We start from the raw sequence: 144,179 nt of genomic DNA on the forward strand, positions 1-144,179 counted from the left end.
TATTCCTATTGTTTCAGGCACATTCTTATATATTACCCTGCTCTTTCCTTTGAATTCACAGTGTTTGTCCTACTTTTGACAATGGATTGAAGCTCATTCACTGGATTTCCAAGTATTTACACAGTGTTTTCTCAAATATAACAGACTTTAAATGTAAATCTTACTACATTGAAGAGTGGTTTGACTATCACGGTGATTTCTAAGAGTTCACAATACATTCATACTTTTATATCAGCTCTGTGAAGAAGAACTGATGTTTTATCATCTATATTCCTAAATTTAGAGCCCAATTACACTAAATTATAGAAGTAACCAGTATCGCACTCAGTTTTCTGCGATTTGAACACAGTTTTCCCGTGAAAAAGAGTGTTTTTCAGATATTAAGGCTCAATAAACTTGTATTCCTACTGTTTCAGGCACATTCTTATATATTTCCCTGCTCTTTCCTTTGAATTAACAGTGTTTGAACTACTTTGACCATGGATTGAAGCTCATTCACTGGATTTCCAAGTATTTACAGTGTTTTCCCAAATATACCACACTTTAAATGTAAATTCTTACTACATTGAACACTGGCTTGACTATCATGGTGATTTCTTAGAGTTTTCAATACATTTATACTGTTATATCAGCTCTGTGAAGAAGAACATATGATTCATCAACTTCTTGCTAAATCGCCAAGCTTTTACACTGAAATATAGAAGTAACCAGTATCGCACTCAGTTTTCTGCCTTTTGAACACAGTTTCTGCGGGAAAAAAGAGTGTTTATCAGATATTAAGGCTCAATAAACTTGTATTCCTATTGCTTCAGTCACATTCTTATATATTTCCCTACTCTTTCCTTTGAATAAACAGTGTTTGACCTACTTTTGACCATAGATTGAAGCTCATTCACTGGATTTCCAAGTATTTACACAGTGTTTTCCCAAATATACCAGACTTTAAATGTAAATTCTTACTACATTGAAGACTGGCTTGATTATCGTGGTGATTTCTAAGAGTTTACCATACATTTATGCTGTTATATCAGCTCTGTGAAGAAGAACTGATGTTTTATCATATATAATCCTACATTTAGAGCCCAATTACACTAAATTATAGAAGTAACCAGTATCGCACTCAGTTTTCTGCGAGTTGAACACAGTTTTCCCGTGAAAAACAGTGTTTTTCAGATATTAAGGCTCAATAAACTTGTATTCCTATTGTTTCAGGCACATTCTTATATATTTCCTTGCTCTTTCCTTTGAATTCACAGTGTTTGACCTACTTTTGACCATGGATTGAAACTCATTCACTGGATTTCCAAGTATTTACACAGTGTTTTCCCAATTATCCAGACTTTAAATGTAAATTCTTACTACATTGAACACTGGCTTGACTATCATGGTGATTTCTTAAAGTTTTCAATACATTTATACTGTTATATCAGCTCTGTGAAGAAGAACTTATGATTCATCAACTTCTTGCTAAATCGCCAAGCTTTTACACTGAAATATAGAAGTAACCAGTATCGCACTCAGTTTTCTGCGATTTGAACACAGTTTCCCCTGGAAAAACAGTGTTTTTCAGATATTAAGGCTCAATAAACTTGTATTCCTATTGTTTCAGGCACATTCTTATATATTTCCCTGCTCTTTCCTTTGAATTCACAGTGTTTGAACTACATTTTACCAGGGATTGAAGCTCATTCACTGGATTTCCAAGTATTTACACAGTGTTTTCCCAAATATACCAGACTTTAAATGTAAATTCTTACTACATTGAAGACTGGCTTGATTATCGTCGTGATTTCTAAGAGTTTACCATACATTTATACTGTTATATCAGCTCTGTGAAGAAGAACTGATGTTTTATCATCTATATTCCTAAATTTAGAGCCCAATTACACTAAATTATAGAAGTAACCAGTATCGCACTCAGTTTTCTGCGATTTGAACACAGTTTCCCCTGGAAAAACAGTGTTTTTCAGATATTAAGGCTCAATAAACTTGTATTCCTATTGTTTCAGGCAAATTCTTATATATTTCCCTACTCTTTCCTTTGAATAAACAGTGTTTGACTTAGTTTTGACCAGTTATTGAAGCTCATTCAAAGGATTTCCAAGTATTTACACAGTGTTTTCTCAAATATAACAGACATTAAATGTAAATTCTTACTACATTGAAGAGTGGCTTGATTATCGTGGTGATTTCTAAGTGTTCACAATATATTCATACTTTTATATCAGCTCTGTGAAGAAGAACTGATGTTTTATCATCTATATTCCTAAATTTAGAGCCCGATTACACTAAATTATAGAAGTAACCAGTATCGCACTCAGTTTTCTGCGAGTTGAACACAGTTTTCTCGTGAAAAACAGTGTTTTTCAGATATTAAGGCTCAATAAACTTGTATTCCTATTGTTTCAGGCACATTCTTATATATTTCCCTGCTCTTTCCTTTGAATTCACAGTGTTTGACCTACTTTTGACCATGGATTGAAGCTCATTCACTGGATTTCCAAGTATTTACACAGTGTTTTCCTAAATATACCAGACTTTGCATGTAAATTCTTACTACATTGAAGACTGGCTTTACTATCATGGTGATTTCTAAGAGTTTTCCATACATTTATACTGTTATATCAGCTCTGTGAAGAAGAACTGATGTTTGATCAACTTCTTGCTAAATCGCCAAGCTTTTACACTGAAATAATAGAATTAACCAGTATCGCACTCAGTTTTCTGCCATTTGAACACAGTTTCCCCTGGAAAAACAGTGTTTTTCAGATATTAAGGCTCAATAAACTTGTATTCCTATTGTTTCAGGCACATTCTTATATATTACCCTGCTCTTGCCTTTGAATTCACAGTGTTTGTCCTACTTTTGACCATGGATTGAAGCTCCTTCACTGCATTTCCAAGTATTTACACAGTGTTTTCTCAAATATAACAGACTTTAAATGTAAATCTTACTACATTGAAGAGTGGCTTGACTATCACTGTGATTTCTAAGATGTTCACAATATATTCATACTTTTATATCAGCTCTGTGAAGAAGAACTGATGTTTTATCATCTATATTCCTAAATTTAGAGCCCAATTACACTAAATTATAGAAGTAACCAGTATCGCACTCAGTTTTCTGCGCGTTGAACACAGTTTTCCCGTGAAAAACAGTGTTTTTCAGATATTAAGGCTCAATAAACTTGTATTCCTATTGTTTCAGGCACATTCTTATATATTTCCCTGCTCTTTCCTTTGAATTCACAGTGTTTGACCTACTTTTGACCATGGATTGAAGCTCATTCACTGGATTTCCAAGTATTTACACAGTGTTTTCCTAAATATACCAGACTTTACATGTAAATTCTTACTACATTGAAGACTGGCTTTACTATCATGGTGATTTCTAAGAGTTTTCCATACATTTATACTGTTATATCAGCTCTGTGAAGAAGAACTGATGTTTGATCAACTTCTTGCTAAATCGCCAAGCTTTTACACTGAAATATAGAATTAACCAGTATCGCACTCAGTTTTCTGCCATTTGAACACAGTTTCCCCTGGAAAATCAGTGTTTTTCAGATATTAAGGCTCAATAAACTTGTATTCCTATTGTTTCAGGCACATTCTTATATATTTCCCAGCTTTTTCCTTTGAATTCACAGTGTTTGACCTACTTTTGACCATGGATTGAAGCTCATTCACTGGATTTCCAAGTATTTACACAGTGTTTTCCCAAATATACCAGACTTTACATGTAAATTCTTACTACATTGAAGACTGGCTTTACTATCATGGTGATTTCTAAGAGTTTTCCATACATTTATACTGTTATATCAGCTCTGTGAAGAAGAACTGATGTTTGATGAACTTCTTGCTAAATCGCCAAGCTTTTACACTGAAATAATAGAATTAACCAGTATCGCACTCAGTTTTCTGCCATTTGAACACAGTTTCCCCTGGAAAAACAGTGTTTTTCAGATATTAAGGCTCAATAAACTTGTATTCCTATTGTTTCAGGCACATTCTTATATATTACCCTGCTCTTTCCTTTGAATTCACAGTGTTTGTCCTACTTTTGACCATGGATTGAAGCTCATTCACTGGATTTCCAAGTATTTACACAGTGTTTTCTCAAATATAACAGACTTTAAATGTAAATCTTACTACATTGAAGAGTGGCTTGACTATCACTGTGATTTCTAAGATGTTCACAATATATTCATACTTTTATATCAGCTCTGTGAAGAAGAACTGATGTTTTATCATCTATATTCCTAAATTTAGAGCCCAATTACACTAAATTATAGAAGTAACCAGTATCGCACTCAGTTTTCTGCGCGTTGAACACAGTTTTCCCGTGAAAAACAGTGTTTTTCAGATATTAAGGCTCAATAAACTTGTATTCCTATTGTTTCAGGCACATTCTTATATATTTCCCTGCTCTTTCCTTTGAATTCACAGTGTTTGACCTACTTTTGACCATGGATTGAAGCTCATTCACTGGATTTCCAAGTATTTACACAGTGTTTTCCTAAATATACCAGACTTTGCATGTAAATTCTTACTACATTGAAGACTGGCTTTACTATCATGGTGATTTCTAAGAGTTTTCCATACATTTATACTGTTATATCAGCTCTGTGAAGAAGAACTGATGTTTGATCAACTTCTTGCTAAATCGCCAAGATTTCACACTGAAATATAGAATTAACCAGTATCGCACTCAGTTTTCTGCCATTTGAACACAGTTTCCCATGGAAAATCAGTGTTTTTCAGATATTAAGGCTCAATAAACTTGTATTCCTATTGTTTCAGGCACATTCTTATATATTTCCCAGCGTTTTCCTTTGAATTCACAGTGTTTGACCTACTTTTGACCATGGATTGAAGCTCATTCACTGGATTTCCAAGTATTTACACAGTGTTTTCCCAAATATACCAGACTTTACATGTAAATTCTTACTACATTGAAGACTGGCTTTACTATCATGGTGATTTCTAAGAGTTTTCCATACATTTATACTGTTATATCAGCTCTGTGAAGAAGAACTGATGTTTAATCAACTTCTTGCTAAATCGCCAAGCTTTTACACTGAAATAATAGAATTAACCAGTATCGCACTCAGTTTTCTGCCATTTGAACACAGTTTCCCCTGGAAAAACAGTGTTTTTCAGATATTAAGGCTCAATAAACTTGTATTCCTATTGTTTCAGGCACATTCTTATATATTACCCTGCTCTTTCCTTTGAATTCACAGTGTTTGTCCTACTTTTGACCATGGATTGAAGCTCATTCACTGCATTTCCAAGTATTTACACAGTGTTTTCTCAAATATAACAGACTTTAAATGTAAATCTTACTACATTGAAGAGTGGCTTGACTATCACTGTGATTTCTAAGATGTTCACAATATATTCATACTTTTATATCAGCTCTGTGAAGAAGAACTGATGTTTTATCATCTATATTCCTAAATTTAGAGCCCAATTACACTAAATTATAGAAGTAACCAGTATCGCACTCAGTTTTCTGCGCGTTGAACACAGTTTTCCCGTGAAAAACAGTGTTTTTCAGATATTAAGGCTCAATAAACTTGTATTCCTATTGTTTCAGGCACATTCTTATATATTTCCCTGCTCTTTCCTTTGAATTCACAGTGTTTGACCTACTTTTGACCATGGATTGAAGCTCATTCACTGGATTTCCAAGTATTTACACAGTGTTTTCCTAAATATACCAGACTTTGCATGTAAATTCTTACTACATTGAAGACTGGCTTTACTATCATGGTGATTTCTAAGAGTTTTCCATACATTTATACTGTTATATCAGCTCTGTGAAGAAGAACTGATGTTTGATCAACTTCTTGCTAAATCGCCAAGCTTTTACACTGAAATATAGAATTAACCAGTATCGCACTCAGTTTTCTGCCATTTGAACACAGTTTCCCCTGGAAAATCAGTGTTTTTCAGATATTAAGGCTCAATAAACTTGTATTCCTATTGTTTCAGGCACATTCTTATATATTTCCCAGCTTTTTCCTTTGAATTCACAGTGTTTGACCTACTTTTGACCATGGATTGAAGCTCATTCACTGGATTTCCAAGTATTTACACAGTGTTTTCCCAAATATACCAGACTTTACATGTAAATTCTTACTACATTGAAGACTGGCTTTACTATCATGGTGATTTCTAAGAGTTTTCCATACATTTATACTGTTATATCAGCTCTGTGAAGAAGAACTGATGTTTGATGAACTTCTTGCTAAATCGCCAAGCTTTTACACTGAAATAATAGAATTAACCAGTATCGCACTCAGTTTTCTGCCATTTGAACACAGTTTCCCCTGGAAAAACAGTGTTTTTCAGATATTAAGGCTCAATAAACTTGTATTCCTATTGTTTCAGGCACATTCTTATATATTACCCTGCTCTTTCCTTTGAATTCACAGTGTTTGTCCTACTTTTGACCATGGATTGAAGCTCATTCACTGGATTTCCAAGTATTTACACAGTGTTTTCTCAAATATAACAGACTTTAAATGTAAATCTTACTACATTGAAGAGTGGCTTGACTATCACTGTGATTTCTAAGATGTTCACAATATATTCATACTTTTATATCAGCTCTGTGAAGAAGAACTGATGTTTTATCATCTATATTCCTAAATTTAGAGCCCAATTACACTAAATTATAGAAGTAACCAGTATCGCACTCAGTTTTCTGCGAGTTGAACACAGTTTTCCCGTGAAAAACAGTGTTTTTCAGATATTAAGGCTCAATAAACTTGTATTCCTATTGTTTCAGGCACATTCTTATATATTTCCCTGCTCTTTCCTTTGAATTCACAGTGTTTGACCTACTTTTGACCATGGATTGAAGCTCATTCACTGGATTTCCAAGTATTTACACAGTGTTTTCCTAAATATACCAGACTTTGCATGTAAATTCTTACTACATTGAAGACTGGCTTTACTATCATGGTGATTTCTAAGAGTTTTCCATACATTTATACTGTTATATCAGCTCTGTGAAGAAGAACTGATGTTTGATCAACTTCTTGCTAAATCGCCAAGATTTCACACTGAAATATAGAATTAACCAGTATCGCACTCAGTTTTCTGCCATTTGAACACAGTTTCCCATGGAAAATCAGTGTTTTTCAGATATTAAGGCTCAATAAACTTGTATTCCTATTGTTTCAGGCACATTCTTATATATTTCCCAGCGTTTTCCTTTGAATTCACAGTGTTTGACCTACTTTTGACCATGGATTGAAGCTCATTCACTGGATTTCCAAGTATTTACACAGTGTTTTCCCAAATATACCAGACTTTACATGTAAATTCTTACTACATTGAAGACTGGCTTTACTATCATGGTGATTTCTAAGAGTTTTCCATACATTTATACTGTTATATCAGCTCTGTGAAGAAGAACTGATGTTTAATCAACTTCTTGCTAAATCGCCAAGCTTTTACACTGAAATAATAGAATTAACCAGTATCGCACTCAGTTTTCTGCCATTTGAACACAGTTTCCCCTTGAAAAACAGTGTTTTTCAGATATTAAGGCTCAATAAACTTGTATTCCTATTGTTTCAGGCACATTTTTATATATTACCCTGCTCTTTCCTTTGAATTCACAGTGTTTGTCCTACTTTTGACCATGGATTGAAGCTCATTCACTGGATTTCCAAGTATTTACACAGTGTTTTCTCAAATATAACAGACTTTAAATGTAAATCTTACTACATTGAAGAGTGGCTTGACTATCACTGTGATTTCTAAGAGTTCACAATACATTCATACTTTTATATCAGCTCTGTGAAGAAGAACTGATGTTTTATCATCTATATTCCTAAATTTAGAGCCCAATTACACTAAATTATAGAAGTAACCAGTATCGCACTCAGTTTTCTGTGATTTGAACACAGTTATCCCGTGAAAAAGAGTGTTTTTCAGATATTAAGGCTCAATAAACTTGTATTCCTACTGTTTCAGGCACATTCTTATATATTTCCCTGCTCTTTCCTTTGAATTCACAGTGTTTGAACTACTTTGACCATGGATTGAAGCTCATTCACTGGATTTCCAAGTATTTACAGTGTTTTCCCAAATATACCACACTTTAAATGTAAATTCTTACTACATTGAACACTGGCTTGACTATCATGGTGATTTCTTAGAGTTTTCAATACATTTATACTGTTATATCAGCTCTGTGAAGAAGAACTTATGATTCATCAACTTCTTGCTAAATCGCCAAGCTTTTACACTGAAATATAGAAGTAACCAGTATCGCACTCAGTTTTCTGCGATTTGAACACAGTTTCTGCGGGAAAAAAGAGTGTTTATCAGATATTAAGGCTCAATAAACTTGTATTCCTATTGCTTCAGTCACATTCTTATATATTTCCCTACTCTTTCCTTTGAATAAACAGTGTTTGACTTAGTTTTGACCAGTTATTGAAGCTCATTCCAAGGATTTCCAAGTATTTATACAGCGTTTTGCCAAATATACCAGATTTTAAAGTAAATTCTTACTACATTAAAGACTGGCTTTACTATCATGGTGATTTCTAAGACTTATCCATAGATTTATACTGTTATATCAGCTCTGTGAAGAAGAACTTATGATTCATCAACTTCTTGCTAAATCGCCAAGCTTTTACACTGAAATATAGAATTAACCAGTATCGCACTCAGTTTTCTGCGATTTGAACACAGTTTCCCCTGGAAAATCAGTGTTTTTCAGATATTAAGGCTCAATAAACTTGTATTCCTATTGTTTCAGGCACATTCTTATATATTTCCCTGCTCTTTCCTTTGAATTCACAGTATTTGACCTACTTTTGACCATGGATTGAAGCTCATTCACTGGATTACCAAGTATTTACACAGTGTTTTCCCAAATATACCAGACTTTAAATATAAATTCTTACTACATTGAAGACTGGCTTGATTATCGTGGTGATTTCTAAGAGTTTACCATACATTTATACTGTTATATCAGCTCTGTGAAGAAGAACTGGTGTTTTATCATATATAATCCTAAATTTAGAGCCCAATTACACTAAATTATAGAAGTAACCAGTATCGCACTCAGTTTTCTGCAACTTGAACACAGTTTTCCCGTGAAAAACAGTGTTTTTCAGATATTAAGGCTCAATAAACTTGTATTCCTATTGTTTCAGGCACATTCTTATATATTTCCCTGCTCTATCCTTTGAATTCACAGTGTTTGACCTAATTTTGACCATGGATTGAAGCTCATTCACTGGATTTCCAAGTATTTACAGTGTTTTCCCAAATATACCAGACTTTAAATGTCAATTTTTACTACATTGAACACAAGCTTGACTATCATGGTGATTTCTTAGAGTTTTCAATACATTTATACTGTTATATCAGCTCTGTGAAGAAGAACTGATGTTTGATCAACTTCTTGCTAAATCGCCAAGCTTTTACACTGAAATATAGAAGTAACCAGTATCGCACTCAGTTTTCTGCGCGTTGAACACAGTTTTCCCGTGAAAAACAGTGTTTTTCAGATATTAAGGCTCAATAAACTTGTATTCCTATTGTTTCAGGCACATTCTTATATATTTCCCTGCTCTTTCCTTTGAATTCACAGTGTTTGACCTACTTTTGACCATGGATTGAAGCTCATTCACTGGATTTCCAAGTATTTACACAGTGTTTTCCTAAATATACCAGACTTTACATGTAAATTCTTACTACATTGAAGACTGGCTTTACTATCATGGTGATTTCTAAGAGTTTTCCATACATTTATACTGTTATATCAGCTCTGTGAAGAAGAACTGATGTTTGATCAACTTCTTGCTAAATCGCCAAGCTTTTACACTGAAATATAGAATTAACCAGTATCGCACTCAGTTTTCTGCCATTTGAACACAGTTTCCCCTGGAAAATCAGTGTTTTTCAGATATTAAGGCTCAATAAACTTGTATTCCTATTGTTTCAGGCACATTCTTATATATTTCCCAGCTTTTTCCTTTGAATTCACAGTGTTTGACCTACTTTTGACCATGGATTGAAGCTCATTCACTGGATTTCCAAGTATTTACACAGTGTTTTCCCAAATATACCAGACTTTACATGTAAATTCTTACTACATTGAAGACTGGCTTTACTATCATGGTGATTTCTAAGAGTTTTCCATACATTTATACTGTTATATCAGCTCTGTGAAGAAGAACTGATGTTTGATGAACTTCTTGCTAAATCGCCAAGCTTTTACACTGAAATAATAGAATTAACCAGTATCGCACTCAGTTTTCTGCCATTTGAACACAGTTTCCCCTGGAAAAACAGTGTTTTTCAGATATTAAGGCTCAATAAACTTGTATTCCTATTGTTTCAGGCACATTCTTATATATTTCCCTGCTCTTTCCTTTGAATTCACAGTGTTTGACCTACTTTTGACCATGGATTGAAGCTCATTCACTGGATTTCCAAGTATTTACACAGTGTTTTCCTAAATATACCAGACTTTGCATGTAAATTCTTACTACATTGAAGACTGGCTTTACTATCATGGTGATTTCTAAGAGTTTTCCATACATTTATACTGTTATATCAGCTCTGTGAAGAGGAACTGATGTTTGATCAACTTCTTGCTAAATCGCCAAGATTTCACACTGAAATATAGAATTAACCAGTATCGCACTCAGTTTTCTGCCATTTGAACACAGTTTCCCATGGAAAATCAGTGTTTTTCAGATATTAAGGCTCAATAAACTTGTATTCCTATTGTTTCAGGCACATTCTTATATATTTCCCAGCGTTTTCCTTTGAATTCACAGTGTTTGACCTACTTTTGACCATGGATTGAAGCTCATTCACTGGATTTTTAAGTATTTACAGTGTTTTCCCAAATATACCAGACTTTAAATGTAAATTCTTACTACATTGAACACTGGCTTGACTATCATGGTGATTTCTTAGAGTTTTCAATACATTTATACTGTTATATCAGCTCTGTGAAGAAGAACTTATGATTCATCAACTTCTTGCTAAATCGCCAAGCTTTTACACTAAAATATAGAAGTAACCAGTATCGCACTCAGTTTTCTACCTTTTGAACACAGTTTCTGCGGGAAAAAAGAGTGTTTATCAGATATTAAAGCTCAATAAACTTGTATTCCTATTGTTTCAGTCACATTCTTATATATTTCCCTACTCTTTCCTTTGAATAAACAGTGTTTGACGTACTTTTGACCAGGGATTGAAGCTCATTCACTGGATTTCCAAGTATTTACACAGTGTTTTCCCAAATATACCAGACTTTACATGTAAATTCTTACTACATTGAACACTGGCTTGACTATCATGGTGATTTCTAAGAGTTTTCCATAAATTTATACTGTTATATCAGCTCTGTGAAGAAGAACTGATGTTTTATCATCTATATTCCTAAATTTAGAGCCCAATTACACTAAATTATAGAAGTAACCAGTATCGCACTCAGATTTCTGCGATTTGAACACAGTTTCTGCGGGGAAAAAAGAGTGTTTATCAGATATTAAGGCTCAATAAACTTGTATTCCTATTGTTTCAGGCACATTCTTATGTATTTCCCTGCTCTATCCTTTGAATTCACAGTGTTTGACATACTTTTGACCAGGGATTGAAGCTCATTCACTGGATTTCCAAGTATTTACACAGTGTTTTCCCAAATATACCAGATTTTAAATGTAAATTCTTACTACACTGAACACTGGCTTGACTATCATGGTGATTACTAAGAGTTTTCAATACATTGATACTGTTATATCAGCTCTGTGAAGAAGAAGTGATGTTTGATCAATTTCTTGCTAAATCGCCAAGCTTTTACACTGAAATATAGAATTAACCAGTATCACACTAAGTTTTCTGTGATTTGAACACAGTTTCCCCTGGAAAAACAGTGTTTTTCAGATATTAAGGCTCAATAAACTTGTATTTCTATTGTCTCAGGCACATTCTTATATATTTCCTTGCTCTTTCCTTTGAATTCACAGTGTTTGTCCTACTTTTGACCATGGATTGAAGCTCATTCACTGGATTTCCAAGTATTTACAGTGTTTTCCCAAATATACCAGACATTAAATGTAAATTCTTACTACATTGAACACTGGCTTGACTATCATGGTGATTTCTTAGAGTTTTCAATACATTTATACTCTTATATCAGCTCTGTGAAAAACTTATGATTCATCAACTTCTTGCTAAATCGCCAAGCTTTTACACTGAAATATAGAAGTAACCAGTATCGCACTCAGTTTTCTGACTTTTGAACACAGGTTCTGCGGGAAAAAAGAGTGTTTATCAGATATTAAGGCTCAATAAACTTGTATTCCTATTGTTTCAGTCACATTCTTATATATTTCCCTACTCTTTCCTTTGAATAAACAGTGTTTGACTTAGTTTTGACCAGTTATTGAAGCTCATTCCAAGGATTTCCAAGTATTTATACAGCGTTTTGCCAAATATACCAGACTTTAAAGTAAATTCTTACTACATTGAAGACTGGCTTTACTATCATGGTGATTTCTAAGAGTTTTCCATACATTTATACTGTTATATCAGCTCTGTGAAGAAGAACTGATGTTTGATCAACTTCTTGCTAAATCGCCAAGCTTTTACACTGAAATATAGAAGTAACCAGTATCGCACTCAGTTTTCTGCGACTTGAACACAGTTTCCCCTGGAAAAACAGTGTTTTTCAGATATTAAGGCTCAATAAACTTGTATTCCTATTGTTTCAGGCACATTCTTATATATTACCCTGCTCTTTCCTTTGAATTCACAGTGTTTTTCCTACTTTTGACCATGGATTGAAGCTCATTCACTGGATTTCCAAGTATTTACACAGTGTTTTCTCAAATATAACAGACTTTAAATGTAAATTCTTACTACATTGAAGAGTGGCTTGACTATCACGGGGATTTCTAAGAGTTCACAATACATTCATACTTTTATATCAGCTCTGTGAAGAAGAACTGATGTTTTATCATCAATATTCCTAAATTTAGAGCCCAATTACACTAAATTATAGAAGTAACCAGTATCGCACTCAGTTTTCTGCGATTTGAACACAGTTTTCCCGTGAAAAACAGTGTTTTTCATATATTAAGGCTCAATAAACTTGTATTCCTATTGTTTCAGGCACATTCTTATATTTTTCCCTGCTCTTTCCTTTGAATTCACAGTGTTTGACCTACTTTTGACCATGGATTGAAGCTCATTCACTGGATTTCCAAGTATTTACAGTGTTTTCCCAAATATACCAGACTTTAAATGTAAATTCTTACTACATTGAACACTGGCTTGACTATCATGGTGATTTCTTAGAGTTTTCAATACATTTATACTGTTATATCAGCTCTGTGAAGAACTTATGATTCATCAACTTCTTGCTAAATCGCCAAGCTTTTACACTAAAATATAGAAGTAACCAGTATCGCACTCAGTTTTCTACCTTTTGAACACAGTTTCTGCGGGAAAAAAGAGTGTTTATCAGATATTAAAGCTCAATAAACTTGTATTCCTATTGTTTCAGTCACATTCTTATATATTTCCCTACTCTTTCCTTTGAATAAACAGTGTTTGACCTACTTTTGACCAGGGATTGAAGCTCATTCACTGGATTTCCAAGTATTTACACAGTGTTTTCCCAAATATACCAGACTTTACATGTAAATTCTTACTACATTGAAGACTGGCGTTACTATCATGGTGATTTCTAAGAGTTTTCCATAAATTTATACTGTTATATCAGCTCTGTGAAGAAGAACTGATGTTTTATCATCTATATTCCTAAATTTAGAGCCCAATTACACTAAATTATAGAAGTAACCAGTATCGCACTCAGATTTCTGCGATTTGAACACAGTTTCTGCGGGGAAAAAAGAGTGTTTATCAGATATTAAGGCTCAATAAACTTGTATTCCTATTGTTTCAGGCACATCTTATGTATTTCCCTGCTCTATCCTTCGAATTCACAGCGTTTGACATACTTTTGACCGGGGATTGAAGCTCATTCACTGGATTTCCAAGTATTTACACAGTGTTTTCCCAAATATACCAGATTTTAAATGTCAATTTTTACTACATTGAACACTGGCTTGACGATCATGGTGATTTTTTAGAGTTTTCAATACATTTATACTGTTATATCAGCTCTGTGAAGAAGAACTGATGTTTGATCAACTTCTTGCTAAATCGCCAAGCTTTTACACTGAAATATAGAAGTAACCAGTAACGCACTCAGTTTACTGCGATTTGAACACAGTTTCACCTGGAAAAACAGTGTTTTTCAGATATTAAGGCTCAATAAACTTGTATTCCTATTGTTTCAGGCACTTTCCTATATATTTCCCTAGCCTTTCCTTTGAATTCACAATGTTTGACCTACTTTTGACCAGGGATTGAAGCTCATTCACTGGATTTCCAAGTATTTACACAGTGTTTTCCCAAATATACCAGACTTTAAATGTAAATTCTTACTACACTGAACACTGGCTTGACTATCATGGTGATTTCTAAGAGTTTTCAATACATTGATACTGTTATATCAGCTCTGTGAAGAAGAAGTGATGTTTCATCAACTTCTTGCTAAATCGCCAGGCTTTTACACTGAAATATAGAATTAACCAGTATCGCTCTCAGTTTTCTGCGATTTGAACAGTTTTCCCGTGAAAAACAGTATTTTTCAGATATTAAGGCTCAATAAACTTGTATTCCTATTGTTTCAGGCACATTATTATATATTTCCCTGCTCTTTCCTTTGAATTCACAGTGTTTGACCTACTTTAAACCAGAAATTGAAGCTCATTCACTGGATTTCCAAGTATTTACACAGTGTTTTCCCAAATATACCAGACTTTAAATGTAAATTCTTACTACATTGAACACTGGCTTGACTATCATGGTGATTTCTAAGAGTTTACAATACATTTATACTGTTATATCAGCTCTGTGAAGAAGAACTGATGTTTTATCATCTATATTCCTAAATTTAGAGCCCAATTACACTAAATTATAGAAGTAACCAGTATCGCACTCAGATTTCTGCGATTTGAACACAGTTTCTGCGGGGAAAAAAGAGTGTTTATCAGATATTAAGGCTCAATAAACTTGTATTCCTATTGTTTCAGTCACATTCTTATATATTTCCCTACTCTTTCCTTTGAATAAACAGTGTTTGACCTACTTTTGACCAGGGATTGAAGCTCATTCACTGGATTTCCAAGTATTTACACAGTGTTTTCCCAAATATACCAGACTTTACATGTAAATTCTTACTACATTGAAGACTGGCTTTAGTATCATGGTGATTTCTAAGAGTTTTCCATACATTTATACTGTTATATCACCTCTGTGAAGAAGAACTGATGTTTGATCAACTTCTTGCTAAATCGCCAAGCTTTTACACTGAAATATAGAATTAACCAGTATCACACTCAGTTTTCTGTGATTTGAACACAGTTTCCCCTGGAAAAACAGTGTTTTTCAGATATTAAGGCTCAATAAACTTGTATTTCTATTGTTTCAGGCACATTCTTATATATTTCCTTGCTCTTTCCTTTGAATTCACAGTGTTTGTCCTACTTTTGACCATGGATTGAAGCTCATTCACTGGATTTCCAAGTATTTACAGTGTTTTCCCAAATATACCAGACATTAAATGTAAATTCTTACTACATTGAACACTGGCTTGACTATCATGGTGATTTCTTAGAGTTTTCAATACATTTATACTCTTATATCAGCTCTGTGAAGAACTTATGATTCATCAACTTCTTGCTAAATCGCCAAGTTTTTACACTGAAATATAGAAGTAACCAGTATCGCACTCAGTTTTCTGCCTTTTGAACACAGGTTCTGCGGGAAAAAAGAGTGTTTATCAGATATTAAGGCTCAATAAACTTGTATTCCTATTGTTTCAGTCACATTCTTATATATTTCCCTACTCTTTCCTTTGAATAAACAGTGTTTGACTTAGTTTTGACCAGTTATTGAAGCTCATTCCAAGGATTTCCAAGTATTTATACAGCGTTTTGCCAAATATACCAGACTTTAAAGTAAATTCTTACTACATTGAAGACTGGCTTTACTATCATGGTGATTTCTAAGAGTTTTCCATACATTTATACTGTTATATCAGCTCTGTGAAGAAGAACTGATGTTTTATCATCTATATTCCTAAATTTAGAGCCCAATTACACTAAATTATAGAAGTAACCAGTATCGCACTCATTTTTCTGCGATTTGAACACAGTTTCACCTGGAAAAACAGTGTTTTTCATATATTAAGGCTCAATAAACTTGTATTCCTATTGTTTCAGACACTTTCCTATATATTTCCCTAGCCTTTCCTTTGAATTCACAGTGTTTGACCTACTTTTGACCAGGGATTGAAGCTCATTCACTGGATTTCCAAGTATTTACACAGTGTTTTCCCAAATATACCAGACTTTAAATGTAAATTCTTACTACACTGAACACTGGCTTGACTATCATGGTGATTTCTAAGAGTTTTCAATACATTGATACTGTTATATCAGCTCTGTGAAGAAGAAGTGATGTTTCATCAACTTCTTGCTAAATCGCCAGGCTTTTACACTGAAATATACAATTAACCAGTATCGCTCTCAGTTTTCTGCGATTTGAACACAGTTTTCCCGTGAAAAACAGTGTTTTTCAGATATTAAGGCTCAATAAACTTGTATTCCTATTGTTTCAGGCACATCATTATATATTTCCCTGCTCTTTCCTTTGAATTCACAGTGTTTGACCTACTTTAAACCAGAAATTGAAGCTCATTCACTGGATTTCCAAGTATTTACACAGTGTTTTCCCAAATATACCAGACTTTAAATGTAAATTCTTACTACATTGAACACTGGCTTGACTATCATGGTGATTTCTAAGAGTTTACAATACATTTATACTGTTATATCAGCTCTGTGAAGAAGAACTGATGTTTTATCATCTATATTCCTAAATTTAGAGCCCAATTACACTAAATTATAGAAGTAACCAGTATCGCACTCAGATTTCTGCGATTTGAACAGTTTTCCCATGAAAAACAGTGTTTTTCAGATATTAAGGCTCAATAAACTTGTATTCCTATTGTTTCAGGCACATTCTTATATATTACCCTGCTCTTTCCTTTGAATTCACAGTGTTTGACCTACTTTTGACCATGGATTGAAGCTCATTCACTGGATTTCCAAGAATTTACACAGTGTTCTCTCAAATATAAGAGACTTTAAATGTAAATTCTTACTACATTGAACACTGGCTTGACTATCACGGTGATTTCTAAGAGTTTCACAATACATTCATACTTTTATATCAGCTCTGTGAAGAAGAACTGATGTTTTATCATCTATATTCCTAAATTTAGAGCCCAATTACACTAAATTATAGAAGTAACCAGTATCGCACTCAGTTTTCTGCGATTTGAACACAGTTTCCCCGGGAAAAACAGTGTTTTTCAGATACTAAGGCTCAATAAACTTGTATTTCTATTGTTTCAGGCACATTCTTATATATTTCCCTGCTCTTTCCTTTGAATTCACAGTGTTTTTCCTACTTTTGACCATGGATTGAAGCTCATTCACTGGATTTCCAAGTATTTACAGTGTTTTCCCAAATATACCAGACATTAAATGTAAATTCTTACTACATTGAACACTGGCTTTACTATCATGGTGATTTCTTAGAGTTTTCAATACATTTATACTGTTATATCAGCTCTGTGAAAAACTTATGATCATCAACTTCTTGCTAAATCGCCAAGCTTTTACACTGAAATATAGAAGTAACCAGTATCGCACTCAGTTTTCTGCCTTTTGAACACAGGTTCTGCGGGAAAAAAGAGTGTTTATCAGATATTAAGGCTCAATAAACTTGTATTCCTATTGTTTCAGTCACATTCTTATATATTTCCCTACTCTTTCCTTTGAATAAACAGTGTTTGACTTAGTTTTGACCAGTTATTGAAGCTCATTCCAAGGATTTCCAAGTATTTATACAGCGTTTTGCCAAATATACCAGACTTTAAAGTAAATTCTTACTACATTGAAGACTGGCTTTGCTATCATGGTGATTTCTAAGAGTTTTCCATACATTTATACTGTTATATCAGCTCTGTGAAGAAGAACTGATGTTTGATCAACTTCTTGCTAAATCGCCAAGCTTTTACACTGAAATATAGAAGTAACCAGTATCGAACTCAGTTTTCTGCGACTTGAACACAGTTTCCCCTGGAAAAACAGTGTTTTTCAGATATTAAGGCTCAATAAACTTGTATTCCTATTGTTTCAGGCACATTCTTATATATTACCCTGCTCTTTGCTTTGAATTCACAGTGTTTGTCCTACTTTTGACCATGGATTGAAGCTCATTCACTGGATTTCCAAGTATTTACACATTGTTTTCTCAAATATAACAGACTTTAAATGTAAATTCTTACTACATTGAAGAGTGGCTTGACTATCACGGGGATTTCTAAGAGTTCACAATACATTCATACTTTTATATCAGCTCTGTGAAGAAGAACTGATGTTTTATCATCAATATTCCTAAATTTAGAGCCCAATTACACTAAATTATAGAAGTAACCAGTATCGCACTCAGTTTTCTGCGATTTGAACACAGTTTTCCCGTGAAAAACAGTGTTTTTCAGATATTAAGGCTCAATAAACTTGTATTCCTATTGTTTCAGGCACATTCTTATATTTTTCCCTGCTCTTTCCTTTGAATTCACAGTGTTTGACCTACTTTTGACCATGGATTGAAGCTCATTCACTGGATTTCCAAGTATTTACAGTGTTTTCCCAAATATACCAGACTTTAAATGTAAATTCTTACTACATTGAACACTGGCTTGACTATCATGGTGATTTCTTAGAGTTTTCAATACATTTATACTGTTATATCAGCTCTGTGAAGAAGAACTTATGATTCATCTACTTCTTGCTAAATCGCCAAGCTTTTACACTAAAATATAGAAGTAACCAGTATCGCACTCAGTTTTCTACCTTTTGAACACAGTTTCTGCGGGAAAAAAGAGTGTTTATCAGATATTAAGGCTCAATAAACTTGTATTCCTATTGTTTCAGTCACATTCTTATATATTTCCCTACTCTTTCCTTTGAATAAACAGTGTTTGACCTACTTTTGACCAGGGATTGAAGCTCATTCACTGGATTTCCAAGTATTTACACAGTGTTTTCCCAAATATACCAGACTTTAAATGTAAATTCTTACTACACTGAACACTGGCTTGACTATCATGGTGATTTCTAAGAGTTTTCAATACATTGATACTGTTATATCAGCTCTGTGAAGAAGAAGTGATGTTTCATCAACTTCTTGCTAAATCGCCAGGCTTTTACACTGAAATATAGAATTAACCAGTATCGCACTCATTTTTCTGCGATTTGAACACAGTTTTCCCGTGAAAAACAGTGTTTTTCAGATATTAAGGCTCAATAAACTTGTATTCCTATTGTTTCAGGCACATTATTATATATTTCCCTGCTCTTTCCTTTGAATTCACAGTGTTTGACCTACTTTAAACCAGAAATTGAAGCTCATTCACTGGATTTCCAAGTATTTACACAGTGTTTTCCCAAATATACCAGACTTTAAATGTAAATTCTTACTACATTGAACACTGGCTTGACTATCATGGTGATTTCTAAGAGTTTACAATACATTTATACTGTTATATCAGCTCTGTGAAGAAGAACTGATGTTTTATCATCTATATTCCTAAATTTAGAGCCCAATTACACTAAATTATAGAAGTAACCAGTATCGCACTCAGTTTTCTGCGATTTGAACAGTTTTCCCATGAAAAACAGTGTTTTTCAGATATTAAGGCTCAATAAACTTGTATTCCTATTGTTTCAGGCACATTCTTATATATTTCCCTGCTCTTTCCTTTGAATTCACAGTGTTTGACCTACTTTAAACCAGAAATTGAAGCTCATTCACTGGATTTCCAAGTATTTACACAGTGTTTTCCCAAATATACCAGACTTTAAATGTAAATTCTTACTACATTGAACACTGGCTTGACTATCATGGTGATTTCTAAGAGTTTACAATACATTTATACTGTTATATCAGCTCTGTGAAGAAGAACTGATGTTTTATCATCTATATTCCTAAATTTAGAGCCCAATTACACTAAATTATAGAAGTAACCAGTATCGCACTCAGTTTTCTGCGATTTGAACAGTTTTCCCATGAAAAACAGTGTTTTTCAGATATTAAGGCTCAATAAACTTGTATTCCTATTGTTTCAGGCACATTCTTATATATTACCCTGCTCTTTCCTTTGAATTCACAGTGTTTGACCTACTTTTGACCATGGATTGAAGCTCATTCACTGGATTTCCAAGAATTTACACAGTGTTCTCTCAAATATAAGAGACTTTAAATGTAAATTCTTAATACATTGAACACTGGCTTGACTATCACGGTGATTTCTAAGAGTTTCACAATACATTCATACTTTTCTATCAGCTCTGTGAAGAAGAACTGATGTTTTATCATCTATATTCCTAAATTTAGAGCCCAATTACACTAAATTATAGAAGTAACCAGTATCGCACTCAGTTTTCTGTGATTTGAACACAGTTTCCCCGGGAAAAACAGTGTTTTTCAGATATTAAGGCTCAATAAACTTGTATTTCTATTGTTTCAGGCACCTTCTTATATATTTCCTTGCTCTTTCCTTTGAATTCACAGTGTTTGTCCTACTTTTGACCATGGATTGAAGCTCATTCACTGGATTTCCAAGTATTTACAGTGTTTTCCCAAATATACCAGACATTAAATGTAAATTCTTACTACATTGAACACTGGCTTGACTATCATGGTGATTTCTTAGAGTTTTCAATACATTTATACTCTTATATCAGCTCTGTGAAGAACTTATGATTCATCAACTTCTTGCTAAATCGCCAAGCTTTTACACTGAAATATAGAAGTAACCAGTATCGCACTCAGTTTTCTGCCTTTTGAACACAGGTTCTGCGGGAAAAAGAGTGTTTATCAGATATTAAGGCTCAATAAACTTGTATTCCTATTGTTTCAGTCACATTCTTATATATTTCCCTACTCTTTCCTTTGAATAAACAGTGTTTGACTTAGTTTTGACCAGTTATTGAAGCTCATTCCAAGGATTTCCAAGTATTTATACAGCGTTTTGCCAAATATACCAGACTTTAAAGTAAATTCTTACTACATTGAAGACTGGCTTTACTATCATGGTGATTTCTAAGAGTTTTCCATACATTTATACTGTTATATCAGCTCTGTGAAGAAGAACTGATGTTTGATCAACTTCTTGCTAAATCGCCAAGCTTTTACACTGAAATATAGAAGTAACCAGTATCGCACTCAGTTTTCTGAGACTTGAACACAGTTTCCCCTGGAAAAACAGTGTTTTTCAGATATTAAGGCTCAATAAACTTGTATTCCTATTGTTTCAGGTACATTCTTATATATTACCCTGCTCTTTGCTTTGAATTCACAGTGTTTGTCCTACTTTTGACCATGGATTGAAGCTCATTCACTGGATTTCCAAGTATTTACACAGTGTTTTCTCAAATATAACAGACTTTAAATGTAAATTCTTACTACATTGAAGAGTGGCTTGACTATCACGGGGATTTCTAAGAGTTCACAATACATTCATACTTTTATATCAGCTCTGTGAAGAAGAACTGATGTTTTATCATCAATATTCCTAAATTTAGAGCCCAATTACACTAAATTATAGAAGTAACCAGTATCGCACTCAGTTTTCTGCGATTTGAACACAGTTTTCCCGTGAAAAACAGTGTTTTTCATATATTAAGGCTCAATAAACTTGTATTCCTATTGTTTCAGGCACATTCTTATATTTTTCCCTGCTCTTTCCTTTGAATTCACAGTGTTTGACCTACTTTTGACCATGGATTGAAGCTCATTCACTGGATTTTTAAGTATTTACAGTGTTTTCCCAAATATACCAGACTTTAAATGTAAATTCTTACTACATTGAACACTGGCTTGACTATCATGGTGATTTCTTAGAGTTTTCAATACATTTATACTGTTATATCAGCTCTGTGAAGAAGAACTTATGATTCATCAACTTCTTGCTAAATCGCCAAGCTTTTACACTAAAATATAGAAGTAACCAGTATCGCACTCAGTTTTCTACCTTTTGAACACAGTTTCTGCGGGAAAAAAGAGTGTTTATCAGATATTAAAGCTCAATAAACTTGTATTCCTATTGTTTCAGTCACATTCTTATATATTTCCCTACTCTTTCCTTTGAATAAACAGTGTTTGACGTACTTTTGACCAGGGATTGAAGCTCATTCACTGGATTTCCAAGTATTTACACAGTGTTTTCCCAAATATACCAGACTTTACATGTAAATTCTTACTACATTGAACACTGGCTTGACTATCATGGTGATTTCTAAGAGTTTTCCATAAATTTATACTGTTATATCAGCTCTGTGAAGAAGAACTGATGTTTTATCATCTATATTCCTAAATTTAGAGCCCAATTACACTAAATTATAGAAGTAACCAGTATCGCACTCAGATTTCTGCGATTTGAACACAGTTTCTGCGGGGAAAAAAGAGTGTTTATCAGATATTAAGGCTCAATAAACTTGTATTCCTATTGTTTCAGGCACATTCTTATGTATTTCCCTGCTCTATCCTTTGAATTCACAGTGTTTGACATACTTTTGACCAGGGATTGAAGCTCATTCACTGGATTTCCAAGTATTTACACAGTGTTTTCCCAAATATACCAGATTTTAAATGTCAATTTTTACTACATTGAACACTGGCTTGACGATCATGGTGATTTTTTAGAGTTTTCAATACATTTATACTGTTATATCAGCTCTGTGAAGAAGAACTGATGTTTGATCAACTTCTTGCTAAATCGCCAAGCTTTTACACTGAAATATAGAAGTAACCAGTATCGCACTCAGTTTACTGCGATTTGAACACAGTTTCACCTGGAAAAACAGTGTTTTTCAGATATTAAGGCTCAATAAACTTGTATTCCTATTGTTTCAGGCATTTCCTATATATTTCCCTAGCCTTTCCTTTGAATTCACAGTGTTTGACCTACTTTTGACCAGGGATTGAAGCTCATTCACTGGATTTCCAAGTATTTACACAGTGTTTTCCCAAATATACCAGACTTTAAATGTAAATTCTTACTACACTGAACACTGGCTTGACTATCATGGTGATTACTAAGAGTTTTCAATACATTGATACTGTTATATCAGCTCTGTGAAGAAGAAGTGATGTTTCATCAACTTCTTGCTAAATCGCCAGGCTTTTACACTGAAATATGGAATTAACCAGTATCGCTCTCAGTTTTCTGCGATTTGAACACAGTTTTCCCGTGAAAAACAGTGTTTTTCAGATATTAAGGCTCAATAAACTTGTATTCCTATTGTTTCAGGCACATTATTATATATTTCCCTGCTCTTTCCTTTGAATTCACAGTGTTTGACCTACTTTAAACCAGAAATTGAAGCTCATTCACTGGATTTCCAAGTATTTACACAGTGTTTTCCCAAATATACCAGACTTTAAATGTAAATTCTTACTACATTGAAAACTGGCTTGACTATCATGGTGATTTCTAAGAGTTTACAATACATTTATACTGTTATATCAGCTCTGTGAAGAAGAACTGATGTTTTATCATCTATATTCCTAAATTTAGAGCCCAATTACACTAAATTATAGAAGTAACCAGTATCGCACTCAGTTTTCTGCGATTTGAACAGTTTTCCCATGAAAAACAGTGTTTTTCAGATATTAAGGCTCAATAAACTTGTATTCCTATTGTTTCAGGCACATTATTATATATTTCCCTACTCTTTCCTTTGAATAAACAGTGTTTGACTTAGTTTTGACCAGTTATTGAAGCTCATTCCAAGGATTTCCAAGTATTTATACAGCGTTTTGCCAAATATACCAGACTTTAAAGTAAATTCTTACTACATTGAAGACTGGCTTTACTATCATGGTGATTTCTAAGAGTTTTCCATACATTTATACTGTTATATCAGCTCTGTGAAGAAGAACTGATGTTTGATCAACTTCTTGCTAAATCGCCAAGCTTTTACACTGAAATATAGAAGTAACCAGTATCGCACTCAGTTTTCTGAGACTTGAACACAGTTTCCCCTGGAAAAACAGTGTTTTTCAGATATTAAGGCTCAATAAACTTGTATTCCTATTGTTTCAGGTACATTCTTATATATTACCCTGCTCTTTGCTTTGAATTCACAGTGTTTGTCCTACTTTTGACCATGGATTGAAGCTCATTCACTGGATTTCCAAGTATTTACACAGTGTTTTCTCAAATATAACAGACTTTAAATGTAAATTCTTACTACATTGAAGAGTGGCTTGACTATCACGGGGATTTCTAAGAGTTCACAATACATTCATACTTTTATATCAGCTCTGTGAAGAAGAACTGATGTTTTATCATCAATATTCCTAAATTTAGAGCCCAATTACACTAAATTATAGAAGTAACCAGTATCGCACTCAGTTTTCTGCGATTTGAACACAGTTTTCCCGTGAAAAACAGTGTTTTTCATATATTAAGGCTCAATAAACTTGTATTCCTATTGTTTCAGGCACATTCTTATATTTTTCCCTGCTCTTTCCTTTGAATTCACAGTGTTTGACCTACTTTTGACCATGGATTGAAGCTCATTCACTGGATTTTTAAGTATTTACAGTGTTTTCCCAAATATACCAGACTTTAAATGTAAATTCTTACTACATTGAACACTGGCTTGACTATCATGGTGATTTCTTAGAGTTTTCAATACATTTATACTGTTATATCAGCTCTGTGAAGTAGAACTTATGATTCATCAACTTCTTGCTAAATCGCCAAGCTTTTACACTAAAATATAGAAGTAACCAGTATCGCACTCAGTTTTCTACCTTTTGAACACAGTTTCTGCGGGAAAAAAGAGTGTTTATCAGATATTAAAGCTCAATAAACTTGTATTCCTATTGTTTCAGTCACATTCTTATATATTTCCCTACTCTTTCCTTTGAATAAACAGTGTTTGACGTACTTTTGACCAGGGATTGAAGCTCATTCACTGGATTTCCAAGTATTTACACAGTGTTTTCCCAAATATACCAGACTTTACATGTAAATTCTTACTACATTGAACACTGGCTTGACTATCATGGTGATTTCTAAGAGTTTTCCATAAATTTATACTGTTATATCAGCTCTGTGAAGAAGAACTGATGTTTTATCATCTATATTCCTAAATTTAGAGCCCAATTACACTAAATTATAGAAGTAACCAGTATCGCACTCAGATTTCTGCGATTTGAACACAGTTTCTGCGGGGAAAAAAGAGTGTTTATCAGATATTAAGGCTCAATAAACTTGTATTCCTATTGTTTCAGGCACATTCTTATGTATTTCCCTGCTCTATCCTTTGAATTCACAGTGTTTGACATACTTTTGACCAGGGATTGAAGCTCATTCACTGGATTTCCAAGTATTTACACAGTGTTTTCCCAAATATACCAGATTTTAAATGTCAATTTTTACTACATTGAACACTGGCTTGACGATCATGGTGATTTTTTAGAGTTTTCAATACATTTATACTGTTATATCAGCTCTGTGAAGAAGAACTGATGTTTGATCAACTTCTTGCTAAATCGCCAAGCTTTTACACTGAAATATAGAAGTAACCAGTATCGCACTCAGTTTACTGCGATTTGAACACAGTTTCACCTGGAAAAACAGTGTTTTTCAGATATTAAGGCTCAATAAACTTGTATTCCTATTGTTTCAGGCACTTTCCTATATATTTCCCTAGCCTTTCCTTTGAATTCACAGTGTTTGACCTACTTTTGACCAGGGATTGAAGCTCATTCACTGGATTTCCAAGTATTTACACAGTGTTTTCCCAAATATACCAGACTTTAAATGTAAATTCTTACTACACTGAACACTGGCTTGACTATCATGGTGATTACTAAGAGTTTTCAATACATTGATACTGTTATATCAGCTCTGTGAAGAAGAAGTGATGTTTCATCAACTTCTTGCTAAATCGCCAGGCTTTTACACTGAAATATGGAATTAACCAGTATCGCTCTCAGTTTTCTGCGATTTGAACACAGTTTTCCCGTGAAAAACAGTGTTTTTCAGATATTAAGGCTCAATAAACTTGTATTCCTATTGTTTCAGGCACATTATTATATATTTCCCTGCTCTTTCCTTTGAATTCACAGTGTTTGACCTACTTTAAACCAGAAATTGAAGCTCATTCACTGGATTTCCAAGTATTTACACAGTGTTTTCCCAAATATACCAGACTTTAAATGTAAATTCTTACTACATTGAAAACTGGCTTGACTATCATGGTGATTTCTAAGAGTTTACAATACATTTATACTGTTATATCAGCTCTGTGAAGAAGAACTGATGTTTTATCATCTATATTCCTAAATTTAGAGCCCAATTACACTAAATTATAGAAGTAACCAGTATCGCACTCAGTTTTCTGCGATTTGAACAGTTTTCCCATGAAAAACAGTGTTTTTCAGATATTAAGGCTCAATAAACTTGTATTCCTATTGTTTCAGGCACATTATTATATATTTCCCTGCTCTTTCCTTTGAATTCACAGTGTTTGACCTACTTTAAACCAGAAATTGAAGCTCATTCACTGGATTTCCAAGTATTTACACAGTGTTTTCCCAAATATACCAGACTTTAAATGTAAATTCTTACTACATTGAACACTGGCTTGACTATCATGGTGATTTCTAAGAGTTTACAATACATTTATACTGTTATATCAGCTCTGTGAAGAAGAACTGATGTTTTATCATCTATATTCCTAAATTTAGAGCCCAATTACACTAAATTATAGAAGTAACCAGTATCGCACTCAGTTTTCTGCGATTTGAACAGTTTTCCCATGAAAAACAGTGTTTTTCAGATATTAAGGCTCAATAAACTTGTATTCCTATTGTTTCAGGCACATTCTTATATATTACCCTGCTCTTTCCTTTGAATTCACAGTGTTTGACCTACTTTTGACCATGGATTGAAGCTCATTCACTGGATTTCCAAGAATTTACACAGTGTTCTCTCAAATATAAGAGACTTTAAATGTAAATTCTTACTACATTGAACACTGGCTTGACTATCACGGTGATTTCTAAGAGTTTCACAATACATTCATACTTTTATATCAGCTCTGTGAAGAAGAACTGATGTTTTATCATCTATATTCCTAAATTTAGAGCCCAATTACACTAAATTATAGAAGTAACCAGTATCGCACTCAGATTTCTGCGATTTGAACACAGTTTCTGTGGGGAAAAAAGAGTGTTTATCAGATATTAAGGCTCAATAAACTTGTATTCCTATTGTTTCAGGCACATTATTATATATTTCCCTGCTCTTTCCTTTGAATTCACAGTGTTTGACCTACTTTAAACCAGAAATTGAAGCTCATTCACTGGATTTCCAAGTATTTACACAGTGTTTTCCCAAATATACCAGACTTTAAATGTAAATTCTTACTACATTGAACACTGGCTTGACTATCATGGTGATTTCTAAGAGTTTACAATACATTTATACTGTTATATCAGCTCTGTGAAGAAGAACTGATGTTTTATCATCTATATTCCTAAATTTAGAGCCCAATTACACTAAATTATAGAAGTAACCAGTATCGCACTCAGTTTTCTGCGATTTGAACAGTTTTCCCATGAAAAACAGTGTTTTTCAGATATTAAGGCTCAATAAACTTGTATTCCTATTGTTTCAGGCACATTCTTATATATTACCCTGCTCTTTCCTTTGAATTCACAGTGTTTGACCTACTTTTGACCATGGATTGAGCTCATTCACTGGATTTCCAAGAATTTACACAGTGTTCTCTCAAATATAAGAGACTTTAAATGTAAATTCTTACTACATTGAACACTGGCTTGACTATCACGGTGATTTCTAAGAGTTTCACAATACATTCATACTTTTATATCAGCTCTGTGAAGAAGAACTGATGTTTTATCATCTATATTCCTAAATTTAGAGCCCAATTACACTAAATTATAGAAGTAACCAATATCGCACTCAGTTTTCTGCGATTTGAACACAGTTTCCCCGGGAAAAACAGTGTTTTTCAGATATTAAGGCTCAATAAACTTGTATTCCTATTGTTTCAGGCACATTCTTATATATTTCCCTGCTCTATCCTTTGAATTCACAGTGTTTGACCTACTTTTGACCATGGATTGAAGCTCATTCACTGGATTTCCAAGTATTTACACAGTGTTTTCCCAAATATACCAGACTTTAAATGTAAATTCTTACTACATTGAACACTGGCTTGACTATCGTGCTGATTTCTTAGAGTTTTCAATACATTTATACTGTTATATCAGCTCTGTGAAGAAGAACTTATGATTCATCAACTTCTTGCTAAATCGCCAAGCTTTTACACTGAAATATAGAAGTAACCAGTATCGCACTCAGTTTTCTGCCTTTTGAACACAGTTTCTGCGGGAAAAAAGAGTGTTTATCAGATATTAAGGCTCAATAAACTTGTATTCCTATTGTTTCAGTCACATTCTTATATATTTCCCTACTCTTTCCTTTGAATAAACAGTGTTTGACCTACTTTTGACCAGGGATTGAAGCTCATTCACTGGATTTCCAAGTATTTACACAGTGTTTTCCCAAATATACCAGACTTTACATGTAAATTCTTACTACATTGAAGACTGGCTTTAGTATCATGGTGATTTCTAAGATTTTTCCATACATTTATACTGTTATATCAGCTCTGTGAAGAAGAACTGATGTTTGATCAACTTCTTGCTAAATCGCCAAGCTTTTACACTGAAATATAGAATTAACCAGTATCACACTCAGTTTTCTGTGATTTGAACACAGTTTCCCCTGGAAAAACAGTGTTTTTCAGATATTAAGGCTCAATAAACTTGTATTTCTATTGTTTCAGGCACATTCTTATATATTTCCTTGCTCTTTCCTTTGAATTCACAGTGTTTGTCCTACTTTTGACCATGGATTGAAGCTCATTCACTGGATTTCCAAGTATTTACAGTGTTTTCCCAAATATACCAGACATTAAATGTAAATTCTTACTACATTGAACACTGGCTTGACTATCATGGTGATTTCTTAGAGTTTTCAATACATTTATACTCTTATATCAGCTCTGTGAAGAACTTATGATTCATCAACTTCTTGCTAAATCGCCAAGCTTTTACACTGAAATATAGAAGTAACCAGTATCGCACTCAGTTTTCTGCCTTTTGAACACAGGTTCTGCGGGAAAAAGAGTGTTTATCAGATATTAAGGCTCAATAAACTTGTATTCCTATTGTTTCAGTCACATTCTTATATATTTCCCTACTCTTTCCTTTGAATAAACAGTGTTTGACTTAGTTTTGACCAGTTATTGAAGCTCATTCCAAGGATTTCCAAGTATTTATACAGCGTTTTGCCAAATATACCAGACTTTAAAGTAAATTCTTACTACATTGAAGACTGGCTTTACTATCATGGTGATTTCTAAGAGTTTTCCATACATTTATACTGTTATATCAGCTCTGTGAAGAAGAACTGATGTTTGATCAACTTCTTGCTAAATCGCCAAGCTTTTACACTGAAATATAGAAGTAACCAGTATCGCACTCAGTTTTCTGCGACTTGAACACAGTTTCCCCTGGAAAAACAGTGTTTTTCAGATATTAAGGCTCAATAAACTTGTATTCCTATTGTTTCAGGCACATTCTTATATATTACCCTGCTCTTTGCTTTGAATTCACAGTGTTTGTCCTACTTTTGACCATGGATTGAAGCTCATTCACTGGATTTCCAAGTATTTACACAGTGTTTTCTCAAATATAACAGACTTTAAATGTAAATTCTTACTACATTGAAGAGTGGCTTGACTATCACGGGGATTTCTAAGAGTTCACAATACATTCATACTTTTATATCAGCTCTGTGAAGAAGAACTGATGTTTTATCATCAATATTCCTAAATTTAGAGCCCAATTACACTAAATTATAGAAGTAACCAGTATCGCACTCAGTTTTCTGCGATTTGAACACAGTTTTCCCGTGAAAAACAGTGTTTTTCATATATTAAGGCTCAATAAACTTGTATTCCTATTGTTTCAGGCACATTCTTATATTTTTCCCTGCTCTTTCCTTTGAATTCACAGTGTTTGACCTACTTTTGACCATGGATTGAAGCTCATTCACTGGATTTCCAAGTATTTACAGTGTTTTCCCAAATATACCAGACTTTAAATGTAAATTCTTACTACATTGAACACTGGCTTGACTATCATGGTGATTTCTTAGAGTTTTCAATACATTTATACTGTTATATCAGCTCTGTGAAGAAGAACTTATGATTCATCAATTTCTTGCTAAATCGCCAAGCTTTTACACTAAAATATAGAAGTAACCAGTATCGCACTCAGTTTTCTACCTTTTGAACACAGTTTCTGCGGGAAAAAAGAGTGTTTATCAGATATTAAAGCTCAATAAACTTGTATTCCTATTGTTTCAGTCACATTCTTATATATTTCCCTACTCTTTCCTTTGAATAAACAGTGTTTGACCTACATTTGACCAGGGATTGAAGCTCATTCACTGGATTTCCAAGTATTTACACAGTGTTTTCCCAAATATACCAGACTTTACATGTAAATTCTTACTACATTGAAGACTGGCGTTACTATCATGGTGATTTCTAAGAGTTTTCCATAAATTTATACTGTTATATCAGCTCTGTGAAGAAGAACTGATGTTTTATCATCTATATTCCTAAATTTAGAGCCCAATTACACTAAATTATAGAAGTAACCAGTATCGCACTCATTTTTCTGCGATTTGAACACAGTTTCACCTGGAAAAACAGTGTTTTTCAGATATTAAGGCTCAATAAACTTGTATTCCTATTGTTTCAGGCACTTTCCTATATATTTCCCTAGCCTTTCCTTTGAATTCACAGTGTTTGACCTACTTTTGACCAGGGATTGAAGCTCATTCACTGGATTTCCAAGTATTTACACAGTGTTTTCCCAAATATACCAGACTTTAAATGTAAATTCTTACTACACTGAACACTGGCTTGACTATCATGGTGATTTCTAAGAGTTTTCAATACATTGATACTGTTATATCAGCTCTGTGAAGAAGAAGTGATGTTTCATCAACTTCTTGCTAAATCGCCAGGCTTTTACACTGAAATATACAATTAACCAGTATCGCTCTCAGTTTTCTGCGATTTGAACACAGTTTTCCCGTGAAAAACAGTGTTTTTCAGATATTAAGGCTCAATAAACTTGTATTCTTATTGTTTCAGGCACATTATTATATATTTCCCTGCTCTTTCCTTTGAATTCACAGTGTTTGACCTACTTTAAACCAGAAATTGAAGCTCATTCACTGGATTTCCAAGTATTTACACAGTGTTTTCCCAAATATACCAGACTTTAAATGTAAATTCTTACTACATTGAACACTGGCTTGACTATCATGGTGATTTCTAAGAGTTTACAATACATTTATACTGTTATATCAGCTCTGTGAAGAAGAACTGATGTTTTATCATCTATATTCCTAAATTTAGAGCCCAATTACACTAAATTATAGAAGTAACCAGTATCGCACTCAGTTTTCTGCGATTTGAACAGTTTTCCCATGAAAAACAGTGTTTTTCAGATATTAAGGCTCAATAAACTTGTATTCCTATTGTTTCAGGCACATTTTTATATATTACCCTGCTCTTTCCTTTGAATTCACAGTGTTTGTCCTACTTTTGACCATGGATTGAAGCTCATTCACTGGATTTCCAAGTATTTACACAGTGTTTTCTCAAATATAACAGACTTTAAATGTAAATCTTACTACATTGAAGAGTGGCTTGACTATCACTGTGATTTCTAAGAGTTCACAATACATTCATACTTTTATATCAGCTCTGTGAAGAAGAACTGATGTTTTATCATCTATATTCCTAAATTTAGAGCCCAATTACACTAAATTATAGAAGTAACCAGTATCGCACTCAGTTTTCTGTGATTTGAACACAGTTATCCCGTGAAAAAGAGTGTTTTTCAGATATTAAGGCTCAATAAACTTGTATTCCTACTGTTTCAGGCACATTCTTATATATTTCCCTGCTCTTTCCTTTGAATTCACAGTGTTTGAACTACTTTGACCATGGATTGAAGCTCATTCACTGGATTTCCAAGTATTTACAGTGTTTTCCCAAATATACCACACTTTAAATGTAAATTCTTACTACATTGAACACTGGCTTGACTATCATGGTGATTTCTTAGAGTTTTCAATACATTTATACTGTTATATCAGCTCTGTGAAGAAGAACTTATGATTCATCAACTTCTTGCTAAATCGCCAAGCTTTTACACTGAAATATAGAAGTAACCAGTATCGCACTCAGTTTTCTGCGATTTGAACACAGTTTCTGCGGGAAAAAAGAGTGTTTATCAGATATTAAGGCTCAATAAACTTGTATTCCTATTGCTTCAGTCACATTCTTATATATTTCCCTACTCTTTCCTTTGAATAAACAGTGTTTGACTTAGTTTTGACCAGTTATTGAAGCTCATTCCAAGGATTTCCAAGTATTTATACAGCGTTTTGCCAAATATACCAGATTTTAAAGTAAATTCTTACTACATTAAAGACTGGCTTTACTATCATGGTGATTTCTAAGACTTATCCATAGATTTATACTGTTATATCAGCTCTGTGAAGAAGAACTTATGATTCATCAACTTCTTGCTAAATCGCCAAGCTTTTACACTGAAATATAGAATTAACCAGTATCGCACTCAGTTTTCTGCGATTTGAACACAGTTTCCCCTGGAAAATCAGTGTTTTTCAGATATTAAGGCTCAATAAACTTGTATTCCTATTGTTTCAGGCACATTCTTATATATTTCCCTGCTCTTTCCTTTGAATTCACAGTATTTGACCTACTTTTGACCATGGATTGAAGCTCATTCACTGGATTACCAAGTATTTACACAGTGTTTTCCCAATTATACCAGACTTTAAATATAAATTCTTACTACATTGAAGACTGGCTTGATTATCGTGGTGATTTCTAAGAGTTTACCATACATTTATACTGTTATATCAGCTCTGTGAAGAAGAACTGGTGTTTTATCATATATAATCCTAAATTTAGAGCCCAATTACACTAAATTATAGAAGTAACCAGTATCGCACTCAGTTTTCTGCAACTTGAACACAGTTTTCCCGTGAAAAACAGTGTTTTTCAGATATTAAGGCTCAATAAACTTGTATTCCTATTGTTTCAGGCACATTCTTATATATTTCCCTGCTCTATCCTTTGAATTCACAGTGTTTGACCTAATTTTGACCATGGATTGAAGCTCATTCACTGGATTTCCAAGTATTTACAGTGTTTTCCCAAATATACCAGACTTTAAATGTCAATTTTTACTACATTGAACACAAGCTTGACTATCATGGTGATTTCTTAGAGTTTTCAATACATTTATACTGTTATATCAGCTCTGTGAAGAAGAACTGATGTTTGATCAACTTCTTGCTAAATCGCCAAGCTTTTACACTGAAATATAGAAGTAACCAGTATCGCACTCAGTTTTCTGCGCGTTGAACACAGTTTTCCCGTGAAAAACAGTGTTTTTCAGATATTAAGGCTCAATAAACTTGTATTCCTATTGTTTCAGGCACATTCTTATATATTTCCCTGCTCTTTCCTTTGAATTCACAGTGTTTGACCTACTTTTGACCATGGATTGAAGCTCATTCACTGGATTTCCAAGTATTTACACAGTGTTTTCCTAAATATACCAGACTTTACATGTAAATTCTTACTACATTGAAGACTGGCTTTACTATCATGGTGATTTCTAAGAGTTTTCCATACATTTATACTGTTATATCAGCTCTGTGAAGAAGAACTGATGTTTGATCAACTTCTTGCTAAATCGCCAAGCTTTTACACTGAAATATAGAATTAACCAGTATCGCACTCAGTTTTCTGCCATTTGAACACAGTTTCCCCTGGAAAATCAGTGTTTTTCAGATATTAAGGCTCAATAAACTTGTATTCCTATTGTTTCAGGCACATTCTTATATATTTCCCAGCTTTTTCCTTTGAATTCACAGTGTTTGACCTACTTTTGACCATGGATTGAAGCTCATTCACTGGATTTCCAAGTATTTACACAGTGTTTTCCCAAATATACCAGACTTTACATGTAAATTCTTACTACATTGAAGACTGGCTTTACTATCATGGTGATTTCTAAGAGTTTTCCATACATTTATACTGTTATATCAGCTCTGTGAAGAAGAACTGATGTTTGATGAACTTCTTGCTAAATCGCCAAGCTTTTACACTGAAATAATAGAATTAACCAGTATCGCACTCAGTTTTCTGCCATTTGAACACAGTTTCCCCTGGAAAAACAGTGTTTTTCAGATATTAAGGCTCAATAAACTTGTATTCCTATTGTTTCAGGCACATTCTTATATATTTCCCTGCTCTTTCCTTTGAATTCACAGTGTTTGACCTACTTTTGACCATGGATTGAAGCTCATTCACTGGATTTCCAAGTATTTACACAGTGTTTTCCTAAATATACCAGACTTTGCATGTAAATTCTTACTACATTGAAGACTGGCTTTACTATCATGGTGATTTCTAAGAGTTTTCCATACATTTATACTGTTATATCAGCTCTGTGAAGAGGAACTGATGTTTGATCAACTTCTTGCTAAATCGCCAAGATTTCACACTGAAATATAGAATTAACCAGTATCGCACTCAGTTTTCTGCCATTTGAACACAGTTTCCCATGGAAAATCAGTGTTTTTCAGATATTAAGGCTCAATAAACTTGTATTCCTATTGTTTCAGGCACATTCTTATATATTTCCCAGCGTTTTCCTTTGAATTCACAGTGTTTGACCTACTTTTGACCATGGATTGAAGCTCATTCACTGGATTTCCAAGTATTTACACAGTGTTTTCCCAAATATACCAGACTTTACATGTAAATTCTTACTACATTGAAGACTGGCTTTACTATCATGGTGATTTCTAAGAGTTTTCCATACATTTATACTGTTATATCAGCTCTGTGAAGAACTGATGTTTAATCAACTTCTTGCTAAATCGCCAAGCTTTTACACTGAAATAATAGAATTAACCAGTATCGCACTCAGTTTTCTGCCATTTGAACACAGTTTCCCCTTGAAAAACAGTGTTTTTCAGATATTAAGGCTCAATAAACTTGTATTCCTATTGTTTCAGGCACATTTTTATATATTACCCTGCTCTTTCCTTTGAATTCACAGTGTTTGTCCTACTTTTGACCATGGATTGAAGCTCATTCACTGGATTTCCAAGTATTTACACAGTGTTTTCTCAAATATAACAGACTTTAAATGTAAATCTTACTACATTGAAGAGTGGCTTGACTATCACTCTGATTTCTAAGAGTTCACAATACATTCATACTTTTATATCAGCTCTGTGAAGAAGAACTGATGTTTTATCATCTATATTCCTAAATTTAGAGCCCAATTACACTAAATTATAGAAGTAACCAGTATCGCACTCAGTTTTCTGCGATTTGAACACAGTTATCCCGTGAAAAAGAGTGTTTTTCAGATATTAAGGCTCAATAAACTTGTATTCCTACTGTTTCAGGCACATTCTTATATATTTCCCTGCTCTTTCCTTTGAATTCACAGTGTTTGAACTACTTTGACCATGGATTGAAGCTCATTCACTGGATTTCCAAGTATTTACAGTGTTTTCCCAAATATACCACACTTTAAATGTAAATTCTTACTACATTGAACACTGGCTTGACTATCATGGTGATTTCTTAGAGTTTTCAATACATTGATACTGTTATATCAGCTCTGTGAAGAAGAACTTATGATTCATCAACTTCTTGCTAAATCGCCAAGCTTTTACACTGAAATATAGAAGTAACCAGTATCGCACTCAGTTTTCTGCGATTTGAACACAGTTTCTGCGGGAAAAAAGAGTGTTTATCAGATATTAAGGCTCAATAAACTTGTATTCCTATTGCTTCAGTCACATTCTTATATATTTCCCTACTCTTTCCTTTGAATAAACAGTGTTTGACTTAGTTTTGACCAGTTATTGAAGCTCATTCCAAGGATTTCCAAGTATTTATACAGCGTTTTGCCAAATATACCAGATTTTAAAGTAAATTCTTACTACATTAAAGACTGGCTTTACTATCATGGTGATTTCTAAGACTTATCCATAGATTTATACTGTTATATCAGCTCTGTGAAGAAGAACTTATGATTCATCAACTTCTTGCTAAATCGCCAAGCTTTTACACTGAAATATAGAATTAACCAGTATCGCACTCAGTTTTCTGCGATTTGAACACAGTTTCCCCTGGAAAATCAGTGTTTTTCAGATATTAAGGCTCAATAAACTTGTATTCCTATTGTTTCAGGCACATTCTTATATATTTCCCTGCTCTTTCCTTTGAATTCACAGTGTTTGACCTACTTTTGACCATGGATTGAAGCTCATTCACTGGATTACCAAGTATTTACACAGTGTTTTCCCAAATATACCAGACTTTAAATATAAATTCTTACTACATTGAAGACTGGCTTGATTATCGTGGTGATTTCTAAGAGTTTACCATACATTTATACTGTTATATCAGCTCTGTGAAGAAGAACTGGTGTTTTATCATATATAATCCTAAATTTAGAGCCCAATTACACTAAATTATAGAAGTAACCAGTATCGCACTCAGTTTTCTGCAACTTGAACACAGTTTTCCCGTGAAAAACAGTGTTTTTCAGATATTAAGGCTCAATAAACTTGTATTCCTATTGTTTCAGGCACATTCTTATATATTTCCCTGCTCTATCCTTTGAATTCACAGTGTTTGACCTAATTTTGACCATGGATTGAAGCTCATTCACTGGATTTCCAAGTATTTACAGTGTTTTCCCAAATATACCAGACTTTAAATGTCAATTTTTACTACATTGAACACAAGCTTGACTATCATGGTGATTTCTTAGAGTTTTCAATACATTTATACTGTTATATCAGCTCTGTGAAGAAGAACTGATATTTGATCAACTTCTTGCTAACTCGCCAAGCTTTTACACTGAAATATAGAATTAACCAGTATCGCACTCAGTTTTCTGCGATTTGAACACAGTTTCCCCTGGAAAATCAGAGTTTTTCAGATATTGAGGCTCAATAAACTTGTATTCCTATTGTTTCAGGCACATTCTTATATATTACCCTGCTCTTTCCTTTGAATTCACAATGTTTGTCCTACTTTTGACCATGGATTGAAGCTCATTCACTGGATTTCCAAGTATTTACACAGTGTTTTCTCAAATATAACAGACTTTAAATGTAAATTCTTACTACATTGAAGAGTGGCTTGACTATCACGGTGATTTCTAAGAGTTAACAATACATTTATACTGTTATATCAGCTCTGTGAAGAAGAACTGATGTTTTATCATCTATAATCCTAAATTTAGAGCCCAATTACACTAAATTATAGAAGTAACCAGTATCGCAATCAGTTTTTTGCGATTTGAACACAGTTTCCCCTGGAAAAACAGTGTTTTTCAGATATTAAGGCTCAATAAACTTGTATTACTATTGTTTCAGGCAAATTCTTATATATTTCCTTACTCTTTCCTTTGAATAAACAGTGTTTGACTTAGTTTTGACCAGTTATTGAAGCTCATTCAAAGGAATTCCAAGTATTTACACAGTGTTTTCTCAAATATAACAGACATTAAATGTAAATTCTTACTACATTGAAGAGTGGCTTGATTATCGTGGTGATTTCTAAGAGTTCACAATACATTCATACTTTTATATCAGCTCTGTGAACAAGAACTGATGTTTTATCATATATAATCCTACATTTAGAGCCCAATTACACTAAATTATAGAAGTAACCAGTATCGCACTCAGTTTTCTGCGAGTTGAACACAGTTTTCCCGTGAAAAACAGTGTTTTTCAGATATTAAGGCTCAATAAACTTGTATTCCTATTGTTTCAGGCACATTCTTATATATTTCCCAGCTTTTTCCTTTGAATTCACAGTGTTTGACCTACTTTTGACCATGGATTGAAGCTCATTCACTGGATTTCCAAGTATTTACACAGTGTTTTCCCAAATATACCAGACTTTACATGTAAATTCTTACTACATTGAAGACTGGCTTTACTATCATGGTGATTTCTAAGAGTTTTCCATACATTTATACTGTTATATCAGCTCTGTGAAGAAGAACTGATGTTTGATGAACTTCTTGCTAAATCGCCAAGCTTTTACACTGAAATAATAGAATTAACCAGTATCGCACTCAGTTTTCTGCCATTTGAACACAGTTTCCCCTGGAAAAACAGTGTTTTTCAGATATTAAGGCTCAATAAACTTGTATTCCTATTGTTTCAGGCACATTCTTATATATTACCCTGCTCTTTCCTTTGAATTCACAGTGTTTGTCCTACTTTTGACAATGGATTGAAGCTCATTCACTGGATTTCCAAGTATTTACACAGTGTTTTCTCAAATATAACAGACTTTAAATGTAAATCTTACTACATTGAAGAGTGGTTTGACTATCACGGTGATTTCTAAGAGTTCACAATACATTCATACTTTTATATCAGCTCTGTGAAGAAGAACTGATGTTTTATCATCTATATTCCTAAATTTAGAGCCCAATTACACTAAATTATAGAAGTAACCAGTATCGCACTCAGTTTTCTGCGATTTGAACACAGTTTTCCCGTGAAAAAGAGTGTTTTTCAGATATTAAGGCTCAATAAACTTGTATTCCTACTGTTTCAGGCACATTCTTATATATTTCCCTGCTCTTTCCTTTGAATTAACAGTGTTTGAACTACTTTGACCATGGATTGAAGCTCATTCACTGGATTTCCAAGTATTTACAGTGTTTTCCCAAATATACCACACTTTAAATGTAAATTCTTACTACATTGAACACTGGCTTGACTATCATGGTGATTTCTTAGAGTTTTCAATACATTTATACTGTTATATCAGCTCTGTGAAGAAGAACTTATGATTCATCAACTTCTTGCTAAATCGCCAAGCTTTTACACTGAAATATAGAAGTAACCAGTATCGCACTCAGTTTTCTGCCTTTTGAACACAGTTTCTGCGGGAAAAAAGAGTGTTTATCAGATATTAAGGCTCAATAAACTTGTATTCCTATTGCTTCTGTCACATTCTTATATATTTCCCTACTCTTTCCTTTGAATAAACAGTGTTTGACTTAGTTTTGACCAGTTATTGAAGCTCATTCCAAGGATTTCCAAGTATTTATACAGCGTTTTGCCAAATATACCAGATTTTAAAGTAAATTCTTACTACATTAAAGACTGGCTTTACTATCATGGTGATTTCTAAGACTTTTCCATACATTTATACTGTTATATCAGCTCTGTGAAGAAGAACTTATGATTCATCAACTTCTTGCTAAATCGCCAAGCTTTTACACTGAAATATAGAATTAACCAGTATCGCACTCAGTTTTCTGCGATTTGAACACAGTTTCCCTGGAAAATCAGTGTTTTTCAGATATTAAGGCTCAATAAACTTGTATTCCTATTGTTTCAGGCACATTCTTATATATTTCCCTGCTCTTTCCTTTGAATTCACAGTGTTTGACCTACTTTTGACCATAGATTGAAGCTCATTCACTGGATTTCCAAGTATTTACACAGTGTTTTCCCAAATATACCAGACTTTAAATGTAAATTCTTACTACATTGAAGACTGGCTTGATTATCGTGGTGATTTCTAAGAGTTTACCATACATTTATACTGTTATATCAGCTCTGTGAAGAAGAACTGATGTTTTATCATATATAATCCTACATTTAGAGCCCAATTACACTAAATTATAGAAGTAACCAGTATCGCACTCAGTTTTCTGCGAGTTGAACACAGTTTTCCCGTGAAAAACAGTGTTTTTCAGATATTAAGGCTCAATAAACTTGTATTCCTATTGTTTCAGGCACATTCTTATATATTTCCTTGCTCTTTCCTTTGAATTCACAGTGTTTGACCTACTTTTGACCATGGATTGAAACTCATTCACTGGATTTCCAAGTATTTACACAGTGTTTTCCCAATTATCCAGACTTTAAATGTAAATTCTTACTACATTGAACACTGGCTTGACTATCATGGTGATTTCTTAGAGTTTTCAATACATTTATACTGTTATATCAGCTCTGTGAAGAAGAACTTATGATTCATCAACTTCTTGCTAAATCGCCAAGCTTTTACACTGAAATATAGAAGTAACCAGTATCGCACTCAGTTTTCTGCGATTTGAACACAGTTTCTGCGGGAAAAAAGAGTGTTTATCAGATATTAAGGCTCAATAAACTTGTATTCGTATTGTTTCAGGCACATTCTTATGTATTTTCCTGCTCTATCCTTTGAATTCACAGTGTTTGAAATACTTTTGACCAGTGATTGAAGCTCATTCACTGGATTTCCAAGTATTTACACAGTGTTTTCCCAAATATACCAGACTTTAAATGTCAATTTTTACTACATTGAACACTGGCTTGACTATCATGGTGATTTCTTAGAGTTTTCAATACATTTATACTGTTTTATCAGCTCTGTGAAGAAGAACTGATGTTTGATCAACTTCTTGCTAAATCGCCAAGCTTTTACACTGAAATATAGAAGTAACCAGTATCGCACTCAGTTTTCTGCGATTTGAACACAGTTTCCCCTGGAAAAACAGTGTTTTTCAGATATTAAGGCTCAATAAACTTGTATTCCTATTGTTTCAGGCACATTCTTATATATTTCCCTGCTCTTTCCTTTGAATTCACAGTGTTTGAACTACATTTTACCAGGGATTGAAGCTCATTCACTGGATTTCCAAGTATTTACACAGTGTTTTCCCAAATATACCAGACTTTAAATGTAAATTCTTACTACATTGAAGACTGGCTTGATTATCGTCGTGATTTCTAAGAGTTTACCATACATTTATACTGTTATATCAGCTCTGTGAAGAAGAACTGATGTTTTATCATCTATATTCCTAAATTTAGAGCCCAATTACACTAAATTATAGAAGTAACCAGTATCGCACTCAGTTTTCTGCGATTTGAACACAGTTTCCCCTGGAAAAACAGTGTTTTTCAGATATTAAGGCTCAATAAACTTGTATTCCTATTGTTTCAGGCAAATTCTTATATATTTCCCTACTCTTTCCTTTGAATAAACAGTGTTTGACTTAGTTTTGACCAGTTATTGAAGCTCATTCAAAGGATTTCCAAGTATTTACACAGTGTTTTCTCAAATATAACAGACATTAAATGTAAATTCTTACTACATTGAAGAGTGGCTTGATTATCGTGGTGATTTCTAAGTGTTCACAATATATTCATACTTTTATATCAGCTCTGTGAAGAAGAACTGATGTTTTATCATCTATATTCCTAAATTTAGAGCCCGATTACACTAAATTATAGAAGTAACCAGTATCGCACTCAGTTTTCTGCGAGTTGAACACAGTTTTCTCGTGAAAAACAGTGTTTTTCAGATATTAAGGCTCAATAAACTTGTATTCCTATTGTTTCAGGCACATTCTTATATATTTCCCTGCTCTTTCCTTTGAATTCACAGTGTTTGACCTACTTTTGACCATGGATTGAAGCTCATTCACTGGATTTCCAAGTATTTACACAGTGTTTTCCTAAATATACCAGACTTTGCATGTAAATTCTTACTACATTGAAGACTGGCTTTACTATCATGGTGATTTCTAAGAGTTTTCCATACATTTATACTGTTATATCAGCTCTGTGAAGAAGAACTGATGTTTGATCAACTTCTTGCTAAATCGCCAAGCTTTTACACTGAAATAATAGAATTAACCAGTATCGCACTCAGTTTTCTGCCATTTGAACACAGTTTCCCCTGGAAAAACAGTGTTTTTCAGATATTAAGGCTCAATAAACTTGTATTCCTATTGTTTCAGGCACATTCTTATATATTACCCTGCTCTTTCCTTTGAATTCACAGTGTTTGTCCTACTTTTGACCATGGATTGAAGCTCATTCACTGCATTTCCAAGTATTTACACAGTGTTTTCTCAAATATAACAGACTTTAAATGTAAATCTTACTACATTGAAGAGTGGCTTGACTATCACTGTGATTTCTAAGATGTTCACAATATATTCATACTTTTATATCAGCTCTGTGAAGAAGAACTGATGTTTTATCATCTATATTCCTAAATTTAGAGCCCAATTACACTAAATTATAGAAGTAACCAGTATCGCACTCAGTTTTCTGCGCGTTGAACACAGTTTTCCCGTGAAAAACAGTGTTTTTCAGATATTAAGGCTCAATAAACTTGTATTCCTATTGTTTCAGGCACATTCTTATATATTTCCCTGCTCTTTCCTTTGAATTCACAGTGTTTGACCTACTTTTGACCATGGATTGAAGCTCATTCACTGGATTTCCAAGTATTTACACAGTGTTTTCCTAAATATACCAGACTTTACATGTAAATTCTTACTACATTGAAGACTGGCTTTACTATCATGGTGATTTCTAAGAGTTTTCCATACATTTATACTGTTATATCAGCTCTGTGAAGAAGAACTGATGTTTGATCAACTTCTTGCTAAATCGCCAAGCTTTTACACTGAAATATAGAATTAACCAGTATCGCACTCAGTTTTCTGCCATTTGAACACAGTTTCCCCTGGAAAATCAGTGTTTTTCAGATATTAAGGCTCAATAAACTTGTATTCCTATTGTTTCAGGCACATTCTTATATATTTCACAGCTTTTTCCTTTGAATTCACAGTGTTTGACCTACTTTTGACCATGGATTGAAGCTCATTCACTGGATTTCCAAGTATTTACACAGTGTTTTCACAAATATACCAGACTTTACATGTAAATTCTTACTACATTGAAGACTGGCTTTACTATCATGGTGATTTCTAAGAGTTTTCCATACATTTATACTGTTATATCAGCTCTGTGAAGAAGAACTGATGTTTGATGAACTTCTTGCTAAATCGCCAAGCTTTTACACTGAAATAATAGAATTAACCAGTATCGCACTCAGTTTTCTGCCATTTGAACACAGTTTCCCCTGGAAAAACAGTGTTTTTCAGATATTAAGGCTCAATAAACTTGTATTCCTATTGTTTCAGGCACATTCTTATATATTACCCTGCTCTTTCCTTTGAATTCACAGTGTTTGTCCTACTTTTGACCATGGATTGAAGCTCATTCACTGGATTTCCAAGTATTTACACAGTGTTTTCTCAAATATAACAGACTTTAAATGTAAATCTTACTACATTGAAGAGTGGCTTGACTATCACTGTGATTTCTAAGATGTTCACAATATATTCATACTTTTATATCAGCTCTGTGAAGAAGAACTGATGTTTTATCATCTATATTCCTAAATTTAGAGCCCAATTACACTAAATTATAGAAGTAACCAGTATCGCACTCAGTTTTCTGCGAGTTGAACACAGTTTTCCCGTGAAATACAGTGTTTTTCAGATATTAAGGCTCAATAAACTTGTATTCCTATTGTTTCAGGCAAATTCTTATATATTTCCTTACTCTTTCCTTTGAATAAACAGTGTTTGACTTAGTTTTGACCAGTTATTGAAGCTCATTCAAAGGAATTCCAAGTATTTACACAGTGTTTTCTCAAATATAACAGACATTAAATGTAAATTCTTACTACATTGAAGAGTGGCTTGATTATCGTGGTGATTTCTAAGAGTTCACAATACATTCATACTTTTATATCAGCTCTGTGAACAAGAACTGATGTTTTATCATATATAATCCTACATTTAGAGCCCAATTACACTAAATTATAGAAGTAACCAGTATCGCACTCAGTTTTCTGCGAGTTGAACACAGTTTTCCCGTGAAAAACAGTGTTTTTCAGATATTAAGGCTCAATAAACTTGTATTCCTATTGTTTCAGGCACATTCTTATATATTTCCCTGCTCTTTCCTTTGAATTCACAGTGTTTGACCTACTTTTGACCATGGATTGAAGCTCATTCACTGGATTTCCAAGTATTTACAGTGTTTTCCCAAATATACCAGACTTTAAATGTCAATTTTTACTACATTGAACACTGGCTTGACTATCATGGTGATTTCTTAGAGTTTTCCATACATTTATACTGTTATATCAGCTCTGTGAAGAAGAACTGATGTTTGATCAACTTCTTGCTAAATCGCCAAGCTTTTACACTGAAATATAGAATTAACCAGTATCGCACTCAGTTTTCTGCCATTTGAACACAGTTTCCCCTGGAAAATCAGTGTTTTTCAGATATTAAGGCTCAATAAACTTGTATTCCTATTGTTTCAGGCACATTCTTATATATTTCACAGCTTTTTCCTTTGAATTCACAGTGTTTGACCTACTTTTGACCATGGATTGAAGCTCATTCACTGGATTTCCAAGTATTTACACAGTGTTTTCACAAATATACCAGACTTTACATGTAAATTCTTACTACATTGAAGACTGGCTTTACTATCATGGTGATTTCTAAGAGTTTTCCATACATTTATACTGTTATATCAGCTCTGTGAAGAAGAACTGATGTTTGATGAACTTCTTGCTAAATCGCCAAGCTTTTACACTGAAATAATAGAATTAACCAGTATCGCACTCAGTTTTCTGCCATTTGAACACAGTTTCCCCTGGAAAAACAGTGTTTTTCAGATATTAAGGCTCAATAAACTTGTATTCCTATTGTTTCAGGCACATTCTTATATATTACCCTGCTCTTTCCTTTGAATTCACAGTGTTTGTCCTACTTTTGACCATGGATTGAAGCTCATTCACTGGATTTCCAAGTATTTACACAGTGTTTTCTCAAATATAACAGACTTTAAATGTAAATCTTACTACATTGAAGAGTGGCTTGACTATCACTGTGATTTCTAAGATGTTCACAATATATTCATACTTTTATATCAGCTCTGTGAAGAAGAACTGATGTTTTATCATCTATATTCCTAAATTTAGAGCCCAATTACACTAAATTATAGAAGTAACCAGTATCGCACTCAGTTTTCTGCGAGTTGAACACAGTTTTCCCGTGAAATACAGTGTTTTTCAGATATTAAGGCTCAATAAACTTGTATTCCTATTGTTTCAGGCAAATTCTTATATATTTCCTTACTCTTTCCTTTGAATAAACAGTGTTTGACTTAGTTTTGACCAGTTATTGAAGCTCATTCAAAGGAATTCCAAGTATTTACACAGTGTTTTCTCAAATATAACAGACATTAAATGTAAATTCTTACTACATTGAAGAGTGGCTTGATTATCGTGGTGATTTCTAAGAGTTCACAATACATTCATACTTTTATATCAGCTCTGTGAACAAGAACTGATGTTTTATCATATATAATCCTACATTTAGAGCCCAATTACACTAAATTATAGAAGTAACCAGTATCGCACTCAGTTTTCTGCGAGTTGAACACAGTTTTCCCGTGAAAAACAGTGTTTTTCAGATATTAAGGCTCAATAAACTTGTATTCCTATTGTTTCAGGCACATTCTTATATATTTCCCTGCTCTTTCCTTTGAATTCACAGTGTTTGACCTACTTTTGACCATGGATTGAAGCTCATTCACTGGATTTCCAAGTATTTACAGTGTTTTCCCAAATATACCAGACTTTAAATGTCAATTTTTACTACATTGAACACTGGCTTGACTATCATGGTGATTTCTTAGAGTTTTCCATACATTTATACTGTTATATCAGCTCTGTGAAGAAGAACTGATGTTTGATCAACTTCTTGCTAACACGCCAAGCTTTTACACTGAAATATAGAATTAACCAGTATCGCACTCAGTTTTCCGCGATTTGAACACAGTTTCCCCTGGAAAATCAGTGTTTTTCAGATATTAAGGCTCAATAAACTTGTATTCCTATTGTTTCAGGCACATTCTTATATATTTCCCTGCTCTTTCCTTTGAATTCACAGTGTTTGAACTACATTTTACCAGGGATTGAAGCTCATTCACTGGATTTCCAAGTATTTACACAGTGTTTTCCCAAATATACCAGACTTTAAATGTAAATTCCTACTACATTGAAGACTGGCTTGATTATCGTGGTGATTTCTAAGAGTTTACCATACATTTATACTGTTATATCAGCTCTGTGAAGAAGAACTGATGTTTTATCATCTATATTCCTATATTTAGAGCCCAATTACACTAAATGATAGAAGTAACCAGTATCGCACTCAGATTTCTGCGATTTGAACACAGTTTCTGCGGAAAAAAGAGTGTTTATTAGATATTAAGGCTCAATAAACTTGTATTCCTATTGTTTCAGGCACATTCTTATGTATTTCCCTGTTCTATCCTTTTAATTCACAGTGTTTGACATACTTTTGACCAGGGATTGAAGCTCATTCACTGGATTTCCAAGTATTTACACAGTGTTTTCCCAAATATACCAGATTTTAAATGTCTATTTTTACTACATTGAACACTGGCTTGACTATCATGGTGATTTTTTAGAGTTTTCAATACATTTATACTGTTATATCAGCTCTGTGAAGAAGAACTGATGTTTGATCAACTTCTTGCTAAATCGCCAAGCTTTTACCCTGAAATATAGAAGTAACCAGTATCGCACTCAGTTTTCTGCGATTTGAACACAGTTTTCCCGTGAAAAACAGTGTTTTTCAGATATTAAGGCTCAATAAACTTGTATTCCTATTGTTTCAGGCACATTCTTATATATTACCCTGCTCTTTCCTTTGAATTCACAGTGTTTCTCCTACTTTTGACCATGGATTGAAGCTCATTCACTGGATTTCCAAGTATTTACACAGTGTTTTCCCAAATATACCAGACTTTACATGTAAATTCTTACTACATTGAAGACTGGCTTTACTATCATGGTGATTTCTAAGAGTTTTCCATACATTTATACTGTTATATCAGCTCTGTGAAGAAGAACTGATGTTTGATCAACTTCTTGCTAAATCGCCAAGCTTTTACACTGAAATAATAGAATTAACCAGTATCGCACTCAGTTTTCTGCGATTTGAACACAGTTTTCCCGTGAAAAACAGTGTTTTTCAGATATTAAGGCTCAATAAACTTGTATTCCTATTGTTTCAGGCACATTCTTATATATTACCCTGCTCTTTCCTTTGAATTCACAGTGTTTCTCCTACTTTTGACCATGGATTGAAGCTCATTCTCTGGATTTCCAAGTTTTTACACAGTGTTTTCTCAAATATAACAGACGTTAAATGTAAATCTTACTACATTGAAGAGTGGCTTGACTATCACTGTGATTTCTAAGAGTACACAATACATTCATACTTTTATATCAGCTCTGTGAAGAAGAACTGATGTTTTATCATCTATATTCCTAAATTTAGAGCCCAATTACACTAAATTATAGAAGTAACCAGTATCGCACTCAGTTTTCTGCGATTTGAACACAGTTTTCCCGTGAAAAAGAGTGTTTTTCAGATATTAAGACTCAATAAACTTGTATTCCTACTGTTTCAGGCACATTCTTATATATTTCCCTGCTCTTTCCTTTGAATTCACAGTGTTTGAACTACTTTGACCATGGATTGAAGCTCATTCACTGGATTTCCAAGTATTTACAGTGTTTTCCCAAATATACCACACTTTAAATGTAAATTCTTACTACATTGAACACTGGCTTGATTATCATGGTAATTTCTTAGAGTTTTCAATACATTTATGCTGTTATATCAGCTCTGTGAAGAAGAACTTATGATTCATCAACTTCTTGCTAAATCGCCAAGCTTTTACACTGAAATATAGAAGTAACCAGTATCGCACTCAGTTTTCTGCGATTTGAACACAGTTTCTGCGGGAAAAAAGAGTGTTTATCAGATATTAAGGCTCAATAAACTTGTATTCCTATTGTTTCAGTCACATTCTTATATATTTCCCTACTCTTTCCTTTGAATAAAGAGTGTTTGACTTAGTTTTGACCAGTTATTGAAGCTCATTCCAAGGATTTCCAAGTATTTACACAGTGTTTTCCCAAATATACCAGATTTTAAATGTCTATTTTTACTACATTGAACACTGGCTTGACTATCATGGTGATTTTTTAGAGTTTTCAATACATTTATACTGTTATATCAGCTCTGTGAAGAAGAACTGATGTTTGATCAACTTCTTGCTAACTCGCCAAGCTTTTACACTGAAATATAGAATTAACCAGTATCGCACTCAGTTTTCCGCGATTTGAACACAGTTTCCCCTGGAAAATCAGTGTTTTTCAGATATTAAGGCTCAATAAACTTGTATTCCTATTGTTTCAGGCACATTCTTATATATTTCCCTGCTCTTTCCTTTGAATTCACAGTGTTTGACCTACTTTTGACCATGGATTGAAGCTCATTCACTGGATTTCCAAGTATTTACAGTGTTTTCCCAAATATACCAGACTTTAAATGTCAATTTTTACTACATTGAACACTGGCTTGACTATCATGGTGATTTCTTAGAGTTTTCCATACATTTATACTGTTATATCAGCTCTGTGAAGAAGAACTGATGTTTGATCAACTTCTTGCTAACTCGCCAAGCTTTTACACTGAAATATAGAATTAACCAGTATCGCACTCAGTTTTCCGCGATTTGAACACAGTTTCCCCTGGAAAATCAGTGTTTTTCAGATATTAAGGCTCAATAAACTTGTATTCCTATTGTTTCAGGCACATTCTTATATATTTCCCTGCTCTTTCCTTTGAATTCACAGTGTTTGAACTACATTTTACCAGGGATTGAAGCTCATTCACTGGATTTCCAAGTATTTACACAGTGTTTTCCCAAATATACCAGACTTTAAATGTAAATTCCTACTACATTGAAGACTGGCTTGATTATCGTGGTGATTTCTAAGAGTTTACCATACATTTATACTGTTATATCAGCTCTGTGAAGAAGAACTGATGTTTTATCATCTATATTCCTATATTTAGAGCCCAATTACACTAAATGATAGAAGTAACCAGTATCGCACTCAGATTTCTGCGATTTGAACACAGTTTCTGCGGAAAAAAGAGTGTTTATTAGATATTAAGGCTCAATAAACTTGTATTCCTATTGTTTCAGGCACATTCTTATGTATTTCCCTGTTCTATCCTTTTAATTCACAGTGTTTGACATACTTTTGACCAGGGATTGAAGCTCATTCACTGGATTTCCAAGTATTTACACAGTGTTTTCCCAAATATACCAGATTTTAAATGTCTATTTTTACTACATTGAACACTGGCTTGACTATCATGGTGATTTTTTAGAGTTTTCAATACATTTATACTGTTATATCAGCTCTGTGAAGAAGAACTGATGTTTGATCAACTTCTTGCTAAATCGCCAAGCTTTTACCCTGAAATATAGAAGTAACCAGTATCGCACTCAGTTTTCTGCGATTTGAACACAGTTTTCCCGTGAAAAACAGTGTTTTTCAGATATTAAGGCTCAATAAACTTGTATTCCTATTGTTTCAGGCACATTCTTATATATTACCCTGCTCTTTCCTTTGAATTCACAGTGTTTCTCCTACTTTTGACCATGGATTGAAGCTCATTCTCTGGATTTCCAAGTTTTTACACAGTGTTTTCTCAAATATAACAGACTTTAAATGTAAATCTTACTACATTGAAGAGTGGCTTGACTATCACTGTGATTTCTAAGAGTACACAATACATTCATACTTTTATATCAGCTCTGTGAAGAAGAACTGATGTTTTATCATCTATATTCCTAAATTTAGAGCCCAATTACACTAAATTATAGAAGTAACCAGTATCGCACTCAGTTTTCTGCGATTTGAACACAGTTTCTGCGGGAAAAAAGAGTGTTTATCAGATATTAAGGCTCAATAAACTTGTATTCCTATTGTTTCAGGCACATTCTTATATATTTCCCTGCTCTTTCCTTTGAATTCACAGTGTTTGAACTACATTTTACCAGGGATTGAAGCTCATTCACTGGATTTCCAAGTATTTACACAGTGTTTTCCCAAATATACCAGACTTTAAATGTAAATTCTTACTACATTGAAGACTGGCTTGATTATCGTCGTGATTTCTAAGAGTTTACCATACATTTATACTGTTATATCAGCTCTGTGAAGAAGAACTGATGTTTTATCATCTATATTCCTAAATTTAGAGCCCAATTACACTAAATTATAGAAGTAACCAGTATCGCACTCAGTTTTCTGCGATTTGAACACAGTTTCCCCTGGAAAAACAGTGTTTTTCAGATATTAAGGCTCAATAAACTTGTATTCCTATTGTTTCAGGCAAATTCTTATATATTTCCCTACTCTTTCCTTTGAATAAACAGTGTTTGACTTAGTTTTGACCAGTTATTGAAGCTCATTCAAAGGATTTCCAAGTATTTACACAGTGTTTTCTCAAATATAACAGACATTAAATGTAAATTCTTACTACATTGAAGAGTGGCTTGATTATCGTGGTGATTTCTAAGTGTTCACAATATATTCATACTTTTATATCAGCTCTGTGAAGAAGAACTGATGTTTTATCATCTATATTCCTAAATTTAGAGCCCGATTACACTAAATTATAGAAGTAACCAGTATCGCACTCAGTTTTCTGCGAGTTGAACACAGTTTTCTCGTGAAAAACAGTGTTTTTCAGATATTAAGGCTCAATAAACTTGTATTCCTATTGTTTCAGGCACATTCTTATATATTTCCCTGCTCTTTCCTTTGAATTCACAGTGTTTGACCTACTTTTGACCATGGATTGAAGCTCATTCACTGGATTTCCAAGTATTTACACAGTGTTTTCCTAAATATACCAGACTTTGCATGTAAATTCTTACTACATTGAAGACTGGCTTTACTATCATGGTGATTTCTAAGAGTTTTCCATACATTTATACTGTTATATCAGCTCTGTGAAGAAGAACTGATGTTTGATCAACTTCTTGCTAAATCGCCAAGCTTTTACACTGAAATAATAGAATTAACCAGTATCGCACTCAGTTTTCTGCCATTTGAACACAGTTTCCCCTGGAAAAACAGTGTTTTTCAGATATTAAGGCTCAATAAACTTGTATTCCTATTGTTTCAGGCACATTCTTATATATTACCCTGCTCTTTCCTTTGAATTCACAGTGTTTGTCCTACTTTTGACCATGGATTGAAGCTCATTCACTGCATTTCCAAGTATTTACACAGTGTTTTCTCAAATATAACAGACTTTAAATGTAAATCTTACTACATTGAAGAGTGGCTTGACTATCACTGTGATTTCTAAGATGTTCACAATATATTCATACTTTTATATCAGCTCTGTGAAGAAGAACTGATGTTTTATCATCTATATTCCTAAATTTAGAGCCCAATTACACTAAATTATAGAAGTAACCAGTATCGCACTCAGTTTTCTGCGCGTTGAACACAGTTTTCCCGTGAAAAACAGTGTTTTTCAGATATTAAGGCTCAATAAACTTGTATTCCTATTGTTTCAGGCACATTCTTATATATTTCCCTGCTCTTTCCTTTGAATTCACAGTGTTTGACCTACTTTTGACCATGGATTGAAGCTCATTCACTGGATTTCCAAGTATTTACACAGTGTTTTCCTAAATATACCAGACTTTACATGTAAATTCTTACTACATTGAAGACTGGCTTTACTATCATGGTGATTTCTAAGAGTTTTCCATACATTTATACTGTTATATCAGCTCTGTGAAGAAGAACTGATGTTTGATCAACTTCTTGCTAAATCGCCAAGCTTTTACACTGAAATATAGAATTAACCAGTATCGCACTCAGTTTTCTGCCATTTGAACACAGTTTCCCCTGGAAAATCAGTGTTTTTCAGATATTAAGGCTCAATAAACTTGTATTCCTATTGTTTCAGGCACATTCTTATATATTTCACAGCTTTTTCCTTTGAATTCACAGTGTTTGACCTACTTTTGACCATGGATTGAAGCTCATTCACTGGATTTCCAAGTATTTACACAGTGTTTTCACAAATATACCAGACTTTACATGTAAATTCTTACTACATTGAAGACTGGCTTTACTATCATGGTGATTTCTAAGAGTTTTCCATACATTTATACTGTTATATCAGCTCTGTGAAGAAGAACTGATGTTTGATGAACTTCTTGCTAAATCGCCAAGCTTTTACACTGAAATAATAGAATTAACCAGTATCGCACTCAGTTTTCTGCCATTTGAACACAGTTTCCCCTGGAAAAACAGTGTTTTTCAGATATTAAGGCTCAATAAACTTGTATTCCTATTGTTTCAGGCACATTCTTATATATTACCCTGCTCTTTCCTTTGAATTCACAGTGTTTGTCCTACTTTTGACCATGGATTGAAGCTCATTCACTGGATTTCCAAGTATTTACACAGTGTTTTCTCAAATATAACAGACTTTAAATGTAAATCTTACTACATTGAAGAGTGGCTTGACTATCACTGTGATTTCTAAGATGTTCACAATATATTCATACTTTTATATCAGCTCTGTGAAGAAGAACTGATGTTTTATCATCTATATTCCTAAATTTAGAGCCCAATTACACTAAATTATAGAAGTAACCAGTATCGCACTCAGTTTTCTGCGAGTTGAACACAGTTTTCCCGTGAAATACAGTGTTTTTCAGATATTAAGGCTCAATAAACTTGTATTCCTATTGTTTCAGGCAAATTCTTATATATTTCCTTACTCTTTCCTTTGAATAAACAGTGTTTGACTTAGTTTTGACCAGTTATTGAAGCTCATTCAAAGGAATTCCAAGTATTTACACAGTGTTTTCTCAAATATAACAGACATTAAATGTAAATTCTTACTACATTGAAGAGTGGCTTGATTATCGTGGTGATTTCTAAGAGTTCACAATACATTCATACTTTTATATCAGCTCTGTGAACAAGAACTGATGTTTTATCATATATAATCCTACATTTAGAGCCCAATTACACTAAATTATAGAAGTAACCAGTATCGCACTCAGTTTTCTGCGAGTTGAACACAGTTTTCCCGTGAAAAACAGTGTTTTTCAGATATTAAGGCTCAATAAACTTGTATTCCTATTGTTTCAGGCACATTCTTATATATTTCCCTGCTCTTTCCTTTGAATTCACAGTGTTTGACCTACTTTTGACCATGGATTGAAGCTCATTCACTGGATTTCCAAGTATTTACAGTGTTTTCCCAAATATACCAGACTTTAAATGTCAATTTTTACTACATTGAACACTGGCTTGACTATCATGGTGATTTCTTAGAGTTTTCCATACATTTATACTGTTATATCAGCTCTGTGAAGAAGAACTGATGTTTGATCAACTTCTTGCTAACACGCCAAGCTTTTACACTGAAATATAGAATTAACCAGTATCGCACTCAGTTTTCCGCGATTTGAACACAGTTTCCCCTGGAAAATCAGTGTTTTTCAGATATTAAGGCTCAATAAACTTGTATTCCTATTGTTTCAGGCACATTCTTATATATTTCCCTGCTCTTTCCTTTGAATTCACAGTGTTTGAACTACATTTTACCAGGGATTGAAGCTCATTCACTGGATTTCCAAGTATTTACACAGTGTTTTCCCAAATATACCAGACTTTAAATGTAAATTCCTACTACATTGAAGACTGGCTTGATTATCGTGGTGATTTCTAAGAGTTTACCATACATTTATACTGTTATATCAGCTCTGTGAAGAAGAACTGATGTTTTATCATCTATATTCCTATATTTAGAGCCCAATTACACTAAATGATAGAAGTAACCAGTATCGCACTCAGATTTCTGCGATTTGAACACAGTTTCTGCGGAAAAAAGAGTGTTTATTAGATATTAAGGCTCAATAAACTTGTATTCCTATTGTTTCAGGCACATTCTTATGTATTTCCCTGTTCTATCCTTTTAATTCACAGTGTTTGACATACTTTTGACCAGGGATTGAAGCTCATTCACTGGATTTCCAAGTATTTACACAGTGTTTTCCCAAATATACCAGATTTTAAATGTCTATTTTTACTACATTGAACACTGGCTTGACTATCATGGTGATTTTTTAGAGTTTTCAATACATTTATACTGTTATATCAGCTCTGTGAAGAAGAACTGATGTTTGATCAACTTCTTGCTAAATCGCCAAGCTTTTACCCTGAAATATAGAAGTAACCAGTATCGCACTCAGTTTTCTGCGATTTGAACACAGTTTTCCCGTGAAAAACAGTGTTTTTCAGATATTAAGGCTCAATAAACTTGTATTCCTATTGTTTCAGGCACATTCTTATATATTACCCTGCTCTTTCCTTTGAATTCACAGTGTTTCTCCTACTTTTGACCATGGATTGAAGCTCATTCACTGGATTTCCAAGTATTTACACAGTGTTTTCCCAAATATACCAGACTTTACATGTAAATTCTTACTACATTGAAGACTGGCTTTACTATCATGGTGATTTCTAAGAGTTTTCCATACATTTATACTGTTATATCAGCTCTGTGAAGAAGAACTGATGTTTGATCAACTTCTTGCTAAATCGCCAAGCTTTTACACTGAAATAATAGAATTAACCAGTATCGCACTCAGTTTTCTGCGATTTGAACACAGTTTTCCCGTGAAAAACAGTGTTTTTCAGATATTAAGGCTCAATAAACTTGTATTCCTATTGTTTCAGGCACATTCTTATATATTACCCTGCTCTTTCCTTTGAATTCACAGTGTTTCTCCTACTTTTGACCATGGATTGAAGCTCATTCTCTGGATTTCCAAGTTTTTACACAGTGTTTTCTCAAATATAACAGACGTTAAATGTAAATCTTACTACATTGAAGAGTGGCTTGACTATCACTGTGATTTCTAAGAGTACACAATACATTCATACTTTTATATCAGCTCTGTGAAGAAGAACTGATGTTTTATCATCTATATTCCTAAATTTAGAGCCCAATTACACTAAATTATAGAAGTAACCAGTATCGCACTCAGTTTTCTGCGATTTGAACACAGTTTTCCCGTGAAAAAGAGTGTTTTTCAGATATTAAGACTCAATAAACTTGTATTCCTACTGTTTCAGGCACATTCTTATATATTTCCCTGCTCTTTCCTTTGAATTCACAGTGTTTGAACTACTTTGACCATGGATTGAAGCTCATTCACTGGATTTCCAAGTATTTACAGTGTTTTCCCAAATATACCACACTTTAAATGTAAATTCTTACTACATTGAACACTGGCTTGATTATCATGGTAATTTCTTAGAGTTTTCAATACATTTATGCTGTTATATCAGCTCTGTGAAGAAGAACTTATGATTCATCAACTTCTTGCTAAATCGCCAAGCTTTTACACTGAAATATAGAAGTAACCAGTATCGCACTCAGTTTTCTGCGATTTGAACACAGTTTCTGCGGGAAAAAAGAGTGTTTATCAGATATTAAGGCTCAATAAACTTGTATTCCTATTGTTTCAGTCACATTCTTATATATTTCCCTACTCTTTCCTTTGAATAAAGAGTGTTTGACTTAGTTTTGACCAGTTATTGAAGCTCATTCCAAGGATTTCCAAGTATTTACACAGTGTTTTCCCAAATATACCAGATTTTAAATGTCTATTTTTACTACATTGAACACTGGCTTGACTATCATGGTGATTTTTTAGAGTTTTCAATACATTTATACTGTTATATCAGCTCTGTGAAGAAGAACTGATGTTTGATCAACTTCTTGCTAACTCGCCAAGCTTTTACACTGAAATATAGAATTAACCAGTATCGCACTCAGTTTTCCGCGATTTGAACACAGTTTCCCCTGGAAAATCAGTGTTTTTCAGATATTAAGGCTCAATAAACTTGTATTCCTATTGTTTCAGGCACATTCTTATATATTTCCCTGCTCTTTCCTTTGAATTCACAGTGTTTGACCTACTTTTGACCATGGATTGAAGCTCATTCACTGGATTTCCAAGTATTTACAGTGTTTTCCCAAATATACCAGACTTTAAATGTCAATTTTTACTACATTGAACACTGGCTTGACTATCATGGTGATTTCTTAGAGTTTTCCATACATTTATACTGTTATATCAGCTCTGTGAAGAAGAACTGATGTTTGATCAACTTCTTGCTAACTCGCCAAGCTTTTACACTGAAATATAGAATTAACCAGTATCGCACTCAGTTTTCCGCGATTTGAACACAGTTTCCCCTGGAAAATCAGTGTTTTTCAGATATTAAGGCTCAATAAACTTGTATTCCTATTGTTTCAGGCACATTCTTATATATTTCCCTGCTCTTTCCTTTGAATTCACAGTGTTTGAACTACATTTTACCAGGGATTGAAGCTCATTCACTGGATTTCCAAGTATTTACACAGTGTTTTCCCAAATATACCAGACTTTAAATGTAAATTCCTACTACATTGAAGACTGGCTTGATTATCGTGGTGATTTCTAAGAGTTTACCATACATTTATACTGTTATATCAGCTCTGTGAAGAAGAACTGATGTTTTATCATCTATATTCCTATATTTAGAGCCCAATTACACTAAATGATAGAAGTAACCAGTATCGCACTCAGATTTCTGCGATTTGAACACAGTTTCTGCGGAAAAAAGAGTGTTTATTAGATATTAAGGCTCAATAAACTTGTATTCCTATTGTTTCAGGCACATTCTTATGTATTTCCCTGTTCTATCCTTTTAATTCACAGTGTTTGACATACTTTTGACCAGGGATTGAAGCTCATTCACTGGATTTCCAAGTATTTACACAGTGTTTTCCCAAATATACCAGATTTTAAATGTCTATTTTTACTACATTGAACACTGGCTTGACTATCATGGTGATTTTTTAGAGTTTTCAATACATTTATACTGTTATATCAGCTCTGTGAAGAAGAACTGATGTTTGATCAACTTCTTGCTAAATCGCCAAGCTTTTACCCTGAAATATAGAAGTAACCAGTATCGCACTCAGTTTTCTGCGATTTGAACACAGTTTTCCCGTGAAAAACAGTGTTTTTCAGATATTAAGGCTCAATAAACTTGTATTCCTATTGTTTCAGGCACATTCTTATATATTACCCTGCTCTTTCCTTTGAATTCACAGTGTTTCTCCTACTTTTGACCATGGATTGAAGCTCATTCTCTGGATTTCCAAGTTTTTACACAGTGTTTTCTCAAATATAACAGACTTTAAATGTAAATCTTACTACATTGAAGAGTGGCTTGACTATCACTGTGATTTCTAAGAGTACACAATACATTCATACTTTTATATCAGCTCTGTGAAGAAGAACTGATGTTTTATCATCTATATTCCTAAATTTAGAGCCCAATTACACTAAATTATAGAAGTAACCAGTATCGCACTCAGTTTTCTGCGATTTGAACACAGTTTCTGCGGGAAAAAAGAGTGTTTATCAGATATTAAGGCTCAATAAACTTGTATTCCTATTGTTTCAGTCACATTCTTATATATTTCCCTACTCTTTCCTTTGAATAAAGAGTGTTTGACTTAGTTTTGACCAGTTATTGAAGCTCATTCCAAGGATTTCCAAGTATTTACACAGTGTTTTCCCAAATATACCAGATTTTAAATGTCTATTTTTACTACATTGAACACTGGCTTGACTATCATGGTGATTTTTTAGAGTTTTCAATACATTTATACTGTTATATCAGCTCTGTGAAGAAGAACTGATGTTTGATCAACTTCTTGCTAACTCGCCAAGCTTTTACACTGAAATATAGAATTAACCAGTATCGCACTCAGTTTTCTGCGATTTGAACACAGTTTCCCCTGGAAAATCAGTGTTTTTCAGATATTAAGGCTCAATAAACTTGTATTCCTATTGTTTCAGGCACATTCTTATATATTTCCCTGCTCTTTCCTTTGAATTCACAGTGTTTGACCTACTTTTGACCATGGATTGAAGCTCATTCACTGGATTTCCAAGTATTTACAGTGTTTTCCCAAATATACCAGACTTTAAATGTCAATTTTTACTACATTGAACACTGGCTTGACTATCATGGTGATTTCTTAGAGTTTTCCATACATTTATACTGTTATATCAGCTCTGTGAAGAAGAACTGATGTTTGATCAACTTCTTGCTAACACGCCAAGCTTTTACACTGAAATATAGAATTAACCAGTATCGCACTCAGTTTTCCGCGATTTGAACACAGTTTCCCCTGGAAAATCAGTGTTTTTCAGATATTAAGGCTCAATAAACTTGTATTCCTATTGTTTCAGGCACATTCTTATATATTTCCCTGCTCTTTCCTTTGAATTCACAGTGTTTGAACTACATTTTACCAGGGATTGAAGCTCATTCACTGGATTTCCAAGTATTTACACAGTGTTTTCCCAAATATACCAGACTTTAAATGTAAATTCCTACTACATTGAAGACTGGCTTGATTATCGTGGTGATTTCTAAGAGTTTACCATACATTTATACTGTTATATCAGCTCTGTGAAGAAGAACTGATGTTTTATCATCTATATTCCTATATTTAGAGCCCAATTACACTAAATGATAGAAGTAACCAGTATCGCACTCAGATTTCTGCGATTTGAACACAGTTTCTGCGGAAAAAAGAGTGTTTATTAGATATTAAGGCTCAATAAACTTGTATTCCTATTGTTTCAGGCACATTCTTATGTATTTCCCTGTTCTATCCTTTTAATTCACAGTGTTTGACATACTTTTGACCAGGGATTGAAGCTCATTCACTGGATTTCCAAGTATTTACACAGTGTTTTCCCAAATATACCAGATTTTAAATGTCTATTTTTACTACATTGAACACTGGCTTGACTATCATGGTGATTTTTTAGAGTTTTCAATACATTTATACTGTTATATCAGCTCTGTGAAGAAGAACTGATGTTTGATCAACTTCTTGCTAAATCGCCAAGCTTTTACCCTGAAATATAGAAGTAACCAGTATCGCACTCAGTTTTCTGCGATTTGAACACAGTTTTCCCGTGAAAAACAGTGTTTTTCAGATATTAAGGCTCAATAAACTTGTATTCCTATTGTTTCAGGCACATTCTTATATATTACCCTGCTCTTTCCTTTGAATTCACAGTGTTTCTCCTACTTTTGACCATGGATTGAAGCTCATTCACTGGATTTCCAAGTATTTACACAGTGTTTTCCCAAATATACCAGACTTTACATGTAAATTCTTACTACATTGAAGACTGGCTTTACTATCATGGTGATTTCTAAGAGTTTTCCATACATTTATACTGTTATATCAGCTCTGTGAAGAAGAACTGATGTTTGATCAACTTCTTGCTAAATCGCCAAGCTTTTACACTGAAATAATAGAATTAACCAGTATCGCACTCAGTTTTCTGCGATTTGAACACAGTTTTCCCGTGAAAAACAGTGTTTTTCAGATATTAAGGCTCAATAAACTTGTATTCCTATTGTTTCAGGCACATTCTTATATATTACCCTGCTCTTTCCTTTGAATTCACAGTGTTTCTCCTACTTTTGACCATGGATTGAAGCTCATTCTCTGGATTTCCAAGTTTTTACACAGTGTTTTCTCAAATATAACAGACGTTAAATGTAAATCTTACTACATTGAAGAGTGGCTTGACTATCACTGTGATTTCTAAGAGTACACAATACATTCATACTTTTATATCAGCTCTGTGAAGAAGAACTGATGTTTTATCATCTATATTCCTAAATTTAGAGCCCAATTACACTAAATTATAGAAGTAACCAGTATCGCACTCAGTTTTCTGCGATTTGAACACAGTTTTCCCGTGAAAAAGAGTGTTTTTCAGATATTAAGACTCAATAAACTTGTATTCCTACTGTTTCAGGCACATTCTTATATATTTCCCTGCTCTTTCCTTTGAATTCACAGTGTTTGAACTACTTTGACCATGGATTGAAGCTCATTCACTGGATTTCCAAGTATTTACAGTGTTTTCCCAAATATACCACACTTTAAATGTAAATTCTTACTACATTGAACACTGGCTTGATTATCATGGTAATTTCTTAGAGTTTTCAATACATTTATGCTGTTATATCAGCTCTGTGAAGAAGAACTTATGATTCATCAACTTCTTGCTAAATCGCCAAGCTTTTACACTGAAATATAGAAGTAACCAGTATCGCACTCAGTTTTCTGCGATTTGAACACAGTTTCTGCGGGAAAAAAGAGTGTTTATCAGATATTAAGGCTCAATAAACTTGTATTCCTATTGTTTCAGTCACATTCTTATATATTTCCCTACTCTTTCCTTTGAATAAAGAGTGTTTGACTTAGTTTTGACCAGTTATTGAAGCTCATTCCAAGGATTTCCAAGTATTTACACAGTGTTTTCCCAAATATACCAGATTTTAAATGTCTATTTTTACTACATTGAACACTGGCTTGACTATCATGGTGATTTTTTAGAGTTTTCAATACATTTATACTGTTATATCAGCTCTGTGAAGAAGAACTGATGTTTGATCAACTTCTTGCTAACTCGCCAAGCTTTTACACTGAAATATAGAATTAACCAGTATCGCACTCAGTTTTCCGCGATTTGAACACAGTTTCCCCTGGAAAATCAGTGTTTTTCAGATATTAAGGCTCAATAAACTTGTATTCCTATTGTTTCAGGCACATTCTTATATATTTCCCTGCTCTTTCCTTTGAATTCACAGTGTTTGACCTACTTTTGACCATGGATTGAAGCTCATTCACTGGATTTCCAAGTATTTACAGTGTTTTCCCAAATATACCAGACTTTAAATGTCAATTTTTACTACATTGAACACTGGCTTGACTATCATGGTGATTTCTTAGAGTTTTCCATACATTTATACTGTTATATCAGCTCTGTGAAGAAGAACTGATGTTTGATCAACTTCTTGCTAACTCGCCAAGCTTTTACACTGAAATATAGAATTAACCAGTATCGCACTCAGTTTTCCGCGATTTGAACACAGTTTCCCCTGGAAAATCAGTGTTTTTCAGATATTAAGGCTCAATAAACTTGTATTCCTATTGTTTCAGGCACATTCTTATATATTTCCCTGCTCTTTCCTTTGAATTCACAGTGTTTGAACTACATTTTACCAGGGATTGAAGCTCATTCACTGGATTTCCAAGTATTTACACAGTGTTTTCCCAAATATACCAGACTTTAAATGTAAATTCCTACTACATTGAAGACTGGCTTGATTATCGTGGTGATTTCTAAGAGTTTACCATACATTTATACTGTTATATCAGCTCTGTGAAGAAGAACTGATGTTTTATCATCTATATTCCTATATTTAGAGCCCAATTACACTAAATGATAGAAGTAACCAGTATCGCACTCAGATTTCTGCGATTTGAACACAGTTTCTGCGGAAAAAAGAGTGTTTATTAGATATTAAGGCTCAATAAACTTGTATTCCTATTGTTTCAGGCACATTCTTATGTATTTCCCTGTTCTATCCTTTTAATTCACAGTGTTTGACATACTTTTGACCAGGGATTGAAGCTCATTCACTGGATTTCCAAGTATTTACACAGTGTTTTCCCAAATATACCAGATTTTAAATGTCTATTTTTACTACATTGAACACTGGCTTGACTATCATGGTGATTTTTTAGAGTTTTCAATACATTTATACTGTTATATCAGCTCTGTGAAGAAGAACTGATGTTTGATCAACTTCTTGCTAAATCGCCAAGCTTTTACCCTGAAATATAGAAGTAACCAGTATCGCACTCAGTTTTCTGCGATTTGAACACAGTTTTCCCGTGAAAAACAGTGTTTTTCAGATATTAAGGCTCAATAAACTTGTATTCCTATTGTTTCAGGCACATTCTTATATATTACCCTGCTCTTTCCTTTGAATTCACAGTGTTTCTCCTACTTTTGACCATGGATTGAAGCTCATTCTCTGGATTTCCAAGTTTTTACACAGTGTTTTCTCAAATATAACAGACTTTAAATGTAAATCTTACTACATTGAAGAGTGGCTTGACTATCACTGTGATTTCTAAGAGTACACAATACATTCATACTTTTATATCAGCTCTGTGAAGAAGAACTGATGTTTTATCATCTATATTCCTAAATTTAGAGCCCAATTACACTAAATTATAGAAGTAACCAGTATCGCACTCAGTTTTCTGCGATTTGAACACAGTTTCTGCGGGAAAAAAGAGTGTTTATCAGATATTAAGGCTCAATAAACTTGTATTCCTATTGTTTCAGTCACATTCTTATATATTTCCCTACTCTTTCCTTTGAATAAAGAGTGTTTGACTTAGTTTTGACCAGTTATTGAAGCTCATTCCAAGGATTTCCAAGTATTTACACAGTGTTTTCCCAAATATACCAGATTTTAAATGTCTATTTTTACTACATTGAACACTGGCTTGACTATCATGGTGATTTTTTAGAGTTTTCAATACATTTATACTGTTATATCAGCTCTGTGAAGAAGAACTGATGTTTGATCAACTTCTTGCTAACTCGCCAAGCTTTTACACTGAAATATAGAATTAACCAGTATCGCACTCAGTTTTCTGCGATTTGAACACAGTTTCCCCTGGAAAATCAGTGTTTTTCAGATATTAAGGCTCAATAAACTTGTATTCCTATTGTTTCAGGCACATTCTTATATATTTCCCTGCTCTTTCCTTTGAATTCACAGTGTTTGACCTACTTTTGACCATGGATTGAAGCTCATTCACTGGATTTCCAAGTATTTACAGTGTTTTCCCAAATATACCAGACTTTAAATGTCAATTTTTACTACATTGAACACTGGCTTGACTATCATGGTGATTTCTTAGAGTTTTCCATACATTTATACTGTTATATCAGCTCTGTGAAGAAGAACTGATGTTTGATCAACTTCTTGCTAACTCGCCAAGCTTTTACACTGAAATATAGAATTAACCAGTATCGCACTCAGTTTTCCGCGATTTGAACACAGTTTCCCCTGGAAAATCAGTGTTTTTCAGATATTAAGGCTCAATAAACTTGTATTCCTATTGTTTCAGGCACATTCTTATATATTTCCCTGCTCTTTCCTTTGAATTCACAGTGTTTGAACTACATTTTACCAGGGATTGAAGCTCATTCACTGGATTTCCAAGTATTTACACAGTGTTTTCCCAAATATACCAGACTTTAAATGTAAATTCCTACTACATTGAAGACTGGCTTGATTATCGTGGTGATTTCTAAGAGTTTACCATACATTTATACTGTTATATCAGCTCTGTGAAGAAGAACTGATGTTTTATCATCTATATTCCTATATTTAGAGCCCAATTACACTAAATGATAGAAGTAACCAGTATCGCACTCAGATTTCTGCGATTTGAACACAGTTTCTGCGGAAAAAAGAGTGTTTATTAGATATTAAGGCTCAATAAACTTGTATTCCTATTGTTTCAGGCACATTCTTATGTATTTCCCTGTTCTATCCTTTTAATTCACAGTGTTTGACATACTTTTGACCAGGGATTGAAGCTCATTCACTGGATTTCCAAGTATTTACACAGTGTTTTCCCAAATATACCAGATTTTAAATGTCTATTTTTACTACATTGAACACTGGCTTGACTATCATGGTGATTTTTTAGAGTTTTCAATACATTTATACTGTTATATCAGCTCTGTGAAGAAGAACTGATGTTTGATCAACTTCTTGCTAAATCGCCAAGCTTTTACCCTGAAATATAGAAGTAACCAGTATCGCACTCAGTTTTCTGCGATTTGAACACAGTTTTCCCGTGAAAAACAGTGTTTTTCAGATATTAAGGCTCAATAAACTTGTATTCCTATTGTTTCAGGCACATTCTTATATATTACCCTGCTCTTTCCTTTGAATTCACAGTGTTTCTCCTACTTTTGACCATGGATTGAAGCTCATTCACTGGATTTCCAAGTATTTACACAGTGTTTTCCCAAATATACCAGACTTTACATGTAAATTCTTACTACATTGAAGACTGGCTTTACTATCATGGTGATTTCTAAGAGTTTTCCATACATTTATACTGTTATATCAGCTCTGTGAAGAAGAACTGATGTTTGATCAACTTCTTGCTAAATCGCCAAGCTTTTACACTGAAATAATAGAATTAACCAGTATCGCACTCAGTTTTCTGCGATTTGAACACAGTTTTCCCGTGAAAAACAGTGTTTTTCAGATATTAAGGCTCAATAAACTTGTATTCCTATTGTTTCAGGCACATTCTTATATATTACCCTGCTCTTTCCTTTGAATTCACAGTGTTTCTCCTAATTTTGACCATGGATTGAAGCTCATTCTCTGGATTTCCAAGTTTTTACACAGTGTTTTCTCAAATATAACAGACGTTAAATGTAAATCTTACTACATTGAAGAGTGGCTTGACTATCACTGTGATTTCTAAGAGTACACAATACATTCATACTTTTATATCAGCTCTGTGAAGAAGAACTGATGTTTTATCATCTATATTCCTAAATTTAGAGCCCAATTACACTAAATTATAGAAGTAACCAGTATCGCACTCAGTTTTCTGCGATTTGAACACAGTTTTCCCGTGAAAAAGAGTGTTTTTCAGATATTAAGACTCAATAAACTTGTATTCCTACTGTTTCAGGCACATTCTTATATATTTCCCTGCTCTTTCCTTTGAATTCACAGTGTTTGAACTACTTTGACCATGGATTGAAGCTCATTCACTGGATTTCCAAGTATTTACAGTGTTTTCCCAAATATACCACACTTTAAATGTAAATTCTTACTACATTGAACACTGGCTTGATTATCATGGTAATTTCTTAGAGTTTTCAATACATTTATGCTGTTATATCAGCTCTGTGAAGAAGAACTTATGATTCATCAACTTCTTGCTAAATCGCCAAGCTTTTACACTGAAATATAGAAGTAACCAGTATCGCACTCAGTTTTCTGCGATTTGAACACAGTTTCTGCGGGAAAAAAGAGTGTTTATCAGATATTAAGGCTCAATAAACTTGTATTCCTATTGTTTCAGTCACATTCTTATATATTTCCCTACTCTTTCCTTTGAATAAAGAGTGTTTGACTTAGTTTTGACCAGTTATTGAAGCTCATTCCAAGGATTTCCAAGTATTTACACAGTGTTTTCCCAAATATACCAGATTTTAAATGTCTATTTTTACTACATTGAACACTGGCTTGACTATCATGGTGATTTTTTAGAGTTTTCAATACATTTATACTGTTATATCAGCTCTGTGAAGAAGAACTGATGTTTGATCAACTTCTTGCTAACTCGCCAAGCTTTTACACTGAAATATAGAATTAACCAGTATCGCACTCAGTTTTCCGCGATTTGAACACAGTTTCCCCTGGAAAATCAGTGTTTTTCAGATATTAAGGCTCAATAAACTTGTATTCCTATTGTTTCAGGCACATTCTTATATATTTCCCTGCTCTTTCCTTTGAATTCACAGTGTTTGACCTACTTTTGACCATGGATTGAAGCTCATTCACTGGATTTCCAAGTATTTACAGTGTTTTCCCAAATATACCAGACTTTAAATGTCAATTTTTACTACATTGAACACTGGCTTGACTATCATGGTGATTTCTTAGAGTTTTCCATACATTTATACTGTTATATCAGCTCTGTGAAGAAGAACTGATGTTTGATCAACTTCTTGCTAACTCGCCAAGCTTTTACACTGAAATATAGAATTAACCAGTATCGCACTCAGTTTTCCGCGATTTGAACACAGTTTCCCCTGGAAAATCAGTGTTTTTCAGATATTAAGGCTCAATAAACTTGTATTCCTATTGTTTCAGGCACATTCTTATATATTTCCCTGCTCTTTCCTTTGAATTCACAGTGTTTGAACTACATTTTACCAGGGATTGAAGCTCATTCACTGGATTTCCAAGTATTTACACAGTGTTTTCCCAAATATACCAGACTTTAAATGTAAATTCCTACTACATTGAAGACTGGCTTGATTATCGTGGTGATTTCTAAGAGTTTACCATACATTTATACTGTTATATCAGCTCTGTGAAGAAGAACTGATGTTTTATCATCTATATTCCTATATTTAGAGCCCAATTACACTAAATGATAGAAGTAACCAGTATCGCACTCAGATTTCTGCGATTTGAACACAGTTTCTGCGGAAAAAAGAGTGTTTATTAGATATTAAGGCTCAATAAACTTGTATTCCTATTGTTTCAGGCACATTCTTATGTATTTCCCTGTTCTATCCTTTTAATTCACAGTGTTTGACATACTTTTGACCAGGGATTGAAGCTCATTCACTGGATTTCCAAGTATTTACACAGTGTTTTCCCAAATATACCAGATTTTAAATGTCTATTTTTACTACATTGAACACTGGCTTGACTATCATGGTGATTTTTTAGAGTTTTCAATACATTTATACTGTTATATCAGCTCTGTGAAGAAGAACTGATGTTTGATCAACTTCTTGCTAAATCGCCAAGCTTTTACCCTGAAATATAGAAGTAACCAGTATCGCACTCAGTTTTCTGCGATTTGAACACAGTTTTCCCGTGAAAAACAGTGTTTTTCAGATATTAAGGCTCAATAAACTTGTATTCCTATTGTTTCAGGCACATTCTTATATATTACCCTGCTCTTTCCTTTGAATTCACAGTGTTTCTCCTACTTTTGACCATGGATTGAAGCTCATTCTCTGGATTTCCAAGTTTTTACACAGTGTTTTCTCAAATATAACAGACTTTAAATGTAAATCTTACTACATTGAAGAGTGGCTTGACTATCACTGTGATTTCTAAGAGTACACAATACATTCATACTTTTATATCAGCTCTGTGAAGAAGAACTGATGTTTTATCATCTATATTCCTAAATTTAGAGCCCAATTACACTAAATTATAGAAGTAACCAGTATCGCACTCAGTTTTCTGCGATTTGAACACAGTTTCTGCGGGAAAAAAGAGTGTTTATCAGATATTAAGGCTCAATAAACTTGTATTCCTATTGTTTCAGTCACATTCTTATATATTTCCCTACTCTTTCCTTTGAATAAAGAGTGTTTGACTTAGTTTTGACCAGTTATTGAAGCTCATTCCAAGGATTTCCAAGTATTTACACAGTGTTTTCCCAAATATACCAGATTTTAAATGTCTATTTTTACTACATTGAACACTGGCTTGACTATCATGGTGATTTTTTAGAGTTTTCAATACATTTATACTGTTATATCAGCTCTGTGAAGAAGAACTGATGTTTGATCAACTTCTTGCTAACTCGCCAAGCTTTTACACTGAAATATAGAATTAACCAGTATCGCACTCAGTTTTCTGCGATTTGAACACAGTTTCCCCTGGAAAATCAGTGTTTTTCAGATATTAAGGCTCAATAAACTTGTATTCCTATTGTTTCAGGCACATTCTTATATATTTCCCTGCTCTTTCCTTTGAATTCACAGTGTTTGACCTACTTTTGACCATGGATTGAAGCTCATTCACTGGATTTCCAAGTATTTACAGTGTTTTCCCAAATATACCAGACTTTAAATGTCAATTTTTACTACATTGAACACTGGCTTGACTATCATGGTGATTTCTTAGAGTTTTCCATACATTTATACTGTTATATCAGCTCTGTGAAGAAGAACTGATGTTTGATCAACTTCTTGCTAACTCGCCAAGCTTTTACACTGAAATATAGAATTAACCAGTATCGCACTCAGTTTTCCGCGATTTGAACACAGTTTCCCCTGGAAAATCAGTGTTTTTCAGATATTAAGGCTCAATAAACTTGTATTCCTATTGTTTCAGGCACATTCTTATATATTTCCCTGCTCTTTCCTTTGAATTCACAGTGTTTGAACTACATTTTACCAGGGATTGAAGCTCATTCACTGGATTTCCAAGTATTTACACAGTGTTTTCCCAAATATACCAGACTTTAAATGTAAATTCCTACTACATTGAAGACTGGCTTGATTATCGTGGTGATTTCTAAGAGTTTACCATACATTTATACTGTTATATCAGCTCTGTGAAGAAGAACTGATGTTTTATCATCTATATTCCTATATTTAGAGCCCAATTACACTAAATGATAGAAGTAACCAGTATCGCACTCAGATTTCTGCGATTTGAACACAGTTTCTGCGGAAAAAAGAGTGTTTATTAGATATTAAGGCTCAATAAACTTGTATTCCTATTGTTTCAGGCACATTCTTATGTATTTCCCTGTTCTATCCTTTTAATTCACAGTGTTTGACATACTTTTGACCAGGGATTGAAGCTCATTCACTGGATTTCCAAGTATTTACACAGTGTTTTCCCAAATATACCAGATTTTAAATGTCTATTTTTACTACATTGAACACTGGCTTGACTATCATGGTGATTTTTTAGAGTTTTCAATACATTTATACTGTTATATCAGCTCTGTGAAGAAGAACTGATGTTTGATCAACTTCTTGCTAAATCGCCAAGCTTTTACCCTGAAATATAGAAGTAACCAGTATCGCACTCAGTTTTCTGCGATTTGAACACAGTTTTCCCGTGAAAAACAGTGTTTTTCAGATATTAAGGCTCAATAAACTTGTATTCCTATTGTTTCAGGCACATTCTTATATATTACCCTGCTCTTTCCTTTGAATTCACAGTGTTTCTCCTACTTTTGACCATGGATTGAAGCTCATTCTCTGGATTTCCAAGTTTTTACACAGTGTTTTCTCAAATATAACAGACTTTAAATGTAAATCTTACTACATTGAAGAGTGGCTTGACTATCACTGTGATTTCTAAGAGTACACAATACATTCATACTTTTATATCAGCTCTGTGAAGAAGAACTGATGTTTTATCATCTATATTCCTAAATTTAGAGCCCAATTACACTAAATTATAGAAGTAACCAGTATCGCACTCAGTTTTCTGCGATTTGAACACAGTTTCTGCGGGAAAAAAGAGTGTTTATCAGATATTAAGGCTCAATAAACTTGTATTCCTATTGTTTCAGTCACATTCTTATATATTTCCCTACTCTTTCCTTTGAATAAACAGTGTTTGACTTAGTTTTGACCAGTTATTGAAGCTCATTCCAAGGATTTCCAAGTATTTACACAGTGTTTTCCCAAATATACCAGATTTTAAATGTCTATTTTTACTACATTGAACACTGGCTTGACTATCATGGTGATTTTTTAGAGTTTTCAATACATTTATACTGTTATATCAGCTCTGTGAAGAAGAACTGATGTTTGATCAACTTCTTGCTAACTCGCCAAGCTTTTACACTGAAATATAGAATTAACCAGTATCGCACTCAGTTTTCTGCGATTTGAACACAGTTTCCCCTGGAAAATCAGTGTTTTTCAGATATTAAGGCTCAATAAACTTGTATTCCTATTGTTTCAGGCACATTCTTATATATTTCCCTGCTCTTTCCTTTGAATTCACAGTGTTTGACCTACTTTTGACCATGGATTGAAGCTCATTCACTGGATTTCCAAGTATTTACAGTGTTTTCCCAAATATACCAGACTTTAAATGTCAATTTTTACTACATTGAACACTGGCTTGACTATCATGGTGATTTCTTAGAGTTTTCCATACATTTATACTGTTATATCAGCTCTGTGAAGAAGAACTGATGTTTGATCAACTTCTTGCTAACTCGCCAAGCTTTTACACTGAAATATAGAATTAACCAGTATCGCACTCAGTTTTCCGCGATTTGAACACAGTTTCCCCTGGAAAATCAGTGTTTTTCAGATATTAAGGCTCAATAAACTTGTATTCCTATTGTTTCAGGCACATTCTTATATATTTCCCTGCTCTTTCCTTTGAATTCACAGTGTTTGAACTACATTTTACCAGGGATTGAAGCTCATTCACTGGATTTCCAAGTATTTACACAGTGTTTTCCCAAATATACCAGACTTTAAATGTAAATTCCTACTACATTGAAGACTGGCTTGATTATCGTGGTGATTTCTAAGAGTTTACCATACATTTATACTGTTATATCAGCTCTGTGAAGAAGAACTGATGTTTTATCATCTATATTCCTATATTTAGAGCCCAATTACACTAAATGATAGAAGTAACCAGTATCGCACTCAGATTTCTGCGATTTGAACACAGTTTCTGCGGAAAAAAGAGTGTTTATTAGATATTAAGGCTCAATAAACTTGTATTCCTATTGTTTCAGGCACATTCTTATGTATTTCCCTGTTCTATCCTTTTAATTCACAGTGTTTGACATACTTTTGACCAGGGATTGAAGCTCATTCACTGGATTTCCAAGTATTTACACAGTGTTTTCCCAAATATACCAGATTTTAAATGTCTATTTTTACTACATTGAACACTGGCTTGACTATCATGGTGATTTTTTAGAGTTTTCAATACATTTATACTGTTATATCAGCTCTGTGAAGAAGAACTGATGTTTGATCAACTTCTTGCTAAATCGCCAAGCTTTTACCCTGAAATATAGAAGTAACCAGTATCGCACTCAGTTTTCTGCGATTTGAACACAGTTTTCCCGTGAAAAACAGTGTTTTTCAGATATTAAGGCTCAATAAACTTGTATTCCTATTGTTTCAGGCACATTCTTATATATTACCCTGCTCTTTCCTTTGAATTCACAGTGTTTCTCCTACTTTTGACCATGGATTGAAGCTCATTCACTGGATTTCCAAGTATTTACACAGTGTTTTCCCAAATATACCAGACTTTACATGTAAATTCTTACTACATTGAAGACTGGCTTTACTATCATGGTGATTTCTAAGAGTTTTCCATACATTTATACTGTTATATCAGCTCTGTGAAGAAGAACTGATGTTTGATCAACTTCTTGCTAAATCGCCAAGCTTTTACACTGAAATAATAGAATTAACCAGTATCGCACTCAGTTTTCTGCCATTTGAACACAGTTTCCCCTGGAAAAACAGTGTTTTTCAGATATTAAGGCTCAATAAACTTGTATTCCTATTGTTTCAGGCACATTCTTATATATTACCCTGCTCTTTCCTTTGAATTCACAGTGTTTCTCCTACTTTTGACCATGGATTGAAGCTCATTCTCTGGATTTCCAAGTTTTTACACAGTGTTTTCTCAAATATAACAGACTTTAAATGTAAATCTTACTACATTGAAGAGTGGCTTGACTATCACTGTGATTTCTAAGAGTACACAATACATTCATACTTTTATATCAGCTCTGTGAAGAAGAACTGATGTTTTATCATCTATATTCCTAAATTTAGAGCCCAATTACACTAAATTATAGAAGTAACCAGTATCGCACTCAGTTTTCTGCGATTTGAACACAGTTTTCCCGTGAAAAAGAGTGTTTTTCAGATATTAAGACTCAATAAACTTGTATTCCTACTGTTTCAGGCACATTCTTATATATTTCCCTGCTCTTTCCTTTGAATTCACAGTGTTTGAACTACTTTGACCATGGATTGAAGCTCATTCACTGGATTTCCAAGTATTTACAGTGTTTTCCCAAATATACCACACTTTAAATGTAAATTCTTACTACATTGAACACTGGCTTGATTACCATGGTAATTTCTTAGAGTTTTCAATACATTTATGCTGTTATATCAGCTCTGTGAAGAAGAACTTATGATTCATCAACTTCTTGCTAAATCGCCAAGCTTTTACACTGAAATATAGAAGTAACCAGTATCGCACTCAGTTTTCTGCGATTTGAACACAGTTTCCCCTGGAAAATCAGTGTTTTTCAGATATTAAGGCTCAATAAACTTGTATTCCTATTGTTTCAGGCACATTCTTATATATTTCCCTGCTCTTTCCTTTGAATTCACAGTGTTTGACCTACTTTTGACCATGGATTGAAGCTCATTCACTGGATTTCCAAGTATTTACAGTGTTTTCCCAAATATACCCGACTTTAAATGTCAATTTTTACTACATTGAACACTGGCTTGACTATCATGGTGATTTCTTAGAGTTTTCCATACATTTATACTGTTATATCAGCTCTGTGAAGAAGAACTGATGTTTGATCAACTTCTTGCTAACTCGCCAAGCTTTTACACTGAAATATAGAATTAACCAGTATCGCACTCAGTTTTCCGCGATTTGAACACAGTTTCCCCTGGAAAATCAGTGTTTTTCAGATATTAAGGCTCAATAAACTTGTATTCCTATTGTTTCAGGCACATTCTTATATATTTCCCTGCTCTTTCCTTTGAATAAACAGTGTTTGACTTAGTTTTGACCAGTTATTGAAGCTCATTCCAAGGATTTCCAAGTATTTACACAGTGTTTTCCCAAATATACCAGATTTTAAATGTCTATTTTTACTACATTGAACACTGGCTTGACTATCATGGTGATTTTTTAGAGTTTTCAATACATTTATACTGTTATATCAGCTCTGTGAAGAAGAACTGATGTTTGATCAACTTCTTGCTAACTCGCCAAGCTTTTACACTGAAATATAGAATTAACCAGTATCGCACTCAGTTTTCTGCGATTTGAACACAGTTTCCCCTGGAAAATCAGTGTTTTTCAGATATTAAGGCTCAATAAACTTGTATTCCTATTGTTTCAGGCACATTCTTATATATTTCCCTGCTCTTTCCTTTGAATTCACAGTGTTTGACCTACTTTTGACCATGGATTGAAGCTCATTCACTGGATTTCCAAGTATTTACAGTGTTTTCCCAAATATACCAGACTTTAAATGTCAATTTTTACTACATTGAACACTGGCTTGACTATCATGGTGATTTCTTAGAGTTTTCCATACATTTATACTGTTATATCAGCTCTGTGAAGAAGAACTGATGTTTGATCAACTTCTTGCTAACTCGCCAAGCTTTTACACTGAAATATAGAATTAACCAGTATCGCACTCAGTTTTCCGCGATTTGAACACAGTTTCCCCTGGAAAATCAGTGTTTTTCAGATATTAAGGCTCAATAAACTTGTATTCCTATTGTTTCAGGCACATTCTTATATATTTCCCTGCTCTTTCCTTTGAATTCACAGTGTTTGAACTACATTTTACCAGGGATTGAAGCTCATTCACTGGATTTCCAAGTATTTACACAGTGTTTTCCCAAATATACCAGACTTTAAATGTAAATTCCTACTACATTGAAGACTGGCTTGATTATCGTGGTGATTTCTAAGAGTTTACCATACATTTATACTGTTATATCAGCTCTGTGAAGAAGAACTGATGTTTTATCATCTATATTCCTATATTTAGAGCCCAATTACACTAAATGATAGAAGTAACCAGTATCGCACTCAGATTTCTGCGATTTGAACACAGTTTCTGCGGAAAAAAGAGTGTTTATTAGATATTAAGGCTCAATAAACTTGTATTCCTATTGTTTCAGGCACATTCTTATGTATTTCCCTGTTCTATCCTTTTAATTCACAGTGTTTGACATACTTTTGACCAGGGATTGAAGCTCATTCACTGGATTTCCAAGTATTTACACAGTGTTTTCCCAAATATACCAGATTTTAAATGTCTATTTTTACTACATTGAACACTGGCTTGACTATCATGGTGATTTTTTAGAGTTTTCAATACATTTATACTGTTATATCAGCTCTGTGAAGAAGAACTGATGTTTGATCAACTTCTTGCTAAATCGCCAAGCTTTTACCCTGAAATATAGAAGTAACCAGTATCGCACTCAGTTTTCTGCGATTTGAACACAGTTTTCCCGTGAAAAACAGTGTTTTTCAGATATTAAGGCTCAATAAACTTGTATTCCTATTGTTTCAGGCACATTCTTATATATTACCCTGCTCTTTCCTTTGAATTCACAGTGTTTCTCCTACTTTTGACCATGGATTGAAGCTCATTCACTGGATTTCCAAGTATTTACACAGTGTTTTCCCAAATATACCAGACTTTACATGTAAATTCTTACTACATTGAAGACTGGCTTTACTATCATGGTGATTTCTAAGAGTTTTCCATACATTTATACTGTTATATCAGCTCTGTGAAGAAGAACTGATGTTTGATCAACTTCTTGCTAAATCGCCAAGCTTTTACACTGAAATAATAGAATTAACCAGTATCGCACTCAGTTTTCTGCCATTTGAACACAGTTTCCCCTGGAAAAACAGTGTTTTTCAGATATTAAGGCTCAATAAACTTGTATTCCTATTGTTTCAGGCACATTCTTATATATTACCCTGCTCTTTCCTTTGAATTCACAGTGTTTCTCCTACTTTTGACCATGGATTGAAGCTCATTCTCTGGATTTCCAAGTTTTTACACAGTGTTTTCTCAAATATAACAGACTTTAAATGTAAATCTTACTACATTGAAGAGTGGCTTGACTATCACTGTGATTTCTAAGAGTACACAATACATTCATACTTTTATATCAGCTCTGTGAAGAAGAACTGATGTTTTATCATCTATATTCCTAAATTTAGAGCCCAATTACACTAAATTATAGAAGTAACCAGTATCGCACTCAGTTTTCTGCGATTTGAACACAGTTTTCCCGTGAAAAAGAGTGTTTTTCAGATATTAAGACTCAATAAACTTGTATTCCTACTGTTTCAGGCACATTCTTATATATTTCCCTGCTCTTTCCTTTGAATTCACAGTGTTTGAACTACTTTGACCATGGATTGAAGCTCATTCACTGGATTTCCAAGTATTTACAGTGTTTTCCCAAATATACCACACTTTAAATGTAAATTCTTACTACATTGAACACTGGCTTGATTACCATGGTAATTTCTTAGAGTTTTCAATACATTTATGCTGTTATATCAGCTCTGTGAAGAAGAACTTATGATTCATCAACTTCTTGCTAAATCGCCAAGCTTTTACACTGAAATATAGAAGTAACCAGTATCGCACTCAGTTTTCTGCGATTTGAACACAGTTTCCCCTGGAAAATCAGTGTTTTTCAGATATTAAGGCTCAATAAACTTGTATTCCTATTGTTTCAGGCACATTCTTATATATTTCCCTGCTCTTTCCTTTGAATTCACAGTGTTTGACCTACTTTTGACCATGGATTGAAGCTCATTCACTGGATTTCCAAGTATTTACAGTGTTTTCCCAAATATACCCGACTTTAAATGACAATTTTTACTACATTGAACACTGGCTTGACTATCATGGTGATTTCTTAGAGTTTTCCATACATTTATACTGTTATATCAGCTCTGTGAAGAAGAACTGATGTTTGATCAACTTCTTGCTAACTCGCCAAGCTTTTACACTGAAATATAGAATTAACCAGTATCGCACTCAGTTTTCCGCGATTTGAACACAGTTTCCCCTGGAAAATCAGTGTTTTTCAGATATTAAGGCTCAATAAACTTGTATTCCTATTGTTTCAGGCACATTCTTATATATTTCCCTGCTCTTTCCTTTGAATTCACAGTGTTTGAACTACATTTTACCAGGCATTGAAGCTCATTCACTGGATTTCCAAGTATTTACACAGTGTTTTCCCAAATATACCAGACTTTAAATGTAAATTCCTACTACATTGAAGACTGGCTTGATTATCGTGGTGATTTCTAAGAGTTTACCATACATTTATACTGTTATATCAGCTCTGTGAAGAAGAACTGATGTTTTATCATCTATATTCCTATATTTAGAGCCCAATTACACTAAATGATAGAAGTAACCAGTATCGCACTCAGATTTCTGCGATTTGAACACAGTTTCTGCGGAAAAAAGAGTGTTTATTAGATATTAAGGCTCAATAAACTTGTATTCCTATTGTTTCAGGCACATTCTTATGTATTTCCCTGTTCTATCCTTTTAATTCACAGTGTTTGACATACTTTTGACCAGGGATTGAAGCTCATTCACTGGATTTCCAAGTATTTACACAGTGTTTTCCCAAATATACCAGATTTTAAATGTCTATTTTTACTACATTGAACACTGGCTTGACTATCATGGTGATTTTTTAGAGTTTTCAATACATTTATACTGTTATATCAGCTCTGTGAAGAAGAACTGATGTTTGATCAACTTCTTGCTAAATCGCCAAGCTTTTACCCTGAAATATAGAAGTAACCAGTATCGCACTCAGTTTTCTGCGATTTGAACACAGTTTTCCCGTGAAAAACAGTGTTTTTCAGATATTAAGGCTCAATAAACTTGTATTCCTATTGTTTCAGGCACATTCTTATATATTACCCTGCTCTTTCCTTTGAATTCACAGTGTTTCTCCTACTTTTGACCATGGATTGAAGCTCATTCACTGGATTTCCAAGTATTTACACAGTGTTTTCCCAAATATACCAGACTTTACATGTAAATTCTTACTACATTGAAGACTGGCTTTACTATCATGGTGATTTCTAAGAGTTTTCCATACATTTATACTGTTATATCAGCTCTGTGAAGAAGAACTGATGTTTGATCAACTTCTTGCTAAATCGCCAAGCTTTTACACTGAAATAATAGAATTAACCAGTATCGCACTCAGTTTTCTGCCATTTGAACACAGTTTCCCCTGGAAAAACAGTGTTTTTCAGATATTAAGGCTCAATAAACTTGTATTCCTATTGTTTCAGGCACATTCTTATATATTACCCTGCTCTTTCCTTTGAATTCACAGTGTTTCTCCTACTTTTGACCATGGATTGAAGCTCATTCTCTGGATTTCCAAGTTTTTACACAGTGTTTTCTCAAATATAACAGACTTTAAATGTAAATCTTACTACATTGAAGAGTGGCTTGACTATCACTGTGATTTCTAAGAGTACACAATACATTCATACTTTTATATCAGCTCTGTGAAGAACTGATGTTTTATCATCTATATTCCTAAATTTAGAGCCCAATTACACTAAATTATAGAAGTAACCAGTATCGCACTCAGTTTTCTGCGATTTGAACACAGTTTCCCCTGGAAAATCAGTGTTTTTCAGATATTAAGGCTCAATAAACTTGTATTCCTATTGTTTCAGGCACATTCTTATATATTTCCCTGCTCTTTCCTTTGAATTCACAGTGTTTCTCCTACTTTTGACCATGGATTGAAGCTCATTCACTGGATTTCCAAGTATTTACAGTGTTTTCCCAAATATACCAGACTTTAAATGTCAATTTTTACTACATTGAACACTGGCTTGACTATCATGGTGATTTCTTAGAGTTTTCCATACATTTATACTGTTATATCAGCTCTGTGAAGAAGAACTGATGTTTGATCAACTTCTTGCTAACTCGCCAAGCTTTTACACTGAAATATAGAATTAACCAGTATCGCACTCAGTTTTCCGCGATTTGAACACAGTTTCCCCTGGAAAATCAGTGTTTTTCAGATATTAAGGCTCAATAAACTTGTATTCCTATTGTTTCAGGCACATTCTTATATATTTCCCTGCTCTTTCCTTTGAATTCACAGTGTTTGAACTACATTTTACCAGGGATTGAAGCTCATTCACTGGATTTCCAAGTATTTACACAGTGTTTTCCCAAATATACCAGACTTTAAATGTAAATTCCTACTACATTGAAGACTGGCTTGATTATCGTGGTGATTTCTAAGAGTTTACCATACATTTATACTGTTATATCAGCTCTGTGAAGAAGAACTGATGTTTTATCATCTATATTCCTATATTTAGAGCCCAATTACACTAAATGATAGAAGTAACCAGTATCGCACTCAGATTTCTGCGATTTGAACACAGTTTCTGCGGAAAAAAGAGTGTTTATTAGATATTAAGGCTCAATAAACTTGTATTCCTATTGTTTCAGGCACATTCTTATGTATTTCCCTGTTCTATCCTTTTAATTCACAGTGTTTGACATACTTTTGACCATGGATTGAAGCTCATTCACTGGATTTCCAAGTATTTACACAGTGTTTTCCCAAATATACCAGATTTTAAATGTCTATTTTTACTACATTGAACACTGGCTTGACTATCATGGTGATTTTTTAGAGTTTTCAATACATTTATACTGTTATATCAGCTCTGTGAAGAAGAACTGATGTTTGATCAACTTCTTGCTAAATCGCCAAGCTTTTACCCTGAAATATAGAAGTAACCAGTATCGCACTCAGTTTTCTGCGATTTGAACACAGTTTTCCCGTGAAAAACAGTGTTTTTCAGATATTAAGGCTCAATAAACTTGTATTCCTATTGTTTCAGGCACATTCTTATATATTACCCTGCTCTTTCCTTTGAATTCACAGTGTTTCTCCTACTTTTGACCATGGATTGAAGCTCATTCTCTGGATTTCCAAGTTTTTACACAGTGTTTTCTCAAATATAACAGACTTTAAATGTAAATCTTACTACATTGAAGAGTGGCTTGACTATCACTGTGATTTCTAAGAGTACACAATACATTCATACTTTTATATCAGCTCTGTGAAGAAGAACTGATGTTTTATCATCTATATTCCTAAATTTAGAGCCCAATTACACTAAATTATAGAAGTAACCAGTATCGCACTCAGTTTTCTGCGATTTGAACACAGTTTTCCCGTGAAAAAGAGTGTTTTTCAGATATTAAGACTCAATAAACTTGTATTCCTACTGTTTCAGGCACATTCTTATATATTTCCCTGCTCTTTCCTTTGAATTCACAGTGTTTGAACTACTTTGACCATGGATTGAAGCTCATTCACTGGATTTCCAAGTATTTACAGTGTTTTCCCAAATATACCACACTTTAAATGTAAATTCTTACTACATTGAACACTGGCTTGATTATCATGGTAATTTCTTAGAGTTTTCAATACATTTATGCTGTTATATCAGCTCTGTGAAGAAGAACTTATGATTCATCAACTTCTTGCTAAATCGCCAAGCTTTTACACTGAAATATAGAAGTAACCAGTATCGCACTCAGTTTTCTGCGATTTGAACACAGTTTCTGCGGGAAAAAAGAGTGTTTATCAGATATTAAGGCTCAATAAACTTGTATTCCTATTGTTTCAGTCACATTCTTATATATTTCCCTACTCTTTCCTTTGAATAAACAGTGTTTGACTTAGTTTTGACCAGTTATTGAAGCTCATTCCAAGGATTTCCAAGTATTTACACAGTGTTTTCCCAAATATACCAGATTTTAAATGTCTATTTTTACTACATTGAACACTGGCTTGACTATCATGGTGATTTTTTAGAGTTTTCAATACATTTATACTGTTATATCAGCTCTGTGAAGAAGAACTGATGTTTGATCAACTTCTTGCTAACTCGCCAAGCTTTTACACTGAAATATAGAATTAACCAGTATCGCACTCAGTTTTCTGCGATTTGAACACAGTTTTCCCGTGAAAATCAGTGTTTTTCAGATATTAAGGCTCAATAAACTTGTATTCCTATTGTTTCAGGCACATTCTTATATATTTCCCTGCTCTTTCCTTTGAATTCACAGTGTTTGACCTACTTTTGACCATGGATTGAAGCTCATTCACTGGATTTCCAAGTATTTACAGTGTTTTCCCAAATATACCAGACTTTAAATGTCTATTTTTACTACATTGAACACTGGCTTGACTATCATGGTGATTTTTTAGAGTTTTCAATACATTTATACTGTTATATCAGCTCTGTGAAGAAGAACTGATGTTTGATCAACTTCTTGCTAAATCGCCAAGCTTTTACACTGAAATAATAGAATTAACCAGTATCGCACTCAGTTTTCTGCCATTTGAACACAGTTTCCCCTGGAAAAACAGTGTTTTTCAGATATTAAGGCTCAATAAACTTGTATTCCTATTGTTTCAGGCACATTCTTATATATTACCCTGCTCTTTCCTTTGAATTCACAGTGTTTCTCCTACTTTTGACCATGGATTGAAGCTCATTCTCTGGATTTCCAAGTTTTTACACAGTGTTTTCTCAAATATAACAGACTTTAAATGTAAATCTTACTACATTGAAGAGTGGCGTGACTATCACTGTGATTTCTAAGAGTACACAATACATTCATACTTTTATATCAGCTCTGTGAAGAAGAACTGATGTTTTATCATCTATATTCCTAAATTTAGAGCCCAATTACACTAAATTATAGAAGTAACCAGTATCGCACTCAGTTTTCTGCGATTTGAACACAGTTTTCCCGTGAAAAAGAGTGTTTTTCAGATATTAAGACTCAATAAACTTGTATTCCTACTGTTTCAGGCACATTCTTATATATTTCCCTGCTCTTTCCTTTGAATTCACAGTGTTTGAACTACTTTGACCATGGATTGAAGCTCATTCACTGGATTTCCAAGTATTTACAGTGTTTTCCCAAATATACCACACTTTAAATGTAAATTCTTACTACATTGAACACTGGCTTGATTACCATGGTAATTTCTTAGAGTTTTCAATACATTTATGCTGTTATATCAGCTCTGTGAAGAAGAACTGATGTTTGATCAACTTCTTGCTAACTCGCCAAGCTTTTACACTGAAATATAGAATTAACCAGTATCGCACTCAGTTTTCCGCGATTTGAACACAGTTTCCCCTGGAAAATCAGTGTTTTTCAGATATTAAGGCTCAATAAACTTGTATTCCTATTGTTTCAGGCACATTCTTATATATTTCCCTGCTCTTTCCTTTGAATTCACAGTGTTTGAACTACATTTTACCAGGGATTGAAGCTCATTCACTGGATTTCCAAGTATTTACACAGTGTTTTCCCAAATATACCAGACTTTAAATGTAAATTCCTACTACATTGAAGACTGGCTTGATTATCGTGGTGATTTCTAAGAGTTTACCATACATTTATACTGTTATATCAGCTCTGTGAAGAAGAACTGATGTTTTATCATCTATATTCCTATATTTAGAGCCCAATTACACTAAATGATAGAAGTAACCAGTATCGCACTCAGATTTCTGCGATTTGAACACAGTTTCTGCGGAAAAAAGAGTGTTTATTAGATATTAAGGCTCAATAAACTTGTATTCCTATTGTTTCAGGCACATTCTTATGTATTTCCCTGTTCTATCCTTTTAATTCACAGTGTTTGACATACTTTTGACCAGGGATTGAAGCTCATTCACTGGATTTCCAAGTATTTACACAGTGTTTTCCCAAATATACCAGATTTTAAATGTCTATTTTTACTACATTGAACACTGGCTTGACTATCATGGTGATTTTTTAGTTTTCAATACATTTATACTGTTATATCAGCTCTGTGAAGAAGAACTGATGTTTGATCAACTTCTTGCTAAATCGCCAAGCTTTTACCCTGAAATATAGAAGTAACCAGTATCGCACTCAGTTTTCTGCGATTTGAACACAGTTTTCCCGTGAAAAACAGTGTTTTTCAGATATTAAGGCTCAATAAACTTGTATTCCTATTGTTTCAGGCACATTCTTATATATTACCCTGCTCTTTCCTTTGAATTCACAGTGTTTCTCCTACTTTTGACCATGGATTGAAGCTCATTCACTGGATTTCCAAGTATTTACACAGTGTTTTCCCAAATATACCAGACTTTACATGTAAATTCTTACTACATTGAAGACTGGCTTTACTATCATGGTGATTTCTAAGAGTTTTCCATACATTTATACTGTTATATCAGCTCTGTGAAGAAGAACTGATGTTTGATCAACTTCTTGCTAAATCGCCAAGCTTTTACACTGAAATAATAGAATTAACCAGTATCGCACTCAGTTTTCTGCCATTTGAACACAGTTTCCCCTGGAAAAACAGTGTTTTTCAGATATTAAGGCTCAATAAACTTGTATTCCTATTGTTTCAGGCACATTCTTATATATTACCCTGCTCTTTCCTTTGAATTCACAGTGTTTCTCCTACTTTTGACCATGGATTGAAGCTCATTCTCTGGATTTCCAAGTTTTTACACAGTGTTTTCTCAAATATAACAGACTTTAAATGTAAATCTTACTACATTGAAGAGTGGCTTGACTATCACTGTGATTTCTAAGAGTACACAATACATTCATACTTTTATATCAGCTCTGTGAAGAACTGATGTTTTATCATCTATATTCCTAAATTTAGAGCCCAATTACACTAAATTATAGAAGTAACCAGTATCGCACTCAGTTTTCTGCGATTTGAACACAGTTTTCCCGTGAAAAAGAGTGTTTTTCAGATATTAAGACTCAATAAACTTGTATTCCTACTGTTTCAGGCACATTCTTATATATTTCCCTGCTCTTTCCTTTGAATTCACAGTGTTTGAACTACTTTGACCATGGATTGAAGCTCATTCACTAGATTTCCAAGTATTTACAGTGTTTTCCCAAATATACCACACTTTAAATGTAAATTCTTACTACATTGAACACTGGCTTGATTACCATGGTAATTTCTTAGAGTTTTCAATACATTTATGCTGTTATATCAGCTCTGTGAAGAAGAACTTATGATTCATCAACTTCTTGCTAAATCGCCAAGCTTTTACACTGAAATATAGAAGTAACCAGTATCGCACTCAGTTTTCTGCAATTTGAACACAGTTTCCCCTGGAAAATCAGTGTTTTTCAGATATTAAGGCTCAATAAACTTGTATTCCTATTGTTTCAGGCACATTCTTATATATTTCCCTGCTCTTTCCTTTGAATTCACAGTGTTTGACCTACTTTTGACCATGGATTGAAGCTCATTCACTGGATTTCCAAGTATTTACAGTGTTTTCCCAAATATACCAGACTTTAAATGTCAATTTTTACTACATTGAACACTGGCTTGACTATCATGGTGATTTCTTAGAGTTTTCCATACATTTATACTGTTATATCAGCTCTGTGAAGAAGAACTGATGTTTGATCAACTTCTTGCTAACTCGCCAAGCTTTTACACTGAAATATAGAAGTAACCAGTATCGCACTCAGTTTTCCGCGATTTGAACACAGTTTCCCCTGGAAAATCAGTGTTTTTCAGATATTAAGGCTCAATAAACTTGTATTCCTATTGTTTCAGGCACATTCTTATATATTTCCCTGCTCTTTCCTTTGAATTCACAGTGTTTGAACTACATTTTACCAGGGATTGAAGCTCATTCACTGGATTTCCAAGTATTTACACAGTGTTTTCCCAAATATACCAGACTTTAAATGTAAATTCCTACTACATTGAAGACTGGCTTGATTATCGTGGTGATTTCTAAGAGTTTACCATACATTTATACTGTTATATCAGCTCTGTGAAGAAGAACTGATGTTTTATCATCTATATTCCTATATTTAGAGCCCAATTACACTAAATGATAGAAGTAACCAGTATCGCACTCAGATTTCTGCGATTTGAACACAGTTTCTGCGGAAAAAAGAGTGTTTATTAGATATTAAGGCTCAATAAACTTGTATTCCTATTGTTTCAGGCACATTCTTATGTATTTCCCTGTTCTATCCTTTTAATTCACAGTGTTTGACATACTTTTGACCAGGGATTGAAGCTCATTCACTGGATTTCCAAGTATTTACACAGTGTTTTCCCAAATATACCAGATTTTAAATGTCTATTTTTACTACATTGAACACTGGCTTGACTATCATGGTGATTTTTTAGAGTTTTCAATACATTTATACTGTTATATCAGCTCTGTGAAGAAGAACTGATGTTTGATCAACTTCTTGCTAAATCGCCAAGCTTTTACCCTGAAATACAGAAGTAACCAGTATCGCACTCAGTTTTCTGCGATTTGAACACAGTTTTCCCGTGAAAAACAGTGTTTTTCAGATATTAAGGCTCAATAAACTTGTATTCCTATTGTTTCAGGCACATTCTTATATATTACCCTGCTCTTTCCTTTGAATTCACAGTGTTTCTCCTACTTTTGACCATGGATTGAAGCTCATTCTCTGGATTTCCAAGTTTTTACACAGTGTTTTCTCAAATATAACAGACTTTAAATGTAAATCTTACTACATTGAAGAGTGGCTTGACTATCACTGTGATTTCTAAGAGTACACAATACATTCATACTTTTATATCAGCTCTGTGAAGAAGAACTGATGTTTTATCATCTATATTCCTAAATTTAGAGCCCAATTACACTAAATTATAGAAGTAACCAGTATCGCACTCAGTTTTCTGCGATTTGAACACAGTTTTCCCGTGAAAAAGAGTGTTTTTCAGATATTAAGACTCAATAAACTTGTATTCCTACTGTTTCAGGCACATTCTTATATATTTCCCTGCTCTTTCCTTTGAATTCACAGTGTTTGAACTACTTTGACCATGGATTGAAGCTCATTCACTGGATTTCCAAGTATTTACAGTGTTTTCCCAAATATACCACACTTTAAATGTAAATTCTTACTACATTGAACACTGGCTTGATTATCATGGTAATTTCTTAGAGTTTTCAATACATTTATGCTGTTATATCAGCTCTGTGAAGAAGAACTTATGATTCATCAACTTCTTGCTAAATCGCCAAGCTTTTACACTGAAATATAGAAGTAACCAGTATCGCACTCAGTTTTCTGCGATTTGAACACAGTTTCTGCGGGAAAAAAGAGTGTTTATCAGATATTAAGGCTCAATAAACTTGTATTCCTATTGTTTCAGTCACATTCTTATATATTTCCCTACTCTTTCCTTTGAATAAACAGTGTTTGACTTAGTTTTGACCAGTTATTGAAGCTCATTCCAAGGATTTCCAAGTATTTACACAGTGTTTTCCCAAATATACCAGATTTTAAATGTCTATTTTTACTACATTGAACACTGGCTTGACTATCATGGTGATTTTTTAGAGTTTTCAATACATTTATACTGTTATATCAGCTCTGTGAAGAAGAACTGATGTTTGATCAACTTCTTGCTAACTCGCCAAGCTTTTACACTGAAATATAGAATTAACCAGTATCGCACTCAGTTTTCTGCGATTTGAACACAGTTTCCCCTGGAAAATCAGTGTTTTTCAGATATTAAGGCTCAATAAACTTGTATTCCTATTGTTTCAGGCACATTCTTATATATTTCCCTGCTCTTTCCTTTGAATTCACAGTGTTTGACCTACTTTTGACCATGGATTGAAGCTCATTCACTGGATTTCCAAGTATTTACAGTGTTTTCCCAAATATACCAGACTTTAAATGTCAATTTTTACTACATTGAACACTGGCTTGACTATCATGGTGATTTCTTAGAGTTTTCCATACATTTATACTGTTATATCAGCTCTGTGAAGAAGAACTGATGTTTGATCAACTTCTTGCTAATTCGCCAAGCTTTTACACTGAAATATAGAATTAACCAGTATCGCACTCAGTTTTCCGCGATTTGAACACAGTTTCCCCTGGAAAATCAGTGTTTTTCAGATATTAAGGCTCAATAAACTTGTATTCCTATTGTTTCAGGCACATTCTTATATATTTCCCTGCTCTTTCCTTTGAATTCACAGTGTTTGAACTACATTTTACCAGGGATTGAAGCTCATTCACTGGATTTCCAAGTATTTACACAGTGTTTTCCCAAATATACCAGACTTTAAATGTAAATTCCTACTACATTGAAGACTGGCTTGATTATCGTGGTGATTTCTAAGAGTTTACCATACATTTATACTGTTATATCAGCTCTGTGAAGAAGAACTGATGTTTTATCATCTATATTCCTATATTTAGAGCCCAATTACACTAAATGATAGAAGTAACCAGTATCGCACTCAGATTTCTGCGATTTGAACACAGTTTCTGCGGAAAAAAGAGTGTTTATTAGATATTAAGGCTCAATAAACTTGTATTCCTATTGTTTCAGGCACATTCTTATGTATTTCCCTGTTCTATCCTTTTAATTCACAGTGTTTGACATACTTTTGACCAGGGATTGAAGCTCATTCACTGGATTTCCAAGTATTTACACAGTGTTTTCCCAAATATACCAGATTTTAAATGTCTATTTTTACTACATTGAACACTGGCTTGACTATCATGGTGATTTTTTAGAGTTTTCAATACATTTATACTGTTATATCAGCTCTGTGAAGAAGAACTGATGTTTGATCAACTTCTTGCTAAATCGCCAAGCTTTTACCCTGAAATATAGAAGTAACCAGTATCGCACTCAGTTTTCTGCGATTTGAACACAGTTTTCCCGTGAAAAACAGTGTTTTTCAGATATTAAGGCTCAATAAACTTGTATTCCTATTGTTTCAGGCACATTCTTATATATTACCCTGCTCTTTCCTTTGAATTCACAGTGTTTCTCCTACTTTTGACCATGGATTGAAGCTCATTCACTGGATTTCCAAGTATTTACACAGTGTTTTCCCAAATATACCAGACTTTACATGTAAATTCTTACTACATTGAAGACTGGCTTTACTATCATGGTGATTTCTAAGAGTTTTCCATACATTTATACTGTTATATCAGCTCTGTGAAGAAGAACTGATGTTTGATCAACTTCTTGCTAAATCGCCAAGCTTTTACACTGAAATAATAGAATTAACCAGTATCGCACTCAGTTTTCTGCCATTTGAACACAGTTTCCCCTGGAAAAACAGTGTTTTTCAGATATTAAGGCTCAATAAACTTGTATTCCTATTGTTTCAGGCACATTCTTATATATTACCCTGCTCTTTCCTTTGAATTCACAGTGTTTCTCCTACTTTTGACCATGGATTGAAGCTCATTCTCTGGATTTCCAAGTTTTTACACAGTGTTTTCTCAAATATAACAGACTTTAAATGTAAATCTTACTACATTGAAGAGTGGCTTGACTATCACTGTGATTTCTAAGAGTACACAATACATTCATACTTTTATATCAGCTCTGTGAAGAAGAACTGATGTTTTATCATCTATATTCCTAAATTTAGAGCCCAATTACACTAAATTATAGAAGTAACCAGTATCGCACTCAGTTTTCTGCGATTTGAACACAGTTTTCCCGTGAAAAAGAGTGTTTTTCAGATATTAAGACTCAATAAACTTGTATTCCTACTGTTTCAGGCACATTCTTATATATTTCCCTGCTCTTTCCTTTGAATTCACAGTGTTTGAACTACTTTGACCATGGATTGAAGCTCATTCACTGGATTTCCAAGTATTTACAGTGTTTTCCCAAATATACCACACTTTAAATGTAAATTCTTACTACATTGAACACTGGCTTGATTACCATGGTAATTTCTTAGAGTTTTCAATACATTTATGCTGTTATATCAGCTCTGTGAAGAAGAACTTATGATTCATCAACTTCTTGCTAAATCGCCAAGCTTTTACACTGAAATATAGAAGTAACCAGTATCGCACTCAGTTTTCTGCGATTTGAACACAGTTTCTGCGGGAAAAAAGAGTGTTTATCAGATATTAAGGCTCAATAAACTTGTATTCCTATTGTTTCAGTCACATTCTTATATATTTCCCTACTCTTTCCTTTGAATAAACAGTGTTTGACTTAGTTTTGACCAGTTATTGAAGCTCATTCCAAGGATTTCCAAGTATTTACACAGTGTTTTCCCAAATATACCAGATTTTAAATGTCTATTTTTACTACATTGAACACTGGCTTGACTATCATGGTGATTTTTTAGAGTTTTCAATACATTTATACTGTTATATCAGCTCTGTGAAGAAGAACTGATGTTTGATCAACTTCTTGCTAACTCGCCAAGCTTTTACACTGAAATATAGAATTAACCAGTATCGCACTCAGTTTTCTGCGATTTGAACACAGTTTCCCCTGGAAAATCAGTGTTTTTCAGATATTAAGGCTCAATAAACTTGTATTCCTATTGTTTCAGGCACATTCTTATATATTTCCCTGCTCTTTCCTTTGAATTCACAGTGTTTGACCTACTTTTGACCATGGATTGAAGCTCATTCACTGGATTTCCAAGTATTTACAGTGTTTTCCCAAATATACCAGACTTTGTCAATTTTTACTACATTGAACACTGGCTTGACTATCATGGTGATTTCTTAGAGTTTTCCATACATTTATACTGTTATATCAGCTCTGTGAAGAAGAACTGATGTTTGATCAACTTCTTGCTAACTCGCCAAGCTTTTACACTGAAATATAGAATTAACCAGTATCGCACTCAGTTTTCCGCGATTTGAACACAGTTTCCCCTGGAAAATCAGTGTTTTTCAGATATTAAGGCTCAATAAACTTGTATTCCTATTGTTTCAGGCACATTCTTATATATTTCCCTGCTCTTTCCTTTGAATTCACAGTGTTTGAACTACATTTTACCAGGGATTGAAGCTCATTCACTGGATTTCCAAGTATTTACACAGTGTTTTCCCAAATATACCAGACTTTAAATGTAAATTCCTACTACATTGAAGACTGGCTTGATTATCGTGGTGATTTCTAAGAGTTTACCATACATTTATACTGTTATATCAGCTCTGTGAAGAAGAACTGATGTTTTATCATCTATATTCCTATATTTAGAGCCCAATTACACTAAATGATAGAAGTAACCAGTATCGCACTCAGATTTCTGCGATTTGAACACAGTTTCTGCGGAAAAAAGAGTGTTTATTAGATATTAAGGCTCAATAAACTTGTATTCCTATTGTTTCAGGCACATTCTTATGTATTTCCCTGTTCTATCCTTTTAATTCACAGTGTTTGACATACTTTTGACCAGGGATTGAAGCTCATTCACTGGATTTCCAAGTATTTACACAGTGTTTTCCCAAATATACCAGATTTTAAATGTCTATTTTTACTACATTGAACACTGGCTTGACTATCATGGTGATTTTTTAGAGTTTTCAATACATTTATACTGTTATATCAGCTCTGTGAAGAAGAACTGATGTTTGATCAACTTCTTGCTAAATCGCCAAGCTTTTACCCTGAAATATAGAAGTAACCAGTATCGCACTCAGTTTTCTGCGATTTGAACACAGTTTTCCCGTGAAAAACAGTGTTTTTCAGATATTAAGGCTCAATAAACTTGTATTCCTATTGTTTCAGGCACATTCTTATATATTACCCTGCTCTTTCCTTTGAATTCACAGTGTTTCTCCTACTTTTGACCATGGATTGAAGCTCATTCACTGGATTTCCAAGTATTTACACAGTGTTTTCCCAAATATACCAGACTTTACATGTAAATTCTTACTACATTGAAGACTGGCTTTACTATCATGGTGATTTCTAAGAGTTTTCCATACATTTATACTGTTATATCAGCTCTGTGAAGAAGAACTGATGTTTGATCAACTTCTTGCTAAATCGCCAAGCTTTTACACTGAAATAATAGAATTAACCAGTATCGCACTCAGTTTTCTGCCATTTGAACACAGTTTCCCCTGGAAAAACAGTGTTTTTCAGATATTAAGGCTCAATAAACTTGTATTCCTATTGTTTCAGGCACATTCTTATATATTACCCTGCTCTTTCCTTTGAATTCACAGTGTTTCTCCTACTTTTGACCATGGATTGAAGCTCATTCTCTGGATTTCCAAGTTTTTACACAGTGTTTTCTCAAATATAACACACTTTAAATGTAAATCTTACTACATTGAAGAGTGGCTTGACTATCACTGTGATTTCTAAGAGTACACAATACATTCATACTTTTATATCAGCTCTGTGAAGAACTGATGTTTTATCATCTATATTCCTAAATTTAGAGCCCAATTACACTAAATTATAGAAGTAACCAGTATCGCACTCAGTTTTCTGCGATTTGAACACAGTTTTCCCGTGAAAAAGAGTGTTTTTCAGATATTAAGACTCAATAAACTTGTATTCCTACTGTTTCAGGCACATTCTTATATATTTCCCTGCTCTTTCCTTTGAATTCACAGTGTTTGAACTACTTTGACCATGGATTGAAGCTCATTCACTGGATTTCCAAGTATTTACAGTGTTTTCCCAAATATACCACACTTTAAATGTAAATTCTTACTACATTGAACACTGGCTTGATTACCATGGTAATTTCTTAGAGTTTTCAATACATTTATGCTGTTATATCAGCTCTGTGAAGAAGAACTTATGATTCATCAACTTCTTGCTAAATCGCCAAGCTTTTACACTGAAATATAGAAGTAACCAGTATCGCACTCAGTTTTCTGCGATTTGAACACAGTTTCCCCTGGAAAATCAGTGTTTTTCAGATATTAAGGCTCAATAAACTTGTATTCCTATTGTTTCAGGCACATTCTTATATATTTCCCTGCTCTTTCCTTTGAATTCACAGTGTTTGACCTACTTTTGACCATGGATTGAAGCTCATTCACTGGATTTCCAAGTATTTACAGTGTTTTCCCAAATATACCAGACTTTAAATGTCAATTTTTACTACATTGAACACTGGCTTGACTATCATGGTGATTTCTTAGAGTTTTCCATACATTTATACTGTTATATCAGCTCTGTGAAGAAGAACTGATGTTTGATCAACTTCTTGCTAACTCGCCAAGCTTTTACACTGAAATATAGAATTAACCAGTATCGCACTCAGTTTTCCGCGATTTGAACACAGTTTCCCCTGGAAAATCAGTGTTTTTCAGATATTAAGGCTCAATAAACTTGTATTCCTATTGTTTCAGGCACATTCTTATATATTTCCCTGCTCTTTCCTTTGAATTCACAGTGTTTGAACTACATTTTACCAGGGATTGAAGCTCATTCACTGGATTTCCAAGTATTTACACAGTGTTTTCCCAAATATACCAGACTTTAAATGTAAATTCCTACTACATTGAAGACTGGCTTGATTATCGTGGTGATTTCTAAGAGTTTACCATACATTTATACTGTTATATCAGCTCTGTGAAGAAGAACTGATGTTTTATCATCTATATTCCTATATTTAGAGCCCAATTACACTAAATGATAGAAGTAACCAGTATCGCACTCAGATTTCTGCGATTTGAACACAGTTTCTGCGGAAAAAAGAGTGTTTATTAGATATTAAGGCTCAATAAACTTGTATTCCTATTGTTTCAGGCACATTCTTATGTATTTCCCTGTTCTATCCTTTTAATTCACAGTGTTTGACATACTTTTGACCAGGGATTGAAGCTCATTCACTGGATTTCCAAGTATTTACACAGTGTTTTCCCAAATATACCAGATTTTAAATGTCTATTTTTACTACATTGAACACTGGCTTGACTATCATGGTGATTTTTTAGAGTTTTCAATACATTTATACTGTTATATCAGCTCTGTGAAGAAGAACTGATGTTTGATCAACTTCTTGCTAAATCGCCAAGCTTTTACCCTGAAATATAGAAGTAACCAGTATCGCACTCAGTTTTCTGCGATTTGAACACAGTTTTCCCGTGAAAAACAGTGTTTTTCAGATATTAAGGCTCAATAAACTTGTATTCCTATTGTTTCAGGCACATTCTTATATATTACCCTGCTCTTTCCTTTGAATTCACAGTGTTTCTCCTACTTTTGACCATGGATTGAAGCTCATTCACTGGATTTCCAAGTATTTACACAGTGTTTTCCCAAATATACCAGACTTTACATGTAAATTCTTACTACATTGAAGACTGGCTTTACTATCATGGTGATTTCTAAGAGTTTTCCATACATTTATACTGTTATATCAGCTCTGTGAAGAAGAACTGATGTTTGATCAACTTCTTGCTAAATCGCCAAGCTTTTACACTGAAATAATAGAATTAACCAGTATCGCACTCAGTTTTCTGCCATTTGAACACAGTTTCCCCTGGAAAAACAGTGTTTTTCAGATATTAAGGCTCAATAAACTTGTATTCCTATTGTTTCAGGCACATTCTTATATATTACCCTGCTCTTTCCTTTGAATTCACAGTGTTTCTCCTACTTTTGACCATGGATTGAAGCTCATTCTCTGGATTTCCAAGTTTTTACACAGTGTTTTCTCAAATATAACAGACTTTAAATGTAAATCTTACTACATTGAAGAGTGGCTTGACTATCACTGTGATTTCTAAGAGTACACAATACATTCATAATTTTATATCAGCTCTGTGAAGAAGAACTGATGTTTTATCATCTATATTCCTAAATTTAGAGCCCAATTACACTAAATTATAGAAGTAACCAGTATCGCACTCAGTTTTCTGCGATTTGAACACAGTTTTCCCGTGAAAAAGAGTGTTTTTCAGATATTAAGACTCAATAAACTTGTATTCCTACTGTTTCAGGCACATTCTTATATATTTCCCTGCTCTTTCCTTTGAATTCACAGTGTTTGAACTACTTTGACCATGGATTGAAGCTCATTCACTGGATTTCCAAGTATTTACAGTGTTTTCCCAAATATACCACACTTTAAATGTAAATTCTTACTACATTGAACACTGGCTTGATTATCATGGTAATTTCTTAGAGTTTTCAATACATTTATGCTGTTATATCAGCTCTGTGAAGAAGAACTTATGATTCATCAACTTCTTGCTAAATCGCCAAGCTTTTACACTGAAATATAGAAGTAACCAGTATCGCACTCAGTTTTCTGCGATTTGAACACAGTTTCTGCGGGAAAAAAGAGAGTTTATCAGATATTAAGGCTCAATAAACTTGTATTCCTATTGTTTCAGTCACATTCTTATATATTTCCCTACTCTTTCCTTTGAATAAACAGTGTTTGACTTAGTTTTGACCAGTTATTGAAGCTCATTCCAAGGATTTCCAAGTATTTACACAGTGTTTTCCCAAATATACCAGATTTTAAATGTCTATTTTTACTACATTGAACACTGGCTTGACTATCATGGTGATTTCTTAGAGTTTTCCATACATTTATACTGTTATATCAGCTCTGTGAAGAAGAACTGATGTTTGATCAACTTCTTGCTAACTCGCCAAGCTTTTACACTGAAATATAGAATTAACCAGTATCGCACTCAGTTTTCCGCGATTTGAACACAGTTTCCCCTGGAAAATCAGTGTTTTTCAGATATTAAGGCTCAATAAACTTGTATTCCTATTGTTTCAGGCACATTCTTATATATTTCCCTGCTCTTTCCTTTGAATTCACAGTGTTTGAACTACATTTTACCAGGGATTGAAGCTCATTCACTGGATTTCCAAGTATTTACACAGTGTTTTCCCAAATATACCAGACTTTAAATGTAAATTCCTACTACATTGAAGACTGGCTTGATTATCGTGGTGATTTCTAAGAGTTTACCATACATTTATACTGTTATATCAGCTCTGTGAAGAAGAACTGATGTTTTATCATCTATATTCCTATATTTAGAGCCCAATTACACTAAATGATAGAAGTAACCAGTATCGCACTCAGATTTCTGCGATTTGAACACAGTTTCTGCGGAAAAAAGAGTGTTTATTAGATATTAAGGCTCAATAAACTTGTATTCCTATTGTTTCAGGCACATTCTTATGTATTTCCCTGTTCTATCCTTTTAATTCACAGTGTTTGACATACTTTTGACCAGGGATTGAAGCTCATTCACTGGATTTCCAAGTATTTACACAGTGTTTTCCCAAATATACCAGATTTTAAATGTCTATTTTTACTACATTGAACACTGGCTTGACTATCATGGTGATTTTTTAGAGTTTTCAATACATTTATACTGTTATATCAGCTCTGTGAAGAAGAACTGATGTTTGATCAACTTCTTGCTAAATCGCCAAGCTTTTACCCTGAAATATAGAAGTAACCAGTATCGCACTCAGTTTTCTGCGATTTGAACACAGTTTTCCCGTGAAAAACAGTGTTTTTCAGATATTAAGGCTCAATAAACTTGTATTCCTATTGTTTCAGGCACATTCTTATATATTACCCTGCTCTTTCCTTTGAATTCACAGTGTTTCTCCTACTTTTGACCATGGATTGAAGCTCATTCTCTGGATTTCCAAGTTTTTACACAGTGTTTTCTCAAATATAACAGACTTTAAATGTAAATCTTACTACATTGAAGAGTGGCTTGACTATCACTGTGATTTCTAAGAGTACACAATACATTCATACTTTTATATCAGCTCTGTGAAGAAGAACTGATGTTTTATCATCTATATTCCTAAATTTAGAGCCCAATTACACTAAATTATAGAAGTAACCAGTATCGCACTCAGTTTTCTGCGATTTGAACACAGTTTTCCCGTGAAAAAGAGTTTTTTTCAGATATTAAGACTCAATAAACTTGTATTCCTACTGTTTCAGGCACATTCTTATATATTTCCCTGCTCTTTCCTTTGAATTCACAGTGTTTGAACTACTTTGACCATGGATTGAAGCTCATTCACTGGATTTCCAAGTATTTACAGTGTTTTCCCAAATATACCACACTTTAAATGTAAATTCTTACTACATTGAACACTGGCTTGATTATCATGGTAATTTCTTAGAGTTTTCAATACATTTATGCTGTTATATCAGCTCTGTGAAGAAGAACTTATGATTCATCAACTTCTTGCTAAATCGCCAAGCTTTTACACTGAAATATAGAAGTAACCAGTATCGCACTCAGTTTTCTGCGATTTGAACACAGTTTCTGCGGGAAAAAAGAGTGTTTATCAGATATTAAGGCTCAATAAACTTGTATTCCTATTGTTTCAGTCACATTCTTATATATTTCCCTACTCTTTCCTTTGAATAAACAGTGTTTGACTTAGTTTTGACCAGTTATTGAAGCTCATTCCAAGGATTTCCAAGTATTTACACAGTGTTTTCCCAAATATACCAGATTTTAAATGTCTATTTTTACTACATTGAACACTGGCTTGACTATCATGGTGATTTTTTAGAGTTTTCAATACATTTATACTGTTATATCAGCTCTGTGAAGAAGAACTGATGTTTGATCAACTTCTTGCTAACTCGCCAAGCTTTTACACTGAAATATAGAATTAACCAGTATCGCACTCAGTTTTCTGCGATTTGAACACAGTTTCCCCTGGAAAATCAGTGTTTTTCAGATATTAAGGCTCAATAAACTTGTATTCCTATTGTTTCAGGCACATTCTTATATATTTCCCTGCTCTTTCCTTTGAATTCACAGTGTTTGACCTACTTTTGACCATGGATTGAAGCTCATTCACTGGATTTCCAAGTATTTACAGTGTTTTCCCAAATATACCAGACTTTAAATGTCAATTTTTACTACATTGAACACTGGCTTGACTATCATGGTGATTTCTTAGAGTTTTCCATACATTTATACTGTTATATCAGCTCTGTGAAGAAGAACTGATGTTTGATCAACTTCTTGCTAACTCGCCAAGCTTTTACACTGAAATATAGAATTAACCAGTATCGCACTCAGTTTTCCGCGATTTGAACACAGTTTCCCCTGGAAAATCAGTGTTTTTCAGATATTAAGGCTCAATAAACTTGTATTCCTATTGTTTCAGGCACATTCTTATATATTTCCCTGCTCTTTCCTTTGAATTCACAGTGTTTGAACTACATTTTACCAGGGATTGAAGCTCATTCACTGGATTTCCAAGTATTTACACAGTGTTTTCCCAAATATACCAGACTTTAAATGTAAATTCCTACTACATTGAAGACTGGCTTGATTATCGTGGTGATTTCTAAGAGTTTACCATACATTTATACTGTTATATCAGCTCTGTGAAGAAGAACTGATGTTTTATCATCTATATTCCTATATTTAGAGCCCAATTACACTAAATGATAGAAGTAACCAGTATCGCACTCAGATTTCTGCGATTTGAACACAGTTTCTGCGGAAAAAAGAGTGTTTATTAGATATTAAGGCTCAATAAACTTGTATTCCTATTGTTTCAGGCACATTCTTATGTATTTCCCTGTTCTATCCTTTTAATTCACAGTGTTTGACATACTTTTGACCAGGGATTGAAGCTCATTCACTGGATTTCCAAGTATTTACACAGTGTTTTCCCAAATATACCAGATTTTAAATGTCTATTTTTACTACATTGAACACTGGCTTGACTATCATGGTGATTTTTTAGAGTTTTCAATACATTTATACTGTTATATCAGCTCTGTGAAGAAGAACTGATGTTTGATCAACTTCTTGCTAAATCGCCAAGCTTTTACCCTGAAATATAGAAGTAACCAGTATCGCACTCAGTTTTCTGCGATTTGAACACAGTTTTCCCGTGAAAAACAGTGTTTTTCAGATATTAAGGCTCAATAAACTTGTATTCCTATTGTTTCAGGCACATTCTTATATATTACCCTGCTCTTTCCTTTGAATTCACAGTGTTTCTCCTACTTTTGACCATGGATTGAAGCTCATTCACTGGATTTCCAAGTATTTACACAGTGTTTTCCCAAATATACCAGACTTTACATGTAAATTCTTACTACATTGAAGACTGGCTTTACTATCATGGTGATTTCTAAGAGTTTTCCATACATTTATACTGTTATATCAGCTCTGTGAAGAAGAACTGATGTTTGATCAACTTCTTGCTAAATCGCCAAGCTTTTACACTGAAATAATAGAATTAACCAGTATCGCACTCAGTTTTCTGCCATTTGAACGCAGTTTCCCCTGGAAAAACAGTGTTTTTCAGATATTAAGGCTCAATAAACTTGTATTCCTATTGTTTCAGGCACATTCTTATATATTACCCTGCTCTTTCCTTTGAATTCACAGTGTTTCTCCTACTTTTGACCATGGATTGAAGCTCATTCTCTGGATTTCCAAGTTTTTACACAGTGTTTTCTCAAATATAACAGACTTTAAATGTAAATCTTACTACATTGAAGAGTGGCTTGACTATCACTGTGATTTCTAAGAGTACACAATACATTCATACTTTTATATCAGCTCTGTGAAGAAGAACTGATGTTTTATCATCTATATTCCTAAATTTAGAGCCCAATTACACTAAATTATAGAAGTAACCAGTATCGCACTCAGTTTTCTGCGATTTGAACACAGTTTTCCCGTGAAAAAGAGTGTTTTTCAGATATTAAGACTCAATAAACTTGTATTCCTACTGTTTCAGGCACATTCTTATATATTTCCCTGCTCTTTCCTTTGAATTCACAGTGTTTGAACTACTTTGACCATGGATTGAAGCTCATTCACTGGATTTCCAAGTATTTACAGTGTTTTCCCAAATATACCACACTTTAAATGTAAATTCTTACTACATTGAACACTGGCTTGATTATCATGGTAATTTCTTAGAGTTTTCAATACATTTATGCTGTTATATCAGCTCTGTGAAGAAGAACTTATGATTCATCAACTTCTTGCTAAATCGCCAAGCTTTTACACTGAAATATAGAAGTAACCAGTATCGCACTCAGTTTTCTGCGATTTGAACACAGTTTCTGCGGGAAAAAAGAGTGTTTATCAGATATTAAGGCTCAATAAACTTGTATTCCTATTGTTTCAGTCACATTCTTATATATTTCCCTACTCTTTCCTTTGAATAAACAGTGTTTGACTTAGTTTTGACCAGTTATTGAAGCTCATTCCAAGGATTTCCAAGTATTTACACAGTGTTTTCCCAAATATACCAGATTTTAAATGTCTATTTTTACTACATTGAACACTGGCTTGACTATCATGGTGATTTTTTAGAGTTTTCAATACATTTATACTGTTATATCAGCTCTGTGAAGAAGAACTGATGTTTGATCAACTTCTTGCTAACTCGCCAAGCTTTTACACTGAAATATAGAATTAACCAGTATCGCACTCAGTTTTCTGCGATTTGAACACAGTTTCCCCTGGAAAATCAGTGTTTTTCAGATATTAAGGCTCAATAAACTTGTATTCCTATTGTTTCAGGCACATTCTTATATATTTCCCTGCTCTTTCCTTTGAATTCACAGTGTTTGACCTACTTTTGACCATGGATTGAAGCTCATTCACTGGATTTCCAAGTATTTACAGTGTTTTCCCAAATATACCAGACTTTAAATGTCAATTTTTACTACATTGAACACTGGCTTGACTATCATGGTGATTTCTTAGAGTTTTCCATACATTTATACTGTTATATCAGCTCTGTGAAGAAGAACTGATGTTTGATCAACTTCTTGCTAATTCGCCAAGCTTTTACACTGAAATATAGAATTAACCAGTATCGCACTCAGTTTTCCGCGATTTGAACACAGTTTCCCCTGGAAAATCAGTGTTTTTCAGATATTAAGGCTCAATAAACTTGTATTCCTATTGTTTCAGGCACATTCTTATATATTTCCCTGCTCTTTCCTTTGAATTCACAGTGTTTGAACTACATTTTACCAGGGATTGAAGCTCATTCACTGGATTTCCAAGTATTTACACAGTGTTTTCCCAAATATACCAGACTTTAAATGTAAATTCCTACTACATTGAAGACTGGCTTGATTATCGTGGTGATTTCTAAGAGTTTACCATACATTTATACTGTTATATCAGCTCTGTGAAGAAGAACTGATGTTTTATCATCTATATTCCTATATTTAGAGCCCAATTACACTAAATGATAGAAGTAACCAGTATCGCACTCAGATTTCTGCGATTTGAACACAGTTTCTGCGGAAAAAAGAGTGTTTATTAGATATTAAGGCTCAATAAACTTGTATTCCTATTGTTTCAGGCACATTCTTATGTATTTCCCTGTTCTATCCTTTTAATTCACAGTGTTTGACATACTTTTGACCATGGATTGAAGCTCATTCACTGGATTTCCAAGTATTTACACAGTGTTTTCCCAAATATACCAGATTTTAAATGTCTATTTTTACTACATTGAACACTGGCTTGACTATCATGGTGATTTTTTAGAGTTTTCAATACATTTATACTGTTATATCAGCTCTGTGAAGAAGAACTGATGTTTGATCAACTTCTTGCTAAATCGCCAAGCTTTTACCCTGAAATATAGAAGTAACCAGTATCGCACTCAGTTTTCTGCGATTTGAACACAGTTTTCCCGTGAAAAACAGTGTTTTTCAGATATTAAGGCTCAATAAACTTGTATTCCTATTGTTTCAGGCACATTCTTATATATTACCCTGCTCTTTCCTTTGAATTCACAGTGTTTCTCCTACTTTTGACCATGGATTGAAGCTCATTCACTGGATTTCCAAGTATTTACACAGTGTTTTCCCAAATATACCAGACTTTACATGTAAATTCTTACTACATTGAAGACTGGCTTTACTATCATGGTGATTTCTAAGAGTTTTCCATACATTTATACTGTTATATCAGCTCTGTGAAGAAGAACTGATGTTTGATCAACTTCTTGCTAAATCGCCAAGCTTTTACACTGAAATAATAGAATTAACCAGTATCGCACTCAGTTTTCTGCCATTTGAAAACAGTTTCCCCTGGAAAAACAGTGTTTTTCAGATATTAAGGCTCAATAAACTTGTATTCCTATTGTTTCAGGCACATTCTTATATATTACCCTGCTCTTTCCTTTGAATTCACAGTGTTTCTCCTACTTTTGACCATGGATTGAAGCTCATTCTCTGGATTTCCAAGTTTTTACACAGTGTTTTCTCAAATATAACACACTTTAAATGTAAATCTTACTACATTGAAGAGTGGCTTGACTATCACTGTGATTTCTAAGAGTACACAATACATTCATACTTTTATATCAGCTCTGTGAAGAACTGATGTTTTATCATCTATATTCCTAAATTTAGAGCCCAATTACACTAAATTATAGAAGTAACCAGTATCGCACTCAGTTTTCTGCGATTTGAACACAGTTTTCCCGTGAAAAAGAGTGTTTTTCAGATATTAAGACTCAATAAACTTGTATTCCTACTGTTTCAGGCACATTCTTATATATTTCCCTGCTCTTTCCTTTGAATTCACAGTGTTTGAACTACTTTGACCATGGATTGAAGCTCATTCACTGGATTTCCAAGTATTTACAGTGTTTTCCCAAATATACCACACTTTAAATGTAAATTCTTACTACATTGAACACTGGCTTGATTACCATGGTAATTTCTTAGAGTTTTCAATACATTTATGCTGTTATATCAGCTCTGTGAAGAAGAACTTATGATTCATCAACTTCTTGCTAAATCGCCAAGCTTTTACACTGAAATATAGAAGTAACCAGTATCGCACTCAGTTTTCTGCGATTTGAACACAGTTTCCCCTGGAAAATCAGTGTTTTTCAGATATTAAGGCTCAATAAACTTGTATTCCTACTGTTTCAGGCACATTCTTATATATTTCCCTGCTCTTTCCTTTGAATTCACAGTGTTTGACCTACTTTTGACCATGGATTGAAGCTCATTCACTGGATTTCCAAGTATTTACAGTGTTTTCCCAAATATACCAGACTTTAAATGTCAATTTTTACTACATTGAACACTGGCTTGACTATCATGGTGATTTCTTAGAGTTTTCCATACATTTATACTGTTATATCAGCTCTGTGAAGAAGAACTGATGTTTGATCAACTTCTTGCTAACTCGCCAAGCTTTTACACTGAAATATAGAATTAACCAGTATCGCACTCAGTTTTCCGCGATTTGAACACAGTTTCCCCTGGAAAATCAGTGTTTTTCAGATATTAAGGCTCAATAAACTTGTATTCCTATTGTTTCAGGCACATTCTTATATATTTCCCTGCTCTTTCCTTTGAATTCACAGTGTTTGAACTACATTTTACCAGGGATTGAAGCTCATTCACTGGATTTCCAAGTATTTACACAGTGTTTTCCCAAATATACCAGACTTTAAATGTAAATTCCTACTACATTGAAGACTGGCTTGATTATCGTGGTGATTTCTAAGAGTTTACCATACATTTATACTGTTATATCAGCTCTGTGAAGAAGAACTGATGTTTTATCATCTATATTCCTATATTTAGAGCCCAATTACACTAAATGATAGAAGTAACCAGTATCGCACTCAGATTTCTGCGATTTGAACACAGTTTCTGCGGAAAAAAGAGTGTTTATTAGATATTAAGGCTCAATAAACTTGTATTCCTATTGTTTCAGGCACATTCTTATGTATTTCCCTGTTCTATCCTTTTAATTCACAGTGTTTGACATACTTTTGACCAGGGATTGAAGCTCATTCACTGGATTTCCAAGTATTTACACAGTGTTTTCCCAAATATACCAGATTTTAAATGTCTATTTTTACTACATTGAACACTGGCTTGACTATCATGGTGATTTTTTAGAGTTTTCAATACATTTATACTGTTATATCAGCTCTGTGAAGAAGAACTGATGTTTGATCAACTTCTTGCTAAATCGCCAAGCTTTTACCCTGAAATATAGAAGTAACCAGTATCGCACTCAGTTTTCTGCGATTTGAACACAGTTTTCCCGTGAAAAACAGTGTTTTTCAGATATTAAGGCTCAATAAACTTGTATTCCTATTGTTTCAGGCACATTCTTATATATTACCCTGCTCTTTCCTTTGAATTCACAGTGTTTCTCCTACTTTTGACCATGGATTGAAGCTCATTCACTGGATTTCCAAGTATTTACACAGTGTTTTCCCAAATATACCAGACTTTACATGTAAATTCTTACTACATTGAAGACTGGCTTTACTATCATGGTGATTTCTAAGAGTTTTCCATACATTTATACTGTTATATCAGCTCTGTGAAGAAGAACTGATGTTTGATCAACTTCTTGCTAAATCGCCAAGCTTTTACACTGAAATAATAGAATTAACCAGTATCGCACTCAGTTTTCTGCCATTTGAACACAGTTTCCCCTGGAAAAACAGTGTTTTTCAGATATTAAGGCTCAATAAACTTGTATTCCTATTGTTTCAGGCACATTCTTATATATTACCCTGCTCTTTCCTTTGAATTCACAGTGTTTCTCCTACTTTTGACCATGGATTGAAGCTCATTCTCTGGATTTCCAAGTTTTTACACAGTGTTTTCTCAAATATAACAGACTTTAAATGTAAATCTTACTACATTGAAGAGTGGCTTGACTATCACTGTGATTTCTAAGAGTACACAATACATTCATACTTTTATATCAGCTCTGTGAAGAAGAACTGATGTTTTATCATCTATATTCCTAAATTTAGAGCCCAATTACACTAAATTATAGAAGTAACCAGTATCGCACTCAGTTTTCTGCGATTTGAACACAGTTTTCCCGTGAAAAAGAGTGTTTTTCAGATATTAAGACTCAATAAACTTGTATTCCTACTGTTTCAGGCACATTCTTATATATTTCCCTGCTCTTTCCTTTGAATTCACAGTGTTTGAACTACTTTGACCATGGATTGAAGCTCATTCACTGGATTTCCAAGTATTTACAGTGTTTTCCCAAATATACCACACTTTAAATGTAAATTCTTACTACATTGAACACTGGCTTGATTATCATGGTAATTTCTTAGAGTTTTCAATACATTTATGCTGTTATATCAGCTCTGTGAAGAAGAACTTATGATTCATCAACTTCTTGCTAAATCGCCAAGCTTTTACACTGAAATATAGAAGTAACCAGTATCGCACTCAGTTTTCTGCGATTTGAACACAGTTTCCCCTGGAAAATCAGTGTTTTTCAGATATTAAGGCTCAATAAACTTGTATTCCTATTGTTTCAGGCACATTCTTATGTATTTCCCTGTTCTATCCTTTTAATTCACAGTGTTTGACATACTTTTGACCAGGGATTGAAGCTCATTCACTGGATTTCCAAGTATTTACACAGTGTTTTCCCAAATATACCAGATTTTAAATGTCTATTTTTACTACATTGAACACTGGCTTGACTATCAAGGTGATTTTTTAGAGTTTTCAATACATTTATACTGTTATATCAGCTCTGTGAAGAAGAACTGATGTTTGATCAACTTCTTGCTAAATCGCCAAGCTTTTACCCTGAAATATAGAAGTAACCAGTATCGCACTCAGTTTTCTGCGATTTGAACACAGTTTTCCCGTGAAAAACAGTGTTTTTCAGATATTAAGGCTCAATAAACTTGTATTCCTATTGTTTCAGGCACATTCTTATATATTACCCTGCTCTTTCCTTTGAATTCACAGTGTTTCTCCTACTTTTGACCATGGATTGAAGCTCATTCACTGGATTTCCAAGTATTTACACAGTGTTTTCCCAAATATACCAGACTTTACATGTAAATTCTTACTACATTGAAGACTGGCTTTACTATCATGGTGATTTCTAAGAGTTTTCCATACATTTATACTGTTATATCAGCTCTGTGAAGAAGAACTGATGTTTGATCAACTTCTTGCTAAATCGCCAAGCTTTTACACTGAAATAATAGAATTAACCAGTATCGCACTCAGTTTTCTGCCATTTGAACACAGTTTCCCCTGGAAAAACAGTGTTTTTCAGATATTAAGGCTCAATAAACTTGTATTCCTATTGTTTCAGGCACATTCTTATATATTACCCTGCTCTTTCCTTTGAATTCACAGTGTTTCTCCTACTTTTGACCATGGATTGAAGCTCATTCTCTGGATTTCCAAGTTTTTACACAGTGTTTTCTCAAATATAACAGACTTTAAATGTAAATCTTACTACATTGAAGAGTGGCTTGACTATCACTGTGATTTCTAAGAGTACACAATACATTCATACTTTTATATCAGCTCTGTGAAGAAGAACTGATGTTTTATCATCTATATTCCTAAATTTAGAGCCCAATTACACTAAATTATAGAAGTAACCAGTATCGCACTCAGTTTTCTGCGATTTGAACACAGTTTTCCCGTGAAAAAGAGTGTTTTTCAGATATTAAGACTCAATAAACTTGTATTCCTACTGTTTCAGGCACATTCTTATATATTTCCCTGCTCTTTCCTTTGAATTCACAGTGTTTGAACTACTTTGACCATGGATTGAAGCTCATTCACTGGATTTCCAAGTATTTACAGTGTTTTCCCAAATATACCACACTTTAAATGTAAATTCTTACTACATTGAACACTGGCTTGATTATCATGGTAATTTCTTAGAGTTTTCAATACATTTATGCTGTTATATCAGCTCTGTGAAGAAGAACTTATGATTCATCAACTTCTTGCTAAATCGCCAAGCTTTTACACTGAAATATAGAAGTAACCAGTATCGCACTCAGTTTTCTGCGATTTGAACACAGTTTCTGCGGGAAAAAAGAGTGTTTATCAGATATTAAGGCTCAATAAACTTGTATTCCTATTGTTTCAGTCACATTCTTATATATTTCCCTACTCTTTCCTTTGAATAAACAGTGTTTGACTTAGTTTTGACCAGTTATTGAAGCTCATTCCAAGGATTTCCAAGTATTTACACAGTGTTTTCCCAAATATACCAGATTTTAAATGTCTATTTTTACTACATTGAACACTGGCTTGACTATCATGGTGATTTTTTAGAGTTTTCAATACATTTATACTGTTATATCAGCTCTGTGAAGAAGAACTGATGTTTGATCAACTTCTTGCTAACTCGCCAAGCTTTTACACTGAAATATAGAATTAACCAGTATCGCACTCAGTTTTCTGCGATTTGAACACAGTTTCCCCTGGAAAATCAGTGTTTTTCAGATATTAAGGCTCAAGAAACTTGTATTCCTATTGTTTCAGGCACATTCTTATATATTTCCCTGCTCTTTCCTTTGAATTCACAGTGTTTGACCTACTTTTGACCATGGATTGAAGCTCATTCACTGGATTTCCAAGTATTTACAGTGTTTTCCCAAATATACCAGACTTTAAATGTCAATTTTTACTACATTGAACACTGGCTTGACTATCATGGTGATTTCTTAGAGTTTTCCATACATTTATACTGTTATATCAGCTCTGTGAAGAAGAACTGATGTTTGATCAACTTCTTGCTAATTCGCCAAGCTTTTACACTGAAATATAGAATTAACCAGTATCGCACTCAGTTTTCCGCGATTTGAACACAGTTTCCCCTGGAAAATCAGTGTTTTTCAGATATTAAGGCTCAATAAACTTGTATTCCTATTGTTTCAGGCACATTCTTATATATTTCCCTGCTCTTTCCTTTGAATTCACAGTGTTTGAACTACATTTTACCAGGGATTGAAGCTCATTCACTGGATTTCCAAGTATTTACACAGTGTTTTCCCAAATATACCAGACTTTAAATGTAAATTCCTACTACATTGAAGACTGGCTTGATTATCGTGGTGATTTCTAAGAGTTTACCATACATTTATACTGTTATATCAGCTCTGTGAAGAAGAACTGATGTTTTATCATCTATATTCCTATATTTAGAGCCCAATTACACTAAATGATAGAAGTAACCAGTATCGCACTCAGATTTCTGCGATTTGAACACAGTTTCTGCGGAAAAAAGAGTGTTTATTAGATATTAAGGCTCAATAAACTTGTATTCCTATTGTTTCAGGCACATTCTTATGTATTTCCCTGTTCTATCCTTTTAATTCACAGTGTTTGACATACTTTTGACCATGGATTGAAGCTCATTCACTGGATTTCCAAGTATTTACACAGTGTTTTCCCAAATATACCAGATTTTAAATGTCTATTTTTACTACATTGAACACTGGCTTGACTATCATGGTGATTTTTTAGAGTTTTCAATACATTTATACTGTTATATCAGCTCTGTGAAGAAGAACTGATGTTTGATCAACTTCTTGCTAAATCGCCAAGCTTTTACCCTGAAATATAGAAGTAACCAGTATCGCACTCAGTTTTCTGCGATTTGAACACAGTTTTCCCGTGAAAAACAGTGTTTTTCAGATATTAAGGCTCAATAAACTTGTATTCCTATTGTTTCAGGCACATTCTTATATATTACCCTGCTCTTTCCTTTGAATTCACAGTGTTTCTCCTACTTTTGACCATGGATTGAAGCTCATTCACTGGATTTCCAAGTATTTACACAGTGTTTTCCCAAATATACCAGACTTTACATGTAAATTCTTACTACATTGAAGACTGGCTTTACTATCATGGTGATTTCTAAGAGTTTTCCATACATTTATACTGTTATATCAGCTCTGTGAAGAAGAACTGATGTTTGATCAACTTCTTGCTAAATCGCCAAGCTTTTACACTGAAATAATAGAATTAACCAGTATCGCACTCAGTTTTCTGCCATTTGAAAACAGTTTCCCCTGGAAAAACAGTGTTTTTCAGATATTAAGGCTCAATAAACTTGTATTCCTATTGTTTCAGGCACATTCTTATATATTACCCTGCTCTTTCCTTTGAATTCACAGTGTTTCTCCTACTTTTGACCATGGATTGAAGCTCATTCTCTGGATTTCCAAGTTTTTACACAGTGTTTTCTCAAATATAACACACTTTAAATGTAAATCTTACTACATTGAAGAGTGGCTTGACTATCACTGTGATTTCTAAGAGTACACAATACATTCATACTTTTATATCAGCTCTGTGAAGAACTGATGTTTTATCATCTATATTCCTAAATTTAGAGCCCAATTACACTAAATTATAGAAGTAACCAGTATCGCACTCAGTTTTCTGCGATTTGAACACAGTTTTCCCGTGAAAAAGAGTGTTTTTCAGATATTAAGACTCAATAAACTTGTATTCCTACTGTTTCAGGCACATTCTTATATATTTCCCTGCTCTTTCCTTTGAATTCACAGTGTTTGAACTACTTTGACCATGGATTGAAGCTCATTCACTGGATTTCCAAGTATTTACAGTGTTTTCCCAAATATACCACACTTTAAATGTAAATTCTTACTACATTGAACACTGGCTTGATTATCATGGTAATTTCTTAGAGTTTTCAATACATTTATGCTGTTATATCAGCTCTGTGAAGAAGAACTTATGATTCATCAACTTCTTGCTAAATCGCCAAGCTTTTACACTGAAATATAGAAGTAACCAGTATCGCACTCAGTTTTCTGCGATTTGAACACAGTTTCTGCGGGAAAAAAGAGTGTTTATCAGATATTAAGGCTCAATAAACTTGTATTCCTATTGTTTCAGTCACATTCTTATATATTTCCCTACTCTTTCCTTTGAATAAACAGTGTTTGACTTAGTTTTGACCAGTTATTGAAGCTCATTCCAAGGATTTCCAAGTATTTACACAGTGTTTTCCCAAATATACCAGATTTTAAATGTCTATTTTTACTACATTGAACACTGGCTTGACTATCATGGTGATTTTTTAGAGTTTTCAATACATTTATACTGTTATATCAGCTCTGTGAAGAAGAACTGATGTTTGATCAACTTCTTGCTAACTCGCCAAGCTTTTACACTGAAATATAGAATTAACCAGTATCGCACTCAGTTTTCTGCGATTTGAACACAGTTTCCCCTGGAAAATCAGTGTTTTTCAGATATTAAGGCTCAAGAAACTTGTATTCCTATTGTTTCAGGCACATTCTTATATATTTCCCTGCTCTTTCCTTTGAATTCACAGTGTTTGACCTACTTTTGACCATGGATTGAAGCTCATTCACTGGATTTCCAAGTATTTACAGTGTTTTCCCAAATATACCAGACTTTAAATGTCAATTTTTACTACATTGAACACTGGCTTGACTATCATGGTGATTTCTTAGAGTTTTCCATACATTTATACTGTTATATCAGCTCTGTGAAGAAGAACTGATGTTTGATCAACTTCTTGCTAATTCGCCAAGCTTTTACACTGAAATATAGAATTAACCAGTATCGCACTCAGTTTTCCGCGATTTGAACACAGTTTCCCCTGGAAAATCAGTGTTTTTCAGATATTAAGGCTCAATAAACTTGTATTCCTATTGTTTCAGGCACATTCTTATATATTTCCCTGCTCTTTCCTTTGAATTCACAGTGTTTGAACTACATTTTACCAGGGATTGAAGCTCATTCACTGGATTTCCAAGTATTTACACAGTGTTTTCCCAAATATACCAGACTTTAAATGTAAATTCCTACTACATTGAAGACTGGCTTGATTATCGTGGTGATTTCTAAGAGTTTACCATACATTTATACTGTTATATCAGCTCTGTGAAGAAGAACTGATGTTTTATCATCTATATTCCTATATTTAGAGCCCAATTACACTAAATGATAGAAGTAACCAGTATCGCACTCAGATTTCTGCGATTTGAACACAGTTTCTGCGGAAAAAAGAGTGTTTATTAGATATTAAGGCTCAATAAACTTGTATTCCTATTGTTTCAGGCACATTCTTATGTATTTCCCTGTTCTATCCTTTTAATTCACAGTGTTTGACATACTTTTGACCATGGATTGAAGCTCATTCACTGGATTTCCAAGTATTTACACAGTGTTTTCCCAAATATACCAGATTTTAAATGTCTATTTTTACTACATTGAACACTGGCTTGACTATCATGGTGATTTTTTAGAGTTTTCAATACATTTATACTGTTATATCAGCTCTGTGAAGAAGAACTGATGTTTGATCAACTTCTTGCTAAATCGCCAAGCTTTTACCCTGAAATATAGAAGTAACCAGTATCGCACTCAGTTTTCTGCGATTTGAACACAGTTTTCCCGTGAAAAACAGTGTTTTTCAGATATTAAGGCTCAATAAACTTGTATTCCTATTGTTTCAGGCACATTCTTATATATTACCCTGCTCTTTCCTTTGAATTCACAGTGTTTCTCCTACTTTTGACCATGGATTGAAGCTCATTCACTGGATTTCCAAGTATTTACACAGTGTTTTCCCAAATATACCAGACTTTACATGTAAATTCTTACTACATTGAAGACTGGCTTTACTATCATGGTGATTTCTAAGAGTTTTCCATACATTTATACTGTTATATCAGCTCTGTGAAGAAGAACTGATGTTTGATCAACTTCTTGCTAAATCGCCAAGCTTTTACACTGAAATAATAGAATTAACCAGTATCGCACTCAGTTTTCTGCCATTTGAAAACAGTTTCCCCTGGAAAAACAGTGTTTTTCAGATATTAAGGCTCAATAAACTTGTATTCCTATTGTTTCAGGCACATTCTTATATATTACCCTGCTCTTTCCTTTGAATTCACAGTGTTTCTCCTACTTTTGACCATGGATTGAAGCTCATTCTCTGGATTTCCAAGTTTTTACACAGTGTTTTCTCAAATATAACACACTTTAAATGTAAATCTTACTACATTGAAGAGTGGCTTGACTATCACTGTGATTTCTAAGAGTACACAATACATTCATACTTTTATATCAGCTCTGTGAAGAACTGATGTTTTATCATCTATATTCCTAAATTTAGAGCCCAATTACACTAAATTATAGAAGTAACCAGTATCGCACTCAGTTTTCTGCGATTTGAACACAGTTTTCCCGTGAAAAAGAGTGTTTTTCAGATATTAAGACTCAATAAACTTGTATTCCTACTGTTTCAGGCACATTCTTATATATTTCCCTGCTCTTTCCTTTGAATTCACAGTGTTTGAACTACTTTGACCATGGATTGAAGTTCATTCACTGGATTTCCAAGTATTTACAGTGTTTTCCCAAATATACCACACTTTAAATGTAAATTCTTACTACATTGAACACTGGCTTGATTACCATGGTAATTTCTTAGAGTTTTCAATACATTTATGCTGTTATATCAGCTCTGTGAAGAAGAACTTATGATTCATCAACTTCTTGCTAAATAGCCAAGCTTTTACACTGAAATATAGAAGAAACCAGTATCGCACTCAGTTTTCTGCGATTTGAACACAGTTTCCCCTGGAAAATCAGTGTTTTTCAGATATTAAGGCTCAATAAACTTGTATTCCTATTGTTTCAGGCACATTCTTATATATTTCCCTGCTCTTTCCTTTGAATTCACAGTGTTTGACCTACTTTTGACCATGGATTGAAGCTCATTCACTGGATTTCCAAGTATTTACAGTGTTTTCCCAAATATACCAGACTTTAAATGTCAATTTTTACTACATTGAACACTGGCTTGACTATCATGGTGATTTCTTAGAGTTTTCCATACATTTATACTGTTATATCAGCTCTGTGAAGAAGAACTGATGTTTGATCAACTTCTTGCTAACTCGCCAAGCTTTTACACTGAAATATAGAATTAACCAGTATCGCACTCAGTTTTCCGCGATTTGAACACAGTTTCCCCTGGAAAATCAGTGTTTTTCAGATATTAAGGCTCAATAAACTTGTATTCCTATTGTTTCAGGCACATTCTTATATATTTCCCTGCTCTTTCCTTTGAATTCACAGTGTTTGAACTACATTTTACCAGGGATTGAAGCTCATTCACTGGATTTCCAAGTATTTACACAGTGTTTTCCCAAATATACCAGACTTTAAATGTAAATTCCTACTACATTGAAGACTGGCTTGATTATCGTGGTGATTTCTAAGAGTTTACCATACATTTATACTGTTATATCAGCTCTGTGAAGAAGAACTGATGTTTTATCATCTATATTCCTATATTTAGAGCCCAATTACACTAAATGATAGAAGTAACCAGTATCGCACTCAGATTTCTGCGATTTGAACACAGTTTCTGCGGAAAAAAGAGTGTTTATTAGATATTAAGGCTCAATAAACTTGTATTCCTATTGTTTCAGGCACATTCTTATGTATTTCCCTGTTCTATCCTTTTAATTCACAGTGTTTGACATACTTTTGACCAGGGATTGAAGCTCATTCACTGGATTTCCAAGTATTTACACAGTGTTTTCCCAAATATACCAGATTTTAAATGTCTATTTTTACTACATTGAACACTGGCTTGACTATCATGGTGATTTTTTAGAGTTTTCAATACATTTATACTGTTATATCAGCTCTGTGAAGAAGAACTGATGTTTGATCAACTTCTTGCTAAATCGCCAAGCTTTTACCCTGAAATATAGAAGTAACCAGTATCGCACTCAGTTTTCTGCGATTTGAACACAGTTTTCCCGTGAAAAACAGTGTTTTTCAGATATTAAGGCTCAATAAACTTGTATTCCTATTGTTTCAGGCACATTCTTATATATTACCCTGCTCTTTCCTTTGAATTCACAGTGTTTCTCCTACTTTTGACCATGGATTGAAGCTCATTCTCTGGATTTCCAAGTATTTACACAGTGTTTTCCCAAATATACCAGACTTTACATGTAAATTCTTACTACATTGAAGACTGGCTTTACTATCATGGTGATTTCTAAGAGTTTTCCATACATTTATACTGTTATATCAGCTCTGTGAAGAAGAACTGATGTTTGATCAACTTCTTGCTAAATCGCCAAGCTTTTACACTGAAATAATAGAATTAACCAGTATCGCACTCAGTTTTCTGCCATTTGAACACAGTTTCCCCTGGAAAAACAGTGTTTTTCAGATATTAAGGCTCAATAAACTTGTATTCCTATTGTTTCAGGCACATTCTTATATATTACCCTGCTCTTTCCTTTGAATTCACAGTGTTTCTCCTACTTTTGACCATGGATTGAAGCTCATTCTCTGGATTTCCAAGTTTTTACACAGTGTTTTCTCAAATATAACAGACTTTAAATGTAAATCTTACTACATTGAAGAGTGGCTTGACTATCACTGTGATTTCTAAGAGTACACAATACATTCATACTTTTATATCAGCTCTGTGAAGAAGAACTGATGTTTTATCATCTATATTCCTAAATTTAGAGCCCAATTACACTAAATTATAGAAGTAACCAGTATCGCACTCAGTTTTCTGCGATTTGAACACAGTTTTCCCGTGAAAAAGAGTGTTTTTCAGATATTAAGACTCAATAAACTTGTATTCCTACTGTTTCAGGCACATTCTTATATATTTCCCTGCTCTTTCCTTTGAATTCACAGTGTTTGAACTACTTTGACCATGGATTGAAGCTCATTCACTGGATTTCCAAGTATTTACAGTGTTTTCCCAAATATACCACACTTTAAATGTAAATTCTTACTACATTGAACACTGGCTTGATTATCATGGTAATTTCTTAGAGTTTTCAATACATTTATGCTGTTATATCAGCTCTGTGAAGAAGAACTTATGATTCATCAACTTCTTGCTAAATCGCCAAGCTTTTACACTGAAATATAGAAGTAACCAGTATCGCACTCAGTTTTCTGCGATTTGAACACAGTTTCTGCGGGAAAAAAGAGTGTTTATCAGATATTAAGGCTCAATAAACTTGTATTCCTATTGTTTCAGTCACATTCTTATATATTTCCCTACTCTTTCCTTTGAATAAACAGTGTTTGACTTAGTTTTGACCAGTTATTGAAGCTCATTCCAAGGATTTCCAAGTATTTACACAGTGTTTTCCCAAATATACCAGATTTTAAATGTCTATTTTTACTACATTGAACACTGGCTTGACTATCATGGTGATTTTTTAGAGTTTTCAATACATTTATACTGTTATATCAGCTCTGTGAAGAAGAACTGATGTTTGATCAACTTCTTGCTAACTCGCCAAGCTTTTACACTGAAATATAGAATTAACCAGTATCGCACTCAGTTTTCTGCGATTTGAACACAGTTTCCCCTGGAAAATCAGTGTTTTTCAGATATTAAGGCTCAATAAACTTGTATTCCTATTGTTTCAGGCACATTCTTATATATTTCCCTGCTCTTTCCTTTGAATTCACAGTGTTTGACCTACTTTTGACCATGGATTGAAGCTCATTCACTGGATTTCCAAGTATTTACAGTGTTTTCCCAAATATACCAGACTTTAAATGTCAATTTTTACTACATTGAACACTGGCTTGACTATCATGGTGATTTCTTAGAGTTTTCCATACATTTATACTGTTATATCAGCTCTGTGAAGAAGAACTGATGTTTGATCAACTTCTTGCTAATTCGCCAAGCTTTTACACTGAAATATAGAATTAACCAGTATCGCACTCAGTTTTCCGCGATTTGAACACAGTTTCCCCTGGAAAATCAGTGTTTTTCAGATATTAAGGCTCAATAAACTTGTATTCCTATTGTTTCAGGCACATTCTTATATATTTCCCTGCTCTTTCCTTTGAATTCACAGTGTTTGAACTACATTTTACCAGGGATTGAAGCTCATTCACTGGATTTCCAAGTATTTACACAGTGTTTTCCCAAATATACCAGACTTTAAATGTAAATTCCTACTACATTGAAGACTGGCTTGATTATCGTGGTGATTTCTAAGAGTTTACCATACATTTATACTGTTATATCAGCTCTGTGAAGAAGAACTGATGTTTTATCATCTATATTCCTATATTTAGAGCCCAATTACACTAAATGATAGAAGTAACCAGTATCGCACTCAGATTTCTGCGATTTGAACACAGTTTCTGCGGAAAAAAGAGTGTTTATTAGATATTAAGGCTCAATAAACTTGTATTCCTATTGTTTCAGGCACATTCTTATGTATTTCCCTGTTCTATCCTTTTAATTCACAGTGTTTGACATACTTTTGACCATGGATTGAAGCTCATTCACTGGATTTCCAAGTATTTACACAGTGTTTTCCCAAATATACCAGATTTTAAATGTCTATTTTTACTACATTGAACACTGGCTTGACTATCATGGTGATTTTTTAGAGTTTTCAATACATTTATACTGTTATATCAGCTCTGTGAAGAAGAACTGATGTTTGATCAACTTCTTGCTAAATCGCCAAGCTTTTACCCTGAAATATAGAAGTAACCAGTATCGCACTCAGTTTTCTGCGATTTGAACACAGTTTTCCCGTGAAAAACAGTGTTTTTCAGATATTAAGGCTCAATAAACTTGTATTCCTATTGTTTCAGGCACATTCTTATATATTACCCTGCTCTTTCCTTTGAATTCACAGTGTTTCTCCTACTTTTGACCATGGATTGAAGCTCATTCACTGGATTTCCAAGTATTTACACAGTGTTTTCCCAAATATACCAGACTTTACATGTAAATTCTTACTACATTGAAGACTGGCTTTACTATCATGGTGATTTCTAAGAGTTTTCCATACATTTATACTGTTATATCAGCTCTGTGAAGAAGAACTGATGTTTGATCAACTTCTTGCTAAATCGCCAAGCTTTTACACTGAAATAATAGAATTAACCAGTATCGCACTCAGTTTTCTGCGATTTGAACACAGTTTCCCCTGGAAAAACAGTGTTTTTCAGATATTAAGGCTCAATAAACTTGTATTCCTATTGTTTCAGGCACATTCTTATATATTACCCTGCTCTTTCCTTTGAATTCACAGTGTTTCTCCTACTTTTGACCATGGATTGAAGCTCATTCTCTGGATTTCCAAGTTTTTACACAGTGTTTTCTCAAATATAACACACTTTAAATGTAAATCTTACTACATTGAAGAGTGGCTTGACTATCACTGTGATTTCTAAGAGTACACAATACATTCATACTTTTATATCAGCTCTGTGAAGAACTGATGTTTTATCATCTATATTCCTAAATTTAGAGCCCAATTACACTAAATTATAGAAGTAACCAGTATCGCACTCAGTTTTCTGCGATTTGAACACAGTTTTCCCGTGAAAAAGAGTGTTTTTCAGATATTAAGACTCAATAAACTTGTATTCCTACTGTTTCAGGCACATTCTTATATATTTCCCTGCTCTTTTCTTTGAATTCACAGTGTTTGAACTACTTTGACCATGGATTGAAGCTCATTCACTGGATTTCCAAGTATTTACAGTGTTTTCCCAAATATACCACACTTTAAATGTAAATTCTTACTACATTGAACACTGGCTTGATTACCATGGTAATTTCTTAGAGTTTTCAATACATTTATGCTGTTATATCAGCTCTGTGAAGAAGAACTTATGATTCATCAACTTCTTGCTAAATCGCCAAGCTTTTACACTGAAATATAGAAGTAAGCAGTATCGCACTCAGTTTTCTGCGATTTGAACACAGTTTCTGCGGGAAAAAAGAGTGTTTATCAGATATTAAGGCTCAATAAACTTGTATTCCTACTGTTTCAGTCACATTCTTATATATTTCCCTACTCTTTCCTTTGAATAAACAGTGTTTGACTTAGTTTTGACCAGTTATTGAAGCTCATTCCAAGGATTTCCAAGTATTTACACAGTGTTTTCCCAAATATACCAGATTTTAAATGTCTATTTTTACTACATTGAACACTGGCTTGACTATCATGGTGATTTTTTAGAGTTTTCAATACATTTATACTGTTATATCAGCTCTGTGAAGAAGAACTGATGTTTGATCAACTTCTTGCTAACTCGCCAAGCTTTTACACTGAAATATAGAATTAACCAGTATCGCACTCAGTTTTCTGCGATTTGAACACAGTTTCCCCTGGAAAATCAGTGTTTTTCAGATATTAAGGCTCAATAAACTTGTATTCCTATTGTTTCAGGCACATTCTTATATATTTCCCTGCTCTTTCCTTTGAATTCACAGTGTTTGACCTACTTTTGACCATGGATTGAAGCTCATTCACTGGATTTCCAAGTATTTACACAGTGTTTTCCCAAATATACCAGACTTTAATGTAAATTCTTACTACATTGAAGACTGGCTTGATTATCGTGGTGATTTCTAAGAGTTTACCATACATTTATACTGTTATATCAGCTCTGTGAACAAGAACTGATGTTTTATCATATATAATCCTACATTTAGAGCCCAATTACACTAAATTATAGAAGTATCCAGTATCGCACTCAGTTTTCTGCGATTTGAACACAGTTTTCCCGTGAAAAACAGTGTTTTTCAGATATTAAGGCTCAATAAACTTGTATTCCTATTGTTTCAGGCACATTCTTATATATTTCCCTGCTCATTCCTTTGAATTCACAGTGTTTGACCTACTTTTGACCATGGATTGAAGCTCATTCACTGGATTTCCAAGTATTTACAGTGTTTTCCCAAATATACCAGACTTTAAATGTCAATTTTTACTACATTGAACACTGGCTTGACTATCATGGTGATTTCTTAGAGTTTTCCATACATTTATACTGTTATATCAGCTCTGTGAAGAAGAACTGATGTTTGATCAACTTCTTGCTAACTCGCCAAGCTTTTACACTGAAATATAGAATTAACCAGTATCGCACTCAGTTTTCCGCGATTTGAACACAGTTTCCCCTGGAAAATCAGTGTTTTTCAGATATTAAGGCTCAATAAACTTGTATTCCTATTGTTTCAGGCACATTCTTATATATTTCCCTGCTCTTTCCTTTGAATTCACAGTGTTTGAACTACATTTTACCAGGGATTGAAGCTCATTCACTGGATTTCCAAGTATTTACACAGTGTTTTCCCAAATATACCAGACTTTAAATGTCAATTTTTACTACATTGAAGACTGGCTTGATTATCGTGGTGATTTCTAAGAGTTTTCCATACATTTATACTGTTATATCAGCTCTGTGAAGAAGAACTGATGTTTTATCATCTATATTCCTATATTTAGAGCCCAATTACATGAAATGATAGAAGTAACCAGTATCGCACTCAGATTTCTGCGATTTGAACACAGTTTCTGCGGAAAAAAGAGTGTTTATTAGATATTAAGGCTCAATAAACTTGTATTCCTATTGTTTCAGGCACATTCTTATGTATTTCCCTGTTCTATCCTTTTAATTCACAGTGTTTGACATACTTTTGACCAGGGATTGAAGCTCATTCACTGGATTTCCAAGTATTTACACAGTGTTTTCCCAAATATACCAGATTTTAAATGTCTATTTTTACTACATTGACCACTGGCTTGACTATCATGGTGATTTTTCAGAGTTTTCAATACATTTATACTGTTATATCAGCTCTGTGAAGAAGAACTGATGTTTGATCAACTTCTTGCTAAATCGCCAAGCTTTTACCCTGAAATATAGAAGTAACCAGTATCGCACTCAGTTTTCTGCCATTTGAACACAGTTTCCCCTGGAAAAACAGTGTTTTTCAGATATTAAGGCTCAATAAACTTGTATTCCTATTGTTTCAGGCACATTCTTATATATTACCCTGCTCTTTCCTTTGAATTCACAGTGTTTCTCCTACTTTTGACCATGGATTGAAGCTCATTCTCTGGATTTCCAAGTTTTTACACAGTGTTTTCTCAAATATAACAGACTTTAAATGTAAATCTTACTACATTGTAGAGTGGCTTGACTATCACTGTGATTTCTAAGAGTACACAATACATTCATACTTTTATATCAGCTCTGTGAAGAAGAACTGATGTTTTATCATCTATATTCCTAAATTTAGAGCCCAATTACACTAAATTATAGAAGTAACCAGTATCGCACTCAGTTTTCTGCGATTTGAACACAGTTTTCCCGTGAAAAAGAGTGTTTTTCAGATATTAAGACTCAATAAACTTGTATTCCTACTGTTTCAGGCACATTCTTATATATTTCCCTGCTCTTTCCTTTGAATTCACAGTGTTTGAACTACTTTGACCATGGATTGAAGCTCATTCACTGGATTTCCAAGTATTTACAGTGTTTTCCCAAATATACCACACTTTAAATGTAAATTCTTACTACATTGAACACTGGCTTGACTATCATGGTAATTTCTTAGAGTTTTCAATACATTTATGCTGTTATATCAGCTCTGTGAAGAAGAACTTATGATTCATCAACTTCTTGCTAAATCGCCAAGCTTTTACTCTGAAATATAGAAGTAACCAGTATCGCACTCAGTTTTCTGCGATTTGAACACAGTTTCTGCGGGAAAAAAGAGAGTTTATCAGATATTAAGGCTCAATAAACTTGTATTCCTATTGTTTCAGTCACATTCTTATATATTTTCCTACTCTTTCCTTTGAATAAACAGTGTTTGACTTAGTTTTGACCAGTTATTGAAGCTCATTCCAAGGATTTCCAAGTATTTACACAGTGTTTTCCCAAATATACCAGATTTTAAATGTCTATTTTTACTACATTGAACACTGGCTTGACTATCATGGTGATTTTTTAGAGTTTTCAATACATTTATACTGTTATATCAGCTCTGTGAAGAAGAACTGATGTTTGATCAACTTCTTGCTAACTCGCCAAGCTTTTACACTGAAATATAGAGTTAACCAGTATCGCACTCAGTTTTCTGCGATTTGAACACAGTTTCCCCTGGAAAATCAGTGTTTTTCAGATATTAAGGCTCAATAAACTTGTATTCCTATTGTTTCAGGCACATTCTTATATATTTCCCTGCTCTTTCCTTTGAATTCACAGTGTTTGACCTACTTTTGACCATGGATTGAAGCTCATTCACTGGATTTCCAAGTATTTACACAGTGTTTTCCCAAATATACCAGACTTTAAATGTAAATTCTTACTACATTGAAGACTGGCTTGATTATCGTGGTGATTTCTAAGAGTTTACCATACATTTATACTGTTATATCAGCTCTGTGAACAAGAACTGATGTTTTATCATATATAATCCTACATTTAGAGCCCAATTACACTAAATTATAGAAGTAACCAGTATCGCACTCAGTTTTCTGCGAGTTGAACACAGTTTTCCCGTGAAAAACAGTGTTTTTCAGATATTAAGGCTCAATAAACTTGTATTCCTATTGTTTCAGGCACATTCTTATATATTTCCCTGCTCTTTCCTTTGAATTCACAGTGTTTGACCTACTTTTGACCATGGATTGAAGCTCATTCACTGGATTTCCAAGTATTTACAGTGTTTTCCCAAATATACCAGACTTTAAATGTCAATTTTTACTACATTGAACACTGGCTTGACTATCATGGTGATTTCTTAGAGTTTTCCATACATTTATACTGTTATATCAGCTCTGTGAAGAAGAACTGATGTTTGATCAACTTCTTGCTAACTCGCCAAGCTTTTACACTGAAATATAGAATTAACCAGTATCGCACTCAGTTTTCCGCGATTTGAACACAGTTTCCCCTGGAAAATCAGTGTTTTTCAGATATTAAGGCTCAATAAACTTGTATTCCTATTGTTTCAGGCACATTCTTATATATTTCCCTGCTCTTTCCTTTGAATTCACAGTGTTTGAACTACATTTTACCAGGGATTGAAGCTCATTCACTGGATTTCCAAGTATTTACACAGTGTTTTCCCAAATATACCAGACTTTAAATGTCAATTTTTACTACATTGAAGACTGGCTTGATTATCGTGGTGATTTCTAAGAGTTTTCCATACATTTATACTGTTATATCAGCTCTGTGAAGAAGAACTGATGTTTTATCATCTATATTCCTATATTTAGAGCCCAATTACATGAAATGATAGAAGTAACCAGTATCGCACTCAGATTTCTGCGATTTGAACACAGTTTCTGCGGAAAAAAGAGTGTTTATTAGATATTAAGGCTCAATAAACTTGTATTCCTATTGTTTCAGGCACATTCTTATGTATTTCCCTGTTCTATCCTTTTAATTCACAGTGTTTGACATACTTTTGACCAGGGATTGAAGCTCATTCACTGGATTTCCAAGTATTTACACAGTGTTTTCCCAAATATACCAGATTTTAAATGTCTATTTTTACTACATTGACCACTGGCTTGACTATCATGGTGATTTTTCAGAGTTTTCAATACATTTATACTGTTATATCAGCTCTGTGAAGAAGAACTGATGTTTGATCAACTTCTTGCTAAATCGCCAAGCTTTTACCCTGAAATATAGAAGTAACCAGTATCGCACTCAGTTTTCTGCCATTTGAACACAGTTTCCCCTGGAAAAACAGTGTTTTTCAGATATTAAGGCTCAATAAACTTGTATTCCTATTGTTTCAGGCACATTCTTATATATTACCCTGCTCTTTCCTTTGAATTCACAGTGTTTCTCCTACTTTTGACCATGGATTGAAGCTCATTCTCTGGATTTCCAAGTTTTTACACAGTGTTTTCTCAAATATAACAGACTTTAAATGTAAATCTTACTACATTGTAGAGTGGCTTGACTATCACTGTGATTTCTAAGAGTACACAATACATTCATACTTTTATATCAGCTCTGTGAAGAAGAACTGATGTTTTATCATCTATATTCCTAAATTTAGAGCCCAATTACACTAAATTATAGAAGTAACCAGTATCGCACTCAGTTTTCTGCGATTTGAACACAGTTTTCCCGTGAAAAAGAGTGTTTTTCAGATATTAAGACTCAATAAACTTGTATTCCTACTGTTTCAGGCACATTCTTATATATTTCCCTGCTCTTTCCTTTGAATTCACAGTGTTTGAACTACTTTGACCATGGATTGAAGCTCATTCACTGGATTTCCAAGTATTTACAGTGTTTTCCCAAATATACCACACTTTAAATGTAAATTCTTACTACATTGAACACTGGCTTGACTATCATGGTAATTTCTTAGAGTTTTCAATACATTTATGCTGTTATATCAGCTCTGTGAAGAAGAACTTATGATTCATCAACTTCTTGCTAAATCGCCAAGCTTTTACTCTGAAATATAGAAGTAACCAGTATCGCACTCAGTTTTCTGCGATTTGAACACAGTTTCTGCGGGAAAAAAGAGAGTTTATCAGATATTAAGGCTCAATAAACTTGTATTCCTATTGTTTCAGTCACATTCTTATATATTTCCCTACTCTTTCCTTTGAATAAACAGTGTTTGACTTAGTTTTGACCAGTTATTGAAGCTCATTCCAAGGATTTCCAAGTATTTACACAGTGTTTTCCCAAATATACCAGATTTTAAATGTCTATTTTTACTACATTGAACACTGGCTTGACTATCATGGTGATTTTTTAGAGTTTTCAATACATTTATACTGTTATATCAGCTCTGTGAAGAAGAACTGATGTTTGATCAACTTCTTGCTAACTCGCCAAGCTTTTACACTGAAATATAGAGTTAACCAGTATCGCACTCAGTTTTCTGCGATTTGAACACAGTTTCCCCTGGAAAATCAGTGTTTTTCAGATATTAAGGCTCAATAAACTTGTATTCCTATTGTTTCAGGCACATTCTTATATATTTCCCTGCTCTTTCCTTTGAATTCACAGTGTTTGACCTACTTTTGACCATGGATTGAAGCTCATTCACTGGATTTCCAAGTATTTACACAGTGTTTTCCCAAATATACCAGACTTTAAATGTAAATTCTTACTACATTGAAGACTGGCTTGATTATCGTGGTGATTTCTAAGAGTTTACCATACATTTATACTGTTATATCAGCTCTGTGAACAAGAACTGATGTTTTATCATATATAATCCTACATTTAGAGCCCAATTACACTAAATTATAGAAGTAACCAGTATCGCACTCAGTTTTCTGCGAGTTGAACACAGTTTTCCCGTGAAAAACAGTGTTTTTCAGATATTAAGGCTCAATAAACTTGTATTCCTATTGTTTCAGGCACATTCTTATATATTTCCCTGCTCTTTCCTTTGAATTCACAGTGTTTGACCTACTTTTGACCATGGATTGAAGCTCATTCACTGGATTTCCAAGTATTTACAGTGTTTTCCCAAATATACCAGACTTTAAATGTCAATTTTTACTACATTGAACACTGGCTTGACTATCATGGTGATTTCTTAGAGTTTTCCATACATTTATACTGTTATATCAGCTCTGTGAAGAAGAACTGATGTTTGATCAACTTCTTGCTAACTCGCCAAGCTTTTACACTGAAATATAGAATTAACCAGTATCGCACTCAGTTTTCCGCGATTTGAACACAGTTTCCCCTGGAAAATCAGTGTTTTTCAGATATTAAGGCTCAATAAACTTGTATTCCTATTGTTTCAGGCACATTCTTATATATTTCCCTGCTCTTTCCTTTGAATTCACAGTGTTTGAACTACATTTTACCAGGGATTGAAGCTCATTCACTGGATTTCCAAGTATTTACACAGTGTTTTCCCAAATATACCAGACTTTAAATGTCAATTTTTACTACATTGAAGACTGGCTTGATTATCTTGGTGATTTCTAAGAGTTTTCCATACATTTATACTGTTATATCAGCTCTGTGAAGAAGAACTGATGTTTTATCATCTATATTCCTATATTTAGAGCCCAATTACATGAAATGATAGAAGTAACCAGTATCGCACTCAGATTTCTGCGATTTGAACACAGTTTCTGCGGAAAAAAGAGTGTTTATTAGATATTAAGGCTCAATAAACTTGTATTCCTATTGTTTCAGGCACATTCTTATGTATTTCCCTGTTCTATCCTTTTAATTCACAGTGTTTGACATACTTTTGACCAGGGATTGAAGCTCATTCACTGGATTTCCAAGTATTTACACAGTGTTTTCCCAAATATACCAGATTTTAAATGTCTATTTTTACTACATTGACCACTGGCTTGACTATCATGGTGATTTTTCAGAGTTTTCAATACATTTATACTGTTATATCAGCTCTGTGAAGAAGAACTGATGTTTGATCAACTTCTTGCTAAATCGCCAAGCTTTTACCCTGAAATATAGAAGTAACCAGTATCGCACTCAGTTTTCTGCGATTTGAACACAGTTTTCCCGTGAAAAACAGTGTTTTTCAGATATTAAGGCTCAATAAACTTGTATTCCTATTGTTTCAGGCACATTCTTATATATTACCCTGCTCTTTCCTTTGAATTCACAGTGTTTCTCCTACTTTTGACCATGGATTGAAGCTCATTCACTGGATTTCCAAGTATTTACACAGTGTTTTCCCAAATATACCAGACTTTACATGTAAATTCTTACTACATTGAAGACTGGCTTTACTATCATGGTGATTTCTAAGAGTTTTCCATACTTTTATACTGTTATATCAGCTCTGTGAAGAAGAACTGATGTTTGATCAACTTCTTGCTAAATCGCCAAGCTTTTACACTGAAATAATAGAATTAACCAGTATCGCACTCAGTTTTCTGCCATTTGAACACAGTTTCCCCTGGAAAAACAGTGTTTTTCAGATATTAAGGCTCAATAAACTTGTATTCCTATTGTTTCAGGCACATTCTTATATATTACCCTGCTCTTTCCTTTGAATTCACAGTGTTTCTCCTACTTTTGACCATGGATTGAAGCTCATTCTCTGGATTTCCAAGTTTTTACACAGTGTTTTCTCAAATATAACAGACTTTAAATGTAAATCTTACTACATTGTAGAGTGGCTTGACTATCACTGTGATTTCTAAGAGTACACAATACATTCATACTTTTATATCAGCTCTGTGAAGAAGAACTGATGTTTTATCATCTATATTCCTAAATTTAGAGCCCAATTACACTAAATTATAGAAGTAACCAGTATCGCACTCAGTTTTCTGCGATTTGAACACAGTTTTCCCGTGAAAAAGAGTGTTTTTCAGATATTAAGACTCAATAAACTTGTATTCCTACTGTTTCAGGCACATTCTTATATATTTCCCTGCTCTTTCCTTTGAATTCACAGTGTTTGAACTACTTTGACCATGGATTGAAGCTCATTCACTGGATTTCCAAGTATTTACAGTGTTTTCCCAAATATACCACACTTTAAATGTAAATTCTTACTACATTGAACACTGGCTTGACTATCATGGTAATTTCTTAGAGTTTTCAATACATTTATGCTGTTATATCAGCTCTGTGAAGAAGAACTTATGATTCATCAACTTCTTGCTAAATCGCCAAGCTTTTACTCTGAAATATAGAAGTAACCAGTATCGCACTCAGTTTTCTGCGATTTGAACACAGTTTCTGCGGGAAAAAAGAGAGTTTATCAGATATTAAGGCTCAATAAACTTGTATTCCTATTGTTTCAGTCACATTCTTATATATTTCCCTACTCTTTCCTTTGAATAAACAGTGTTTGACTTAGTTTTGACCAGTTATTGAAGCTCATTCCAAGGATTTCCAAGTATTTACACAGTGTTTTCCCAAATATACCAGATTTTAAATGTCTATTTTTACTACATTGAACACTGGCTTGACTATCATGGTGATTTTTTAGAGTTTTCAATACATTTATACTGTTATATCAGCTCTGTGAAGAAGAACTGATGTTTGATCAACTTCTTGCTAACTCGCCAAGCTTTTACACTGAAATATAGAGTTAACCAGTATCGCACTCAGTTTTCTGCGATTTGAACACAGTTTCCCCTGGAAAATCAGTGTTTTTCAGATATTAAGGCTCAATAAACTTGTATTCCTATTGTTTCAGGCACATTCTTATATATTTCCCTGCTCTTTCCTTTGAATTCACAGTGTTTGACCTACTTTTGACCATGGATTGAAGCTCATTCACTGGATTTCCAAGTATTTACACAGTGTTTTCCCAAATATACCAGACTTTAAATGTAAATTCTTACTACATTGAAGACTGGCTTGATTATCGTGGTGATTTCTAAGAGTTTACCATACATTTATACTGTTATATCAGCTCTGTGAACAAGAACTGATGTTTTATCATATATAATCCTACATTTAGAGCCCAATTACACTAAATTATAGAAGTAACCAGTATCGCACTCAGTTTTCTGCGAGTTGAACACAGTTTTCCCGTGAAAAACAGTGTTTTTCAGATATTAAGGCTCAATAAACTTGTATTCCTATTGTTTCAGGCACATTCTTATATATTTCCCTGCTCTTTCCTTTGAATTCACAGTGTTTGACCTACTTTTGACCATGGATTGAAGCTCATTCACTGGATTTCCAAGTATTTACAGTGTTTTCCCAAATATACCAGACTTTAAATGTCAATTTTTACTACATTGAACACTGGCTTGACTATCATGGTGATTTCTTAGAGTTTTCCATACATTTATACTGTTATATCAGCTCTGTGAAGAAGAACTGATGTTTGATCAACTTCTTGCTAACTCGCCAAGCTTTTACACTGAAATATAGAATTAACCAGTATCGCACTCAGTTTTCCGCGATTTGAACACAGTTTCCCCTGGAAAATCAGTGTTTTTCAGATATTAAGGCTCAATAAACTTGTATTCCTATTGTTTCAGGCACATTCTTATATATTTCCCTGCTCTTTCCTTTGAATTCACAGTGTTTGAACTACATTTTACCAGTGATTGAAGCTCATTCACTGGATTTCCAAGTATTTACACAGTGTTTTCCCAAATATACCAGACTTTAAATGTCAATTTTTACTACATTGAAGACTGGCTTGATTATCGTGGTGATTTCTAAGAGTTTTCCATACATTTATACTGTTATATCAGCTCTGTGAAGAAGAACTGATGTTTTATCATCTATATTCCTATATTTAGAGCCCAATTACATGAAATGATAGAAGTAACCAGTATCGCACTCAGATTTCTGCGATTTGAACACAGTTTCTGCGGAAAAAAGAGTGTTTATTATATATTAAGGCTCAATAAACTTGTATTCCTATTGTTTCAGGCACATTCTTATGTATTTCCCTGTTCTATCCTTTTAATTCACAGTGTTTGACATACTTTTGACCAGGGATTGAAGCTCATTCACTGGATTTCCAAGTATTTACACAGTGTTTTCCCAAATATACCAGATTTTAAATGTCTATTTTTACTACATTGACCACTGGCTTGACTATCATGGTGATTTTTCAGAGTTTTCAATACATTTATACTATTATATCAGCTCTGTGAAGAAGAACTGATGTTTGATCAACTTCTTGCTAAATCGCCAAGCTTTTACCCTGAAATATAGAAGTAACCAGTATCGCACTCAGTTTTCTGCGATTTGAACACAGTTTTCCCGTGAAAAACAGTGTTTTTCAGATATTAAGGCTCAATAAACTTGTATTCCTATTGTTTCAGGCACATTCTTATATATTACCCTGCTCTTTCCTTTGAATTCACAGTGTTTCTCCTACTTTTGACCATGGATTGAAGCTCATTCACTGGATTTCCAAGTATTTACACAGTGTTTTCCCAAATATACCAGACTTTACATGTAAATTCTTACTACATTGAAGACTGGCTTTACTATCATGGTGATTTCTAAGAGTTTTCCATACTTTTATACTGTTATATCAGGTCTGTGAAGAAGAACTGATGTTTGATCAACTTCTTGCTAAATCGCCAAGCTTTTACACTGAAATAATAGAATTAACCAGTATCGCACTCAGTTTTCTGCCATTTGAACACAGTTTCCCCTGGAAAAACAGTGTTTTTCAGATATTAAGGCTCAATAAACTTGTATTCCTATTGTTTCAGGCACATTCTTATATATTTCCCTGCTCTTTCCTTTGAATTCACAGTGTTTGACCTACTTTTGACCATGGATTGAAGCTCATTCACTGGATTTCCAAGTATTTACAGTGTTTTCCCAAATATACCAGACTTTAAATGTCAATTTTTACTACATTGAACACTGGCTTGACTATCATGGTGATTTCTTAGAGTTTTCCATACATTTATACTGTTATATCAGCTCTGTGAAGAAGAACTGATGTTTGATCAACTTCTTGCTAACTCGCCAAGCTTTTACACTGAAATATAGAATTAACCAGTATCGCACTCAGTTTTCCGCGATTTGAACACAGTTTCCCCTGGAAAATCAGTGTTTTTCAGATATTAAGGCTCAATAAACTTGTATTCCTATTGTTTCAGGCACATTCTTATATATTTCCCTGCTCTTTCCTTTGAATTCACAGTGTTTGAACTACATTTTACCAGGGATTGAAGCTCATTCACTGGATTTCCAAGTATTTACACAGTGTTTTCCCAAATATACCAGACTTTAAATGTCAATTTTTACTACATTGAAGACTGGCTTGATTATCGTGGTGATTTCTAAGAGTTTACCATACATTTATACTGTTATATCAGCTCTGTGAAGAAGAACTGATGTTTTATCATCTATATTCCTATATTTAGAGCCCAATTACACTAAATGATAGAAGTAACCAGTATCGCACTCAGATTTCTGCGATTTGAACACAGTTTCTGCGGAAAAAAGAGTGTTTATTAGATATTAAGGCTCAATAAACTTGTATTCCTATTGTTTCAGGCACATTCTTATGTATTTCCCTGTTCTATCCTTTTAATTCACAGTGTTTGACATACTTTTGACCAGGGATTGAAGCTCATTCACTGGATTTCCAAGTATTTACACAGTGTTTTCCCAAATATACCAGATTTTAAATGTCTATTTTTACTACATTGACCACTGGCTTGACTATCATGGTGATTTTTCAGAGTTTTCAATACATTTATACTGTTATATCAGCTCTGTGAAGAAGAACTGATGTTTGATCAACTTCTTGCTAAATCGCCAAGCTTTTACCCTGAAATATAGAAGTAACCAGTATCGCACTCAGTTTTCTGCGATTTGAACACAGTTTTCCCGTGAAAAACAGTGTTTTTCAGATATTAAGGCTCAATAAACTTGTATTCCTATTGTTTCAGGCACATTCTTATATATTACCCTGCTCTTTCCTTTGAATTCACAGTGTTTCTCCTACTTTTGACCATGGATTGAAGCTCATTCACTGGATTTCCAAGTATTTACACAGTGTTTTCCCAAATATACCAGACTTTACATGTAAATTCTTACTACATTGAAGACTGGCTTTACTATCATGGTGATTTCTAAGAGTTTTCCATACTTTTATACTGTTATATCAGCTCTGTGAAGAAGAACTGATGTTTGATCAACTTCTTGCTAAATCGCCAAGCTTTTACACTGAAATAATAGAATTAACCAGTATCGCACTCAGTTTTCTGCCATTTGAACACAGTTTCCCCTGGAAAAACAGTGTTTTTCAGATATTAAGGCTCAATAAACTTGTATTCCTATTGTTTCAGGCACATTCTTATATATTACCCTGCTCTTTCCTTTGAATTCACAGTGTTTCTCCTACTTTTGACCATGGATTGAAGCTCATTCTCTGGATTTCCAAGTTTTTACACAGTGTTTTCTCAAATATAACAGACTTTAAATGTAAATCTTACTACATTGTAGAGTGGCTTGACTATCACTGTGATTTCTAAGAGTACACAATACATTCATACTTTTATATCAGCTCTGTGAAGAAGAACTGATGTTTTATCATCTATATTCCTAAATTTAGAGCCCAATTACACTAAATTATAGAAGTAACCAGTATCGCACTCAGTTTTCTGCGATTTGAACACAGTTTTCCCGTGAAAAAGAGTGTTTTTCAGATATTAAGACTCAATAAACTTGTATTCCTACTGTTTCAGGCACATTCTTATATATTTCCCTGCTCTTTCCTTTGAATTCACAGTGTTTGAACTACTTTGACCATGGATTGAAGCTCATTCACTGGATTTCCAAGTATTTACAGTGTTTTCCCAAATATACCACACTTTAAATGTAAATTCTTACTACATTGAACACTGGCTTGACTATCATGGTAATTTCTTAGAGTTTTCAATACATTTATGCTGTTATATCAGCTCTGTGAAGAAGAACTTATGATTCATCAACTTCTTGCTAAATCGCCAAGCTTTTACTCTGAAATATAGAAGTAACCAGTATCGCACTCAGTTTTCTGCGATTTGAACACAGTTTCTGCGGGAAAAAAGAGAGTTTATCAGATATTAAGGCTCAATAAACTTGTATTCCTATTGTTTCAGTCACATTCTTATATATTTCCCTACTCTTTCCTTTGAATAAACAGTGTTTGACTTAGTTTTGACCAGTTATTGAAGCTCATTCCAAGGATTTCCAAGTATTTACACAGTGTTTTCCCAAATATACCAGATTTTAAATGTCTATTTTTACTACATTGAACACTGGCTTGACTATCATGGTGATTTTTTAGAGTTTTCAATACATTTATACTGTTATATCAGCTCTGTGAAGAAGAACTGATGTTTGATCAACTTCTTGCTAACTCGCCAAGCTTTTACACTGAAATATAGAGTTAACCAGTATCGCACTCAGTTTTCTGCGATTTGAACACAGTTTCCCCTGGAAAATCAGTGTTTTTCAGATATTAAGGCTCAATAAACTTGTATTCCTATTGTTTCAGGCACATTCTTATATATTTCCCTGCTCTTTCCTTTGAATTCACAGTGTTTGACCTACTTTTGACCATGGATTGAAGCTCATTCACTGGATTTCCAAGTATTTACACAGTGTTTTCCCAAATATACCAGACTTTAAATGTAAATTCTTACTACATTGAAGACTGGCTTGATTATCGTGGTGATTTCTAAGAGTTTACCATACATTTATACTGTTATATCAGCTCTGTGAACAAGAACTGATGTTTTATCATATATAATCCTACATTTAGAGCCCAATTACACTAAATTATAGAAGTAACCAGTATCGCACTCAGTTTTCTGCGAGTTGAACACAGTTTTCCCGTGAAAAACAGTGTTTTTCAGATATTAAGGCTCAATAAACTTGTATTCCTATTGTTTCAGGCACATTCTTATATATTTCCCTGCTCTTTCCTTTGAATTCACAGTGTTTGACCTACTTTTGACCATGGATTGAAGCTCATTCACTGGATTTCCAAGTATTTACAGTGTTTTCCCAAATATACCAGACTTTAAATGTCAATTTTTACTACATTGAACACTGGCTTGACTATCATGGTGATTTCTTAGAGTTTTCCATACATTTATACTGTTATATCAGCTCTGTGAAGAAGAACTGATGTTTGATCAACTTCTTGCTAACTCGCCAAGCTTTTACACTGAAATATAGAATTAACCAGTATCGCACTCAGTTTTCCGCGATTTGAACACAGTTTCCCCTGGAAAATCAGTGTTTTTCAGATATTAAGGCTCAATAAACTTGTATTCCTATTGTTTCAGGCACATTCTTATATATTTCCCTGCTCTTTCCTTTGAATTCACAGTGTTTGAACTACATTTTACCAGGGATTGAAGCTCATTCACTGGATTTCCAAGTATTTACACAGTGTTTTCCCAAATATACCAGACTTTAAATGTCAATTTTTACTACATTGAAGACTGGCTTGATTATCGTGGTGATTTCTAAGAGTTTTCCATACATTTATACTGTTATATCAGCTCTGTGAAGAAGAACTGATGTTTTATCATCTATATTCCTATATTTAGAGCCCAATTACATGAAATGATAGAAGTAACCAGTATCGCACTCAGATTTCTGCGATTTGAACACAGTTTCTGCGGAAAAAAGAGTGTTTATTAGATATTAAGGCTCAATAAACTTGTATTCCTATTGTTTCAGGCACATTCTTATGTATTTCCCTGTTCTATCCTTTTAATTCACAGTGTTTGACATACTTTTGACCAGGGATTGAAGCTCATTCACTGGATTTCCAAGTATTTACACAGTGTTTTCCCAAATATACCAGATTTTAAATGTCTATTTTTACTACATTGACCACTGGCTTGACTATCATGGTGATTTTTCAGAGTTTTCAATACATTTATACTGTTATATCAGCTCTGTGAAGAAGAACTGATGTTTGATCAACTTCTTGCTAAATCGCCAAGCTTTTACCCTGAAATATAGAAGTAACCAGTATCGCACTCAGTTTTCTGCGATTTGAACACAGTTTTCCCGTGAAAAACAGTGTTTTTCAGATATTAAGGCTCAATAAACTTGTATTCCTATTGTTTCAGGCACATTCTTATATATTACCCTGCTCTTTCCTTTGAATTCACAGTGTTTCTCCTACTTTTGACCATGGATTGAAGCTCATTCACTGGATTTCCAAGTATTTACACAGTGTTTTCCCAAATATACCAGACTTTACATGTAAATTCTTACTACATTGAAGACTGGCTTTACTATCATGGTGATTTCTAAGAGTTTTCCATACTTTTATACTGTTATATCAGCTCTGTGAAGAAGAACTGATGTTTGATCAACTTCTTGCTAAATCGCCAAGCTTTTACACTGAAATAATAGAATTAACCAGTATCGCACTCAGTTTTCTGCCATTTGAACACAGTTTCCCCTGGAAAAACAGTGTTTTTCAGATATTAAGGCTCAATAAACTTGTATTCCTATTGTTTCAGGCACATTCTTATATATTACCCTGCTCTTTCCTTTGAATTCACAGTGTTTCTCCTACTTTTGACCAGGGATTGAAGCTCATTCTCTGGATTTCCAAGTTTTTACACAGTGTTTTCTCAAATATAACAGACTTTAAATGTAAATCTTACTACATTGTAGAGTGGCTTGACTATCACTGTGATTTCTAAGAGTACACAATACATTCATACTTTTATATCAGCTCTGTGAAGAAGAACTGATGTTTTATCATCTATATTCCTAAATTTAGAGCCCAATTACACTAAATTATAGAAGTAACCAGTATCGCACTCAGTTTTCTGCGATTTGAACACAGTTTTCCCGTGAAAAAGAGTGTTTTTCAGATATTAAGACTCAATAAACTTGTATTCCTACTGTTTCAGGCACATTCTTATATATTTCCCTGCTCTTTCCTTTGAATTCACAGTGTTTGAACTACTTTGACCATGGATTGAAGCTCATTCACTGGATTTCCAAGTATTTACAGTGTTTTCCCAAATATACCACACTTTAAATGTAAATTCTTACTACATTGAACACTGGCTTGACTATCATGGTAATTTCTTAGAGTTTTCAATACATTTATGCTGTTATATCAGCTCTGTGAAGAAGAACTTATGATTCATCAACTTCTTGCTAAATCGCCAAGCTTTTACTCTGAAATATAGAAGTAACCAGTATCGCACTCAGTTTTCTGCGATTTGAACACAGTTTCTGCGGGAAAAAAGAGAGTTTATCAGATATTAAGGCTCAATAAACTTGTATTCCTATTGTTTCAGTCACATTCTTATATATTTCCCTACTCTTTCCTTTGAATAAACAGTGTTTGACTTAGTTTTGACCAGTTATTGAAGCTCATTCCAAGGATTTCCAAGTATTTACACAGTGTTTTCCCAAATATACCAGATTTTAAATGTCTATTTTTACTACATTGAACACTGGCTTGACTATCATGGTGATTTTTTAGAGTTTTCAATACATTTATACTGTTATATCAGCTCTGTGAAGAAGAACTGATGTTTGATCAACTTCTTGCTAACTCGCCAAGCTTTTACACTGAAATATAGAGTTAACCAGTATCGCACTCAGTTTTCTGCGATTTGAACACAGTTTCCCCTGGAAAATCAGTGTTTTTCAGATATTAAGGCTCAATAAACTTGTATTCCTATTGTTTCAGGCACATTCTTATATATTTCCCTGCTCTTTCCTTTGAATTCACAGTGTTTGACCTACTTTTGACCATGGATTGAAGCTCATTCACTGGATTTCCAAGTATTTACACAGTGTTTTCCCAAATATACCAGACTTTAAATGTAAATTCTTACTACATTGAAGACTGGCTTGATTATCGTGGTGATTTCTAAGAGTTTACCATACATTTATACTGTTATATCAGCTCTGTGAACAAGAACTGATGTTTTATCATATATAATCCTACATTTAGAGCCCAATTACACTAAATTATAGAAGTAACCAGTATCGCACTCAGTTTTCTGCGAGTTGAACACAGTTTTCCCGTGAAAAACAGTGTTTTTCAGATATTAAGGCTCAATAAACTTGTATTCCTATTGTTTCAGGCACATTCTTATATATTTCCCTGCTCTTTCCTTTGAATTCACAGTGTTTGACCTACTTTTGACCATGGATTGAAGCTCATTCACTGGATTTCCAAGTATTTACAGTGTTTTCCCAAATATACCAGACTTTAAATGTCAATTTTTACTACATTGAACACTGGCTTGACTATCATGGTGATTTCTTAGAGTTTTCCATACATTTATACTGTTATATCAGCTCTGTGAAGAAGAACTGATGTTTGATCAACTTCTTGCTAACTCGCCAAGCTGTTACACTGAAATATAGAATTAACCAGTATCGCACTCAGTTTTCCGCGATTTGAACAAAGTTTCCCCTGGAAAATCAGTGTTTTTCAGATATTAAGGCTCAATAAACTTGTATTCCTATTGTTTCAGGCACATTCTTATATATTTCCCTGCTCTTTCCTTTGAATTCACAGTGTTTGAACTACATTTTACCAGGGATTGAAGCTCATTCACTGGATTTCCAAGTATTTACACAGTGTTTTCCCAAATATACCAGACTTTAAATGTCAATTTTTACTACATTGAAGACTGGCTTGATTATCGTGGTGATTTCTGAGTTTTCCATACATTTATACTGTTATATCAGCTCTGTGAAGAAGAACTGATGTTTTATCATCTATATTCCTATATTTAGAGCCCAATTACATGAAATGATAGAAGTAACCAGTATCGCACTCAGATTTCTGCGATTTGAACACAGTTTCTGCGGAAAAAAGAGTGTTTATTAGATATTAAGGCTCAATAAACTTGTATTCCTATTGTTTCAGGCACATTCTTATGTATTTCCCTGTTCTATCCTTTTAATTCACAGTGTTTGACATACTTTTGACCAGGGATTGAAGCTCATTCACTGGATTTCCAAGTATTTACACAGTGTTTTCCCAAATATACCAGATTTTAAATGTCTATTTTTACTACATTGACCACTGGCTTGACTATCATGGTGATTTTTCAGAGTTTTCAATACATTTATACTGTTATATCAGCTCTGTGAAGAAGAACTGATGTTTGATCAACTTCTTGCTAAATCGCCAAGCTTTTACCCTGAAATATAGAAGTAACCAGTATCGCACTCAGTTTTCTGCGATTTGAACACAGTTTTCCCGTGAAAAACAGTGTTTTTCAGATATTAAGGCTCAATAAACTTGTATTCCTATTGTTTCAGGCACATTCTTATATATTACCCTGCTCTTTCCTTTGAATTCACAGTGTTTCTCCTACTTTTGACCATGGATTGAAGCTCATTCACTGGATTTCCAAGTATTTACACAGTGTTTTCCCAAATATACCAGACTTTACATGTAAATTCTTACTACATTGAAGACTGGCTTTACTATCATGGTGATTTCTAAGAGTTTTCCATACATTTATACTGTTATATCAGCTCTGTGAAGAAGAACTGATGTTTGATCAACTTCTTGCTAAATCGCCAAGCTTTTACACTGAAATAATAGAATTAACCAGTATCGCACTCAGTTTTCTGCCATTTGAACACAGTTTCCCCTGGAAAAACAGTGTTTTTCAGATATTAAGGCTCAATAAACTTGTATTCCTATTGTTTCAGGCACATTCTTATATATTACCCTGCTCTTTCCTTTGAATTCACAGTGTTTCTCCTACTTTTGACCATGGATTGAAGCTCATTCTCTGGATTTCCAAGTTTTTACACAGTGTTTTCTCAAATATAACAGACTTTAAATGTAAATCTTACTACATTGAAGAGTGGCTTGACTATCACTGTGATTTCTAAGAGTACACAATACATTCATACTTTTATATCAGCTCTGTGAAGAAGAACTGATGTTTTATCATCTATATTCCTAAATTTAGAGCCCAATTACACTAAATTATAGAAGTAACCAGTATCGCACTCAGTTTTCTGCGATTTGAACACAGTTTTCCCGTGAAAAAGAGTGTTTTTCAGATATTAAGACTCAATAAACTTGTATTCCTACTGTTTCAGGCACATTCTTATATATTTCCCTGCTCTTTCCTTTGAATTCACAGTGTTTGAACTACTTTGACCATGGATTGAAGCTCATTCACTGGATTTCCAAGTATTTACAGTGTTTTCCCAAATATACCACACTTTAAATGTAAATTCTTACTACATTGAACACTGGCTTGACTATCATGGTAATTTCTTAGAGTTTTCAATACATTTATGCTGTTATATCAGCTCTGTGAAGAAGAACTTATGATTCATCAACTTCTTGCTAAATCGCCAAGCTTTTACTCTGAAATATAGAAGTAACCAGTATCGCACTCAGTTTTCTGCGATTTGAACACAGTTTCTGCGGGAAAAAAGAGAGTTTATCAGATATTAAGGCTCAATAAACTTGTATTCCTATTGTTTCAGTCACATTCTTATATATTTCCCTACTCTTTCCTTTGAATAAACAGTGTTTGACTTAGTTTTGACCAGTTATTGAAGCTCATTCCAAGGATTTCCAAGTATTTACACAGTGTTTTCCCAAATATACCAGATTTTAAATGTCTATTTTTACTACATTGAACACTGGCTTGACTATCATGATGATTTTTTAGAGTTTTCAATACATTTATACTGTTATATCAGCTCTGTGAAGAAGAACTGATGTTTGATCAACTTCTTGCTAACTCGCCAAGCTTTTACACTGTAATATAGAGTTAACCAGTATCGCACTCAGTTTTCTGCGATTTGAACACAGTTTCCCCTGGAAAATCAGTGTTTTTCAGATATTAAGGCTCAATAAACTTGTATTCCTATTGTTTCAGGCACATTCTTATATATTTCCCTGCTCTTTCCTTTGAATTCACAGTGTTTGACCTACTTTTGACCATGGATTAAAGCTCATTCACTGGATTTCCAAGTATTTACACAGTGTTTTCCCAAATATACCAGACTTTAAATGTAAATTCTTACTACATTGAAGACTGGCTTGATTATCGTGGTGATTTCTAAGAGTTTACCATACATTTATACTGTTATATCAGCTCTGTGAACAAGAACTGATGTTTTATCATATATAATCCTACATTTAGAGCCCAATTACACTAAATTATAGAAGTAACCAGTATCGCACTCAGTTTTCTGCGAGTTGAACACAGTTTTCCCGTGAAAAACAGTGTTTTTCAGATATTAAGGCTCAATAAACTTGTATTCCTATTGTTTCAGGCACATTCTTATATATTTCCCTGCTCTTTCCTTTGAATTCACAGTGTTTGACCTACTTTTGACCATGGATTGAAGCTCATTCACTGGATTTCCAAGTATTTACAGTGTTTTCCCAAATATACCAGACTTTAAATGTCAATTTTTACTACATTGAACACTGGCTTGCCTATCATGGTGATTTCTTAGAGTTTTCCATACATTTATACTGTTATATCAGCTCTGTGAAGAAGAACTGATGTTTGATCAACTTCTTGCTAACTCGCCAAGCTTTTACACTGAAATATAGAATTAACCAGTATCGCACTCAGTTTTCCGCGATTTGAACAAAGTTTCCCCTGGAAAATCAGTGTTTTTCAGATATTAAGGCTCAATAAACTTGTATTCCTATTGTTTCAGGCACATTCTTATATATTTCCCTGCTCTTTCCTTTCAATTCACAGTGTTTGAACTACATTTTACCAGGGATTGAAGCTCATTCACTGGATTTCCAAGTATTTACACAGTGTTTTCCCAAATATACCAGACTTTAAATGTCAATTTTTACTACATTGAAGACTGGCTTGATTATCGTGGTGATTTCTAAGAGTTTTCCATACATTTATACTGTTATATCAGCTCTGTGAAGAAGAACTGATGTTTTATCATCTATATTCCTATATTTAGAGCCCAATTACATGAAATGATAGAAGTAACCAGTATCGCACTCAGATTTCTGCGATTTGAACACAGTTTCTGCGGAAAAAAGAGTGTTTATTAGATATTAAGGCTCAATAAACTTGTATTCCTATTGTTTCAGGCACATTCTTATGTATTTCCCTGTTCTATCCTTTTAATTCACAGTGTTTGACATACTTTTGACCAGGGATTGAAGCTCATTCACTGGATTTCCAAGTATTTACACAGTGTTTTCCCAAATATACCAGATTTTAAATGTCTATTTTTACTACATTGACCACTGGCTTGACTATCATGGTGATTTTTCAGAGTTTTCAATACATTTATACTGTTATATCAGCTCTGTGAAGAAGAACTGATGTTTGATCAACTTCTTGCTAAATCGCCAAGCTTTTACCCTGAAATATAGAAGTAACCAGTATCAAACTCAGTTTTCTGCGATTTGAACACAGTTTTCCCGTGAAAAACAGTGTTTTTCAGATATTAAGGCTCAATAAACTTGTATTCCTATTGTTTCAGGCACATTCTTATATATTACCCTGCTCTTTCCTTTGAATTCACAGTGTTTCTCCTACTTTTGACCATGGATTGAAGCTCATTCACTGGATTTCCAAGTATTTACACAGTGTTTTCCCAAATATACCAGACTTTACATGTAAATTCTTACTACATTGAAGACTGGCTTTACTATCATGGTGATTTCTAAGAGTTTTCCATACATTTATACTGTTATATCAGCTCTGTGAAGAAGAACTGATGTTTGATCAACTTCTTGCTAAATCGCCAAGCTTTTACACTGAAATAATAGAATTAACCAGTATCGCACTCAGTTTTCTGCCATTTGAACACAGTTTCCCCTGGAAAAACAGTGTTTTTCAGATATTAAGGCTCAATAAACTTGTATTCCTATTGTTTCAGGCACATTCTTATATATTACCCTGCTCTTTCCTTTGAATTCACAGTGTTTCTCCTACTTTTGACCATGGATTGAAGCTCATTCTCTGGATTTCCAAGTTTTTACACAGTGTTTTCTCAAATATAACAGACTTTAAATGTAAATCTTACTACATTGAAGAGTGGCTTGACTATCACTGTGATTTCTAAGAGTACACAATACATTCATACTTTTATATCAGCTCTGTGAAGAAGAACTGATGTTTTATCATCTATATTCCTAAATTTAGAGCCCAATTACACTAAATTATAGAAGTAACCAGTATCGCACTCAGTTTTCTGCGATTTGAACACAGTTTTCCCGTGAAAAAGAGTGTTTTTCAGATATTAAGACTCAATAAACTTGTATTCCTACTGTTTCAGGCACATTCTTATATATTTCCCTACTCTTTCCTTTGAATTCACAGTGTTTGAACTACTTTGACCATGGATTGAAGCTCATTCACTGGATTTCCAAGTATTTACAGTGTTTTCCCAAATATACCACACTTTAAATGTAAATTCTTACTACATTGAACACTGGCTTGACTATCATGGTAATTTCTTAGAGTTTTCAATACATTTATGCTGTTATATCAGCTCTGTGAAGAAGAACTTATGATTCATCAACTTCTTGCTAAATCGCCAAGCTTTTACTCTGAAATATAGAAGTAACCAGTATCGCACTCAGTTTTCTGCGATTTGAACACAGTTTCTGCGGGAAAAAAGAGAGTTTATCAGATATTAAGGCTCAATAAACTTGTATTCCTATTGTTTCAGTCACATTCTTATATATTTCCCTACTCTTTCCTTTGAATAAACAGTGTTTGACTTAGTTTTGACCAGTTATTGAAGCTCATTCCAAGGATTTCCAAGTATTTACACAGTGTTTTCCCAAATATACCAGATTTTAAATGTCTATTTTTACTACATTGAACACTGGCTTGACTATCATGATGATTTTTTAGAGTTTTCAATACATTTATACTGTTATATCAGCTCTGTGAAGAAGAACTGATGTTTGATCAACTTCTTGCTAACTCGCCAAGCTTTTACACTGTAATATAGAGTTAACCAGTATCGCACTCAGTTTTCTGCGATTTGAACACAGTTTCCCCTGGAAAATCAGTGTTTTTCAGATATTAAGGCTCAATAAACTTGTATTCCTATTGTTTCAGGCACATTCTTATATATTTCCCTGCTCTTTCCTTTGAATTCACAGTGTTTGACCTACTTTTGACCATGGATTAAAGCTCATTCACTGGATTTCCAAGTATTTACACAGTGTTTTCCCAAATATACCAGACTTTAAATGTAAATTCTTACTACATTGAAGACTGGCTTGATTATCGTGGTGATTTCTAAGAGTTTACCATACATTTATACTGTTATATCAGCTCTGTGAACAAGAACTGATGTTTTATCATATATAATCCTACATTTAGAGCCCAATTACACTAAATTATAGAAGTAACCAGTATCGCACTCAGTTTTCTGCGAGTTGAACACAGTTTTCCCGTGAAAAACAGTGTTTTTCAGATATTAAGGCTCAATAAACTTGTATTCCTATTGTTTCAGGCACATTCTTATATATTTCCCTGCTCTTTCCTTTGAATTCACAGTGTTTGACCTACTTTTGACCATGGATTGAAGCTCATTCACTGGATTTCCAAGTATTTACAGTGTTTTCCCAAATATACCAGACTTTAAATGTCAATTTTTACTACATTGAACACTGGCTTGACTATCATGGTGATTTCTTAGAGTTTTCCATACATTTATACTGTTATATCAGCTCTGTGAAGAAGAACTGATGTTTGATCAACTTCTTGCTAACTCGCCAAGCTTTTACACTGAAATATAGAATTAACCAGTATCGCACTCAGTTTTCCGCGATTTGAACACAGTTTCCCCTGGAAAATCAGTGTTTTTCAGATATTAAGGCTCAATAAACTTGTATTCCTATTGTTTCAGGCACATTCTTATATATTTCCCTGCTCTTTCCTTTCAATTCACAGTGTTTGAACTACATTTTACCAGGGATTGAAGCTCATTCACTGGATTTCCAAGTATTTACACAGTGTTTTCCCAAATATACCAGACTTTAAATGTCAATTTTTACTACATTGAAGACTGGCTTGATTATCGTGGTGATTTCTAAGAGTTTTCCATACATTTATACTGTTATATCAGCTCTGTGAAGAAGAACTGATGTTTTATCATCTATATTCCTATATTTAGAGCCCAATTACATGAAATGATAGAAGTAACCAGTATCGCACTCAGATTTCTGCGATTTGAACACAGTTTCTGCGGAAAAAAGAGTGTTTATTAGATATTAAGGCTCAATAAACTTGTATTCCTATTGTTTCAGGCACATTCTTATGTATTTCCCTGTTCTATCCTTTTAATTCACAGTGTTTGACATACTTTTGACCAGGGATTGAAGCTCATTCACTGGATTTCCAAGTATTTACACAGTGTTTTCCCAAATATACCAGATTTTAAATGTCTATTTTTACTACATTGACCACTGGCTTGACTATCATGGTGATTTTTCAGAGTTTTCAATACATTTATACTGTTATATCAGCTCTGTGAAGAAGAACTGATGTTTGATCAACTTCTTGCTAAATCGCCAAGCTTTTACCCTGAAATATAGAAGTAACCAGTATCGCACTCAGTTTTCTGCGATTTGAACACAGTTTTCCCGTGAAAAACAGTGTTTTTCAGATATTAAGGCTCAATAAACTTGTATTCCTATTGTTTCAGGCACATTCTTATATATTACCCTGCTCTTTCCTTTGAATTCACAGTGTTTCTCCTACTTTTGACCATGGATTGAAGCTCATTCACTGGATTTCCAAGTATTTACACAGTGTTTTCCCAAATATACCAGACTTTACATGTAAATTCTTACTACATTGAAGACTGGCTTTACTATCATGGTGATTTCTAAGAGTTTTCCATACATTTATACTGTTATATCAGCTCTGTGAAGAAGAACTGATGTTTGATCAACTTCTTGCTAAATCGCCAAGCTTTTACACTGAAATAATAGAATTAACCAGTATCGCACTCAGTTTTCTGCCATTTGAACACAGTTTCCCCTGGAAAAACAGTGTTTTTCAGATATTAAGGCTCAATAAACTTGTATTCCTATTGTTTCAGGCACATTCTTATATATTACCCTGCTCTTTCCTTTGAATTCACAGTGTTTCTCCTACTTTTGACCATGGATTGAAGCTCATTCTCTGGATTTCCAAGTTTTTACACAGTGTTTTCTCAAATATAACAGACTTTAAATGTAAATCTTACTACATTGAAGAGTGGCTTGACTATCACTGTGATTTCTAAGAGTACACAATACATTCATACTTTTATATCAGCTCTGTGAAGAAGAACTGATGTTTTATCATCTATATTCCTAAATTTAGAGCCCAATTACACTAAATTATAGAAGTAACCAGTATCGCACTCAGTTTTCTGCGATTTGAACACAGTTTTCCCGTGAAAAAGAGTGTTTTTCAGATATTAAGACTCAATAAACTTGTATTCCTACTGTTTCAGGCACATTCTTATATATTTCCCTACTCTTTCCTTTGAATTCACAGTGTTTGAACTACTTTGACCATGGATTGAAGCTCATTCACTGGATTTCCAAGTATTTACAGTGTTTTCCCAAATATACCACACTTTAAATGTAAATTCTTACTACATTGAACACTGGCTTGACTATCATGGTAATTTCTTAGAGTTTTCAATACATTTATGCTGTTATATCAGCTCTGTGAAGAAGAACTTATGATTCATCAACTTCTTGCTAAATCGCCAAGCTTTTACTCTGAAATATAGAAGTAACCAGTATCGCACTCAGTTTTCTGCGATTTGAACACAGTTTCTGCGGGAAAAAAGAGAGTTTATCAGATATTAAGGCTCAATAAACTTGTATTCCTATTGTTTCAGTCACATTCTTATATATTTCCCTACTCTTTCCTTTGAATAAACAGTGTTTGACTTAGTTTTGACCAGTTATTGAAGCTCATTCCAAGGATTTCCAAGTATTTACACAGTGTTTTCCCAAATATACCAGATTTTAAATGTCTATTTTTACTACATTGAACACTGGCTTGACTATCATGATGATTTTTTAGAGTTTTCAATACATTTATACTGTTATATCAGCTCTGTGAAGAAGAACTGATGTTTGATCAACTTCTTGCTAACTTGCCAAGCTTTTACACTGAAATATAGAGTTAACCAGTATCGCACTCAGTTTTCTGCGATTTGAACACAGTTTCCCCTGGAAAATCAGTGTTTTTCAGATATTAAGGCTCAATAAACTTGTATTCCTATTGTTTCAGGCACATTCTTATATATTTCCCTGCTCTTTCCTTTGAATTCACAGTGTTTGACATACTTTTGACCATGGATTAAAGCTCATTCACTGGATTTCCAAGTATTTACACAGTGTTTTCCCAAATATACCAGACTTTAAATGTAAATTCTTACTAAATTGAAGACTGGCTTGATTATCGTGGTGATTTCTAAGAGTTTACCATACATTTATACTGTTATATCAGCTCTGTGAACAAGAACTGATGTTTTATCATATATAATCCTACATTTAGAGCCCAATTACACTAAATTATAGAAGTAACCAGTATCGCACTCAGTTTTCTGCGAGTTGAACACAGTTTTCCCGTGAAAAACAGTGTTTTTCAGATATTAAGGCTCAATAAACTTGTATTCCTATTGTTTCAGGCACATTCTTATATATTTCCCTGCTCTTTCCTTTGAATTCACAGTGTTTGACCTACTTTTGACCATGGATTGAAGCTCATTCACTGGATTTCCAAGTATTTACACAGTGTTTTCCCAAATATACCAGACTTTACATGTAAATTCTTACTACATTGAAGACTGGCTTTACTATCATGGTGATTTCTAAGAGTTTTCCATACATTTATACTGTTATATCAGCTCTGTGAAGAAGAACTGATGTTTGATCAACTTCTTGCTAAATCGCCAAGCTTTTACACTGAAATAATAGAATTAACCAGTATCGCACTCAGTTTTCTGCCATTTGAACACAGTTTCCCCTGGAAAAACAGTGTTTTTCAGATATTAAGGCTCAATAAACTTGTATTCCTATTGTTTCAGGCACATTCTTATATATTACCCTGCTCTTTCCTTTGAATTCACAGTGTTTCTCCTACTTTTGACCATGGATTGAAGCTCATTCTCTGGATTTCCAAGTTTTTACACAGTGTTTTCTCAAATATAACAGACTTTAAATGTAAATCTTACTACATTGAAGAGTGGCTTGACTATCACTGTGATTTCTAAGAGTACACAATACATTCATACTTTTATATCAGCTCTGTGAAGAAGAACTGATGTTTTATCATCTATATTCCTAAATTTAGAGCCCAATTACACTAAATTATAGAAGTAACCAGTATCGCACTCAGTTTTCTGCGATTTGAACACAGTTTTCCCGTGAAAAAGAGTGTTTTTCAGATATTAAGACTCAATAAACTTGTATTCCTACTGTTTCAGGCACATTCTTATATATTTCCCTGCTCTTTCCTTTGAATTCACAGTGTTTGAACTACTTTGACCATGGATTGAAGCTCATTCACTGGATTTCCAAGTATTTACAGTGTTTTCCCAAATATACCACACTTTAAATGTAAATTCTTACTACATTGAACACTGGCTTGACTATCATGGTAATTTCTTAGAGTTTTCAATACATTTATGCTGTTATATCAGCTCTGTGAAGAAGAACTTATGATTCATCAACTTCTTGCTAAATCGCCAAGCTTTTACTCTGAAATATAGAAGTAACCAGTATCGCACTCAGTTTTCTGCGATTTGAACACAGTTTCTGCGGGAAAAAAGAGAGTTTATCAGATATTAAGGCTCAATAAACTTGTATTCCTATTGTTTCAGTCACATTCTTATATATTTCCCTACTCTTTCCTTTGAATAAACAGTGTTTGACTTAGTTTTGACCAGTTATTGAAGCTCATTCCAAGGATTTCCAAGTATTTACACAGTGTTTTCCCAAATATACCAGATTTTAAATGTCTATTTTTACTACATTGAACACTGGCTTGACTATCATGATGATTTTTTAGAGTTTTCAATACATTTATACTGTTATATCAGCTCTGTGAAGAAGAACTGATGTTTGATGAACTTCTTGCTAACTCGCCAAGCTTTTACACTGTAATATAGAGTTAACCAGTATCGCACTCAGTTTTCTGCGATTTGAACACAGTTTCCCCTGGAAAATCAGTGTTTTTCAGATATTAAGGCTCAATAAACTTGTATTCCTATTGTTTCAGGCACATTCTTATATATTTCCCTGCTCTTTCCTTTGAATTCACAGTGTTTGACCTACTTTTGACCATGGATTAAAGCTCATTCACTGGATTTCCAAGTATTTACACAGTGTTTTCCCAAATATACCAGACTTTAAATGTAAATTCTTACTACATTGAAGACTGGCTTGATTATCGTGGTGATTTCTAAGAGTTTACCATACATTTATACTGTTATATCAGCTCTGTGAACAAGAACTGATGTTTTATCATATATAATCCTACATTTAGAGCCCAATTACACTAAATTATAGAAGTAACCAGTATCGCACTCAGTTTTCTGCGAGTTGAACACAGTTTTCCCGTGAAAAACAGTGTTTTTCAGATATTAAGGCTCAATAAACTTGTATTCCTATTGTTTCAGGCACATTCTTATATATTTCCCTGCTCTTTCCTTTGAATTCACAGTGTT

The sequence above is a fragment of the Plecotus auritus genome, assembly GCF_963455305.1.
Source record: "Plecotus auritus genome assembly, chromosome: 14".
Taxonomy (NCBI): Eukaryota; Metazoa; Chordata; class Mammalia; order Chiroptera; family Vespertilionidae; genus Plecotus; species Plecotus auritus.